The sequence below is a fragment of the Xiphophorus hellerii genome, chromosome 13 (genome assembly GCF_003331165.1).
Source record: "Xiphophorus hellerii strain 12219 chromosome 13, Xiphophorus_hellerii-4.1, whole genome shotgun sequence".
Lineage (NCBI taxonomy): Eukaryota > Metazoa > Chordata > Actinopteri > Cyprinodontiformes > Poeciliidae > Xiphophorus > Xiphophorus hellerii.
Window position 1 is genome coordinate 24823500 of NC_045684.1, and position 144179 is coordinate 24967678.

A 144179-nucleotide genomic window follows, 5' to 3' on the forward strand; every position below is an offset into this window, starting at 1 on the left:
AGGCCTCCAAACGTGGGGCGTGCTAACCCCCTGCGCTACCACAGCACGCCCCCTTGTGCCATTTTATAGCACAATCAAGTAACTGGGTTACCTTCAGTTCCTATAAAAATGCTGTAAATATCAAATATAACTTAAAAGAAATCTGACTTTGTAATTTAGCTACTTCAAATGGGGAGTCTGTCTCTTTAAGAAGCTTCTGCTCCTGGCTTAAAAGAAAGTCAAAGGCCAACGTCAAAAGAAAGTCTGTCAGAAGGCCTGCTTGTGCCCCTCAGCAATAATATTTATGTTTATCATCATAAACTCATGATAAACATGAGTTTATCATGTTGTGATAAACCCCGCCTTTATCACAAAATGGCTCCTCTATTAACCCTATAGCAACGTTTTTTTTTTTTTTACCAGCGTTTCACTAAGAAGTAGCTCATATGATGAGCTCAGCAGATCCATAGTTCAACCAGGTGTTTGCTAATTGCTGCTGGCTAGTCTGAAGGAGCTGAGTGGCAGAGTTGCAGGAGAGGACTGCTCTGTGAAGCAGAAGCTTGGAAACAGCAGCTGTGAGGAGGCGACGCTTGGGCACCACCAAGCATTTGGCACAGCTGAATGGTTGCCATGGAGATTAAAGTATTTCTCAAACATGCATGAAAGAATCAAAGCAACATTCCAGATATGTTTTGATGAGGGAATGACATTTAGCATGATTTAAAGCTAAAAAAAAGTTTATTTTTACACAATATTGCCCCTTTAAATTTCTGGGTTTTTGTGCATTTCTCAAATTCCACAAGAGTCAGGTCACTATAGCCATGTTTTCATCCAGTGGTCATGCAAATTTTAAGCTGAATTTTGAAATGCTGCAAAAAAAAAAAGGGGGGGGGGGGATAAAATGCTAATTAGGTTTGTTGTCATCTGCTGGGTGGAGCGAATTAACTTGGTAACTTAAGAACCAGCCCCATATTCTACGCTTCACTTTGTACAGAGGGTCTGGACTCTGTTATTGAGACATCAGAGTTTTCTGGAGGCCTGGACTCTGTTAAAATATTAAATTTTAACAGCGTCTGTAACATTTGATGGATTTAGTGCGTCACTTCGATGCTATGAATATTACTGTAACCTTACAGGAACCTTAGCCTAACCCAGTACTACAAACCACCATCTTCCACTATGAGGAGAGAAAAATGGAAACAGGATGACTGTTATCATTAATCCAGTATTTGGAAGTGTGGCCAACTACGGACTGAACTGCTTCTACCTGGGGGGTAGGGCTAACCCCCTCGTTTTTCGCAGGGGTTAAGTACCAAAAAGAACCTGCGATAGGCGAAATCCGCGAAGTAGGAACTTATTTTTTTACAATTATTATACAATGAAATACTCCATAATACATTGAAACCAAAGAACCAAACCTTTTTACAGGCCCAAACATTTGTTTAACAAATAAAAAGTACTGTATGAACAATTTTTTTTTTTACAAATACCTACTGTACTGTAAAATAATAATTTTAAAATGAACTGAAAGCGGATTCCCGTGCCCGAATTGCGGAGATCAGCGCTGCCCCACCGCGACCTGAGTTATTGGATTAGAACGGGAGAAAATAAAAAATTATTATGAAAAAAAACAAAACAAAGTACAGTAGGACAAATAGTGACTCGTGTATTTCACTGCTCTTCTGACTGAGCCGCTGCAGCCTGACTCCTCTCTGTAGCGTTTTTTTCTTTTTCTTCTAAAGCCCGCGGTGCAGGTGTGTTTTTTCGAGAGAAGAACATAGTTATCGGTAGTTGGGGCCTGCCATGCAAAGCAATGGCAGGAACCTATTGCTATTCTCCCAATTCTTTATTTTTCATCCGTAACCGTTAATGCGGCTCGTACCACTGCGTGCACACCTACAAATGAGGTATCAAAACGTGCAGAAAATTCACGCCATTGGAGCTATTACTTTTGGTGGGATTCGGGGTTAACATGGCGACATAATTCGCAAAAAACTACGAAAAAAACCCCATTATAAGTCAATGGGAAAAATCCTAGAAATACCCTATTTTTGAGGATTTTCTGTGTCGTCACGAATTCACGTAGAAATGCCATTCAAATTTCATTTTGTAGATACGTCTGTGATCTCTTCGAAAGTGAAGACGGCTCGTCGATACCAATTACGGTTTGTCCACAATTTGTCTCTAAGCGACCCAAAGTTTCTCATTTTTCCTAAAATTAGAGTGCGTCTCTCACTGATTAGAGTGAGAAATCAAGAGAACTTTTTCACCCCAAAATAATTTTGAAATCGCCATCACGCCCACAAATATCGCACGATTGGTATCAAAATCGGTCCTCACATTGATACGCATGTCTGCTCCGGTAAAATGTTTTCGAAATTTATCTAGATCGTACGGTTTTCTGTCACGGTGCTTCAGAGCAAAGTCATGCGACAGGATTTTCTAGGCTGTCTCAGGCTCTGTCACTAACACTTCACACCTTGGTGAGAAACTTATTTAACATAGCAACGGAACTCAAGAGGCTATTGGCTGCTGATTAGGACTACAAATACGCATCACTGTAGTTCTATCTATAGTGGAAACCTCAGTTGAAACAGATCAGGACTGAACTGGCCTTTAGAACTACTTGCTGCTATGGGCTGTATATAACTGATTTAACTCAGTAACTGTTACACATGGGATTAGTTTGGAACTTTAAAATTAAGCATAATAATAATTTCAAAATAAAAGCCTTGAATATAACAAAAATTCCAAAATAAAAGCCTTGAATATTTTTACATGACGTAATTGCTCTTTTTGGCTTTCTTTGACTTTTTCATCCAAAGCACTGTTACACATGGTATTAGTTCGGAACTTTAAAATGAAGCATACTGAAAACTTCCAAATAAAAGCCTTGAATATTTTTACATGACGTAATTGCTCTTTTTGGCTTTATTTGACTTTTTCATCCAAAGCACTGTTACACATGGTATTAGTTTGGCCCTTTGAAATGAAGCATACTGAAAATTTCAAAATAAAAGCCTTGAGAATTTTTACATGAGATTATTGCTGTTTTGAGCATTATATAACTGATTTTATACAATGACTGTTATTCATGGGATTAGGTTGGCCCTTTGAAATGAAGTTTAACAAAAATTCCAAAATAAAAGCCTTTAATATTTTTACATCAACTACTTGCGTTTTCAGCATTATATAACTGATTTAACCCAATGACTATTACACATGGGATTAGTTTGGCCCTTTGAAATGAAGCTTAACAAAAATTTCAAAATAAAAGCCTTTAATATTTTTAAATCAACTACTTGTGTTTTGAGCATTATATAACTGATTTACCCAATGACTATTAGACATGGGTTTATTGGGGCAATAAAAATTAAGCTTAATGAAAATTTCAAAATAAAAGCCTTGAATATTTTTACATCATGTAATTGCTCTTTTTGGCTTTATTTGACTTTTTCATCCAAAGCACTGTTACACATGGTATTAGTTTGGCCCTTTGAAATGAAGCATACTGAAAATTTCAAATTAAAAGCCTTGACAATTTTACATCAGGTATTTGCTCTTTTGGGCATTATGTGAATTTTTTATCCAAAGCACTGATAAACATGGGATTAGTTTGGCGCTTTGAAATGAAGCTTAACAAACATTTCAAAATAAAAGCCTTTAATATTTTTACATCAACTACTTGTGTTTTGAGCATTATATAACTATTTTAACCCAATGACTATTACGCATGGGATTAGTTTGGCCCTTTCAAATGAAGTTTAACAAAACTTCCAAAATAAAAGCCTTGAGAAAATTTTAAATCTTACTGAATGGTGCACGTCCACCTTACTTAACGTTCTTGTGATTCTCCACATGCTATTGATCACGTTGCAGCGTTCTTTAGCATCGATGCTAATTTGTAGCGTGACAACGCCGGGCCCAAACCGACGGGCACGCCTTGGCAGGCCCCGGCTAAATTTCTTCCGAAATTTTCTAGTTGTTGTTGCTCTTTTTTCTTCTGGGCAAAAAGATTCTTATAAACCGACCTGCCACCATCGATTATGTTAAATTTGGCAAGCTGTTTTACGTACATGTACATATTAAACCTCAACGTTGTTGACACACAGGTAGAAAAGAAGCGGAGAGACTGTTTAGCCAATCAGAATCCAGAACACAATGCACGATGCAAATCCGCGAAGCAGCGAGACCGCGAAAGGTGAACCGCGAAATAGCGAGGGTTCACTGTACTCTGATGTTGTTTTGCTACTCATTCTGCTGCAAGTTGGCTCAATTTTGACGCGCACGACGTAACCGGTAAAATCCGGTTTAGGATTTTCAAAATAAAAGATCCGGAAGTAGTTCATTATTTCTTGCGCGGCCCGGTACCAATTGGTCCGCGGCCCGGTGGTTGGGGACCACTGATGTAGAGGATGGTAATAATATGACATGGAAATACAGTATGTTAAATGAAATGTATATCATGCCACATGGAAGATCCTTATGCGCAGGTCGCATGCGAGTTATTAATGGGACCTTAGGATCAAATAACGGAGGCATCAAGGATTGTTCCTGTGTTCCTCATCTGTACATGTATTTCTTAAGAATATGTTGCAGGCACCAAGCAGGCCTTGGTGAGGCTATTCATATTTAACTTTCACTTTTTCCCCCAAAATAAAATCTGATTAAAAGTGAATCTGTGTTTTTTTTTTCTTTAAATATCCCCTCTCACAAAGATTTACTTACATCTTCTGACAACTAGTCTGACTTATAATAACATTAGTTAAGTTTACCTAAAAATAACATACTCACTAAACAACCACGCTCCAAGAGTTGCTCACAACATGATGAAATGTTTTGATACCTTTAAAATTATCTACAGCTTTTGTTCCTTAGTTCTAATGATGCTTTAATTCCATCCAGTAACTTACACACTTGTCTTAAGTTTGTTCAGTAACAAAATATAATACACTTGTAGTTGTTGAGGGTTCCATTACTAGAGCTTAGAAATGATCAATGTGAAGCATCATTATGTATTACAATATTTAATACAGTTAGTATTATTTATTTAGGTTTGATACGTGCAGTTGGATTTCTATCGATTCTATCAAATGATGGTCTGTCTAAATATTTATCAAATTGAATGGCCATTCATGTTTTGTATAGTTTTTTGTTTCTTTTGGTGTTTGTTGCGCAAATTCAAATACACTGCCTGGCCAAAAAAAAAGTTGCCACCAAAAAATGGTCACACTCTCTAATATTTTGTTGGACCGCCTTTAGCTTTGATTACAGCCCGCATTCGCTGTGGCATTGTTTCAATAAGCTTCTGCAGTGTCACAAGATTTATTTCCATCCAGTGTTGCATTAATCTTTCACCAAGATCTTGTATTGATGATGGGAGAGTCTGACCACTGCGCAAAGCCTTCTCCAGCACATCCCAAAGATTCTCAATGGGGTTAAGGTCTGGACTCTGTGGTGGCCAATCCATGTGTGAAAAAGATGTCTCATGCTCCCTGAACCACTCTTTCACAATGTGAGCCCGATGAATCCTGGCATTGTCATCTTGGAATATGCCCGTTCCATTTGGGAAGACAAAATCCATTGATGGAATAACCTGGTCATTCAGTATATTCAGGTAGTCAGCTGACCTCATTCTTTGGGCACACAATGTTGCTGTACCTAGACCTGACCAACTGCAGCAACCCCAGATCATAGCACTGAAAACGTAGGTCTGATGTTGACGTTAGAAAAACTGAGTCGGTCCCACTGACAGATAGAAAGAATATCTGTCTTTATATCAGACGTCCTGATAGAAGACACGGTACCGACTGTCACCGCGAGTCGCAACACAGCTCAAAGCCCCGGTACCACCTGGTACCACCTGGTACCACCTGGTAGCACCTGCTCTCTGTTCACTCTGCTTCTTCTTAGCGTTTCTACCAGGCGGGTTAAAGCCGCTGCTGACGGTATCTGGGCTGGAGGTTCGCGGCTGTAAATAGACGTTATTGCAGAACCTCAAGTGTTAAAGGAAGATTCGGCCCATTTAGAGTTCACAAAATAAACATCAGAGAAAATATTGTAGCAATAATTAGAACCGCAGCATAAAGCCAAACATGCCACAATGAAATGAATCAAAATGTCCCCAAAGCATTGGAGGACTGACAGGGGCCCCTGGGGGATTAAAGATGGATTCCAGGTAGATTCCAGAGATGCGCATCGCAGCAGCTCTTCATTCAGGGCCAGCCCAAGGTAATATGGGGCCTTAGACAGAACCCTCCCCCAGGTCCCCGAAACCCTTCCTACTAAGAACCTCAGCATCACTAACATGTTTAAATATAGATAAGGTGAATCTGTGAGAGGGAGACCAGGTTTATTGGCCGAGTTTAAAATCAATCACTGATTATTGGTTATTTGCTGTGATGTATTTGTGAACAAACCCAATTCAAACACAAAGATTACACCATATTGTAGCCATGGTAACACAACAATCAAACTATCAAGATGATTCTTTAAACTTTTACAAAGTAAACTTCGTAATTAAATCCTAAATGCAATTTTTTTTCTCAGCTGAATGCATTAAATAAAATGTAATAACATTGTCATTCTCTATAAATGATGTTACAAGTTTAGATCTATGGTCTGTGTTATAATTAGACCATTTCTAGGGGCCCCTGAGTGTCTGGAGGCCCCTGAATGGCCCCTACCAGCAGCTACTGAGTTTTCTTTGCCTTGATATTCCAGTCTTATAATTCTAGATCTAGAGGTTTTGCCCCTTTTTTAACTTTGAGGCCCTGCCCCTCCAAAGGTCTCTGCACGGCCCTGATCTGAACCTGCTTGTGTTTATGTGAGAAGAGCTCTAGACGGAAAAAGTCAGCATGGGGAAAGAAATTTTTTTTTTTTTTTTAAAAAAGCAGCTCGGTGCGACTGTGACAAGACCTTTGAGGAATTCTTATCTGACTTGTGGAAGGGAAACCAGGGCCATGACAGATTCAGGGCACGGCATGACATTGTTTTCCTTTCATTTGTCCTGTGAAATAGGACATGGTAAAAAAAAGAAAAGAAAAGAGGAAGAAAACTGAAGATTTCTCTTCATCTGCTCTTGTGTCGTTCCATAAAAAGGCCAAATAATGTGTTCGGGGAGGGGGGGCTTTATTTGATCAGACAGGCTCCCGCAGCGCCGTGCTGCAGAAACAATCAGGAGTAACCAGGATTTTCCTCTCCGTCTGAAGGTAACCTTTACCTTCGTCTCCTTTATCTTCATCTGTGTGGCCCCTCTCGTCTCTCTTCGTTCCTCTCACCTCCTTTCTTTTCGCCAAATAAAAGGACAGCCGGCTGAAAGGTGATGCCTGGCGACGAGATGAAATCTAATCAGACAAGACTGAGGGGCGGGGGGGCGTTTAAGCGTTTAATGGGTTGCCGAGAGGAAAGAAGTAAACACCTTGGTTCTGCTTTTCTGTCTTTTTTTTTTTTTTTTCCTTGAGGAACAGGTCGGAGGCTCGACACAAAAATGCCCACAATCAACACCTTTCTGGAAGCGTCTGCTGCGCCGCACGGTAACGATTGCTGACAAATTGAGCCGCGTTCTCCTCGTGTCACTTGCGTCATCAAGTGTTTTGTGAGGCAGCTAAAATAGCTGGGTGGGTAGTGGGGGTTTGGGGGTCAGAGGATTCTGTGTGTGCAGTCAGCAAAAAAAAAAAAAAAATGGTGGCAGGTCATGAATTTTGTTTTGCAAGTGGCTGCTAAAAAAGACAAGGATGAAAAGCGCTTCTGATAGAAGAGCAATGATGGTGTTAAAGCCTGACGCTGCCGAAACACATCGCTGGATACCTGGTTTGTGGGCGTGTGTGTGTGTGGGTGTGTGTGTGGGTGTGTGTGTGTGTGTGTGTGTGTGTGTGTGTGTGTGTGTTTGTGTGTGGGTGTGCGTGTGTATGTGTGTGAAAGACGGAGCGGCTCTCGTCACTGTCTGCACTAGTGGCAGGGGCGTGTCTAGCAAACTGTAGAAGGATGGAAAACTAAATTGGGAATTTTATCTAAATGCACTGCAGGCTTAGATTACAATGACCAGTGGGGTCAAAACATGAGCAACTATTTATTCACCCAAACCAAACACACGGATCTGCTCAGCGTGTGAAAACTACGCAGCAGTTCTGTTTGGTACTCCGTCTTATGCCACATGCTAACTTTTATAGCTACACAATTAGCCTGTTTAGCTTAGTGTAGCTTAGCCATGTATATACATACATCTATCTTTCTAGTACCGTTATGCTAACTCTATTAAACTTTTCAAATGTATATAAAAATTATTGAACCATTACAAATGAACCACACATTACAAACACCTATTTAAATACCCCCCTTTTCTCCATTATGAAGAGGGTTTTTTGTGTGTAGTAGCCTTATTGCTATTCTCTTTCTTATCATTATTAAACATAATATGCATCAACCTGTCAATGGGGCGAGAGATGAAAAATAGCAGCTTGCCTGTAATGTTGTCCATTTACATGTAAAAGCTTTTTAATGTGTGATGTAACATTTTAAAAAGAAATAAATGTGAAACTATCACGAACAAAAGGCACTTTGTGAACAAAACGTTAATCTACATACGATATGAAATGAACGTTGGGGGTGGCCAATCAGATTTCAAGAATAACCGGCCTGTGGCCACGCCCCTAGGAAATAAAATCCCAGTGTAGATCTACGATGGTGCGCTAGTTCAATTGTAGATATATAAAAAAAGAAAAGGAATAAATTTCTGCCAGAAAACTCAAATTTTGAGATTAATCTCAGAAATTTTCTACAAAAAAAAAAATAGAACTTGGTCATTTTTTACTCAAAATGCTGAAATTTTGACCGTTTTTCTTCTAAGTCTTCTGAGTGTTTTTTTTGTTTGTTTGTTTGTTGTTGTTTTGTTTTTTTTTAGCAAATTTACAACTTTCGAAACAAATTTCCACCTTTTTTACTAGAAAATTTCTGAGATTATTCTAAAAATTTCTAATTATTTTCTAGCAAATTTTTGAGTTTTCAAACTTGAAAATTTCCTTGTTTTTTTTTCTAGAAACTTTGAGATATTTTTTGGGTGGAAATTTACACTGACCCCAATACACTGTCATAACAGTCATCTTAATGCAGCTCTTTAGTGATTTTGATTTGTGTCATTATGAATCTGGTCTGCATGGCGGTTTTAAACCTTTTTATCGCGCCAATTAGCTTAATGAAATCAAGAAAGAAAATGCAGAGAAAGCTTCTGACCGGTTTTCTCCAAGTTAATTGCACATGGAGATGCAGAGGCTCCTCAGTCTGCTCCGGGTACCAGATGGCGGTGAGCCTGATGCGAGCCCATTATTCAGGAAATGCCAGAAAACAGAGAACCCCCCCCGGAGAACCTTCAAAATTTTTACTTGCAAATACATCAGAGTGCCATTTATCATATTTTATTCTGAAAAAACCCTTAAAGACACTGCTTAAAGTTGCTAAAAATAATTATTCCTTCCATGTCATCTGTCAGCATAGCATGCAGAGTATTATGTTTTGGTTTTAATTTGCTTTAGATAAACACCACAGGACTTTTAAAAGTATCTCGTTCAAGACCTAACGAATCAACAGCAGACAATGTCTCCCTCTTGTGGTTTGTAGCAGGAATGGCAGTTAAAGGAAGTGCATCACAAGTTTCATTAGGTTTACAATTTGGCTTTTTTCCAACACTAAAACTTTTGAAACACTTAAATATGTGACTTTTGTTTAAATATTCTGCTCCAAAAACCATGTGTTCTGAATAAAACAAAACCTTTCAAAAAATATTTAAAATCATATTATCACACTTAAATGTTTTAGATAAAACAAAGTTTTAAGATCAGACAAATTTAAGTGGATACAAAATGCCACCAAAACAAAGCAGTCTCAAGAGTAGATTAAGACTGTGAGAACGCTTCACTGTCAGGACACGTGGTAAAGCTCAAATGTTCTCCTCTCAATACCCTCAAAAAATGTTACACCTGCAGGGTCTCAGTTTTGTCTTTGATTTTCATCTTGCACTGAAACGCCCGCATAGCCGTTTTTATCATCTAAAGGCAACAGTCCAAAATGCTGACTCACTCTGCAAGCAGATGATGATGACCTTACTTGTGCCATTTAAATGCAAAGTGATGATTCGTGCACAGCTTTCCTTGAAGATAAACATATAATACAAGCGTATAAATCAAGTTTTACGACATTAGCATAAAACTCATGTCAAAGTTTAGGGCTAGGCCGGGCCCTCTGGCCCGACCACCAGGCGGGCTGCTACGGTTAGGATTAGGGCCACTACAAAAACGGCAGCAGGAACGTTCTACAGACCTGTTCCACAACACATCAGGTGACATTCATGACCACTGGACACACTGAGCAGCATGTTTGTCTTGAGAGTTTAATACTAAAGTTGAACAATTCATTACATTTTTTTGTTTTGTTTTTTGCACAAAATCGTTCTTAGATAATGAGATGTTAGTCTGGTTAGTTCTGCCGATTTTGAACTGTTTTATGGCCTCTTGTCATTTTAAATCCATATAAGCTGCTGCTGGTCATGCCCCCCCAACTCAACGTTTACACTTGCATGTGAAAACGGTTGCAAACAGATGTGCAATTATATAACCGTACATCATTGAAAAGCATAACAACCAAGAATGCAGCAAGTGGTTTCTGGATGGCAAGTCAACAGTAAAACACTTATTTTCCGGCAGCCATTGTACAGCGCATACAGCTGTAATACTAGCCAACCAAATGTGCTAGAACTCCACTTGGGTTGCTAGGCAACGTTCTGGGCTTTGCTGGGGTTGCTAGGTAAGGGGAGGTTCCTGCTGATTTGTGACGTTGCATTCATAAAGTTTTTGAAACACCTCACTTTCCAGACACCAAGAAGCAGTAGAAACCCAAATGAAAGTACAAAAACAGGCGAAATGTTAATTTTGCATAATAAGTCCCCTTTAACAGTAAAAACCTAACTGTCAAGAGCTCAAATGAAAGAATTTGTAGGATCTGCCATTTATAGATTGTAATTCCTTACCTGAATCATACAAGCTTCTTCATCTTGGCCAAACCTTAAATTGCGCAAGAATGATCAAGAGAAACTCGACAAAGATTGTGTACACTTTTATTATTGTCTTCCCTTGTTAGATAAAAGCTTATGCAGAGGAGCGCAGCAATAAGAAACCGCTGCAGCTTTGGGGGATTCCTGTCCTAAGCTGGACAGCAGAACTGTCTGAGGAGGTGACTGGACACTGAGAACACAGGACGAAGCCCAATGCCGCAAATGCTACATGACACACAACACCGTTCAGAAGAGAAACAGTTCCATTCACCGGCTGCTGTCAGCCAGGAAATCCCTCCTAAAAACAATCATTCTGAGGTAAGCTTGAGGTGGCTAGTGTTGAGCGGAGCAAATAAACCTACTCGCTGCTCTGGGCATCTGTAGATCAGCTCTATCTGGCATAGCTTTGGCATTAGGAGGCAACAATGGTGGCTTCCTTTGACAATAAAGTATTGATTGTTCATTTCATGAACAATTAGACTCGACTCCTGCAGCCTTGGGTATGGAAATATGACAGTATAACTAAAAGAATACACACCCTCTGTGAGGTTTTGAGGGATTAGTTAAGAGTGAGATTCACTTTGAAGTGCAGCTTTGCACAAAACGTACAGGAGCTTAGAAGCTTTAGCTTATCCCAGCAAGAGAGGAAAAGGTGCCTGATGCCTTCCTGGAGACGCAACAAGCGAGTTTTAGCGTTTCTGAAACGATATACATATATGGATACATCAAAATAAGAACGATTACATTATTATGTAACCAAGCTAGCCTCTTTGGCTAGACTCTGACATGAGATTAAACAGCACCAATGAGTTTAACAAAAAAAACAACAAAAACAAAAACAACCACACATTAGGTTGTAGGTGTGTAAGGCCTAGAGATGCACCCATCAGGATTCTGTGGCCAATTTCAAACCGGCTTTGAAACCCATTAAATTTCAATAATGGGTTTCATACAGACGTATGTATTCTGTTTCTGTGTGAAAGGCCAGTTGTGTAAAACTGTTTCATTACAATATCAGAAGGCGTAATTATCCCAAAGTTTACCTTTCTAAACTACCTGTAGCATCTTATATTAGCGGTAAGTTCGCTCGCATTTCTGAAACAGCAGCCTGTGTGTTTTCCGTGATATGTAAATTCTTACCTTAAAGGCTCTCCCACTCCTCGCCCTGAGTTGAATAGTCGAGCGCGGTCACGTAGCTGCTGGACGTACGTATTGGCACACGCCTTCTTACACGCCAACCGGTGGACAACTCTCGCGCTTCAGTATACGACACGTCACACCCCGAAGCGTAACATAACGGTCACGGAGAGAACGCCGCACCTTTCCGTAAACAGAGTCCTCTGTGGACAGAGACTTTGCAATTTCCATCCAGGAGTTTTTAGCCATTTCGCAAACTTAGAAGGTATTTTGTGAAGAATCGTAAATGTATTCAATTCCTCACCACGTCTGATCAACAGTATCCATGTCGCACGCGGATAGTGTTCCAGATAGTGGAAGCGGACTAGCTGGAGCGAAATATGAGCATACTTCTACATAAAACACGTCTACAAACTTCGTACCAATCACTCGGTGTGACCCATTCGGCCCATGTCGAATTAAAATTCGACATGGGTCTGGTATGAAGGGGAGGACGACGCCTCGTTGTGAGTAAAATGACCTAATCTTCGTCACGCATTTCCATCACTGAGAAACAACTTCAGCGTTTCAGGTTAAGTATGGGAGAGTCTTAACTAGTTACTCTGTAATTTATTCAACCTTCTTTAGTGTGTAAGAAGATGGCAACTTGGCTTTAGTCATTTTGCCTATAATCCAAACAGTTTCTTCAGTTCCAAACAAAGAAAACCATACTGAACAAAGACAAGTTTAAAAGATGTACGTTGAACAAACACAATAGACGTCATTCAAAAAAGTCAAACTCATAAAACTAAAACAAGATGTAAGTAATGGGGCAGTTAAATAAGATAAATAAGTCGCCATCAATAGTCTCTATTCAGCTCAATATTTGGGTCATTATTGTTTGTATCGCTTATGTCCCTAACAATGCAAGTACGTTGTTTGGGTCAAATGTCTAAAAGTTGAATTTCTATAAAGCTGACTTGGGAGACAAGACAGCAGGATGCCCAGGTGTTTGTTTTTTTTTAGTTTTGGTGTACACCAGTCTATTCAGCCTTCCTGTTATCTGCTCAAAGTGTTGCTCTCTCACGCGGCCTGATTAATATGCAGATACAGTATGTCTCAACATTTCATAGAAAACTAACTTTATGACTAAAACCGAAAATAATTAAGTGTTCTTCCCACAGTAACAACATCCACACAGAAGAGTGTGGCTGTATGCTCTACCTGCTATTGGTTACATGTAGTGGTGGTTGTTTTGGACTGATTGTTGAAAATTGTCTGATTAGAGTCAGCAGTTGACTTCTCGGAGCATCTCTAGTCCGGGACACCATGAAATCAAAAAAGTATAAATAACACTGTTTTCTTTTAGCACAATTCTGATTAAAAAAAATAAAAATAATACACAGACAGAATAAAAGGAAAGGTGGTGCAATTTGTCACTTTGGGATTACCTGAGTTATCCCTCCAGGTTGTACAGATTTAGTGTCAACGACACGTGCTGATTGATTAAAACCTATCAATCGCTTTATAAACCAGACAAAGACAACCCAGCAACAAGACGGCGTTTTTTTGTTTTTTGTTGTCTTTTCTGTTTCATCAAAAGACAGAAGCCGCACTCTCTACAATAGCCAATCAAAACCTGACCTGCAGGCTCAGCTTGTTCCACTCAGCAGCCGGAGTAAACCAAACAAGTAGCAAAAGATAAACAAGAAAAACAGCTTATGTTCAAATGGTGAGGCGTCCTTTACATAATGCTCCCCTCACAGGATTGAGGCATTTTGATACCATCTTGGAATGCACTATATATTGATTTATATATCACAGACCTTATATACCTATACGTAGACTGTATATTGCCATTATTATAAGCAGGATTACTGTTGATAAATGCAGTGGCCTCCTCACCTGAGGCACCTCAAAGGGCTTCAACCAACCCCCACCCCCATCCTTCCATTGGCCCAGAAGGTTCCACCCGCAGGTGGAGCAGGAGGCATTTTACTGTTCTGTTTTATACTGAATAATATTCAGACATGACGATTGAAAGTCTGGCTGGGTTTAGTCACTCCTCGTCCACAGACTCCCTTTTTGAATCCCCGTCCTTCTGTTCTGCCCCCTGAGGGTCGGGGCTCAGCGGGGCCGCCGTCGCCTCCCCAGTGATCAGCGCGGAGCCATCTTGTTGGTCAACAATTTTCTGGGAAGTGGCGTCCTCCTGTGAGAGGCAGAGGGGTAATAAGATGGCCGTTCTGCCTACACAGCAGCTCAGAAAGTTTCGGTTGGCTTGTTAAAGCCATCAAAGCGGCGGCTTTAAGATTTCCAGAGTGTGTTTGTGCTGCCTGCTGTTAGCTCGTTCTGCTGCTGCTGCTGCACATCGACTCCCACAGAGCAGTTCACTGCTAACACAAAGGGCAGTGAGGTCCAACAGTGTTAACATATGAGGGAGCTCAGGTGTAGCTCTAAAGATTTACATGCAACATCAGACAACACAATAGAAATCAACTTTCTTGCATTTTATGTGTCAAACAAAAACTTCAGTGGATCACTTTGGCCGATTTTACGTGACAAACTCAAAGACCAAGATAACTGACATGAGGAAGGAGGAGGAAACCTTATATTAAAACAATTTACAACCTAATTTAGCTCTGGACTTTGACTAGCCCATTCGAAAACATACATCTTTTTTTTTTTTCTCCGAAGAGTTTTTGCGGCGCTAGTGGCTCGTATTTTTTCCACAGTAGGCAAACAGGAAGGAGGGTGAGGAGAGGGGGGAAGACATGCGGCAAAGGTCGTCGGGACCGGGAGTCGAACCCGCGACGTCCGCGTCGAGGACTAAGGCCTCCAAACGTGGGGGCGTGCTAACCCCCTGCGCCACCACAGCACGCCCCGAAAACATACATCTTAACTCTAGATGTATGGGCAGGGTCATTGGTCTACTGGAAAGGGAAACTCCAATCAACGTTCAAGTCGAACAGATTTTCAGGTACCGTACTTGTAAAAAGCTAGAAGTACTGAATCAAAGAAAATGGTTCAAAAAAAATTTCAGAATGGGACATTTCTATTTATAATATACATTTTATTAATCGATTGTTAAATTGAAGTTAGTATTTTACTTTTCAGAGACACTGAATGTTTTGGCTGATTTATCTGTGAGCCACAAGCATCAAAAGTACAAGAAAAAACCTTGAAATATTTCAACATATGTGTGATGAATCTACAAAATGTAAGATCTTCATTTTCTGAAATCACTGAAAAAAAATGTATTGAATCTGGCTAGAGACTAACCCAAATAAGGAACAAGTCTGTGTCTGTAAAAATGTAGGGAGGAAATCAATAGTTTTGGATGACAGTGTAGGTAAAAGGCTATGCTGGTGATTCTGTGTTTGTGACCGTTCACTACACAATGTACACCAAGTGGCTCCACGTTCGCTCATGTACCTGCTCTGAGAACCGATGGTTCACTTGATCAACAAACTCTTGCAGCTCTCCCTCTTCGCCGTTCGAGTGGCAGCTCGGACTTGGCACCTCGATCCCATGGCTTTCCAAGATGGCGGCTTCTGGTTGAGACAAAACAGGACGGAGCAGAGATTGACCACTCATAACCCGTTTCCACTGAAGGAACGCTCGTCTTTGAGCTGGTTCTGCTGCCTTCAAACTTCGGTGCCTTGTTGAGAGCCGATGCCGTTTCCACCAGTTTGCGGAGCCGAGCATGCGTTGAAAACAGCGGGCATTACACAACGCGGTAGGAGAGCGCAGTAGCAAGATGTCGGGTTCAATGGTTTTCATGGACTACAACAAGCAACGCGATGAATAAAAACACAGAGGAAGTTGAAGTCGGCTTTCGATTGTAAGTTCAGATTCCATAAATCCCCCCAAAAAGTTTGAAAGACTTTGCTTGTAAAATAACATAGTCCGTATTTAAGAGCTTAAGTAATGTAGTTTTTAAGCTTGAGCAAGTTTTAGACACTTAGTTTAGGAAAAACAAGGTTGAATTGTCGCCGTTTCCACGATAGAAATTTATAGATTATAGATTTTTCCTATAGCCCGACCCAAAATTTGGATTTTTTTAGGCCCCATCTAAACTCTAATCGAAAGCCACAAACGGAAGTCACCTTCAGTTTCCTGAAAAGTAGTTCATCTACAAAAAAGGCCAGCTTTTTTTTTGTTGTTTTTGTTGCTAATTTAACAATCCTTTGACCTTTCAATTGTAATCCTGCTGTTCAATCAGTAGAGTGTTCACTCTTACTGCACATCACAGAGAGATGTGCCTGAGTTGAACCACAGTTTGTGCTGTGGAGCCTCGTTATTTTCTGGGGAAACGCGCGACAACGATTTGAAAACAAATTTGGGAACCGGAACGGTGGCCTTGGGTGGAAAAGGCCTTGTATGTGTGTGGGTGTGTGTGTGTGCGTGTGTGTGAACTGTTGGCCGGCTCTTGTCAGGTCAGCCGCTCTCACCTATGTTTGCTCTTCTCTTCATCTCCTTCCGACGGTTGGCGAACCAGTTGTACACCTTCAACGCCGTCACCCGCTCAAACTCTGACAGCTTACAGCCTGAAGCAGGAGAGGAATGAGTAACACACTGGATCTGTTCATACAGTACTGAAGTAGGATCCATTTTATTCTATTTAATGGCAAAATTAACTTTTTATAATAATAAAGAAACTCAGTAAGTGTTGTAAAAAAAAAAGAAGAAAAGAACAGAAGGTCTAATATTCGTTCCTCCAAGACTCTGCAATCATTAAGCTGAGTTTCACAAATAATCCAAAAGCATAATGAGACACCAATGGAAGATCTGTATTTATGGAAAATACGACTGAAAGGTTGTTTTGTTTTTTGGGGATGAAGTGCCATCTAGTGGTCGACACTAACCTGTCAAACACACCCTCAATAACTCTTGGGTTATTTAGAAATCAAGACATGATAAAATGACCTAGCCTTTTAGAGGGTGTAAAATTATTTCAATTTAAATGCATATCATTAAAAAAAAATCCTTCCAAACAAAATATTTAATCTCCTTTTGTCCATTTACATGACAAAAGGAAAGCCGTAGGTTTCCATTTCTCACACAGGTTTTTGGTTTTATCCTTATTTCATAAATTATGATACAAGCTGTGGATACAAGCTTAAAAATGAGTGTGCTCCCCAGTCAGGTCACATGTATTTCATATTTCTCATTAGCCACTTGAATTTCAGGATCATGACTCACTGTTCGAGATGACCGTCAGCTAAAACAGTTCTTACCATAAAACGTTCCCCATTTTCGTGACTTGGATTAACTTTATGTCACATCATATGTTTTTGACTTTGGTTCTCTTATTCATACAACTTTCAAGCAATAACATGTAGCAAAATTCGAAACTGAGGATGTTTGCGAGTCTCACACCAGCCATTTTCATGTGTCTGATTGGCGATTTAGCATTAGCTTCTGCAAAATTGTAAGTATTTAGCAATTTAGCATTAGCAGAGTTACATTTGATTTAACACCAAACACTTGTCTAATTGATCATTTTAGTGCAAAAAATATTTTTCCATAACAGCCATGGTGGCCATCTTTTATAAAAATGTCAATAAAGCACCATCCATCTATCCATCTATTTTCTTCCGCTTATCCGGGGTCAGGTTGCGGATGTAGCACCCTAAGAAGGGAGGCCCAGACTTCTCTCTCCCCAGCCACTTGTTCCCATTCCTCAGGGGGAATCCCAAGGCGTTCCCAGGCCAGCCGAGAGACATAGTCCCCCCAGCGTGTCCTGGGTCTTCCCCGGGGCCTCCTCCCGGTGGGTCCTGCCTGGAACACCTCACCAGGAAGGCGTCCAGGAGGCATCCTGACCAGATGCCCGAGCCACCTCAACTGGTCCTCTCCTCTCGACGTGAAGGAGCAGCTGCTCTACTCTGAGTCCCTCCCGGATGACCGAGCTTCTCACCCTATCTCTAGGGGAGAGCCCAGACACCCTACGGAGAAAACCCATTTCAGCTGCTTGTATCCGCGATCTCGTTCTTTTGGTTTTCAATAAAGCGTCATTAAATATGATTTCTATGGTTCCAATTATGTATGATTTGACACTAAAAGTGTTCATCCATGATAAATATCAGCATATCTAGTGCAACAATAAATTTTCCTTCACGACCACTGGGTTTGTGGTCATCTTGATTTTTTTTCCTGTGGCTAACAGTCCCCCCCACCCCCCCAAAAAATTCCCTGGGAACATCTGTACCAAGTTAAGTTCTTGTACCTGCATATGGAAGATTTTCCTGAAATATTATTATCTACTGCACTATGAACAATCTGGTAAAGACCAAATGAATTTTGCGTCGTGATAAGCAAGTTATCACAAAATAATGCTTGGAAAAGTACCTGAATCCCTTCCAGAGATTAAAGCAATTACAGACCAAAGTTATGAGGAGGAAGTGCATTTTCTATCCAATAAGAGGAAGCAAAAGTCTCTGTAGGTAAAAGGGAAGAAAATCTAATCAAAGCGATGTTTGCGTTTATTCTCAGTAGCTCAATAATATGGTTGGAGGTGTGTGGATCTCCTGGTCTGTCGGAAAAAGGCGGGAAACCCCCCCCCCCAAAAAATCTAAATGAGAAAATAATCTGGGTGAAAAATGACGGCCTTCCAACCTGGTTTCTGGATGACAGAATTACAGGCGCTGGCGATCTCCTCGCGCTTCGCCTCATCTGGATACTGATTCTCCATGAAGAAGCTGTAAGACAGCGTCACAGTGCTTCCAGAAATACTTCACAATCATTCTGCATATTGCAGATACGACACCATTTCTGCCTGTTTGTGCCGCGTCACTTTTTCCGTCTACTTCCTCCACAGTGTGAACATAAGGAAGGCTCCTCACTGGAAGCCAATGCTTTTACAGCTGGAAAAATTTTAAAACAAATCACGTTTCTGTTTTTACATATATGTATATACTGTATATATATATATATATATATAAAAAAAAGCTGAACATTAAAGCTCAAAGCGTTCCTGTCTCTCTGAAGTCATTGTCCTTTTTTTGTCGCTGCATGGGCTAAATCATTATCTCACATTACAAAACACACAGGGATCAATTCCTCTACATCCTCCCTCACACACACACACACACACACACACACACACACCCCCCCACACACACACACACACACACACACACACACATCATCTTCACCTCTGCTGTGTCGTCCTTGGGTCTAAACCAGCTCGTAAGGAGCAGCACTGCAGCAGAGTTGCGTAATCTGGAGGCGCTGCCGGCTGCTGAGACTTGTCTGTGTTGCTCTTATTACTGAGAGAGCCCAGACTGCACTACACTTACACCGACCGATGTAATAGAGAAATCAATTGAACACAGCGGGTGCTTTGCTCCTTTCTGTCAGCGTCTGTGTGAGTACTTGCGTGTGTGTGTGGGGGGCAAAGCAGGGTGAATGGATGTGTAATGGGAAAGGGATGAAGGGAAAGAGCTGCTATCCAGAGGACAACGACATGTAGAAGTGAACAAACAGGAAACAATGTTTGATACTTATTAAAGATTATTATTATTATTAATAATAAATACCTCAGGTATACTTTTGGTTTTAGACGTATTAACTTTACGATATAAAACTTAGAAATACAATTCTGGCTTAAAATAAGGCATATGAACTTTGCTCTAGCTTTACTCATTATTATCACAATGATTCATTTCAGGCAACTTATAATTTTGTGAGGTGACAGTGATGTCCAAAACTGGCAAATTAAACTAAATGGAAAATGCAAAAATCTGTATATACTGATTTTTTTTTTTTTTTTTTTTAAGTTTTACCTTCTCAACAAAAAACAAAATTTTTTATGAAATCTGTAAATCATTAAAGGTCCAAAACATAAAAAGGACTTTGAACCAGGGGCGGGCGCCAGGAACTTAAAATTTTATCTCAATATTTTGTGGTACTACTATGGTAACAATAAAGATTATGATGATAAAAAAACTTGGTTTTAGGTATGCTGTGACTGCATGACTCAGCATTTATGGCGCCACAAACAGAAATATTGTTATCGACAAACATTTCCATTTGAAATAGGCTTCTTCAGGACACTACTTACTGAAAAGAAAGTTAGATTTTTATCACTATGCTGCATCCAGACCCTGCATTATATCATATTTTTGATTTTACAGATATTTATTGAGGCTATCGTGAAAAATACAAAATATTTCCAATAATATGGTCAGTTTTATTTTATATTTAAAATCAATGATAGAAATGTAATGAGACAATGATAAATCAAAACTCTTATAAGAAATGTTTCGTAATAAATGATAAATAAATAATAAATTATATCATTTATCATGATAAATGCCCACCCGTACTTCGGACTGTTGACTTATTAGGAGAAAATCTGACGATTTCCAAATTATTTGGGTAATTATTGTTTTGTAGTTTATTTGCCAAATTCTTTACCATTCTTGACAAGAATCAGGGGACAAACAAAATCATTTCAAGGGCCACAACTGGCTCCTGGGCCAGAATTCAAAGATTAGAGCTTCAAATTTAAATGTTCCTACTGTTGCGTTGTATCATTTATTATGCCTCCAACTCCATTCTTTCAAAGATAATTTTTATTTTACGGCCACTTTGCGGCGCCCATATTCATCGCATATATTTGTCTAGTGAACGACAGGAGGTTCACTATAACACTATGACAGACTTTCTACAGGTTTTGAATATGGAAGCAGCAAAAAAAAAAGACAAAAAGACCAAGAATGGCAGGGAGTTAGGACAGAACAAACAACGAGAGAAGAAAAATGTAGAAAGGAAGGAAGAGGGAATCTGAGATAGCAAAGAGAAGGAAACATGAAAGTGTGTAAGGAAGAAAGGAGCTAGGTAAGGAATGAATAACAAGAAAAGAAGACAGAGAAAAGAGGGAAAACAATGAGGGAGTTGGAAAAAGAAACAAAGGTAATGAAAAGAACAGGACACAGAGGTTTGAACTAGAGATAAAGAAAGGATCTGAGATGCGGAGGAAGACTGACAGTAAAGAAAGCAGAGTAGAAGGAAAGAAACATAGAAAGATTTGAGATAGGAAGGAAGAATATCTTATATATATACATATATATACTGTATATATATACAGTACAGACCAAAAGTTTGGACACAACTGTGTGTCCAAACTTTTGGTCTGTACTGTATGTAATATAGAATAAAGAGAACACAGGATGATCTGAGATAGGAAGTATGGAAGATAGGACACAAGGAACAGAGGATAGAAGAATGGAAGTAACCAAGGAAAGATTTGGGCTAGAAAGACAGAAAGGAAAGAACAAAACCGGGAAGGATTTAATCTAGGAAGGAAGGAATGAACGAATAGAGGGACACATAAAGAAGGGTAGACGAATACGAGAAAGGAAGAAAAGACAGAAAGGAAATTTTGCAAAATAGAAGACTGGAAAACTCAAACTGACAGGTTTGATTTCCAAAAACCACTGGGAGAATCACCATTCAATCCCTAATGCACACACTAGAACCAAGTTATCACAATTCCCATGCTCCATAATGAAAACCAAGCAAAAAAATTATAATAAATGGGTTCAAAAGTTCTCATTCTACTTACACAATATAAATTCTTTCCAAATGCGTTTGCGGACAGTTCTGTATTAAAATAAGCTGTTGTCTTTAAAAGACGCTCACCTCTCCATGATGGACTGGCACTCCTTCCTCCAGGTGAACCTGCTTCCTCTGCGCAGCCTCAGAGGACCACCTACGATCCCCGCTCTGTCGCTGGCGATGATACCCGTTCTCCAGTCAGGTTCCTCCTTCACCAAAGAGCGCATCGACAAGGTCGCACCTGAGGAACATAGGATCCAATTGAGCCGTGCAAAATGTAAGAGACCTGCTGGGTAAAGTCAGGTTTCGACCAAATTTCCATCCTTCTCCCAAAGGGCAGAAGTGAAACATCAACTTTAAATCAGGGGCCTGTCCATTGGCTTTATGTTAATAAAGTTTTACCTCGCTATATCTTCTGACATCCCGTACATTTTTACGTGGTAAAGATCCCTGACAACAACTGGAATGTGGAAATGCTCTGCCTCTACTAGGAGTTTGGGAAATTCCAGGTTGCAATTTTGATTTCGATTTCTAATTCTGTCAAATCAGATCTGATATGACAAAAATCTGGGATCTTCTTTCCAGGCCATACCGCCCAGTCCAATTTGAAATTTACGAAAACTTCTCTACTGAATTTTTGTATATCACAGAAACAAAGATCCTAAAACTCAGAAGCAGTAAAGTATGTAAAAAAAAATAAAAAAATTCTCAACAACTCTATGGCCACAATCTACTCATAAAAAGAGTCAGAAGCACATGAACCCCGTTTTAGCCATTTCCTGTCACAAACAACGACGGTACTTTTCAGGACTACAGCTGTCAAGGAGACGAAGGCGTCCTCCGCAGCTCGCCGCCGAGGCCGCGGTTACCTGGCTGGGCGGCAGCCGCTGCGGCGGCTGTGTACCACGGCAGCAGGTGCACCAGCAGCTCTCTCTGCCTGCTCCAGGACGGGTTGTGGTTGGGCATCAGGTTGGTGTTGGGGTTGGGGAAGATGTTGGGGAGGGTGCCGCTCGCCCCTGCTACCGTCCCATCTCTGTCCCCTGCCCTGGCCCTGGCCATGGGACTCACGCTGTGCTGGCTTTCACTCCACCTCAGGCCTTCATTGGGACAAAACCAATAAGTCATTGAGGCAGGCCGCGGGGTTGGGTTACACACCAGACGGTGGAGGAGAATTGGATGTTTTCTTTGGCACACTCCTGTAGATCTGCCGTAAGACGTTCTGTATTGACTCTTTGCACAGACAAATTATCTCGACTTGGACAAGCAGAAGCCATAACGGCAAAAACAATGGCAGTCGTTTGTGCAATCCTCCCATCCCTCACTTACGGACGTGGCGCCTCAACGTGACATAGTTGCAAAGGGTCAATTTATCTAAAATAAATACTCTTTGATCTGAAGTTTGGAGGGTTTTTCTTAATGACGGGCAGGTCAAAAGGAGTTTATGTGAGAAGCAAAAGGACAGCAGCCGTGTTCGGCTAGGAAACACGGCGGAATCATTCTTGTTAGTATTCCATCTAAAGACCGTTAGCCATGTAGGGATGAAAACCAGCACTGGAGTACCTCCAGGATCAGGGCTGGGAACAGTGGAGGAGCTGAAGCAAAGCTTTGCTTGGGTGATTAAAAAAAAAAAAAAGCAGTAACATGAAGTCTGACACAACTGAAACAAGTTGTGTCAGACAACTTGTTTCTACTTTTCAGTACTCAAATAAAAAAAGTCACATGATTTACCGTGGTAACATGCTGTTAAACCCAACACAAAGAAGAGCCGGGAGCATCTTGAATGCAGTTTTTTTTTTCTGTGTGTGTGTGTTTAAGTAGCTGCTTTGTAGGACACGAAGAGGTCAGGACCGATTCAAGCTGTTACTGTAGCCGGTGCAGACAAAACCACCTTCACTTCCTAACTAGAGGAGGGTGGGGAGGGGTTTATCGATTAGAATCTCCTGTGACGGGGCTACCTTTATCATTTTGTCTTCCCTCTGAAACCATAGATGTGTCCCGAGTCCTTCCTTGACCTCGCAGCCCTTGAGGAGCGGTTTGGGCGTTAGCAGAAAGGAATAGCCATGCAGGAGGGATGAGGAGAGAGAGTGATGTAGGGGTTTTGGGGTTGGGAGGGGGGGGAGTGAGCAGGCGGTGGATCAAAATTCACAAAAACACAATCAGTATCATCATCCGTTTAATTTACCCCCATTACCCTCAGGTTTGCTAGTTGGTCTGCGGCTGGCATTGATAGAACTCCCATGTGGTTTTCCATCTCCTCACCTGGGTTGTTCCTCTCCAGCAGGTACCAGCGGTAGAAGGCTCTGCGCTTGGAGTCGCTCATCTCCAGGCCTTGCTGCAGCAGCCACTGGGAGATGTAGCTCTGGCTGATGCCTGCGCAGCGGAGGACAAACGAATCGTTTCAACAAATCATTTCCTTTGTCCGTTTTTATTACATCTGGGCGCAGATCAACGGTCTCCCTGTTAATTTAATGAAGGCGCGTCGACGCCGGTGTTTTATTAAAGGACGTGTGTGGCATCGTGAGACACGCGGCGCTCCGTTTTAATACGCCACAACGACACAAACAAGACCCGTCTTCTGCATTCTCACATCTATTATTAGGGTTCGTATTAATAGACTTTTTTAAAAAAAACTGAGAGGTTGTTGTATGGAACATTATCAAAGCTAAAACACAGACAGTCGCCACAGGAATGTTTTCTCACTTTGTCTGCCAGCTTTCTTTCTGGATGTTTTTTCTATTCTATTGAGTGTTACCTAATATTATACCAAACTACACTTATGAGGAATTGTAAATATGGGAAATACAGCATTTTTTCTTTGTAAAACACTTCAAACTTCCTCAATCTTTTGTATGTCTTGCCACAGAATCTCAAATTAAGTGGGTCAGTTTCTAAAGCCACATATTTAGGTTCATCGTCAGGGTATCAACCAGAGGATACTTAGTAACCCTGAACAGGAGCACCTAGTTTACATACTTTAGATCAACATTAGATTCTTTTTCTTCTTTTGCACTTTCCTTTGGTTTGTTATTTTGTTTGTATTTCCTTTTAATTCCTGTAAAGCACTTTGTATTGCCTTCTTGCTGAAAATGTGCTATATAAATAAAATTACCTTTACCTATCAAGTCAAATTTAAAGGGCCAGTATTACGCGTTTTCAAGCCCAAGTGCCATTTTATAGCACAAACAGGTAGCCATGTTAACTTCAGTTGTTAAAAAAATTCTATATATATCAAATATGACGTCAAAGAAATGTTACCTTCGTAATTTAATGTTTTGAAATTGGGCCTCTGTCTCCTTAAAATCTCCTACTCTTCCTGGTCTTAAACTTGAGACTTAGAAAAAACTAAAAATATAGGGGATGCATATGGCCCTTAACATTGGGCTAAGCTTAAAAAGCTTTTTGAACAGAATGCCTCATATAGGTTGGCAGCAGGAGTGAAAAAACAGACAAATAAATTTGTCCTTAAAGGGCTCTACACAAGGGAGGCGACTCTCTCTTCATTCATTTCCTATGGAACTAACATGATGAGGCAACAATCCATTGCCCTCCTTCAGCCGAGAGATCGTTGACATTATGCTTGTGAAATTTTGAGCTCGCAACAAGTAGGCGTGCACACTCAGGGTGAAACCCAAAACACGGAGCGCGATAGCAACAGCAGGTGAATATTTTCCGACATCGTCTCGTATCGTTAGCCCGCGAGGGTGTGCGCCTACTTCTACGAACTCCAAATGTCACGTGATGCACAAATTTCGCCGGTCGCTTGGCTGGAGGAAGGCAAGCGATTGTCGCCTCGTCGCACCAGTTCCACAGGAAACGATTAGAGAGGAAGTGATGTCGGAAGTGACTTTTGTCCTTTGACGTGTGTTGAGCGCTTAAAGGATAAAAGTCAAACGATTTTTTGACTATTTAAGTCAGAATCCAGTCGAAAACATGTGGCACAGCTTAAAAACATGTTCAGACAAGGAAAGCATCTGAATCCTTTGACTTCACAATAAAGCACTGATTTCTGTTGGTTTATCATCCCAATTAAATATGAAAACATGAAAAGATGTGAAAGAGTTTAAGTGGTATGAATGCCTCTAAATACTACGAATAAGTAGGACAAATCTTATCTATGGAAAGCTTTAAGTTCCACACGCTAACAACCGAAGGACAAGGAGAGAAACGTCGTTGCTCGATCAGTCCGCAAACAGGCTTTATCTAATTGTACCTAGCTATGGCTAGGTACAATTAGTCATTGTCCTTAGGCTCAATGACAGCAGGAGGACAGACTCGACAGAAAATTTGGTGACAGGAGGCAAAGGGTCAAATTGTTCTTTGTTATTTGCATCACCAACTTTGAATTCATGAGCTTTTTTTATTCCGATTTCATCATGTTGGTCAGAATAAAGAAGGTGGAGAAGGGTTCATGAGGCCCTGCCATAAGTTAGAGACCTGCTAGAAGACATAAAACCAGCTCTGACTGGAAATATTGAGCAGTTTCTCATATGCCAGTTGCAGCATAAATGGTTTTTGGTCCTGACTGCCAAACAAAGCCCCCTCACCCCTTTTCATCGCCATTAAAATAAGAGGCTTCCACTCAAAGTAGTTCCAGTGTGACACCAGTACTGGTCCTACAACTGGTTCTAAAAAAATTTAAAAAATAAATGTTTAACTGTCAGTTTGGTTTTCAAAAGTCTGAAAAAAGTTTGGTGTCATCCTGTTACATCAAAATGAGTTATTTCAAGAGTTGATATTTGTTCCTTTGTTTGATTGTTTTGCAGACATTGTACTTTTTGTAAGAGTCGTAAGCCCAAATCATGTGAATTTTAATAATGTTTTGTGATTTTTATGAATATGAACAATACTCATGTATTTGAAAATTATGAAGTTATAGCAATTTTTTGGGGGGAAAGAACATGGAGTTACTGGGCAAGGCGCGTATTAAAACCTACCATCATCAGTTGGTGAGAAGATGGCTGGAGATACAGGATAGCTTTTTCCCATAAATTAATAAAATCAGTTTTTGAAAACTGATTTCCGTGTTTATGTGAGTTATCTTTATCCAAAATTGGCATAAGTTTGATTATCTGAAACATTTAAGTGCGAGACAAAAGCAAAAAATGAGAAGAAATCTGTTGGGATTTATGTTTCACAACACTGTATAGTGCAAGAAAATCAAAGAGGTTGCAAAAAATTGAGGTGGATCCAAAACATCTGGAGCTGAAATAGACTGCTTTAAATCAAAGTGGCCCAGTCAAAGTCAGAATCCAGTCGAAAACATGTGGCACAGCTTAAAAACATGTTCAGACAAGGAAAGCATCTGATTATTATGACAACTGTTTAATCTTTTTTTTTTTTAAACACATTCTGCAGAGTTTTCGTTCACCTCTTTAACCTTTCTTAGACAATATTAGAAATACATTAAAAGCTGCAAAAGAAACCAAATAATTGATTCCTTTTTTAAATAAAAACATAAATATTATATTGCCTAAAATGCAATAACATAGTATTCCTTTACTGGATTTGAACTGGGTGAAGCTAAAATAATGCCAACGAGGAGTTGTGGGTGAAACACAATTTACAGACACAGGTGGGTTTTTTTATCTTAAAGGCAAAATGTGTATGTATTTTATAGTAGTTTTGGCTTCATTGATGTTTTTTTTAATGTTGCTGCTGCAACTAACGATTATTTAAGTAATTAGTTATTCTGACGATTAATTAGTTAATCAGATAAAAAACATGACACATTCTGTAAATTTTTTGTTCACCTCTTTAACCTTTCTTATGTTGTATAAAAGAAAGGTTATATACAACATAAGAATATAACCTTATTTGATTTCTTTTGATGCAAAAGAAATCAAATAATTCAATTCCTTCTTTAAAAAAAGAACATAACCATTGTATGGCCTAAAATGTAATAACATAGTATTCCTGTAGTGAATTTGAATCGTCTGGAGCTAAAACGATGCCAAAAACATATTTACAGATAAAAACATATTTATATTTTGTACAGTTGTTTTCTACGGTGCTGTTTTTTTTCCAGCAGAAGGTCTTTTTTGTATGCTCCAGTTAATGATTAATCAACGACTAATTTACTTGGCGAATACTTCAATAATCGATTCATCGCGACTAACACGATTAATCGTTTCAATGTGGATGAAGGAGGAGTACCTGTGACCTGGCCTACGATGGCCTGAGAGATCCGCCGGTTGTTCAGGAACGTCTTGATCTCCTCTTTCACCAGGTTGCTGTCTCTTCTGCAAAAAAAAAAAAGAGATAAAAACTCATCAAGTTAACAGAAAAGAAAAAAATCAATTACCCAGTGGGTAACTAACTTTCCTCGCTGAGGATTCGCTTTTCCCAGCCATCCCTAAACACCTGACCTGAATTAACTCGGATACAGCTTGTGGATAATGAGCCTGTCGTCCTCTCACCTCATGTACTCCTCCACCTTCTCCTCCAGGTCCCACTCCTCCTCGCCCATCATATCGTAGCTGAACGCCCGCTGCACCACCACGCTGGGGAGGTACAAGGGCGGCGGCGAAGCCTCGTAGCTGTTGCTGGGCGACAGCGCCGCGCCCTCGAGGCCCGAGGTCTGGGTGGTGGCCGAGGCCAGAGAGAGCGAGGACGACGACGAGGAGGACGAAGAGGACGGGGCGGGGGCGGCGGCGGGCGTGGCGTTGCTGGGCGGGGCCGGGTGGGAGTCGCAGCGTGGCGGCAACGGGGGCGGCGGTGGGCGGTGGTCCGGGTCCAGCCTCTCCAGGGACTCCAGTGCGTGGAGGATCTGGGGTTTGGTCATGCCGGAGAGGCGCAGGCGCTGCAGGAGGTCGATTTGCTCGATGGTGTAGCGCGGCTCCACCTCGCACGCCTCCATACTGGGGTCTGCAGACACGACGCGAGGCGTTCTAAACCGTTACCAACAGCACACGCCGCTATATTTATCCCCTCCACACTGATAATCGACCAAAGGATTATTAATAGATGAAACAGATAAGATAAGGCATGCTAATTCGAAATCAAACACCTCCCTGTCTTTGTGGGTGTCCAACTGTTAGCTTAAAAAGCAAAACAGGCATAAAAGTATTCAAATGGAATAGAATAGAATCAGACTTCATTGTTAATGTTAAAGGGAAAATTCAGTTGTAAAGATTCACACAAAAAAGTTCTTAAAAGTGTAAAAACAACAGATAAAATACCAGAGTAAAACTAACAACAGTGATGATAATAATAATAATAATCATAATAATAAACTGTACAAGACTATAAGTGAAAATAGTGTGCCATTATTTGAAATAAAAATATCATATTTGTGATAAATATTTATAATCAGACGTATATTCTCCTTATTTCACATTACAAACAGAAGGTTCTAAATATTTTACTGGGATTTTATGTGAAAGAGAAAAATAGTGCAGAATTATAAAACGCTGTGAAGTGGACCAAAATATTTTGTGGTTTTTGACTTCTTTTCTGTAAAAATCTGAAAACTTTGGGACGTATCTGCGTTGAGCCTCTTTATCCCGACACGTCCAAATAAAATCCATTGTAACTACTTGCCTTCAGAGGGTCACTAATAGGTAAATAAAGTGTATTTGTGTGTTATTTAGAGCAGCCATCTGCAACCTGCGGCTCTATGGAACGCCCCGGCGCTTTAAAACTCATCCTTAATATGATCAAGAATAAACTAATGCTTTAAACATAAATTTAATAACAAATGTTTTTTATGGAACAAATAGATTTTTCATGAAGAGTTACACTGAAAAATACCAGCATAACTGTATCTAAACACTCCCATGTTTTAGATGGCGGGTATGTTCTGTCATTACGTTGGAAACTATTTTTTTCCATTTTTGCTTTTTTATTATCTATTAATTTCAACAGAAAGGAACGTATCCAAACTTATACAAAATTTTCTGTTAAAGTTTTACGTTTTTCCTTATTTGAATACCTAAAAACAGTTAGAAGACGGGGGTTCTTTACAAATTACAACAAATTTTCTGAAGCAGATATTTATGAAAAAAAAAAACAACAGAAAAAATTATAAGTTATGTAGCGGAAGTCACAGGTCATCTTGTTTGGAGTTTACCACACAGCCGATGTGTTAGCCAAAACCAGGTCCGTGTAGCAGCGTGACATGGTGGTGGCAGCATCATGCTGGGGAGATATCGCTCCTTGTTAGGCCCTACTTTCAAGCAGGATAATGACTCTAAACATACAGCTGAAGCTATAATTGAATGAGTTTGAATGACAGCAAATTTAGGAATCAGATTGGCCCAGTCAAAGGCCAATTCTAAATTTTTCTCAATACTGGAAAACTGGTGATCACAAACACTGTCCAGACTAGTTGGATTGAACTTGTGATACTACAGCATATATATTTTAGAATTGCTTCACTAATGGTGGATTTTTTTGATTTTATTTTTTATTTTCTTATTGAGGCATTGGATGTTTGCAGCTGGATCCAATTGAAATTGACATTTGGCAAAGAAGAGTTGGCCAATATTTTGGCCTGCAGGTATAAAAGCATGTAGAGAAGTACTCCACATGCAGCTAAACAGTAGTTTTATTCCAGAAAACTTCAGGAAAAACGCATTCAAGTTTGTGACTGTGACATGACTACCAATGAGGTGTGTGGGAGGGGGGGGAAAGAAACAGCTCAAAGGGCTGGGATATTTTTCCAAGGCTCTGGAGGTTGCGTTAGAGAACACTGGTTTATAAAATTGCACATAAAACACTGCATTCACCTCTGTAGAACCAGTGGGTCACTCAAAGTTCTGGCAAGCTTTCAAACACTTGGCACAGACACTTGAGACTAACCTTGGTCAGTTTGCCCAGGGAAGAATTAAAGTAAAATCCTCGCAGCATGCATAAATTAACATACGCTTTCTTCAACATCATGGCCAGTGTGGAGTACAACAGGAAATTTGACACAGTCTCTTATTATTCATAACTAACTACATTCTTTTTTTCAAACAAGACCGCACTTTAGGAAATATATATATATAAACTTTGTGAATAAACAAGGTAGAATTGGGAGACTGGTTATTATCAACGCATTACTCTGTAAATATGTTATTTCACTGGAAAACTGTAAGCGACTGTCTTGAGTTTTGGCTTTAAAAAAACAAAACAACAACAGCCCCTCTCATCCTTCCCGATGTTTCCCCCACTTACCCGACGGAGGGGGTGACACGGACAGGCACCCCGGGAGTGGCTCAACGCGAAGGGTCGCAGTGGGGACGGACCACTGTCGCATGGCTCGGCGGACTTCAGCTCGGCTGGAACCTCTACGGACTCAAGACAGGAGAGACTCACTGCAGTGTGCTGCGGTTAAACTGTCCCCATTAGCATGCTGGCAAATCACTCGCTAGCAGGCTGGGTTAGCCAAGCTAGCGACATGAACTCCGGTTGGTTCCCCTGAGCGACAAAAACAATCCTGCTGTAGTTTGCCCTGCTGTCTTGTTAGAGATTTCGAGTTGTTCAAAAAGAAAAAAAAGAAAAGAAAAAGAAAAGTGAAAATGATACACGTCGTACCTGGACTGGGCTAGAAGATATTAACTTTTAGATACGGATACAATTGGCATTGCGTTTACATTGTTCCCAGCTTTGCGTTAACGCTGTGAAGCATTTTGTGGTCAAAACAGGAATGGTCTGATGGTATGCTTTTATTTTGTAGAGCAACGGAAATCTCAATTTGGTCTATGAACAGCTTGAGGCTGACTTATTTCAGCTATCTACCAAGACTTGCACCCTGTGGGTAAAGTGATAAAACAAACAATTTAGAAAATGTAATAGCAACAAATATCTATATTTTTATGCTTAGCTGTAAGCAACTATAGGTTGTGTTTTACCGAAGAACTTAAACGCAGTCAACTTAGCGACTTAGCCTGTTAACTACTAGCAACGGGGACCGTAACTGCCCCACCAACACCACTCTCAAGACCCAACACCACTGCCAGGCCCCACAGTCCGAAAACCCTTTCCGGTTCATACAAGACATTGTTGCAGATTGGCCAATACGCTCTGACGTAGATGCGCTCTGACGTTGGCGATGTGCACAGGGAATTTATATTCACATCTGCGCATTGGATAATAAACAATAAAATTAAGTTATAATGAATACAAAAAAATTTATGTTTGGTTTATTATTTCTTTGTTGCATTTATGCAACAAAACGTAAACTACTAGAAAGACTGTTTATTTTGTGTAGATAAGGCTGATATCAGTAATTAGAACTCTTACCTTGTCTCTAAAGTTATTGAAGAGTAGGTCTCCATGCAATTAATGGAGTATATTTAAAAAAGCCAACTTCCTATGACGTTTGGGGGCATGAGATACAGCACCCCTTGGTGCTATATGTATCATTTTTTATATACATATTTCTGAGATCCTCTACCTCTAACAAAGTTAGTTCTTTGAATAAAATCCTCTGTGTGAAATCTTATACTTGTCTTCTACCCTATGAATGAGGGTAGAAGACAAGTATAAATATTACAGGTGGCCTGTGGCTACAGTGGATGGCTACAGTAAGTTTTTATAAAAACTTTTTATAATAATATATATATTATATATTTCCTTTGCTATAGTGTGTATTGAATGAGTTATTGTTGCGTACATGCATACACACAGAACGATGACTCCAAACTTTAAACAATCGCATGGTTTTCTTACAAGCAATTGTTTATAAGAGGTCTTTATCGTAGTACACGAACATGAAGGTAACAAATAACAGATGCAAAATTATTTAATTTACTGTAATAACAAATATTTCTGAATAACAAATTTTCCAAAGCCCAAAACTATGTTTGCTCAACAGTGCATTAATTTATTTCTGAAAATATCGTCTGATGTGAGCTACTGACTGACAGTGGTAAACTTCATCTACTAACAAGAAGTATAAATGTAGTTAGCAACAAAACGTATTCAGAAGCCTTTTGCAGTAAAACAACTTACAACAGTACGGGTAAGTTTATGAGTAAACTCACATCTAAAAAGGGGGAATACAGTAATGCAATAAATGGAAACGTTTTGTCCTCTGATACAGACGAAGAAGCTCTGTGCTCTATAGATTTCAGCAGCGCTAGACTCCCCCTGCTGGTCGAATTGGCTACTACATCTACTAAATTGAAATTACATTTAACCCAAACTGCTGGGAGACTTTTTATAAATGTAACATTAATATTTAAGTCTGTAATGTATACAGATATATACATACATACATCTGCATATCAATATACAGATATGAGAAGAAAGAGTTAATATACCTCCGATTAAGGATGAACACATTCCAGTCCATCACATCAGGATTCTGCTTCTATTCTTACAAGGTTACTTCTTTTTTCTGCAAATGTGACAATAGTCTGTGACAGACCACAGGACATGTCTTCAAAAATAAAGGTTTAAGACATTAATTAATAAATCTCTGAAAGATTCTTTCTCTCGTTATTCTTGACATTTAGCAAATAGAAATAATTTTGGTAACTCTAACTAACCTAAAACATGAGACGTTTGGTCTAATTCGCTTTCATATAGAGAGACAGAAACTGTTGTGTCTTTTTAAAAATGCATATAAGTGTCTGGTTTCAACCGGAAGAGATCGCTGGTTTTATTTTATTTTATTTTTTTTACCAATAGACTACCACTACCATCTAGCTAATACAACAGTCGGCTACCATGGTGACTGAACACTGGCTGCTATCCCATAGATGCTGCATGAATTCCTAACATCTAAAGTTGTAGTGAACATTTTTCTCCCAGGACAAACAAAATTTTGTTTGTGCTCCCCATTTGCAGTTTTTTATTATGTATTTTTATTTGTCAGCTTTCATGGTAGCAAATAAAAAATAGCTAATGTCTGAAACAACTGGTCAAGAAAGTGACTCGTTTTCGATGGCTGCAAGTCATCTTTTACCTCAGAGCAAGGTTTTGAATACATAAACATCTTAATGAGTTACAGAAGAAAGCCTATAAAAAAGTGTCTCTTGAACCAAACCAGCTACATGATTATGCAAGATAAAGATAAAGGTGCTTAAGACAACATATAAATATTTTCTGACGCTAATGATCTACTTCATTCTTTCTCTCATAGCATCATGTCTCCACTTGGTGGCAGAAATGTCATAAATATTTGATCCCTGAGAGGTATCAAACACAGTGTAAGCTTCCTACACATATTTCAAAGCATTTCTTCCAGTTGCCCTGGATTTTATAGTGTAAATTAGGTTTCGGGTTCCTTTTAGGAGAATTTGATTTTCTTTTAGAAACTAGACTGCTATTTACAGTAAGAGGACTCTTCCCAGGCTTTAACAGGTCTCAATTTGGAGGGCATCTATGAGCACTAATTTCCATCAAATGTAGGCCAAAAAGTTTAATTATTACCTTGTTTAACATTTTTCCTCATTATCCCCCAACTTGGCTCCTTCAGACTAGCCAGAGGCAATTAGCAGGCATCTGCTGAGCTCATTATAGGAGCTACTTTTCAGTGCAACACTGGTAAAAATGTTGTTTAACGGTTAATAGAGAGCCATGTTATGATAACTTCCTGAAGGCGGAGTTTCAGGAAGAGCAGGAAAGAGACAGAGGCCCAAAATGTGTGAAATTGCTAAATCAAATTTCTTATTAGTCATATTTGATTTATACAGCATTTTTATAACAACTTAAATGGTAATTGTTACTTGACTGTGCTATAAAATGGAACTATGTGCCTGGAAAACACATAATGCTGCCCCTTTAAATAAAATCATATTCATTTTTAGTTAGATTGAAACTAATTTTGTTGATCAAATACATTTAGTACTGCTATTAAACCTGCAGAATTTCCTTTAATTAAAATCTGCCATAATGAAATGTATGTAACTTGTTTAATTTTCGTAAACTCCAACAGTTATTATCTTAGCAGCTGCAACAACCGTGATAAAGGCCACACTAAACGATTTGAAAGTATCGACACCATAACAAAAGCTGCTAATTAGCAGAGGGACTTTCACAATAAGAGAGAGGCGCTTCGCCAAACAGCTCGGTCAACACTGAACGCGCCTTGAAGTGAAACGCCTTCGCTGCTTCCTCAATTTCCCGCAACAACAACGCCACTCCGTCTCTCTTAGAGTGAGAGAACCTCAGCACTCCCACGGATGTATCTCTTATTTTGAAAAGCCAGAGAATCACAGGTGTCACTGCGGCTGTCTGACCGGACTGAGGAGGAGGCGTCCGGGCCTGAGAGGAGCGGGAGAACGCGCTGAGACGCGCCGCCAGACGCACCGCATGGTGACCTAACAGAGATGGGCTTCGCAGGTAACTATAGACTCACCTGTCCGCCTTCACCGTGTGCGGAACACTTTCACCGTGTTTGTTTAAGTGTTGGGTTTGGCACAACGAGTTTATATTTTTGATAAACCTCTTTCAAAATACATCTTAACGATAATAATGACGCTTTCTCTCTCTTTTTTTTTTTTTTTTTTTACAGCTGTTTTAACCGTTTTTGCCTCCGCGCTGTTAGCCTTCGTTTCTGACTTAGAGACGACAGGTCTGTTAGGAATATGCAGCTTTATTAGTTAAATATCCTGTCGGACTGCTCTGCCAAACTCAGGTGGTTGCCTCGGGACATGAGATGTCTTAGGTCGTTACGGAATGTCAGTGTGGAATTCCTCACATGTAAAGATTGGAACAGTAGCCAGGGTAAAAGATTAAATCAGACTCGGTTTGGTTACACAGATAAAAGAAATGTAACCAATTAAACGGGTTTATCAATGTGCAAACACTTCATATGAGCACTTAAAAAAGATATTAATCAATATGTCTGAGTAGAATTGTGAGCAGAAAAATGTGGAAAGAAATTAAACTTCAAATAATGTTTTTTTTTGCAACTTTATTTAGAAATTCTCTTAAAAGTAGTGCAGCAGTTCTGAAAAATATATTTCATATCCAAGAACAAGGGACACAAAGAAAAACAAAACATAGAACCTAAAAGAAGAAGAAAAACAAAACATTGAACCTAAAACTAAACAAATGACATAACACAACTAAAAGAGAACTTTAAAAAATTAATGCGAGTTACAGAATTCAGTTGTATGCATTACAAATACTTGTTGCTTTTACAACCTTTTTGTTGTTGGAATCTGAGATTGTATGAATACAGTTTTTACATCCATTACAAACAGGGCAAAAGAAAAAAAAGCGGTTTGTTCTACATTGTTTTACTTGTGTGAATATGAAACTTGGCAAGAAACACATGATTGATCAGAAATATGAGTCTTTTGTCTTGAAATCTGTGATACCAAACAAAACACTTTCAATATAGAGTAGGAAATTATGTTTAGTATTAGTAGAAAACTGAATCTTCAGCTTGCCAACAAGTTTGACTTTACTATTAGTGCTGTAACTAGATGAGCTTAAACTGAGTATGAATTTAAATAATCTATTCATTCATAATTCAACCCAAAAGACATCGTCCTCACCAAACATTATGAAAGAGTCTAAAAATAGCCTGGACCAACAACTTCGGTCAAATGCATATCTAATATTTAGGTAGGATTTCTTGCCAAAACCATTAACCATGACTGAACATTAAAATTTCAAATTAATATCTAATAGATTAGACGCTTTCAGAGCCTTCATAAGTGCCACCAAAGTGCACCAGTTTTCCATGGTCCAAACCAAAACGCGTTCCTTTAGGAAAGCTCATCAGAGTGTTCTGTAGTCTGCTGAGCACATAACTGTGCTGTAGTTATGTGCTCAGCAGTCAATCATTAACACAGGTGACATCCGCGGTGCGTTTGACCCAGCTGCTGATCAATACGACAAGGTCTATGCCTGACGTAACGTTGTCGGGGATTCCTGTCACTCGATGTGTAACCCCCAGCTCTCCACGTCCAGGCACGTGTTGCGACAACCTGGAGGAGCCGCCGGCCCTGATGAAGATGGGTCTGAGCCTGATCCTTGTCGGTCACGTCAACTTCCTGCTGGGGGCGGTGGTGCATGGCATTGTGCTCCAGCAAATCAACCTGCACGAGAAGGTGCGAGGCATGGGCTACGCCATCTCCAACGTGGTCACTCTCTTCTCCGGCATGTTGGTGAGTGCTGGGCGGACTCTGCGGAGAAGCAGTGAATTATTATTTTTTTCCCGTTTTTTTTTTTCTTCTTTGTTTGTTGGTTAATAATTGTAATTACTAGGTTAAAATTTCTGAATCAGAATTCTTTGTTTTTGCTTTCCTTATTTGCCTTTATGGTCTTCAACACACTGGGATAAATTTTTTTTATACCCCCCCCCCTGTGCGCGCTCCCACAAAAGTCTAGCAAGGACAGTTTTATTTTGAAATCCTAAAAAAGATTAATACGTGTTTTTTTTTGTTTGCTTTTTTTTAATGAAGACATAGACAAATTTTTGTTTTTGTTCTTTCTTAAAAACATGTTCTAATACACAAGTTGAAATTCTACAACTGATGTGTGAAGAAAAACCATCCTAAACCTGTTCAGTTAGAGCTGCTGTATGTAACTTTTACGAAAATCTGTTTTTCCATGTTTGTCAAAGCTGTCAACATGAGACAGTCGGTGAAAAACATCAAGCTCCTCCGCCTCTTTCTTGAGTTTCTGTTGCCGTCTTAAGAAGTTCACCGCTCTAGGTCAAAAACAACCCAACTCAGAGCCATGTGGCGGGTCTTAGTGCTGTCAGTCATCCTTGTGTACTGCTGCTAAATAGGCTAATGGCGGTGAAACAACTTACCGTCCAGAAATTATTATTATTTTTTTTTCCAGTGTCAGTGATGGCAATGCTAACTAGTTTCAGCATTCGTGGCAGGCTCTATTGTGGTGAACCAGCTACAACGTAGGAAAGAGCAAGTGGAAATATGTGAGCAGCAAGTACATGACAGTGATTAACAGCGCTAAGACCCCCCTCCTGGCTCTGATTGGTTGGTTCTGGCTGAGTGGCGTATTTATATAGCTAATATTTTTTACGGTCTAATAATGATCATTATAACATATATAAAAAACATATATTTTTTAAATAAAATTCTGTCATGTGGAGAAGTGATGATTTGAGGTAATTATGTCGTCTTCATTGTTTAGTCAAAAATTTCTTTGTTTACTCTTTTAGTCTTTGTAAATGTTTGCTAAAATGTATTTGGATTTCAGGGAGCCGTCGCATTCACGTATCTAAAATTAAGGTCATAAAATGTCTTAAATTCACTTTAAAAAGTAAGTTGTCCTTTTAATATGTTAATCACATGTAAATTTTCTTTTAACAGGAGTATTTAATCTCGTATATTGCATGTGTTTTTTATTTCTCGCGACTATTGTGTCAAAAGTTTGAGTTGCACGCCGACATCTTCATGAGGTTCTCTGCTACCGCTAACTAGCTGCTATTAGAGCTGCTATTAGCCCTTGCTAAATTTGAGTTAGTGACGCCTGCAGAAACTCTTAATTTGAAGAATTTTAGTACATGACTGAGCCACATGACGTTGCTTTTGTTCTTATCTTCTGGTACTTAATACCGCCTCAATTGAAAACTCCAATGGCAGTATCTACATGCTACAAAGTTATCCTTCTGTGAATTTTGATGAACCCAAAGGAGAGCTGGAGCTTGCGAAATTAAATTTTGGGATACATTAGCATCACTTTTGTTAAATGTGACAAATCCATCACTTGTCTTTGGCAGACACGCGCTCTTGGTAATTTTCTTTTAATCTCATCAGTCTGTTTCCTGCAGGGTGTCATCGTTGGGATCCTAGCTATTATCCTGTCAAAAAACAAGAAGAGCAAACCTCTGGTTAGTATTCCCTCAGCTTTTATTTGATCCTGCAGGTATGCTTTCACCCTCCCTGATGTTTTCATATCTTCTCTCCTGCTTTCTGCTCTGATTTACCTTTTATGAAAAATCTAATCTCTGATACGGTGCTCGTGTCCTGCCGTGTGCATGCACAAATTGATATTTCATAGCACCGCTTTATTTTCTCAGCTTTCCTCCCTTTATGACTTATAATTTAGAACAAGTTGTTTCAGTCTGGCCCTGCGGAGCTGGAAGAGTCTGTTTTTGTTTTTTGTTTTTCCATCTCTCTCTCTCTGTGCAGGCAGTGCTTTTTGCTCCGTTTACTCAGTCAGCTGTCCGGCAGCTCAAACAAGCCTGACGAGCCAACCAGCTGAACAGAGTCGGCCTCAGCGTGATTAAACCAACTCCCTGTTTCCTTTTGTTGGCGAGAGCCAGCGTGAAGAGAGCGGGGATAGGTTAACATGCAGTCGTTTGGCTCCTCAGCCGTCTCATGTCAAGTAGTCATTAAGCGTCTCAAGAGCTGAATGAAAGTGCGCCTCTTACAGTGCTGTGGTTGCTTTAAGATATATGTTCCTCACTATAAATCATCTGATCTGTCGTTAACCTTTGATTTGACTGGTGAGTCATCTCAGTCATTTTTAAAGAGCTAATGGCTTCTTTTTTTCTTTTTATAAAGCATATGAGCTCACCTAGACAGTGTCATTTATTTTTATAGTCAATATAAAAACCCTTGAACTCTTAAATATTGCATGAAAAATATGTTTTATAAAGGAGGGGCAATCTTAAAAAAATCTGTCACTCATGTTTAAAAGCCAGTACAAACAAAAAGCCACAATTTTCTTTCTTTTTTTTTTAAAGGTTTTTTTGGCTATTGTGGCCATTATTTGAAAGTGCTAAGACAAGAAAAGTAGGTGAAGAGAGAGAGAGAGGGAAGACATGGGGCAAAGGTCACCAGACCGGGAATCGAACCTTAGACAGCCGCGTTGAAGAGTAAGGCCTCCTTTTGTGGGTTGTGCTTTACCTAAACAACTGTCACCAGTTGTAAAACATAGCAGAAGTGAATGGAAGCAGCTAAAAAGTCCTCTTTTTTTAACACAAAGTTAGCATTCAACCGCTCACTATTCAACATGTCAATTGACCCTAAAAGTCACCTTGAGTTAATGCTACACGTGACAGTTAGAAAGGAAGTTAAAATATTCTCAGTTTGTTTGGCTCAGACATTGAGATAAATGCTGCTACAGTTAATTACTGTTTGCTTCTTCCACTTATTTTAGTTTGCTTTATAACGCAAGGACAAAACGTGTTTAGAAACAACAACAAAAAAAACACTTTGTTAGTTTTAACCTCTTATTTTCAAGAAAGCTCACCCACTTTTCCTGCATTGAGAATTTTTTGGGAAAGTAAAAGTGCTCACTCCAGTCTTTCCTGGTTCTGATTTGGATCTTTTAAAATTAGTGCTTAATCTCTGGTCTTTCTAAAGCTCTGCTTACTCACGGATTTTGTCTTTTTGTCAAATAGCTCCCCTTGTCAACATTGCTCATTACTGCATTGTTGTCTGCATTGTGTACGCGTGTCTTTATTTCCTATTTTCATATGTTCTTATTTTATGTAATCAGTGTTCTTTTTCTCTACAAGCATAAACAGCTGATTGTTCTTTAATTCATTGTTTTTTCTAAAACATCTTCGCGATAAAAATAAAAACTTGTCCAACATTTCTAATTTAGAACTTTAAGTTGAAATTAGCTTGAAAACATCACACTTGGTTTAGAAAACCAACATCCTGGTAACCAAAGGCTACATGTTTTCCTTTAGAAATTGGCAATATGACGGTGGTTATGTGCATCTGTCTAGTTCTACTTGTTTTCTATTTTTATTTAACAAAAGTCCAAACCATCCTTCCAAGCTCTTGCTGGTGCCTTCCTGTTCCACCTACTGTTTTAATCATACTGCATGTCTCGTTTATGCTCATTAGTAATGACATGACGCTGTCACTGCAAACAAAAGATGACGGATGATGATAGCACAGTTTCAGTTGGCCTTCAGAGAGCCACAACAGTGAGTCAGCATTGACGAGCCATTAATAACGCACCCATTTTAATTTCCATGACATATCGACAGGTTTCCTGTAACCCGATGCAGCTTGTTGAAAAAAAAATACTAGTACTTGAACTTTTCCGCATTTTGTCCTGCTACACCCACACTTTCCCATGTATTTTATTGGGATGTTACGTTGCAGACCAACACAAGGTTGTGCATATGTGTGAAGTGGAAGAAGAAATGGACTCATTTGGTTTTGATTTATTTGATTGAACTTGTTTTAACCAATAAAAACCCTCATGATGTTTGACTCATTCAAGGGCTGAGATAATGTTTTATAACTTAACCCTGCTTTCAATCTCTAGGCAACTTTCTCCCTGATCTATCTGCTGTGTTCCTTAGTCTTCAAGTTGATGTTTGTTCTTGAATATTCTCTAACAAACTTCTGTCGTGTTCACACAACAACTAGATTTATACTGAGATTGCATAACAAACACAGACTCCATATAAGCATTTAGGGGACCTTCAGATATCAGAATAAAGGGGTGTTCTGTCGTTTTGGCACTCCTTGTCAGAATAGCATACCAGAGGTCTGCAGGCTATACTTTATCAAAACAGCATACCGATCTTTGTTGTGAAATTAATGCGAGATATAACACACAAAAACCTGTAATCATAGATATGCTGAAGGATAAACTGCTTTAAAACAGACAGGAGGAACGATCTAAAAAAAAAAAACAGCTAGTGAAGTTTTAAATAATTGTTTGTTTTTTTTTGTCAATATAATTTTTTTAAAATAATTAATTTTTTGTCAATATAACGTACTTTCAAAGGTTTACTTCGAATCGGGGGTTTTATTTTGCACCTATCAGTTATTGTTCAGTTGTGTAGATAGAGGACTTGCTGTTGGCACATTTTCTTTACGTACTCTTCATAGTAGCCCAAACTGGCTAGTTCTGGCAACCAACCATTCTATAAACAAAATAAATTAATAATGTGAAGTTTATCATTTTGTTTCATTTAGATGCACTGAAATATTTTATAAAGGCGAATGCTGGTTCAGTGTAACACCCATCGCAAACGTCGGTATGTTGTTTTGATAAAGCAGCCTTGTAGATTTTCGGTATGCTAGAACACCAGGCGGTTCTGATTACAACTGTGTCTTTAGCGTTATTTTACATAAACCCACTGAGTTCTAATGTTGGATACTAGAGCTAAACCTCTGTTCTCCTTCCGTAGACGTGGTCCTTATTCTCCATCAGTCTGGTTTCGTCGCTCATGGCAGGAAGTTCCACCATTGGGCTTTTCGTGTCTCTAGTGAAGACCATCGTCAACGGCAGGCGGGTACTCCTGACTCACTGCCGCTTTCCTGATGTCATCAGCTACTCCAGCATTACCAACGAGTGTCCTTTTGACCCTACCCGTGTCTATGTGAGTGTGTTGCTCTGTCAGAGTCAAGAGATTAAAGCAGCAGCTGGGCCATTGGTCAGATGACCTTTGTCTATTGTATAAAGAGCCCACATTAAAATCAGTTATCAGTGGGCATTTTGTTTTTATAAAACAGTTTTTTCTTTATGTAAGGTGTGGAAATGTACAGTGTCTGGAATAAAAAAGTATTTCAGTCTTGTCAGACACTTAAATGTTTCAGATTATCAAACCCATTTTAAAATCAAACCAGTTTATATAGGATGCAGTTTTCAAATGATAACTTTATTTATTTTGGGGGGAAATGAGCCAATCTTACCTTGCCTTTTCTGAAAAAGTAATTAGTAATTAGCCTCCCAACTTAATAGATTCACACTTTGTCAATAACTATCAGAAGTTAACATATCTGATGGACTTTTTTTACATTGCTGTGGAGGAATTTATACCGACTGTTCTTCTCAGTAATTTAACCATTTTCTGAGGCTTTCTGTGCATGAATGGCCTGTTTAAGGTAACACCACGCCGTGCAGAAAAGGTTTAGAACTTAGATGGATCTAATTGTGGTTTATTGGAGCCCCAAAGCCTTTCGAGACTGATAGACTAGATAGTTTCTCACCTATCTTTAATTTCTTAAAGTAATTGGGGTGAAAAATTTTGCTTCTTGAGATCTCTTAGCCTACCTCGTGTCATCAGACAAGTTTGGGTTAAGTGTTTTTCTTGATTTGGTGGGTCTTCCTAAATAGCTTATCTTGATTTTCATCTCCCTTTGGTGTTCTGTCTTCTATTTCTGTCATTGAGCGCGATTCAATGGCAGAATTTCAGTCGAACGAACAGCTTGTTCATTCAGAACAAGCCAACGGAACGATTATGCCAATTATTTGGATTGGTTTTGAATTGCAGTCTACCTATGTAGGGTTGTAGTTTTTTCAATGGTAGTGGAGGAAGTGAACGTCATTCAGTCCGTGTTGGCCACACTTCCAAATATTGAGCAATTAAACTTCAAGAGTCGCTTTTAGCAAATCACTGTTTCTCAAAAGCTGAGGGTCCAGACCCTCTGTACGAAGCAAAGCGTAGAACAAGAGGCTGGTTTTTACCAGTCTAGTAATACACGTTAGTTCTGTCTGGTGAGACTGAACAAAAGAAAATTCATAATTTAATGGAGAAGCAATTACAATTTTGGATAGTCCAGACCACCAGCAGGAAAGTTAACACTGTTCTCTGTGTCCGAGTGCACTGGCCAATGAGTAGGAGGTTTGACGTCTATCCTCGCTGTCACAAAGTCAGTCACGCTTTACAGCTGATGGACTGGTGGCAGAAACGCTGACCTGACCCGGTCAGTGCTCTCCAGGCTGCTTCCTGTTCCTGTGTGCTACTGATGGACTGTCAACCCTGTTTAGCCTCATAGCTGCTGACACATCAAAACAACTGTTGAGTTGTTTTGTTTTTTCAGTATAGGACCTTTGTCTTAAGCTGGATTTATTCTTGGTGCTGGTGGTTAATGGCAGAGCAGCTGTAGACGTGCGCAGGATTTCGTGGCTCAGTCGGATTTCGGCTGCTAATAGCTTGAAGCCAGAAACCGGACAGATGTACAATCCCTAAAGCCATTGTGTTTTTCTACTTTGAGTTGCTATACTCATGTCAACACTGTATTTACTGTACAGCTGGCATTCATCGACCGGGTAGAGTAGAAATTTCAAGGTTGAGGTTAAGTGTAGTCTCTGCAGTAATAACGTAGAAGTATATTCCTGGTTGTTTAAAGGTGGGGTGGTGTACAGATGTCTTCCACAGACCTAGTTTGCTTTTTTTATGCCGAAACCTTTGAGCTTTAACTTTAAGCTACTATATAATGCTGTGAAAAAAGTATTTTCAACCTTACGGATTTCTTTCTCTCTTACCCTTTTGTCAAGTAAATGTTTCAGATCGTCAAACAAATGTAACCAGAGTACATAAAAAAATTAGTTTTATTTTCCTTTTATTAAGGGAAGAAGCTGTCTAAACCAGTTGGGTTGTATCTTAAATCTTATCCAGATTAATAGAAGCTGCTCTGCAGTTTGAGCTGAAAAACAATTAAATTCTGACTGACTTTGGACCATCTAACTCTCCAGAGCATTAAATGAAAGCTTCACAGGCTCAGCGAACAGCAGTTTGTTTTTCATAGATTGGCGAAAGATCAACCTATTGACTCTTGGTTGATATTCTGTAATAGTTACATTTCCTGTTCATTCTTTTGTGTACCTGATGTCCTTTGGTGTTTATTGGTGAGATACATGTTTCATGAATAGTTGATTATGATACTTAATGTTCCTTGTCTTTTCTTTTTTAATTTTGTAAATTCTTGCCTTGCGTCAGATTTATGTTTCAGATTTTTCACACACTTTTTTTCAGAACATATGAGCATTGATCAGTTCACTACATTTTTGGTTTGAATGGCATTTGGACTATACCACTACTGTTAAAATTTAAGACAATTGAATATTGAAGGGCCACTACCGCATATACCTGGATAAGTCACTATTTGTATGGTTAAAGTCGGGATGCACCCATATGAAAATATTGTCCAATAATCAATCCTTACTGATATCAATACATATATTTCACTACCTCTAGACAATTTGAAGAAAACAACTGCACCGCTAACTTCACCACTGCTTCTCTGCTTCACTTAAACTCCCCACAATCCTTTGCTGCATCACTATCATTCTCACATGACCAAACCAATATTACATGACCAACGTCTTCCAGAAATAAATAGCAACAAGATGCAAAAATGTTATTATTGCCTTGATTTTTGTCATTGGTCCAAAATCAATATGTTAAAAATGACTAATACCAACCGATAGAATGTTGTTGAAAATACATTGTGCGTTCCTAGTAAAAAGATTATGTTCTGACAGGAAAAATTAAGGTTTAGTGTTGACACTATAGCCACTGGTATGTCAAACATAATTTCTGCATACATGGTGCATATAGTCCATAACACATTAACACTTTTGCTGTTTTTTTTTTTTTGTACTAAATTCGGAGGTCACTAAGCACCTTCAAGTACAATATTCAAAATGGCCACAATATCACTAAAACGCAGTAAAAGCTGAGATAGTCATCATCTATGACAGTATCATTAAACCGTCTGCACAAACAATGTAGTACAAATTGGTGTTAGCATCACGTTTCTTTAGTGTGAATGATACAATAGAGGGTTTGGCTTGTGTTGCTGCCCTTAGTTGGCACCAAAGCGAAGAGGAAATCTCTCTGGTTTTTCAACCTAACTATTAATTCTCTCAACTTGGGTGTGGCATCATTCCCAAATCTAAGCCTGTTCCTCTGTGACTAATGCGACACACCATTTATTTGCTGACATGGCATTTTAATTAAAACGTAAGAGGATCAATGGCACACTAAGTCAACAAAGTAATAAAAATACAATGAGAAATGTGCCGAGGCTTTTTGTACTGCTAAACTATACAGACTCGTCATACATCCTGTGTTTAAAGAAAATAAATGTACATGGTTAAGCAGGTTTGTACAAAAAAACCCTCCACAAATAAAGTATTATTTTTGCTTTTGTTTCTTAAACTTCCAGTGAGGTTTAGAAAATATTTCCACCTCCAAATCTGTATTTTATTAAACTATCTTAATTTTATTGTATTATTATTAAGATTATTATTTATTATTTTCTTAAAACCAAACAATACCTATGCTAATATATGTTAGCTGCATCCGGTACATTCAGTTTGCTCTGACTTCCAAGTCCAAACCAAATCAACTGACTCCTCCTTTTTATAGGTTCTCAGAAACCCTGACCTCAAAACCCAAGATGGCCTCATTAGAGGTCTCATTAAATCTCATTAATGATCTCATTAAATTAGTGCCATGCATAATCAGTGGAAAAACACTTTATTGGTTTGCGTTTCTAACTCTAGTTAACCTAGTGACAGAGCACGGAAATGTGCAAATCACACTTAGCAAGCTTTCCAACTTGCTACTGAAAGTCAGATACGGTGCATTGTATTGGTAATCTAAAATCAAATTGAAGTGGGAAGCCCCCAGTAGTTGGGATTAATTTGGTAATATGGAGGCTTCTCATGATCCCTGACCTCTAAGTCAGTACTGCTGCCGCTTGCATACAAGGTCGTGGAAGCTGCAGCACTACACAGAAAATAAAGTTGGGTGTGCTGTTACTCCAGTCCCAGATTCCAGTTTTGACCTCTGAGGTAAATGGAAAGAGGATGTCAAGAACGTGTCATGCCAGTTTAGCCTGGAACAGCATACACCAATACAATTTGATTTAAATAATGAAATATTACAGCCAATTCTTGTGATTTCTACTTTTGGTTTTGTGTTTTCCATCATTTATCATAAATGAAACTACAAACCAAGATTGGAGAGAAATCATGTAGTAATAGCTCAGATTTATGACAGCCTTTGCATCTTTGTATTTCAACATAAAACTAAGACTTTCCTGAAAAAATGCCTTATTTGTACTGTGTTAGTTGATTCTTTCTTTTATATCTTTGTATAAAATGTGACGTAAGCCGCCTTAAAAGTGACTAACCTTTTCCGTTGTCTGCTGAGTCCGCAGATTGTTGCCACCCATTACCAAGGGATCCCCTATATGTCTTCCAGAGGGAAGATTCTGTTTCAGAAAGTGTGTGTTGGGGTTTTTGTTTCTCATTCACACAGTTTGTCGGCGGGTAAATGTAATAGTCATGTAAGGGTTTTCTCCAACTCCTGTATATTTCATTATGGATTTTCATAAAACCCTCCAGACTCACAGATATAAACTTCTTATGATTTTTTATCGTTTACAAAGCAAGCCTAACAATAAAAGGCTGCTTTTACACTTTCAATTCCCTCGCTTTGCTTTTATAAAGATGCATTGTCTGGCACATTTTTTTTATTCACATTGCATACTTGCCTTTCCAAGCTCTTTACTCCCCTCGGCATCTAGCTCTGAATAATATGATAACATTGTTTCACGCCATTATCCAAGCAGCATCCTCATTTATGTCGGACCGTGTCGCCTGTTCTTGCTTTAGATTTGGTCCAGATTGTGTTTTTCCAACCAATGTATTTCCATTTTTTCCCCAGAGTACCACTATTATCCTCTGGGTTGGTCTGATTGTATCGTGTAGCATTCAGATGGTGTTTTCTGCTCGTTGCCTTGCTGCCTGTATTTCCTTCTTGGGGCTGTCTGGTTGCCGCAAAAGCATGAGACATAAAAAACCCTATACCAGACCCGTAAGTCTTTAGCCATACTCGTTTAAATATGTGAACATCAAAGTAAATGTCATCCTTCTGTCGGCAGTATTGAAAATGACTGCCCTACCATTTGTTTGTTCAATGTGGCAAAGTCAGCGAAGGAAACTTCTCAACCTCACTACACCGAGCCTCCAAGAAGGCAACACGGCCCTTCACGAGTCTACACCGAACCTCCTAGAGTCCACAATACATCACCTAGACGTCACACAGAACAACCAAGATGCCACGAGGAACGTTCACAACTCTACACCAACCCTCCTGGAGACCACAGTAAACCAACTAGGCATCATAAAGACCCCCCAAGAAGCAACAACAAGCCATCAAAGCATCCCACGGCGCCTCCAAGACTGGAGCGCCACACACCTCAAAGGCCCCTTCCTTCCCACAATCAAAGTCTTCCCACCTCAGAGAGGCAGCCTCTTCGGCAATCTCACCGAGATTGGTCGGACGTAGAACGCCAAGAAATGAGGAGCTGCAGTCAACAAAGAGGGCAGGGGGAGCACCACAACCTGAGGAGAGGTACGTCCGACAGGCCCAGTATTTGGATATAGTTGTGTTTGTGAGGCCAAATTGTCTTTAAATACACTTTACTTGTTGCTGCAGTAGTATTCAAGTGTCCAGCATCACACAGACAGAACTCCCTTTGTGTGTCTGGGATAAATCGGCTTTCAAAAGCCGTATCCTTATTGAAAGGAGACATTTTTTATTTTCATAGGGCATCATCAGGAAGTTTGGGAAGGACAGGAAGTTTGTACCAGATGCAGCATACGGGGTGTGTTATTGCTCATCTTTCTATTTGTAATGGTTGGATTATATTAGAGAAAACTGCACTTAATACTTTAAACTGAGAACGTGTCAGTATCCATGGGCTTGACGACATGAAGGACTGTTTTATTTTCAGCTATGAACTGAAAGATTAAATGCCTTGCTGAAAAATAAGGTTAGCTAAATTTACCAGAGTACTTTCAGAGATAGCATAGCGTCTCTGCTAACTTTAGCTGCTAGCAAGCTGGTTCTTTCACGAAAGAAGACCAGAACCAGCAATATGTTTGTTTTTCATCATGGAAATATTTTTATTTTTTTATGCTTTGTTTTGTTTGTTTAATGTTTTTCTTAATTCAAAGTTGTACCAAATGCTGCTAAGAAATGATGGCTGACCTGAACTCAACTATGGTTAGCTTGACTTAATGCACCGGAAGCTAGTCAGGGTAAGGCCTGTACATATGCCACAAAAACAGAGTATTTAGTTATTTTCCTTAAGGTGGTTCTGTCTGATCAGGACATTTAATACTTCATAAGAACTCAAGTGGAAAACTCTTGGGGAATTTTCCAAAGATCCCTCCCATTGCCACATGTGGTGTCGGCGTTGTGTCGTAACCCACTCCAGATTTCTGAGCAATCCCACGACAGTGTTTGGAGACGACACAAAAATCAAGTTTAGACCACATTGTATGTCAAGGACAAATTGCAAGAACTCCCAAACTGTGTCTACAAGAACAGAATGTCAATTCGTTATTGTGGCCTGGGGGAGGTGGAACACATTTTCTGTCCAGGCAGAACATGTATAGGCCAAAACTCAAAATGTCCCAGCAAGTCATTAAAGCAAGTCTTCACAGACTAGATTTCTTTTTTCTTTTTTTTTTTGTTGCCACAGAAGCATTATCTAGTGACATATTGTGTTTATTATTTTTGATACCTGACATATGATAGCTGAGCTGGACTCAACTTGGTTTAGCTTGACTGGATACTTTTGAACATTTGAGTGCTTTCTAGAATTTTACTACTGTTGCCACAAGCATAAATGTTTAAATTAGTGGTGTTCACCTGTTTGGCTAACTCACCTGTTGTTTTACTGCCTTGTTGAATGTAATGTGAACAGCTTTTATTTTCTCACCAACATTCTCATCCCCAAAATTATGAATTATTTCCCCCCCAGTCTCCCAACATCTGAGTTTACAAACAAGTACTGGACCGCTACATTCCTAATCTGTGAGTTCATTCTAGGAAAGTTTGTTTCTCACCGACTGCGTGAGATTTAAGTAACTGACTATTCTTGCGTTGAAAATGTAATTCTGTTAGTCAATACGGAAAGTGTTTTTTTGTGTTTATTTAATTAAATCTTTTTGTATTGAGGTACACCTTGCATGTGTTTACAGTCTGAATATTGTTTTCTTTCAGTATGCCAGTGACCTGACAGGTACAACTGTTTAAACTCCAGATGGGTAAAAAAAAAAAGAAACTGGCCAGTTGCTACGTTCAAACCTGTCTGGTGTGTCTTAATAAAGCCCCTTTAATACTTTTTGAAACGTGGAATGACGACGACGTTCTTCCGTGCGGAAGTGAGGATGCGGTCGACACATGCTGCTTCGAAACACACGGGGTATATTTTGATATCTTTTTAATGTCAGGTTCAACAGAACAAACATTGCATCCTCGTACGAGGTTTTCATGCAACAGAAAAGTAGTGCAGGAATAGGGGAAGGATAAAAGAGGAGGAGGGGCTTATTTTATTTTCTTCAAGACAAGATACCAGTTCGTTAGAAGAGGCAGTGATAATAGAAACTAAAAAAAAAAGGAATAAACCGTAGTGGTTCAAGAAATTCTGACTGTTGTTTCTTATCCTACCAGCAGAAGGCAGTGATACTTAAGGATCCCCAAAGCAGAGATGCTGCTGGATAGGCAGTTCCAGTTCAAAACATTTGGTACAAGCTGACTTTTTTTAGATCCGTGTCGGAGTAGTTGGACGCGGTGGCAATCAATTAGATATCGGATAAAACTAAAACATTAAAGATAAATTGATTTGACAGAGTAAAATACATTCTTTGCATTGAGAGGGCAACAGTAATCTGGTTATACTGAGACGTTTCACCGATGTCTTGTTAAAACTTGAACAACCCACATTTTGAGGTGTTTTTTCTTGCTGTCAATTAGGTGCTCTAAACATGGACTTTAAAGTTGCCAATGAAAACTGAATCGCTCTTGAAATCCCCAGACGAGGACAAGCGTATGGCATCCTTTTTCTCCTGAAACAAGCCTTTTCGTGCGACTGCTCTGCAAGCAGACCAATCTGGGCGCTCGGAAAAGCGTTCAGCATAAGAGTGATGAACAAGCCCTTAGTAAGTTCTCTGTCTGAGAAAAAAAACAAAACAGATTGGATGGAGGGAGCGGAGGATAGTGGGGGCTGCTCCACAGCTCGTAGTCCTCAAAAATGCAGAGCTCCGAAAAGGTATCACTCTGCGTAAACTGTGGTTGTGAAAGTCGCCCGTGTCTTACTTGTGGGATCATGCATTATAGTAACAGGTTACAACTATCTTAAGTTTACTGCTCGATATTAAAGAATTCTAGCATACTTACAGTAACTTGCAAAATGGTTAGTACCTCATGAACATTTTTTTTGTGAAGATTTTGACACATTACAACCACAAACTGCGATGTACTTTATTGGGATTTTACGCGACAGATCAAGAGAAAAGTTGCGCATATTTGTGAAGTGAAAGAAAACCGTAGGACGGCAACAATTTCCTACCATCATCACCGTTGTGTTGTCTGTTTAAATCGAACTCTACGTCGTTTGCCTGTATAGTCTGGTTCGATTCAGGAGGAGTGAATGGGCAATCGAACTCTGCTCCATCTAAAAACCTAGATATCGATTTGGTTGAAGTGAACTCTGGTGCGGTTCGAATGGATATGTGAACGGCAATCAAACCAGAGACCACTACAACAGCAGGAAGCAGATTACAGCACATGGCATCCTGGGTAAATACAACTTAAGCAAACGCAAGAATCGAATGCTAGCAGGAGAAATTGCCTCTGGTCTTTTACCAACAACCAAAGTGAAATTTTACAACCACTTAAATCAGATGCTACCCTATTTTTGTTTACATTCTCTAAAGTTGCACTCAGAGGATTTTGTTAGGTGGGGGAATTTATTAAAAATATTGATAATATCAATACCTGTGTCACATTGATACTAGCGTGGCAAGAACTGTAGTTTAACAACCCCACTTGAAATTTTCTATTTCTTGTATTGTAGTTTCTCAACTCTACCTCAAAACAGATTTTGTTTCGATTTGCTCTCAAATGACAATTTTTTTGCCCTGTGTTTAGTGCAAAAATAAAAAAGACTTGCCCAAATCCTGCCCTAGCTTTTAGGAAACTAATTCAAAGGAAAAACTACAAAAATATTCTTGCAATCAGACGTTTGACAATGCTAAAAAAGGCAATATTGCTCACCTCTAGTTTTTGTGTGTTTCCGCCAGTGGTTCTTGGTGCAGCGCCACCTCAGGCGAGGAGGTGAACAGGTTTTTTAAAGCGTTTGGTTCCTTTGACGGTGCAGTATGAAAGCAAACAGAGCCAGCTGAAAATGGAACAAATGTTCCCCACTCAGCTCAAGTACCAGACTACGTAATTTTACTAACACATCACCATCCACCTAAACTGACGGTTAAACGAAGAGCATCGATCAAGGGAAGTAACTTTGGAGGTGTTGGAGAAATCTAGCCAGCAAGACTAGAGAAGCCCCCCAAAAAACTTACGTTTTTAGCTTATACATAAGTATTACGCTTATTTTTTTTTAAATCTCCAAATTATGGATGGGTGCAGCACGTAAAACACCAACAAAATTCACGACATTTTTTTGTGTTGTAACATGAGAAAATGTGAAAAGCTTCAAAGGGGTGCGAATATTTTCTTTCTTGCAAGATACTGTATTAATAAGAAACAACACAACAAGGTAATACTGTAAAAGTTAGCCTCAAGCACACAGTCGGAATTCACACACAACACACACACACCCCTTCAGATTGAAAGCACAGCCATACTCTGTAAATACATGGCGGTAAAACAACGATATGTGCTACTGGTGCTGTTGATCGGATGCATCATGAGATCCTCTTATTTCACTGGGAATTAATATCCTTCATTTTGACCAAAATCCATTTAAAAAAAGAATTATTCGCCGTTCACTCTCTCAGCCGTTGTAAACTGGAATACAGTCATCTCAAACAATATATCAAAGTAAAAGCATATTTAGAGTAAAAATGAATAAATAAAATCACATGAAAAAAGGAAAAACATATGTACAAATGAAAGGGAGGGAAGTAAAAATGGTCATAAAAAAAAACACCAGTCGATATTTACAAAAGAAATCAAAAGGAATCTTAGGCCTTCTTTTTCACAGCGAAAGATCATACAGCGATAAAATCCCAACAGCTCCCACTGAGATTGGAACAGGAAGCTACATAATACTGCCTTTCGTAGTATGTGCCACACAGTGAGTGAAGACAAACTGAATCCATCTTATGATAACATACAGTTATGTACATGATAATATACACGCTTCGGAGGTGAACTCCAGAGCCTCTCTCTCTTGCCGTTCTCATCCTGATGCAGACAGTCGGGAACTCCGGCGGGCGCCTGCTGGACCCCGACACCGTTATGTGTGTAAGCATGTCCCTTCATTCCCCCCCAAACCCCTAAAAAATCCAAAAGTAAAATGAAATTCTTACACACAAGAACTAAACAGATATGAGAGATGTGAATCGTCATGCATTGATGTCAGGGATGCTCTGATTAACAACAGAAATAGAGAAGAGGGTGGTTGGGGGGTAAAAACAAGCTCGCAGCAGGATGTGGGGGAGGGGCTTTAGAACTGGGAGGCGGAGCTGGGGTCGCACTGGAGTAGCCGGACAATGGAGGGGTCGCTTTTGGCACCTTTGATAAACTCCTCCAGGGACAATTTGCCTGCAAACAGAAGAGAAACAAAAAGACATTATTTTCCAGGATCTTGATACTGCTATTATGTATAATTTACAATTAAAAAAAAGATCTATGTTGTTAAAATTGCTGCGTTTACATCTGAGATAAAATATTTTAAAAAACAGCCCCTTGTGAAGCGTACAGTCTACATGCTTTACTTCGTTCAGATGGTCTGGGTTCGTAGGTGACTTCCAGGAGGCGCGGTCTCTGCTTAGGGTTGAATTTTACCCAATCGCTAACATTTGTCCGTGACGTATGTAAGGCGCTAGTTTAATGTTGAGAAGCTAACCGGAAGTGTGGCCAAAACGGACCAAACGGCTTCGTTCACTCCCTCCGCTGCCTTTGCTAAAACTGCATGCAGACTACAACTCTTAAAACAGCGGCGAAAATCGACGTCGCCGTTCACAACTTCCCCTTCTGTTTGCTGACTGGCTGACCTCTACTGGAGGAATCAAAGTGAATGGGAGAAGGCCCAGATTGAGCGCTAATCAATAGCCAAAAAAAGCTAGATTTTTTTAGTTACAATATATTGAAACTACCAAGAAAATTAGATACTGCTCATTGCTTCAGTAGTGAGGAAACTTACAAAATCAGCAGAGGATTCACACTTTATCTCCCTACAGTACAGCAACTACTTTGTATAAAAGCCGAAAGTAAGAAACATTTCTAATTTTCTAGCAAGCATTCACACCCTGAAAGACTTGAGAGAGCTGCAGAGTGCCAGGGTCATGTAAGGTCAGATCATTACCTTATAAAGAAAATCCTAGTTAAGCTCAATATTTGCATAACGTTTAATTAGAGAAACTCATTGACTCAGTCGTTTAAATGTGTTTAGTTAGGATTTCAGTGGAATTTGACTTTACTAAATTATTAAAACAGAAAGCTACTTGTCTTTATCTATGAAACAAAGTGAGTTGAATCAAAGACAGAAAATCATTACTAAGCAAAGAAATTGTTTAGCGATTTTTAAAATAAAATCCTCTAATAAAGTATGGGTTTTACTTTCTTTGAAATAAACTAGTCTTTTTTGATAAAAAGCTGAAGAAGAAAAAAAATGTTTTTCACCTTTTTTCTCCTAATTTGTTGTGCCTTTATCTATTCTAATAATCAGCTTATTATTACCTCTGTTGGATAGTGGACCAAAATCTAAAATATACTCCGCTGCACGAGCTCTTGCTCTAAATAAAATGAGCTAATTTCACAAACCAAATGAAAAAAAAAAATAACCCTTGTTCCTCATCATTCATGCCTCGGTGCCATTCCCCCCGCCTCACCATCATTATTGAGGTCCATTTGTCTGAAGATCTTATCCGTTCTCTTCTCTGGCGTGGACTCATCCTCTGGCATCTTCATCACGGATGACACCATCTTGTAGATGGCCTGAAAGTGCAGGATGAAAGTGGAAGAGAAGAAAGACGGGGTGGCAAGAGAGGAGAAAACAGAGTGAATCTGAGCCAGCAGGGAGCCATTACGGAGACTTAGCCGAGGCACAGCAGAGATGAAAAACAGGGTCACTGTGAATCTCTGGGTGCTAATAAACCTCTGACTGCTACACGCTTTCAACAACATTTGTAACTCCCGGGGCCTCGGCAACAATCAGGAGAATGCTTGTGCCATCATACCAGGAGGATTACATGAATCACATGTGCAAGTATGAAGCATACATCTGCGTCTGTGAAATGGCTGCGGGGTTACCAGCAGAGCTTTAGAGGATTGATCTGATACATCTTTATCTGTTGACCGATACCAGCGCCTTGCCGTCCCCTGTTGGCATTAAATTAACCTCTGTACGGAAGCATGAAAGCCCAGAGTATCAGCCGGGCTCGCAAAAGGATTTAGAATCAGTTTATGTCGCCATTAATTCTCCACCTCCGGGAGGGTGGGGGCGTGAAACCGACCGTAGATCACACCTCGCAGCATTTTCAGAGAAGAAGAAAACACATTTTTTAAGTACGAGATTTCCAAAGAGAAAAATGAACAAGTGAAAAATATTGGCTCGCCTAGAATCTGTAGGGTAAGACTCTGCAGAATCTTAGGGTGTTTGCAGCATACGTTGTGCGACGTTACAACCACAACCTTCAATGGGTTTGAAGGTTGTGGTTGCTCGAAACCGCCCGCTTTTGCTCGAAAGAGAGTGAGCGATGATTTGTCTGGGGGCGAGAGAAGATATCTGCCACATCTACAGTATAATACAATTCAGCTACATAAATTACAAAGAATATATTTGTAAAACAAAATCGAGTAGAGAATTTATAGCATACAGCTACTTCTAAATTCTGCAGTGTTTACTCTTTCAGAAACATTGGGGACTGCGTCAAAGTTTTATTGTCACTAGAAACGAAGCACAAAGAAAGGTAAGTAATGTGTAAATGTTAGCAAAGCTAGCTATATTAGTAACCTGCCAAAATTCTTTATCCAAGAAATTTGTCAGTGTATTAGCTATACAGATTAAGTTAGCTACTTGTGTACAGCCTATTCTGAATGTTTTATGGAACTAGTTTTTGTTTCTTGTCAGCTGTTTGAGACCTAGCCTGGTGCACAAACTAACGTCACCTAATATAGCATACCGAGGGTTGTGAGCAAATGCAGTGTTAACTTTGAGAGATTGAGGAGACAAGCAATGTGGTGACAACTTGGTCTTAAGTTTATTTTTTTCTCATGATAAACAAGGATGAGACTAGCCACCTGAAGCATAATTTTGAGTTATATCGACATTAGCAAATGTTAGCTGTGTCCAGCTCCCGACGTTAAAGCTATGGCTATTTTTGCTCTGAGTGTTTAATATCTAGGTGTTTTTATGGGAATGTGGATCTTTCAAATGAATTTGAGAAGAATTTTGATCATGTTTCATATTTTATTGTGTCATGTAATGTGAGTCTTGGTCTCAACTTGGTCTCCGCCCCTACAGGTCTTGGTTTAGGCTCTGTCTCGCTAGACTCTGGTCTTGATTTTCACTTGTTCTTGGGTTACGTAGTCTTGGCTACAATACTTATCAATCACGACAGGACTGCTACCAAAATGTGACTGATAATTATCCTAATAAATTCTCCGCTGTCTCAAAATTTGGGATTATAGCAGGGATCTATTCTTGCCACGACTCATGACAGACTAGTCAGAAATGACTTTCCCTCCATCAGGATCTGATTGATGTTAAGTAATAAATAATAAGCAAGAATCAAAGCATCCAGTCATGGTCTTAACAATACTGCTTGTCTTGTGTGTAGAAAAGTCTTGAAAGAAAAATAATGTTCCTTTAATATTGTTTAGTTCATATTTCTGTGGATACTTCAGTTGACCACACTGTGTCAGGTTAGGATGTGTAAAGTTAGTCCGCTAGTGAGCAGCCAAACAGATTTATGGGAGCATTTTCTCCTTCTGCTGGCACACAATTACACAATGGCCCCTCTTTTCTCCTCTATGTATAACATAACCTCTATGAGCTCAGGGATAATCCTGCTATTCTGCACACTCGGGGATAAACGCTGGTTAAATTTAACTTGCTAATCCAAGAGAACCATAAAACAGCCACACAGACTTACACAAAACACACAGCAGTGATCCTCAGCGCGTTGTCTCAATGCATATCACTGAGGAACCATGGTGCTTCATGGTCTACCTGAAGGTTTCTGTAACAAGCACTCTGTTTCCTCTTTGCAATGAAGTACTTACACTTACAGCTTTAATTTCTTTAAAGCTGCAGCTACCAGTTAGAAAAATTGATTTAATGCAAAGATTTGCAAAACTAAGACTACCACCCCAACTGTGAAGAATGGGGGTGGCAGCATCATTTTATGTTAGTGTTTAGCTGCAGGAGAGATTGATGCAAGTATTGTGGAAATATTGAAGCAAGATTTCAAGACTTCAGCCTGGAAGTAAAAACTTGTACAAATAGAACACCTATTTGTAGGTTTAGAATACCCTACAAATAGGTGTTCTAAACGAACAATAACTGAAAGCATAGTGTGCTATTATCGAGAGACTGGATTAATAGCAATAAAGTCAGTGTTTTGGAGAGGGCATCACCAAGCCCAGATGTCAAATCTCATTTGGTGGCAGAACTGAAAAGGTGTTTGTGAGAGGAATGTTTCCTGGAAACATGACTTGATTTCACTAACTATGTCCGGAGGAGGGCTGCACAACAGTTGGTAGCACTGTTGCCTTGCAACAAGAAGATCCTGGGTTCGATTCCTGACCCGGGGTCTTTCTGCATGGAGTTTGCATGTTTTCCCTGTGCATGCGTGGGTTCTCTCCGGGTACTCCAGCTTCCTCCCACAGGTCCAAAAACATGACTGTCAGGTTAATTGGTCTCTCTAAATTCTCCCTAAGTGTGAGTAAATGCATGCATGGTTGTTTGTCCTGTCTGTCTCTGTTACCCTGCGATGGACTGGCGACCTGACCAGAGTGTACCCTGCCTTTGCTGGAGATAGGCACCAGCACCTCCCGACCCCACTAGGGACAAGGGTGTAAGAAAATGGAAGAATGGATGGATGGATATTATGAAAAGCTAGTGGAAGGAGACCCAAAAGGTTTAAGCGTTTAACTATCATGAGGACACCGGTGTCCTTGTGGACCCACTTAAATCCCATTGACTTGGGTTTAAGTGTTTTTGTATGACAGCTAACGGGTCTTGATCCAAGTTACAGAGTTGAAGTGTTTATGAAAAACCTCTTGGTTATTATTCTGACTGATAGAAATAATTTTCGTAATCCGACCTAAAACAGAAAAAAAAATTGTTTTTAAAACTAAATAGATAAAATCCTATGTCTTTTTGTAAATGTCTGGTTTCAACTGTATTGTTTTTTCAAAATATATATTTTGAGAAAAATATGTATTAGAGAAAACGACAGAAAATAGCAAAAAAAATATGTAAAAATAATCTGTGTTTTGTGGACAGGATCTCAGATATTACAGTGGTCTTTGCTTGGAAGCTCACATTGTTTACCAAAAGTGAACACCAAATGTAGAAAAGTAAAAAAAAAAAGTAATTATTTAAGTCTGATAATGAGTCAGAAAAAAATGTGCCTTGAAACTTTCTGGTGGCACAACTGGGATAGTCCACAGCTGAGTGCATGAACCATGAATCACTCCTACTTCAAAACTTTGCTCACCTGAACAATCTCCAGCATCTCCTCACGGCTGATGTATCCGTTTCCATCCAGGTCGTACATGCTGAAAGCCCATTTCAGTTTCTGCTCCAGCTTCCCCCGTGACGTGACGCTCAAGGCGATGATGAACTCCCGGAAGTCTATCGTCCCGTCGCCGTTGGTGTCGAAAGTCCGGAAGACGTGCTCGGCGAACTTGGAGGCATCTCCGTAGGGAAAGAAATTGGCGTAGATCTTTTTGAACTCCTCCACATTCAATGTTCCGCTGGGGCAATCCTTCAAGAAACCCTGGAATAAAGAGATTAACACTTTATTTTAGCACTTTTAACAGATATTTTACTGGATATACTGTATATTCTAAGTTTAAACAAGAACTCAAAAATGCTTTTTGGTGTAAGTAGCCTTTGAGCAGTAAAGGTTTTATGAAATGTGAACGGACTGCAGTAGATCTGTTGGAAAGGAGCTTGGTCTTATACAGCTGAGGGCAAAAGCTATACCTTTTTTCAAAGAAGTAGACACATTTAATAAAGCCTGATTGTGCTGTGGAAGCAAAGGGAAGTAAAAGTCCCATCAGTCTTAGGCTTTGTTAGAGATGTTCTTTTAACAGACCTTGAAGGTAGAACCAAAGAGGTGACGAACTCGTCTCAATTTTGAAGCCAGGAATTAGGTTCTGGACATCATAAGACAAATTCTTTCGCGTGAAGGCTGAGAGTTCCTGTGGCAGTGCAGTTAATCCATCTTTTTTATTGCCCCGTGTCTGGCAAATTTTTTGGGTCATAAAAGAACACCGTTGTTTGCCCGGGCTTTCCGGCCACAGGCTCTGATTTACAGCCCATGAGCTTCCCCTCCAAAAGAATACGACTTGGACACTTTTTCATAAAAGTCAGAGTTCTTCAACATCCTGTTGAATAAGCAGTAGTGTGAAAAAAGCTGGTCTCTCTAACACCTTTTGACACAGTGGTATTTAGTAGCAAGGGTTTTTTTAAAGTTATTTTTTTAAGGTAGTGCTCAGACAGGAAAATGGGTTGTGAGAGAGAAGGAAGACATGCGGCAAAGGTCAACGGGCCAGGACTCAAGGGACTCAAACCCAAAGAGCTGTCTGAGGCCTGCAGAAAGACGATTATAGCAGCTCACGAAGTCTTGTAAGGGATTTCAAGAGGTCTAAAAGAATTTCAAAACAACTGTCAACATTCCTTGATCTGACAAGTTCACTCTGAAAGCAGACCACTAAATGTGGGTCATAAAGCAGACCACTAAATGTGGTCTGCTTTCAGAGTGAACTTGAGTGAACAGAAACTTCCAAGAAATAACCCAAATGGCTGTTTTTACCTCTGGACCTTCTAGAGCTCACATGGTAGAAATACTCTGAATAGCTGTTAGCTGAAAGCTATTCAAACCAGCACTATGATACCATAAGAACAAGTTAGTTTTACTCAAGGTTACCATTACCAACCCATCGACACTAATGATTACTCCACTATAACCTTCCAAAAAACAAAACAAACCAATCTAATGATCCTGCAGGTGTCTACAGCCTCTTCTCTACAGGCGTGGCTTTAACCAGTTCTTCCCCAGTCAGCCTCTGCCAGATTCATCTCTATTTGCGGTTCCTGCACGGTTCCTTCCCGAATTGTTGGAACCACCTCAGAGCTTGTACAAGCTGGGTATTGCGTGTGATTGATTTGTTTGGGAGCCAACTGCATTCATTAACTGGCGAAGGGTCAATTGATGAGCCAAGGCGATACTTGCAAACTCCTCGAGCAATAACAACAGCTCAAACACCATTTTCAATCTGCAACGAGACCGTAGCAGTTAGTGATATGGGGAGCTACAAACTGATAATGCCACGGACAAACCTCGAGACCCAAACCCTTTTCATCAATTGCGATCCAAACAGCGTCAACTGGAATGGGCAAGATGCAACAAACAAATACTGGCCGCCATCATCATACCACAAATCCTGTGCGCTCACGTTCCCACATTCCCACCGATGTACCTGCCCATATTCATGCCCAAATAGTAAGATATACCCTACAAATAGTTTTAGCCAACTTGGCTAAAACCGACCTGAGTAGACTGAGACTTGACACTGGAGAAGGGGCTTATGAGGACGTTTAACTGATTTCTACTTTGCTATAACTTGATGATGATGATGTCCATCTAATAGTATACACATTTTTATAAATTTTTGTATATAATATGATAAAACCCTAAAATAATGTTTGAAAATAAATCTAATATGTGGATAAAAGGAGACGACTGATGCGATCAACCTGGCTAGACTTGCACTTGGTCATTCCAAGGGTAAATCTAGAGGATGCTGCTCTGCCACTGACAGAGACAAATAAGTCAAGGCTGCCGCCAGATCGCTGATGAAACATGGCTCTTCAGAAAAAGCAAGGCCACCCAGGCACACTCCCTGTAGAATACTCACTGTCTCTTCAACCATACATAATTTGTTACCAGGTCCAATTGTACTTTCCATACAATTTACTTTTTAAAAGACCAAAATCACTTGGTTTCCTGCCGTGCCTTTATCAATTGTACTGTTCCCCTCCTCCTCCTTCTCACTCTGAATAGAGCTGACCATGTGAGAGAAGAATAGTTGGTTTGGATTTTAGATGACAGAAATTAGAGTTTAATTCAAACTTGATTCATTTGTTTTGAGCAGCGCTTGCTCCCGCTCCGGAGATCCTGGAAAGAGAAAACGGAAACCAGACTCTGGAGGGTGACTTTAACTAGTTTTGAACAGAGCAGAGTATTTACCATAAAATAATGCAGTTACTATACTGGGGTTTTCCATCCAAACAGTTCCAGTACTAACTGGTTGCTTCCCTTTTTCACCAGTAAAGAATTAGGTTCCAGCATTGAAAAAACTCCAACTCAAAGAAATAACTATTTTCATCAGGGGCTGGATATGAGCATATGGGGACCAACAACCGCTTCCAATTTTGGGAGTGTCATTTTTAAACCTTTTAGGTTTACAAAATTTAGGCAATACAAAATAAAACAATCATCTTTAGAGCTTTAGTGCTGGACGAACTTCAGCAGTCTTTTATCCTGGTACATGGTAAATGTAGGTCAGAGCACTGCTTGAAGCTGCACTCCCAATCACTATTTTAAGCTGAGTCTATAAGCAGCATTTTGGGCCCACGTTCATAAACACCGGCAGGTCTTCTGGTATCACCATAGCGGTGATAATAACCCATGTTTTAAACCGTGTGGAACTGCTGTTTGCTAAAGAAACCAGAATCTAAAGAGCCATCATCAAAAACACAGCTTTGCTTGAATAGTGCTATAAAAGAAGGTAACGGTGATAGTAAGACAGTCGCCTGTAAGAACAAAAAGGCAAATCCATTTAGATCAACTGTTTCCCTATGCAGAAATTCCAAATACAACAGAGCTAGACTCAAACATTTAGTGAAAAAGAGTTTCAAGTCTCTAAGACGACTATGATACTTTAAACATCACTATAATGCATAAATTCATTGCAAGGGTATTTGCAATTACTATTATTTTAAGATATTGTGGCACCAGTGGCCTTTATTGACAATAATCAAACAGGAAATGGTCAGAGATAGAAGGGGAGGACACAAGCAACAAAGGTCCCAAGGTTGGGAATTGAACCCCAGACAACTACTCTGACTTAAAGCTTTCGTACATAGCGCACTCACTCTATAGCGACACAATTCACTACACCCATGATGCCATCATTAGTACAGGGCGTACAAGACACCTCCACCATGATTTTAAACTCTATGTCATGTACAAAATGGGAGGTTTGTACATGTCTACATAGTTTAGATCAGGGGTGGGCAACTCCAGGCCTCGAGGGCCGGTCTCCTGCAACTTTTAGATGCATCTCTACTTCAACACACCTGAGTCAAATAATGAGGTCATTATCAGGACTCTGGAGAACTTGACTGCACTTAGGAGGTGATTCCGCTATTGGATTCAAGTGTGTTGGACCAGGGAGACATCTAAGAGTTGCAGGACACCGGCCCTCGAGGACCAGGATTGCCCACCCCTGGTTTAGATGGTACACATGGTGATGGTATCATCATCATATGGTGGGTGATGCTTTTCTTTAGCAGGGACATAAAAACTGGTTATGATTGATGAAATCAATTTGATTGAAAAGGGAAATGATCTAAATACAGAACAGACCAAGAAGAAAACTAAACCAAACCTGCAGCAGCTACCTGCTGGCGACTCAGTGTCATGGCCATGCGTACCTTGTACCACTCCTGCAACTCGTGGTCGGAGAACTCCGTGTTCTCCCGGAGGTCCTGCAGCATCTCGGGCCGCAGCTTGCTGTTCTGTTTCCCCATGGCAACGGGACAGTTTTTGTTTTCCTTTCACTTGACGACAACGCTGTCTTGTCACAGAAGCCAGGCTGTGTGCCACACCTGCTGGGCAGAAGTAGGGAAACAGGAGGTCAGGAGTCGCAAACACGAGGAACAGACAAAAAGATTTGTGTGATAAATTAGTAAACACGCATAGTTGGAGATGGTTTTAACCCTCTCGCGAACTTAACATAGTGGCAGGGGTAAAAGCGTACTTGGGGTCACGGCTACCCGGCTAGTGGGGTCAAATGAAACCCATCAGTTAAGACCGCAGGAGGGTTAAAAATAGGCTCTTGCAGATTAAGGATGGAAGAAAATATGTATTTCTGCTCCATTAAAGCACAGCCACGAATCAAACACTGCCGTTCTTTCTACTGTAATGAAATCAAAGCAAGCCTTGTCACAGGAAAATGTCCCAATCCTCCATGACACACAATATTATGCAAGTCAGCAAGTGTTGAAGCACAGCCTGGCCTGGCCGGCACAAAACATTAAATAATCCCGCAGCCGCTGACGTCAGGCACAAGCCCGCTGATCACATTTGACAGGGTTTATCCGGCCAGCTGAGTTTGGGAAATCAGCTGTCTGCCGCGAGTGCTGCTGTGTTCACGTCTCTTAATCCTTATCTCAGCACAACCTGTCGGGCAAAATGCGATTTCAGTGATTTAATTATGCAATGACACCGCTAAACATAATGTCTTTTTGTTTTTTGTTGCTGTTTTTATTTTTTTCTCTCATGATGACGGAGGGAAAATTTCAGATGTATTTCATTGCAAATGCAGTTCTGGGTTTATTTTAATCAGAGTGCAACGAGGGATGTCTTACAAACCCGAATCAAGTTGTTTTTGTTGAATCTGTGAAAGAGCCAGTACAGGAAGTTTTTTTTTTTTGTAAACCTTTTCCATGTGAGAATTTCTAGAAATGTCATCTACTTGAGAACAATGGTGCAAACACTATAAATTCTCTGTGAGTTTACTGCATATCTACTAACAGAGGACAGAATTCAAATGAGGAGCAAAAACCAGAGTGGAGATGGATGGATGGATGGATGGATGGATGGATGGATGGATGGATGGATGGATGGATGAATATATGGATGGATGGACAGGCAAGTGATAAACGGATGGATGGATGGACAGATAGGGAATATATTGTAGTAAAAAAAAGTCTGCTCTAATTTTCCTCCACACATTTGAACCAATGGAAATGATTCCAGACTTCTCCAGACTGCACAGGGTCCCTGGGTGTTGGAAGAAGAGTCAAAGAGCATGTGTAACACATAAGGGCTGCAGTGTAGGCGGTAACAGTGTTTACTGATGCCTGGCGAGCGCTTCGTGCGCACAAAGAAACAAAACCCACACGTCCCTCGCCTCTTCGCTCGGTTAATAAAATTAGTCTCATATTAAATGGCTCATCCCAGAGGCATTACAGTTAAACTCAGGTGCACTGACAGGACTGCCAGCAGCCCGTTTCTAGGCTGTTGCAGGCAGAACTGTCAGCAACTGTTGGATCCAACCCTTCTAACTGCATTAATTCTTAACGGCTTGGAAACAACAAGTTGGTATTAGAAAAAATACTCAAGAGATTTTGGTCTAGTCTAATCATTGGTGGAACCTACAAATGTATAGAACGTAATGCCAATTTACAGCCTGCTGCTCTCCAATTGGTAGAATGGGCTACGGCCCATGAGTAACTGCCTTTCCTTTGATGATATAACTGGACAATTTGACATTTGAGAAATAAATTTGCTTAATGGAAACATGGCAATTTCAAAATAACTCACGTTTTTTTTTTTAAATGTTTAGGCGCTAAATTGAGGTGTTTTTTTTTTTTTTGCTGTATCAAAATTGGTTTATTTATCAAAACTGCAATGGAAAAACTTTTTTCACATCACACGAGTCACATGACCAACAATCAAAAGTTGCCGCTGGTGCAAACCACGAAGAAGAGAACAGAAAGTAGCAGCATCATGCTTCTTACTGACTTATTGCATGAACAAATTTATTCATGTGGGATTTTAATTGCGTTTCTTAGTTAATGGAAACGCCACAGTTGCAAAATTGTGTTTTGCAACTGGTCAATACCATACATTAGCATGGTATTGACAAAGTTTTGTGCACATTTGTAATGAAAATGCGGCTAGTGACAAGATTATATGTAACTTGAGTCACCAAATAACTTTATTAACCAATTCAACATTTTTGTTGCTAGCAGACAATGGAAAGGCTAGAGCAGGGGGCCCCAAAGTTGGTCCTCAAGGGCCGGCATCCTGCATGTTTTAGTTCTCTCCCTGGTGGTACCAACAACCTTTTCAGCTTGTCAGTGTTCTTCTTAGGTCTGCTAACGAGCCATCATTTGATCCAGGTGCGTTAAACCGGGGAGAGAACTAAAACATGCAGGATGCCGGCCCTCGAGGACCGACTTTGGGGACCCCTGGGCTAGAGTGATATCCTGTCACAAAAATGTTTAAAAGGTTAAGAAAGATGAACTGTTTTTTGTTTTCCTGTAATGGTAAGTTGTTTCTCCACCACAGGCACATTTAGCAGCACATACACGAGATTGATTGACAACGCTAAGACCCTCCTTCTGACTCTGATTGGTTGTTTCTGAACAAGATGTGTATTTCTGTTGATGGCAGCAGAACCAGAGGAAGGAAGCAGAAGAAGTTGATTCTTTCACAACTTGTATTGTACTGTTACTGTCATGAAGCGGTGTGGTGTTGGTGGTGAGGTAGACGCAGCGGACCCAGGAATGATGAATATGATGATTTAATGATGAAATAAGTCCAGTAACAACGAACAGCAGGCACAAGGAAACACTGATGACACAGAAGCTAACATTGACGTTGACATAGACGAGGACCCGACGAGGAACAAGGAACACAGGTGGAGTTAAATACACGGGAGGGTAATCACAGAACGAGACACACCTGGGAACAATCAAGGGGAGGACAGGACAACGAAGAGACTCAAGGACACAAAAAACTCTAACTAAACACGGAAAAACACAGATCCTGACAGTTACAACATAGTGACAGTTTTAAGAAATATGCAAAAGAAAAACATACTGTTTATAAAAGTTACATATTGCCTCTTTAAGAAACTGTAAAAACGTGTCACTGTACTTGTACTGAAATTTACAGTGTAAATAGACATTTTAGCAGCGTTTAATGTTGAGGTAATACTTTTTAAGATTAAGGTACTATGAACTTTCCGTTTTCAAACCACTGGCTCATTCAACACACTTCAACTTTTACGTCTAAAATCGCCTTTGTTTGCTTCTCTTGTCCATGTCATCCTTTTCCCACGTTAAATAGACTCTCTCTCTCCAAAACCCCTGTAACAGATTTAACGGAGCTCAAAAGACAGATTTTCAGAAAGAAACAGAGTGTAAAGTGACGGGCAGACTGCCAGAAGTCCAAAAGCTAAAACTGCACAACAAAATCCTGTTCAAACACAGCGACCTTTTCAATGGACTCGCCACTACATCCCTGTTTTGATATTGTTTTTTTCTTTAAATCTTTCTTAAACTAGCTTTGACCTATGGAAGCTCAGAGTCTGGCAATCACAGCACGCCCTCAGCAGCATCCTGCGGCATAAAACATTAATCCATCTTTCCCCGTCTGAGTGCCCTGTTGTTGGTGTTCCGTCCTGCTGTAAGTCGACCCAAAAGCAGACTCCGCGAACATCTGTCATGGTGTTCCACAGCTGCTGCTAAGCAGGTCGGTGACCTCTCGGCTGACGATTCTCGCGCAGAGGAGAAAAAAGGAGAAAGAGGGGAGAAACCGGACGCACGGATGGACGACGTGAGAACAAAAGACCGTGGAACAGGTGAGGACGGTAAAGGTGGGAGTAAATCATTTCCACCAGAGAGAAATGGTGCAAAGTTGCAGTTTAGCTTGGACATTTTAAAACCACTGTCACACGGCTTTTCAAATACGGTAGCAAGTTTTCATTTCAGTTCTAAAACAGTCAGTAATGTAATCAGCTGGAATTGCGGCATTCGACCTTTCCAACATTCTTTTATGTCGCAACAACAAATTTGTAAGTATTTTAATCAGAATGTCATGTAATAAACCATGGAGACCTACAGTATGTACAATGGTAAAGGGAAACGATATTTCTCTTCACACTGCCAGCGGCGCTAGTGGAGCCTCAGAAATGTGGAGAAATATATATGTTTTAGTTATAAATTTTAAATTGAATTTTTTAAAGAAAGTCCTATCTGTTTTCCAATCACAATTATACAACACAAGTTAAAATAACTTATTGAAAGTCGCCATGTTCATCTTTCTGATTGGCTGCCTGTCGAATTTATAAAGCTGCATCGCTTCTTAAGCTAGCTAGCTAGCACAGCAAGTGTAAAATGAACAAAATTGTCAAGTTTCTTGCAAGAAAAAAAATCATATGAACCATTGAGATGATAAGGTAATATATTATAGACATCAGATTAATAAAGTCATAATATTAGTCTTATGTCTACTTTTTTAAAATAAATTTTATATTGCCAATGGTTATAGTTGTATTTGCTAATATTTAACAAATAGCTTATTCAACAAATAAGCTATTTCCCCTTGGGGATCAATAAAGTAAATTCTATTACGTCTTAGTCCAATTTTCTACCAAAGAACTCACGGCCAATTAAAATCAGAACACGTGGCAGTATTTGTGCTAAACGAATGTAATAATTACTAAAAAGTGAGTAAAAGTAAGAAGGAAAAAAACACTCAAAGTCTTGCAACCCAAAAGTTGTGTCTTTGAGTCCAGCTTTCATCTGTCACATGTCGATCTGCTCATGGGCAAGGCACTTGACCTTATATGTAATTCCCAATCTGGAAATCGGCGTATAAATATGTGTGTGCTTGTGAGTGCAGCTGGGTGAATGTGGCAGTCGTGCAAAGTGCTTTGAGTGGCCGTTACGCTCAGGAAAGAGCTACAGAAACTCAGTCCATTTACCTTTTAAGTCGTGGGCCACAAGTCTGGCTTTTATGCTAGAGTGGCAAGAAGAAAGCCATAAAAAGTTCCGTTGACATCTCTTCACAAGCCGTGCATGGGCCACTGCAAACAAGCACACCATTTTGGACTTTGTTGGAGTATGGGTGCCATCCATCCATCCATCCATCCATCCATCCATTTTCTAACACCCTTATACTTAGTGGGGTCAGGAGGGTTGCCGGTGCCTATCTCCAGCTAACGTTCCGGGTGAGAGGCGGGGTCACCCTGGACAGGTCGCCAGTCTGTTGCAGGGCAACACAGAGACAGACAGGACAAACAACCATGCACACACAAACTCACACCTAGGGAGAATTTAGAGAGACCAATTAACCTGACAGTCATGTTTTTGGACTGTGCGAGGAAGCTGGAGTACCGAGAGAGAACCCACAGGGAGAACATGCAAACTCCATGCAGAAAGACTCTCACTCTTACTACTGGATCTCCACCTAAAGAACTTTTCTTCTTCAGTTCTAAAAAGTTTTCAATATATTGAAGAAACTGACTTATTATCAAAGGAAATGAAGAGGAGTTTAAAAACGTACGTATACCTTTTCTTGAATCACAATAGCGCATAATCCAATGAAAGTTTACAGGCTGTAACTTTTTCTGTAACTGTCTCCATTTGTTTACCTAGACAGGGGAACCACATTGAAAATGTGAAAAAATATCTAGGTTAAATAATTACATATAATTATTTAGCTTTACATTTCACCAATTATGGTGAAATAATTGGTGAAATATGTCATATTATTATGACAAGTAATAGTAAATCTTATTACATTGACAAAAAAAAACCTTTAGCAGTTTACTTTTTTACTTTCGCTACAAGTCGCTGTGGTACTTTTTCCACCAACTTTATAATTAGATTTCATTTTATTTTTTGGATGAAACCACTTTATTGCCCGGGAAACCTCCAGAGATGCCTAAAGCCCAACAGTGGACACGAAAAGTAATTTAGTTCCTGGAGTTGTATAAGCTGCTCCTTAAGGAGGACTGAAGCAGGTTTCATTGAAAGTCATTCAGGCCGCTGAGTGAAATCCTCCCACATTCAGCTGAAGTCATTTTTCTGGGCCGCGCTGTGAAATAGAATAACATTAAGCATACTGACTAGCTGTGAAGAGAGAGGTACTGCCATTGTTGAAGAAGTGGATGACTGTGGCTGGACCAATATCAGATTTTTAATAAAAAAAGAAGAAAAAAAAGTCTTCTATGGAGCATCATTCCAGCTTGGGTTGTAATATCTTGAAGAAAGAAAACTACACCGTAAAACAAAATGTTCTTTTTAATAAAAGGCTTCAAGTGAACAGAACTTCTCATCAACCTGTTGTTTGTACTCATCTAAAACAAGCAGTGTGAACTTTTGAATAAACAACTGTTAAGGAACTGTTTAAATCAAGTAATTTTATTTTTTTTATTAGTAGTTTCGAGTTTTAAAAAATTGCCTTGGGGATTATCTACATATACAAAGACAATAAGTGTGGCTCTGTCTAAAATATTCATTTCAGACTAATGAGGCTAAAATATTGTTCACGTCAATAAACACATTAAAGGCAAAAATAATTGCTGTGACTTGTGTTAAAACACAATAAAAATCTATTCATTAATTAGTTAATAGTTATTCTTAAAGAGTTTAAAATAATCATTTAAGCCACCAAAGGTTTTGTCATTTATTTTGGGTAAAAATAGTGTTTATTTGCCACACGTTTGTTTGAAACATACATCTAAAAAAAATACATAATAATAATAAAAAATAATAATAATAATACACTGCCTGGCCAAAAAAAAAGTCGCCACCTGGATTTAACTAAGCAAATAGGTACAATCCTCCTATTGGATAAGTACTGCATAGGCGATTATCTTTCAGCTGGCAACAAGTTATTTAACCCCAGCTGATGCAATGAGTAACTCCTCATTTCTTAAACAACCATGGCAAAAGACACAGACCTCCAAACGGGTTTCTTTTTTTTTTTTTTCAGTAAGAGTTCATTATTTGAATAGTCAAGTTCTGAACTAAACTTAAAGAGGAACCATTTTGTCAAACTGTGGTATTCTGTGTTTTTTTATTTCATTAGTTTGGATTAATACTGTGTTGGAACACATCATAATTTCAATTAATTTTTATCATATGCCCTAGTAATATTTTTTATGTTCTAAATATTTATTTTTACGTTCAACTCTGTGAGTTGTGTCCTAATTTTGTTACTACATATATTTTGATTTAAAAGCGGCAAATCATTCCTCTTAGTGAGTTCAAAATAAACCAGCTCAAATCTTTCTTGTTCATTGGAGGCACCGCCATAATAAAAAATAAATAGGTATGAAAGGTTAAAACTGATTAGTATTTGTTTCTCCTGTTTACCAGTAATTGTTTGTTAGTGAGACGCTAATGTTACCACAGTACTGCCATCACCAGCTACATAAGCTTTTGATGTCTGAAATAATTACATCTTCAAATTTATTAAGTTTACTGAAGTTACGCTCATTAAAATGATTATTGTTCTAATTATTTTTAGTTTAAACAAATTTAAACTTATGTTTTTTCAGTAAGGAGAACAAATTAGTTTTTACAGTAGAGTTATGTATATCATGTCATTACAACTGACTCACAACTACCAAGCTTGTTGAGTTGTTTAAACTTGTGATTTACAGCTTGCATGTACTAACATTTAAAATTTTTGAAAATTTGCTTTCTTTTTTTTTTTGAGGTAATGAGTTTGAATACATGTTTTAGAATAAAGTCCACTTATTGCATTTTGCAGCGTACAGAACTGGGGATTGAAGAGAGGAGGCAGTGGTAGAATAGATTAACTCAAAAGTCCAGTTTAAGACTTTGGAAAGCCGCTCCCCGTCAACTGTTTAATGTGCTCATAGGAGGATAAAACGCTGCCTCCACTTCTCCTGCCAGCAGCTCAGGCATAACGGAGAAGCAGACGAAAAGAAAGGAAAGGAAAAAGCTGAAAAAGACCGGAGAAAAGACGGACAGCAGTGGGGGGGTTGGTCTGGAAGCGGTACGCATGGCTGGAGCAAAGCAGCAAGCACTCGTCCAAGCAAACTAGTGGGAGCTATCGATCTTTTTTTTTGTGTGTGTTTTCAACCTGTTGTCTCCTGTCGCTCTGTAAGGCCGGCGTTTTGAGAGCCCACCTGAGACGAAGGGCAGCTCTTGAGTTTCATCCCTTTTTATTTTCATTTCTTTCTTCCACCCCCATCTCTCTCCCTCACAGTTTCCTGTCTTTTTTAAAACAATTTTGGGCCAAAGATTTGCTTTTGTTCCCTTTGTAGCTTCCTGATGACCTGCTGATTGTCCCCGTCAAACGGGACAGAATGGATGGCCGCTGGTTGTCTGCCTTGTCTCACTCTGAGTGCACTCAGAGAGGATTTGTTGAAGATTTCGTGACCTTTTCAGGTCCTCTTCTGCGTAACTGGCCCCATTCTGCGGCTCGCTGATACGCTTATTACGGCCACCTCTGCAGGTAGATTAAATCTTCCTCCGCTTTGTTCCGTTACACTCTCACCGACTGGGTCACACAAAAAAGCCTTCGTGAAGGAGAAAGATTGGGGCTGGAGCAAACAGACTTAACAGGCCACATGGCAGGTTGCTACACGGTGCCAGATGGCGATTTTTCTACGTTTACCTTCAACGGAAAGTAGACCATAAATTTAACATTTTGTAACCAAATCTGCTTAATGGAAACCTCCGAATTTCTAAATTTCAAGAGTTTGGGTGCTAGGATGAGGTGTTTCTTTTTTTTTTTTTTGCAAAGCTGCTATGGGTACACTTTTTTTTTGTATCACACAAGTCACGTGATCAACAACCGGATGTTGCCACTTGCACAGACGGCGAAGAAGACAACAGGAAGTAGTAAGAAGATCATGGTCCTGATCTTCCAACATCTTTATAATATCTTGTAAGGCAGTGGCTTAAATATGTCAGCAGAAACCACCAAGGTGTCATAATTGTTCTTTCTTTGGATTACAGCAGTTGAAGTAGTAGTTTGTCCATTATTGAACACCATACTTTGGCTTCTGCTACCGTGAGCTGGCAGGATTTCAATCGGTGTTAGATTATGGTTATAAGGTAAGATACAATGATCGCTAGCTGCTCACTATAGCCAATTATTTTGCATTGAGTATTTATTTTTTTTATTTATGAAGTTAGTGAGATGTTGGTTCATCTCACCAAGACTGTCTTATAAATATCAGCTGTAAGCTTTGCTGGTGCTTCCCGGTTGCTTGAATGACTTAATAACCTCAGTAATAATTTTTTAGGTTTAATCACCGAGTATTTAAATTTATATTGTTCTTTTTAATATATACTGTATTTGGAAAACCGCTTTAATGTGAGTTATGTTAACACGCAGTGATTGCTTATAGTTCAGAAGGTGAAGCTGCTATCTAGCATGCTGAATAAACGTAACAGTCTCAACCATGACCTCAAACACCGTGTGTCTGACTCCTCAACCTTCACTCTGACAACAACCCTTCAAACACAGCGCATTGCTTTCAGAAATAGTGAGGTCATCTCACACGGACAGGGTTACAGACTTATCACGTGAACAAATTTATTCACATGGGATTTTAATTACCTGCGATGGACTGGCGACCCGTCCAGGGTGACCCCGCCTCTCACCCGTTGACAGCTGGATATAGGCACCAGCACCTCTCCCGACCCCAATGGGATAAAGGTGTAAGAAAATGGATGGATGGATTTTAATTGCGTTTCTTATTGAATGGAAATCCTGCAATTGTGGAAGTTTGTTATTTGTAATGGAAACACAGCTCCTGTCCTGCTATGTAATCCAATTGTGTTTGAGCTTAAAGCCAGACCTTTTCCTGAAGGACTGTCACTCAGAGAGCAGAGTTTGTGATTCAGTCAATTATGACAAATCGTAAAGCAGCCCCAGACAACTGACCGGTGGACATCTCCAGCTGCCTTTGGGCAAGAGACGGGTCGCCAGGGGCAATACAGAAACACACAGGACAAACAACCAGGCACACACACTCTCATACCTCAGGGCATTTCAGAGAGGCTAATTAAGCAAACAGTCATGTTTCTGGATAGTGGGAGGTAGACAGAGAACCCAGAGAGAACATGCCAACTCCATGCAGAAAACCCGCAATCTGGGATTCGAACGCAGACTTTTCATCTTGAAATCATTATCTGGAAAATTGCGTACATTGTTTTTTCCGTTTCTGCAGGACATTTTTGTCTAATATAAAAATTAGATTGTTCTAAAAAAATTTGTTGGGAGGCAAATACTTGTCCACCCCTAGTTGTTGCTTTCAGCTATTTAAGCTAAGGGCTCTGCTTTCTCAGACAAATATCTAATCAATGGGTGTGCTGTGGTGGCGCAAGGGTTAAGCACAACCCACATAAGGAGGCCTTAGTCCTCGACGCGGCTGTCACAGGTTCGATTCCCGGCCTGGCGACCTTTGTCTTCCCCTTTCTCTCATTACCCACTTTCTTGTCAATTAACTATCAAATAAAGGCCACTAGAGCCAATAACACCTTAAAAAAATCAAATCAAATCAAAATGTATTGCATTAACAGCAATCTCATCTGACCATGGTGCTTCACAATAATTGCAACATCATAGATGTGTGATAAAATGGGAAATAAATTAAGTTTGCTTAATAAATTTGTAATAAAATAATGTGAATAAAAACAGACATGCACTTAATTTCAGCTGCAGCAATTTCCCAAAAACTAGAATCAATTACTATTTAAAAAAACCCCCTCTAATCTGTCTAATAAAATGATTAAGAGCAGTAAGGCTGATCCAAAACAGTGTACTGTTGGTAGTAGAAAAAAAAAAGATATAAAAAGTCTTTAACCTCATTCAGAGACAGTTGCCACAAAAACTGACTAGAGATTAACCATTAAGATAGTGGTCAGACTGTTTAAAATTATAATCTTTTAAATGTCAGTCTCTGTACAAACTGTTAAAATCATTGGAATTTGAAGTGCGTACCTTTATGATGCTTAATTAAAAATACCCATGTACTTTGTTGATGACACCAACTAGCTGAGGGAGTCTGAATGATCTTCTTTGCCAAGAAACTGCACAAATAATTAAAGACAAAAAAGATGACAGTGCCTTCTAAACTTTGATTTCCCGTCTAAATAGAATCTGCATTCACTGTGACACAATTAGGACGTTTTTGTAGTTGGAGACTCTATTCTGTAAAGAGACACAGCGTGATGGAGAACAAATACCAGTTAGCTTTTTTTGTTTGTTTTTACTTTAAAAGGAAAAAGCTGACGTGTTTTACTGCTGAAACACGTCAGCTTTTTCTTTCCTGTTTCTGGGATGTTAAAACTGTCAGAACTGCCGGCTTTTTGTGCATTTTGCCATAAAAAATGGAAAAGGAATAAATGTGAAGGAATAAAAAACTTTTGAAAAAAAACCTGAACTCAACAGAAGGTGTCTCTTGTCTGATTTGCTCTTTTCACACCCAATGAGCAATGAAACTGTTTGCTGTAGGCAATAAAAGGACAAATGGCATACTCAAAACCTCATTAGTCTTCCTTGTTAAATTCCAGTTTGAAGTTTGAGTGGCAGACTAGGTCCTATGCAGAAAGAGAAGTGACATAAAAATTACTCAGTATTTCAGATAATCAAAAATAATTTAACATCAGGCAAAAATAATCTGAGTAAATACAAAGGGCGAGTGTAATTTTGCTTATTGTTGTAAAAAGAAAAAATACCCAAACCACATGACTTTTGTCCAGTTTTATTAGCCAGGTCTTGGCTAGAATCAGTCTGACAATATAAAATAGACTTAATTATGTCAATTGACCACAAATCTTGCCCCAGTATAAAGCAATTCAAGAAAAGTTGCAATAACGTAGAGCACATATGGAATCAATGGGAGACAGGCTCCTATCTTTGGACCTAAAGAAGAATAATCTAGAGCAGTGGTGCCCAAAGTCGGTCCTCGGGGGCCGGCATCCTGCATGTTTTAGTTCTCTCCCTGGTTTAACGCACCTGGATAAAATTATGGCTGTTAGATGGCCTAAGAAGAACATTGACATGCTGAAAAGGTTGTTACTACCACCAGGAAGAGAACTAAAACATGCAGGATGCCGGCCCTCGAGGACCGACTTTGGGCCCCCCTGATCCAGAGTGAGTCATTAAAGCGAGAAATCAGCAAACAGACCTGAAATCTGGGTATAGTGATGGACTTGGACCTGAACCACCAGTCACATAAAGAGAGTTACAAAGTCGGCCTTCTATCACCTGAAAAACATTTCCAGGATTAAATGACCAATGTTCCAGCAAGATCAAGAGAAACTCATCCATGCGTTTATCTTTAGTCACATTGATTACTGCAGCAGTATCTTCACAGGTCTGCCTAACAAATCAATCCTCCAGCTGCAGCTGATCCAGAACTCTGCTGCTGGCATTCTCACTAAAACCAGAAATATTAAGAACATCACCCAGTTCTTAAGTCCTTCCACTCACTCCCTGGAGCTCAGAGAATAGAGTTTAAGATACTATTGTTAGTTTGTAAATTACAGCTTAGCTCCACAATACATTAAAGATCTGCTGTTGTAGGGAGTGCTGTGGTGGCGTAGCGGCTAGCGCGACCCATATTTGGAGGCCTTGAGTCCTCGACTTGGCCGTCGCAGGTTCGATTCCCGGACCCGACGATATTTGCCGCATGTCTTCCCCCCTCTCCTTCCCCGTTTTCTGTCAGCCTACTGTCATATAAGGGACACTAGAGCCCCAAAAAAGACCCCCTGGAGGGGTAAAAAAAAAAAAAAAGATCTGCTGTTGTTGTATCAACCTTCCAGACCTCTCAGGTCTTCCGGTTCTGGTCTTAGTCCCCAGAACCAGATGCAAACATGGAGACTCAGCTTTTATGCACCACAAATCTGGAACAGACTTCTAGAAAACTGCAAAATTGCTGAAACACTGCCTTTAAATCAAGACAAAAAACCCAACTACTTAGTGCTGCCTTTAATAGTAACTGGACCATTAATCAACATTATTGATGTGGTGATTGATGATTTTAACAATGGCTCTTGACAAAATGTAATGTCCATTATTGGTTTTCACAACTGTTGACCGTACAATGCATTTGTTTTTTATGTTTTTACAATGCAAAGCCCTTTTAACTGCCATGGTGCTGAAATGTGCTATGCACATAAACTTGATTGATTGACTGCCAAAGTAAAGACCACTGCCAGGCAGCCTTTTAATGGCGGTACTAATTAATTTTAGACCTGAAGCTTAAGCACATGTAGTTATGAAGCAGGACGATGATCCAAAGCACACCACCAAGGTCATATCTAAAGGACTTTAAAAAGAAAAAAAAAAAACAAATAACTTTTCAGAGTGGTCACTGAACAAACTCAAACACCCTACAATATGGCCTAGAGCAAAAGAAGGGTGGACCAGAAAAGACTCACTGTCCGTTATTGCCAAAGGTTGATGGCTTTTGCAATAACCGTATGTGTTGATCAGCACAGCCATTCCAACAAGTTTCAGTTTAGGCAATAATTACTTTTTCACATGTAGAAAAATTTCCTTTTGTCTTTTTTAGTATTGACACAAATTATGTTAATTAGATTTTTTTAGCTAGCAAACTAATTTATTTTTCTTACAGAAAATGTAGCCTTAGGAGAAATTGTCATATTTTTTTACATTCTCGATTCGTCCTTTCTGGTCAATAAGAATCAAGTCGTCAACGGAAAATGATGAAGAACCGTGACTGAGAAAACACAAGGAAATGAAGGATGGAGACAGGAGGGAAGACAGATGAAGGCAAGAGAGTTAGCGAAAGAAAAGACATTAATGGCGGGGATAAAAATAAGAATGAGGGTGGGTCCTTAGTGTGGCGCTCTCCTCTGGTGCACAGAGGGTCTTCGGAGCAAATCCAAATCCTGATAGTAACTTAAATAGCTATTAAATAAAAAGCCATTTATTACCCCTCGCATAAATCTGTGCAAGCACAGTCTGTTTGATGTGCAATCTTCTTTCTTGCAGTCAAAGTAGTGAACATAAAAAAAATAAGAGGAAAGAGGAGAATAATATTATGGGGGAACATTTAAGGTCACAGAAGTAGAGGCATAAAAACAATCCGTGGAAATCACTTATGGCACAGAAAGGAAAGCATCTATTCCCTGTTCATCATTATATGAATGATGCAGGCTAAAAAAAGTCATGAAGGTCATTTATGTCTTGAGGAAGGAATGCACCAGAAGAACTTGCAAACCAATTCTGCCAGAAACCTGCTTAGCAGTCGGGAAGAAGACTAGTTTACGATGAACAATGTCTGCTTTGGTAGAAATCTGATAAAGTTTCCACGCTAAAGCCCAAGATGATTCCTTTATTGTCATTTTTCTCGTCATTCCACTGCATGACTTTGCTAAAGAAAATATTTAGCCCTTGAGAAAAACGTTTAAACTATTGCGTTTTCTTAGGTTGTGAATCCAGGGATCAGCATTCATAGCACCCAAACATTGTGGCATTTGAAACTGGCTTCTTCGTGACGGCAGCTAATTAAAAAAGTGTGATTTATATCACTAAGCCCCACACAGTAACAGCATTTAATCATTTCAAATTTACTGAAACTGTGGAGGAAATAGTAAAAATGACATTTTTTTTTTATAATTCTGTCAGTTTTAATTAAAAAAAAAAAAAAAAATTAGAATTCATCAAGACAATAAGACAAAATTCTTACCAGGGTTAGATTTTTTTTTTTTCACAATAAGTGATAAATGATACCATAAATGCCTCAATCTAATTTCAGATAAGTGATGGCTGGATGGTGACCGACAAGTCAGTGCCCCAAAAATTACAATAAAAAAAAAAACACTATTCGTTAAGGTTTAGCCCACACGTTGATTTGTGTGGCTGTCTGATAATAAAGGTATATTAGAATACACATCAAAACTATTTCCATTTCATTTATATGAAGCTAACAACATGCACTGCGACAGTTTTTAATGTACATTATGGACTAGTCTTTCAACTATTTAATTTTCTGTTGAATTTAAAACTACTACTGCTTTGAGAGAAATAGCCAGAACATTGTGTTCTCTTATAGTACCGAGAATAAAAAAATTGGAATTGGTCAAAACTGGAATTAGCAGGTCAGACCTCAAAGAAAATTGGAAATTGGTTCAGTATATCTCTATAAACGTACATGCTGCTTGATATTGGTCTGTTTAGTTTTAACGAAAATCTCTTTTGGGGCCTATTATTTACGCATAAAAATTTCATGAAGACCTCTTTTTGAGATGAGGCCAGACTTTGCAAACAGCGCATTCATTTTTGGACAATTCTGTTTCCATAAAGGACCCCGCAGCCAAAACATGAATGTCCTCCGCTGAGGAGCCTCGAAGATTTCAAGCACCCCATTTTCATTCATTCTTTTTGATCCGCAGCAACCCTCCTCTGATCAATGTTTTGCTCGGAACTCATCAGGATGCATCAGGACCTTTTGCTATGAGCGAAGAAAAAAACAAAAAGCAAGCTGAGTAACACAAGGTTTCAAAGCTATCCAGGCTGGAACAGCATGCAGCTTTCAGATGAAGAAACTCTCTAAACTTTCCCATCTCGTAGTGATGATATAGATTTTAGCAAAATCATAAAATATACCAAATGTGCACAGGACTACAAATTGTACTGTGGAAAGGAAGCAGTTATCTCATAGATGGCCGGACATGATCCTTCATAATTTTCTGCTAAAGAGCAGAATTATTGGATTTATCAATTATAAAAAAAAAAAGTCACCATGAGGAAGCAAAGCAGCCTCAGATCGACTCATTAAAACAACCATGTTTTAATGTTGGTATAAGGTTGTTTTTCTCAAGTGCTCTGTATATTTATATGGTCCCCATTTATATATATACAGTTAAAAAATTTAGGTTAATTTCAAATTTGAAGACAGCAAGGGAAGGGGAAACAAAAACAGAGAGAAGGATAAAGAGCATACAAGATAACACCTAGAAATCTGCTTCTACACCTGCAGAAAGGGAGAAATAAAACAGAGCTGAGAGACCACAGCGACAACATATCATTTATAACAATTACAACAACTGCATCTCTAAAATGTACATGTTACTAATACAAGATACATTGAGTGACAACCGCAGGCCAATTATATATATATATAGTGTGCATCTGTAAACACCTGAATCCAAACACCTGTGGGTGTGGGTGAGCATGCTTGTGTATATAAGGTTTCTTCCAGCCAACAGCCATCGGGAGTGAGTTAGCACATATGTGAGCACCAAACCCTGGAATCCGAGAACCACCATTGCTTTGGCATGTGGGCAGAGGCACAAGCGACTGACAGGGAGTTTGACGGGGGGGGGAAATAGGCCCCACATTTGGTGGGAGCCCTGAGATGATCCAGGAGGACCTAACCTGACAGATAAATAGGCACACACAATCACATGTTCCCACACTCCTGCGCACACGCCCACTCACACCCCTAAACCTGACACAAATGGACCGCCTACACACAATCGCACTCCCTGTACACACTTTACTCCCAGGTCCAAGAAGCCCAGCCTCTGGATCCAGCAAGTGCTCCCTGACGTGTCCTCAACCCCCCCCAAAGTCCAACGACCCTGGACCTGGACTCCATCCAAAGATGGAGCCAAAAAGAAGTCCACATAGTCCAAACAAGCCAGCCAACTGGAATTACCACCGGAACATAACAGTCTCAACCTCTCAATAAACTACAATCCCAACTCCATGAACTTCCCACCCCACATGATTTCCCACAATCAGCCACCCCCAACCATGACACCAGCACGTCTCGCTTCCCCACCACACAGTGGACCACCACAAGCACCACACACAGAGATCATTGTTTCGTAGGAAACCTGAGACAGCCTTTTGTGTTCTTCATGGTTTTCACCTTGGCACTCTTCCACAGACGTCATTTTTTGCCCAGTCTCTTTTTTTTATTGCATGGACCATGACCTCTAATCTTAAGTGAGGCAGGTCTTTAGATGTAATGGGTTATTTCCAGACCTCCTGCATGGGAAATTGATGTGCTCTTGGAGTAATTTTAGTAGGTCAGTCACTCCTGGAAGGGTTCACCGCTGTTTCCCCGTGTTAATCATTTGTGATTAACGCGCCTTGCTGTAGTTTACTGAAGTAAACTGTCTTGAAGTCTTGAAGCCTTATAAATGGGTGGTAACCCTCTACAGACAAACAGATCTCAATGTCGGTCACCTATCCATGAATTTCTTTACATCAGAGCATGGTGTGTATGAAAAATTTACCAACATATTCGACATGTATTGATTATTTCTATGATGGCACTCATCAAAATGCAATGTTTGTCACTGATTTCTCAATTGTTGGCTGTATGTTTTTATGATATATGTAGCACTTGCATTTGCCTTGTTGCTGAAATGTGCTTTAAAAATAATATCGATTGATTGCCTATAGATTAGTTAGCCTACTTCCTGATTACAGACAGGTTTTGTTTTAATGACTAATTGATTCTACAGGTCTAGCTGTAACTATGCCAAAAATGTAGTAAATCAGAGTCATTCATGATTTAACAAGGGCACAAATATGTTTTCATATACGACTAGGATGGCTTGAATAGTTTTTTTCCCCCCTCCTAAATGAATGAAATCAATGCTTGAAAACTGCACTTTTAGTTTACTGACACTGCCGTTGTTGGACATTAAAAGTTGCTGAATGATGTAAAACAACAAAAGCAGAAGAAATGTGGGAAAAGTATCTTTTCACAGCCCTGTCTTTGTCAGGATCCGAGAATGAACGATCACTCTTTCCTTGCATGCTAGATATGAGCACAGGGGGGATATCTTGTATATAATATTCATCTAACAGTTTTCAAGAGGCGGACTTGTGGAAAGCCTTCTTTGAACTGCACCTCATGAAATATTTACAGTGGGAAGCTCATCTCCCTGGTCGGTAACACCAAATTCAATGTGCTGTGGCAGGCGCGCATTCATTAACCGGTTGTAGCTGCTCCTCTCTCTGTGTGCTGGAGACACTGTATGCAAATGCTGAACTACACAGGACATTTGCATGTAGTATTGGAAAAAGAATTCAAGATGTGAGGGATATGAATCACAAAAGAAAAGTCATGTAGGACCAAGTCTGTAAAGTCTGTAAATGCTCTACTGTTCCCACTTCCGACACCAAACAAGACCCAAAAAGTCCTCTAAATGCATCCCCTCGCTGTTTACGCCAGCAATTTGTGAAAGAGCGGCGTAATAGAGTACGATGAGTGCTCGCAAACAGGAAAGTGTGGGAAGCTTTAACAGCCTTATGGCTTTTTTATTTATTTATTTATTTATTTAGTTTTTTGTATTGTTTTTGCTTTGTTTGACGTAATGGCTTAAATATCAGCCGCATTATAACTCAAATTGTTCTTAATGAGTTGCAGGGATCCAAGCATTTGGTTAAGTGCTCCGAGCTCTTGTTTTCGGAAAGACCTGCGTTCGGCTCAAGTTCTGTTCGCTCGCAGCAGGGGAGGAAGGGCGCTCCAGCCAGCATCTTGACTGTGGCGCACCATGTGTCTGTGTGGGAAGGGACTCGAGGAGTCCAGGAACCGATTCCCTTCAAAGGGAATTAAAACCTGATTGCAATATTTGCAGGGTTAAAGTTTGGGCCATAAATGCAGAGGATTTGGGGAAAGGAGATGAAAGAGATAAAGCAAAACTAGAGAAGCATTGACGGATAATTAGTGCTACTTTTTCCTCTTCCTCCCCCCTCGCCCTTTTCCCCTCCCTCTGTGTTTCTTTCAGTATCTGCTCTGTGCAGCTCTATGACCTTTAGCGAGTGTGTAATTCTAGCACATAGAGGATAATGGTATATGAAAATCCATAGGGTTTGCTGCATGCTGTGCAAACTGCAGACACGAGGCTCAGTTGCTGCAGATGCTAACGGGCTGAATCGTTACCCCCCCTCACCCATCCTGCTGGACACACTATTTTATCGGCATCAGCCATGCTCCCGTGAGAAGTCCATACAGCCACAGGTTTGCTCATCTTTCTGCTGGAGATAGATTAACCTCAGCAGCTAAGCCTAGCCCTGTGGAATATTTAAGACATTACTCCATTATAAGTGGGCTCATTGTCAAGAAGACTGGCCCTTATTAAAAATCCTTCCCCAAGCAAAGCTTGCACATTCAGAATGGAAGGAGGCCTTGCGAAAGTATTTTCAGATTTCAATAAACGTTTGTTTTTTATTGGGAATTTATGTGACAAATATTCGCAACTTAACCACATTGAGATTACAGCAGTTCTGCGAAGGCCTCAGAGGAGGAACTTCAGTGAACAAACATCAATGTGAAGGCCAAATAACAGAGCAAAAAGATCAGGAAGGAAGCAGAGTTGGGTTAACAACCCTGCTGTTTTTTAACAACCAGACTTTCAGACATCCAGACATCTGAAAATGGAAAGAATAGGGCACAATGGGTAACCTACCAACGGTAGTTTTCAACCTAAACTAACAGTCCATGCATTGAGCACATTATTCAAAGAAGTACCTAAAAGGTTCATGGTGGCTCTGGAGGAGCTGGTGACCTCAATTATTCTTGCACGCCACAAATTTTATATTAATTTGAGTTTTATATAAGAGGAGCATTAGTTCTCTGTAGCCACTGGTTCTTGCAGAGTGGTGGGGTTGCTGCTGCCTATCTGAAGCAGTCATTGGGTAAGGGGTGGGGGACGCCCTGAGTAGGTCGCCTGCAGTGATGGCATAGTTACTTTGAAAAAGTAACTTTAATCGGATTACTGATTACTTCCTGAAAAAGTAACTTAGTTAGATTACTGATTACTTGATTTGGAAAGTAACTAAGTTACATTAAAAGTAACTTTTTTAGTTACTTTTAGCAGCTGTTAACAACAACGCTCTGCCAACTGCGGAAATTACATTGATCTTTGCCAATACTTAATTGCTAATTATTTTATAATGGTAACATCAACAATGTGTCTCCACTTATATGGTTGAACTGAAGGGGAGATTGTTTAATGGTTACAATAGCACAAAAAAAAAAACCTTAGTAATTTGTGCGTGTTTTTGTGTGGTCCAGTATTGTCTGAAAAACTATAAATAGGATTTTAGGCCCCCTCCTTCCTCCCGCCCCAGCGTCCAGGTTGTGCTTTACGGCCCTGCGTTTGGTGCCAGAGCGCACAGAGCTCCTCCTGAGGCTTCACAACTCAGATGGCTGCACAGATTTGTGACACTTATCTTAATATTAGATAGATAGATAGATAGATAGATAGCATTTATTGTCATTGAACAGAATTCAACGAAATTTCCATTGCAGCTCCCGTGCAAAAGGTCAAATATATACAGTATAAATAAGCAAACACACAATAATAATAATAACAATATATACAACTAAATTAACTAAAGGCACTCAACCACACCAAAGAAGTAGCAGCAGGTCCAATTATGGCAAAGTACAGATAATGTGACAGTGCAAAGTGCAGAACAATATGGCTGTGTGGGGGTGGGGGATATGTATGTGTGACTGCGAGGTTATGATATGTGTGGGAGGGGGGGGCGGCAGGGAGTAATGGCTCTGACGGCTGTGGGGAAGAAACTGTTTCTCAGTCTATTTGTTGTAGTCCGTATATTCCTGTACCGCTTGCCTGATGGCAGCGGCACAAACAGTCTGTGGCCCGGGTGGCTGGAATCCATCGCTATGGATCCAGCTCTCTTCTTGACCCGGTCTGTGTAAATGGAGTCCAGGTCTGGGAGGGGGCATCCCACAATGCCTTGTGCTGTTCTCACCACCCGTGTCAGTTGTTTCCTCTCCAATGCTGTGCAGCTACCGTACCACACAGTCATGTTGAGGCAGAGGATGCTCTCGATCATCGCCCTGTAAAAGTTCACGAGCAGCTGTGAGGAAAGTCCAGCCCGTCTCAGTTTCCTGAGGAAGAAGAGCCTTTGTTGTGCTTTCTTCACCAGGTGGGAGGTGTTTGTGTTCCAGGAGAGGTCAGAAGTGATGTGGAGGCCCAGGAACTTGATGTTGTCCACACGTTCCACCACTTCTCCATCTATGAGAAGGGGAGTGTGAGCCGTCTATTTGGTTAACAGTTGCACAACTTTACGGACTCGTTCACTCGTGGCTATTTTCACGTTTATTGCGCTGTTCATATTAGTCTTGATGTTTTCTGGAGCGCAACCTGAAGCGCGTCGTAATTCAGAGGTAATATATTAACTTGACATTAACAAAGACACAGTGGGACGGATCATCCGGGAAATGATGGACAGGGAGAGTCTGACTAAAACTAACTGGTTGTCAGACAAATTCTGGGTTTTATGTCTGCTTATTTGCAAGCCCAAAGAGCGCAACCCGCGACTCATTAAATCTGCAATCGACTTTAGAAAAAAAAGAAGCCCAAAGCTGCTTATAATAATCAGACTTGGCGACAGAAACTGAAAATAGTTCCCGTTTTTCTAGCAACAAAATGCGCATCTCCCTCCTCCCTCCATTGTTTATGTTTTTGTCGCTGCTGATACTGTCGCATAGAAACGGGGGTCACTCCCCAAGACGCGTAGAGGAAATAAAATTAAATTACAAAAGAAAATAGTAACGCAAAGTGATTTCGATACGTAACTGTAGTCTGACTACTAGATTTGAAATAGCAACACGTTAGATTACTCGTTACTGAAAAAAGTGGTCCTACGTCAGTAACGCGTTACAAAGTAACATCACTGGTCGTCTGTTAATCACAGTTCAACACAGGGATAGACGAACACACACACCCATACCTTGGGGGAACTTGGAGAGACAAATTGACCTAACAGTCATGGTTTTGGAATGTCGGAGGAAGTCGGAGAGACAGTGCCAATGCACAAGGAGAACATGGCAAACTCCATGGAGAAAGACCCCTGACCAGGAGTGGAAACCAGGACATACATGCTACTACCAACCACGCCACTGTTCAGGCTTTGTCTCCTTCCTTAGAACCTAAACTACTGGACACCTTTGACAATTAAATTACAGAATGTGATTATCCCTGTGGCAGGGTATGCATGTGGACTCATTGAGAACGCAGTAAGCCTGACACTACTGGAAACTGCGATTTTAAAAACAGCATTCTAAGATTTCTATAAGACACATTGGCTATTGCGTCAGTGATGCTGTCGTTCAAGCAAATCTATGGCATCCACTGATTCCCCATGGGGGCCTCAACAGCAGCTATTTCTGCCACTGAGGTGAAGGAGAATACTGATACAGTTTCTATACTTTGCAGCTATCGATCTGCTGACACACAACACCCGTTTTCCCAATCCTGTCATTAACCCTGCGTTTTTCCCTCCTCTTCCTCCCGTCTCCATCCATCCGTCCACCTTCCTTCCTCCCTGAACCAGTCCCAATGTCGATTTGTCATTTCTAAAAGCCACTGATCTTTGCTAAATGCCTTGGGCCAAACTCGCTGCTGCCTGCGCTCCCTTGGTATCGCTGTTCTAGATCTTTTTGTCCTGCTTGCGTCAGCCGGACCACCAGAACGCCGACGCGTGGCCTTTCCAGTACCATTTTTTCACTCCGTAGAAGTGGGTTTATATGCTCTATGTTGTGTCGGGGAGAAGTTGCGTACCCTCGTTTCACTATTGTCAAAAGTGAGCAAGGACATTTAAAACTGCTTTAAATTTAAATTCCAAAACCAAACTTTCCTGCATTGAGACAAACGTCTATGACTCTCTGGGCAGAAAAGCTCGTAAGTGTAAGTGATATTCGAAGGGCAAGTTAAAGAGGACACTCAATCAAACCTCTCTCCTTTCAGCCTGCCGCCAGTGTCACATTGCACGGGAAGTGAATTATCCCACAGGCCCTGAGAACTTAAAGGGTTACTGCACTCCATTTCAGCTCTGCAAGGGCTCTCGAAAAGGGGGGCATCCCTTTACTGAACGAGGTCTCCTGAGTGAAGGGCTTTCTAGGCACCAGAGCAAATTTTAGCTTGTGTCCCAGAACAGCAAACGGCACAAGGGGGGCAAGAACCCCAAAGACACGGTCACAGCCATGTGCAGAACTCGCTACTCAAAATGAAGATGGTAATTATGCTCTCAGCATCAACTTCCTTCTCTTGTTGCTGGAGGCAATTAGTGGCTTATTTAGGTCAAGGATTGTTCTGTGATGGGAGCGGAGAAAAGAAAGACAGCGGCGCATGTGGATGTCACCGAATTCGGCAAGATGTGGCACTTCCCTTGTTGTACTTTGAAATAAATCTAATTTGGGCTGAACGATGATGCTATCCCAGATTCTGTAGTCACAGCTACCAACATTTGTACTTGACAGCGTCAGAAAGAATACACTTAACAAATCACAAACCTTTGTTTTCTACTCTGCTTTCAGATTTCTAACAATAAGGATTTCTCAACAATATTAGATGAAGACAAATGAGGAAATTAATCTGGATAAGGATTATGTTGCTGAAATTCAACACGTTGTAAAAATTGTTGCATATGGACCTTATGTCGTTTTGTGTGGTGTACCACGGGGGTCTGTGTTCGGACCACAACAATTTATTATTTACAGTACATTAATGTTAAATGGACTTCACATTTGGTTAATTTAAAGATAACACCAATATCTTTGACTTCAGTAAGAAATCCATTTCAGAAATAAGGCTAAAATGGAATTTAAAAAAAGAAAAATATTTGTATTTGGTATGGTAACCCATCCAAATGGAAACCATTAGGGGAAAAAGTGCATGAAATTAACATGACAGTTTGGCTGAAAACATTTGCTGTATATTTCATATTAATTAGCTACATTAAGTTTAAATTTGCAGCGTTTTGCGGACAACCAGAATAAGTTTTTTTTTCTTTGCACTGTGAATCTTTTCCACAATGTGAGGTTTTGGAAAAGGTGGAATTGAAACAAAACTCCAGATCGCTGACACTGACATTAATCAGTCAGGAAGGAGGCACAAAGCCATTTCTTGGCACATGTGTGTTTTATTTATTTATTATTTTAAATGTTTCCAATGAATTTGCATTGAAACAATTATCCACAAGTAAGCCAAATGGTACAAGGCCTTCGTGCCGCCCCATGTTTGAAACATGCAAAAAGTAATCCATAGTGGAAGTAGAAAGCGACTGACTGGGCGGTGCCGATGAGTGGGAGGCAGATGGGTGAGGCAGAAGCCTCCTCGTTCTCCAGCTGCTTGCTGGCACAAACACTAACACAAGGTTATGACTCCTCTTCCAGTTATTATCCTTGCCCTCATGCTTTTCCACTTCATTTCCCCCACTCATTATTTGCATCTCACGTTTCTTTTTTTTTTTTTTTGCTAATGATCCAGCAAAAGCAAACCAAGCACCCCTGGTTGTCAATCTCATTTTCCCTGATGCCATTGCACGTCTTGGCTGTATTCCACCCTGCCCCCGACATATGGTGATCACACCTCCTTCTGAAATGTGTGACACATAAAAGAGAAGGCAATGACTGAATCAAATGGAGAAATCTCTCTGCTTCTGGCAGTTCTTAGACTCGCAGAGCGTCTGCCGTATTGCTTCGTTTCATCTAAAGATACAGCGCTTTGCAGACGTTAGCATGTAGCTTGAGTCTTATATTTTGTTACACGCAGAGGTTTTTATGAATTTTATTCAGATTGTATGTCATAGTCTAAAAGGAAAGAAGTGTGTTTCTGGAATAAGAAAAAGTTAGAAGTTAGTTTCTATTTTTAAGAAACTTTTCAGATTTCTTAAAAATAGAAATCTGAAAAGTTAGCTTCATATTGTTAGTAAATTCCTTTTTTGTCTTGTCACTCTGAAGTCTTAAACTAATATTAGTCATATTAAACAAATTAGAACATGCGTTCTGATGAGTCTCATTTGTCAGATTAAAAGTACCTTTTGAAATTGATAACTTTTAAGCAGGTATTAAGTTTACTTCTAATTAAACCCACATTTCTATATAATTTTTTATTCTTCTGGTGTAATATAATTGTCATGTCTTCATGAACTATTTGCAGAAAATCATCATAGTTGACAGAAATTAAGGCTTTCAAACATCCATCTGTGTATAATTACTCTATTATGTGTTTCCCAGTGATAAAGTTCCTGAAATAAATGGACTTTTCAATAATATCCCCATTTATTTAATGGGTCTGTACATTCTCCCACATAAGACGAAAATATAATCAGCTCCTCCACCATGAGTCACTTGGCTACATTTCTGATTAAAGGGGCATTATTAGGTATTTTCCAGACACTTGGTCATTTTAAAGTTACAATGAAGTAACTGTCACCTTCAGTTGTTATAAAAAATGGAGTATATTTTAAAAATGACTTCAGATTCAAAGTCTTCAGATTGGGTCTCTGTCTTTAAAAACTCCTGCTAGTTCTGAAACTCCACTTTCAGGAAGTCATCACAACATCATTCCTCTGTCAAGCATTTAACAATGGTTTTACCACTGACAAGTAGCTCATATAATGAGCACAGCAGATGTGCAGTTCCACCAGGTGTTTGCTAATTGCTTCTGGCTAGTTTGAAGGAGCTGAGTGGGAGAATCACTCGGGGTGCTGTTCTGTGAGGCGGAAGCTCAGAAGCTTGAAAAGTGCACCTCAAAGGCGGTGCTCGGTCCACCCAGATGCTTTGCCCAGTGGAATGGTTGCCATGGGAGACTCAAGGATTTCTCAAACATGCATCAAAAAATTAAGGCAACAGTCCAGGTATTGTTTTGATGAGGAGACAACACACCATGATGCTGATTTTACATAATACTGCCCCTTTAATGCTTTTAGTAGGCCAGTAGATTTGTAAATGTATGATTGATTCTATTTTAAGTTGAGGGATGGAACGATCAACTCTTGGAATACTGTTTTGTGCTGATTCCAACGAAGTTACTTAGGGGTATGAATCACTTTTTCAACTTTTTATTTGTAACATATTTGATCAACACAAAACTTTCTGTTCCCTCCACTTTACACTTAAGTGCTACTTTGTTTTATTTTCTCACACGTAGTCCTAATAAAATACCATGAATTTCTTTGGTTGTAAGGTTAAAAAAAAAAATCTGTATGAATACTGTTGCACTATGCGCTGCATGTCTTTAGATCAAATCCTGTTATCGTTACAAAATGCAAAGCTGCCCCGAGCAGCAGATCCACAAATCCCTTCGGTGTGTCACACTTGGCGATTACGTCGATTTGGACTTTTGATCTGCATTCCCGCGTCGCAGGAATGCCGTGTGTTCAGAAGGGGCGGGGTGAGGAGAAAGCTGTCGTCAGAAAGTCATGATTTGAAAATAAAGCTAAGAACATTGCTTACATAAAGAGGATTTAGCCTCATCTCCGTGTTCTCACAAGCCGGATCGCCACTGCTTGTTCCCGCAGAACCTCTCCGGATCAGTGCATGTGCACATGTTCTTCCTCGGCTCAGACGAAGAAGCTTTGGGAACAAATGATGAACAGTGAAACTACCCCCTGGCTTTGGTCACGGAGACTCAGCCAACTCAGCCAGAATTTCCCCTTCGCCATCTCCCCGTGTTGAGCTGACGGAGGAGCGATGGAGATATCCCACAATGCAGCGCTGTGGCTTGCATCGTGGTGGAAGATTTTGCTCTGGGGCTCTGATGCAGAGATCACACACTCGAGCAGCTCTTTGCTTTTTGCTCTCAGGCTCTCTTGTTCTGCCACTTGACGTTATTTCTGTTCACACATAAGTCCGCTGTTACCGAGCATAACGTCATCTCCTCACAGGTTAGCGCCTACTCTTACTCTCCTGTTTTCACCGTGAGGGCATTTCCATTGAGTGTTTGATAAAAAATACTGCGTCTTAGTATGAAGTTCTTTATAACCAAAATCTCTGCTATATGAACCTAAACTTATATGATCATAGTCTAGACCCCTTAAGCTTGGTTTGTGCTTGATGCATGTACATTCTACGTAAACATTTGCAGCATTTATACCAGTGACGTGCGGTGAGATTCATAGCTGGTGAGGCACTGACTTAATCATAATCCGATTTACAAATATAGACCCACTGCATGTTATTGTTTACGCAAGGAAATTCCCCACATGCGGACAAAGCGATTTTGAAGAAAAAATTATCAAAGTTGGTTAAGCTAAATGAAAAATAGGTACTTTATAGTTCAAACCACAGGGCGAAAATAGCAATATAAATTATTTTATCATTATATATTATTTTTTCATGATAAGTCAACACGTCACTGACTTATACCCTGTGCAGCTCCTTCTCGCTGTAGCCCATTTTCTGCTAGATTCTAGGAGGCAGTGTGGGGCACCTATGGTAACTGTAACATGCTTACAAGTAAAAAAAACCAAAAAAAAACCCAGTTGTTAGTAACAACTTGGCATAAGTATGGAGGAGGTATTTATGGGTGAAGTCATTAGGACGTCTGTGTTTGCGAACCTCCACCGGGAGGAGCTCTTGCTTGTCCGCCATGTTTTTCCATACTGAACTGAACTGTCCGAAGCTCCAAACTTTTAGAGGCGTGTAGTGCAGATATTTGAGCTGCATGAATGTCATGCAAACGGGGGTCGTTGCATAAATCATGTATTTGACCGTGCAGCTCCATGCAGACTTTGTAAACTCGTCGAGCACAAATCAAGCTTCTCAGATCATCTGCTTTGCGCAGCGCATAGTTGTCTTTACAATCAACAGGTTGTTTGAAAGCTAAGATTTGTATGATTTGATTGCTGCGATTCGTTCTCTGATATTGAGAATAGAATGGAACAGCCACATCAATTAAAAGATGAAACTTAGTTGAAGAAACTGACTGAATGCTACATAACTCTGGAGCAGTCGGCTTGGGGCCGAAATTATCTGGCTTTGGACCAGGCCCTTTTTCTGCATTATTTGTAATGTTGCAATGTACTCCCAATGGCATCCTCAGTCACCAGATCTGAATCCAATAAAATACATGTGGGATGAGGTGGAGCAGGAGATTTGCATCGTAGATATGCAGCAGAGAAATCTGCAGGATTTGTTACAATATTATACTGTATCCATTTGCGCCGACACATCTGAGGAATGTTGCCTTGTTGCCACAAATAATTAATCCAGTTCTGAATGTAAACGAGGCTCAAACCAAGTAATCACAAAGTGTACCTCATATAGACACGTTGCATGTTATTGGTTACATCTGGAAATTTCACGCATAACGCACAAAGCTGGAGGGCAAAAAGACAATTCTTTTACTTGCCATCCATAGCAGAGCTGCCAGGGTACAGCAATTCTGTTAACAAAATTAAACCTGGAGATGTAGGTATTATCAAAAGAAAGAAAAACACAGAAAAACTGTTGAACAACTCAAAACCACTCTTCTTTTTTCTGCCTCTGTGTCAGCTATATTGTACCCCTGTTGCCATAGCAACTGACTGACAACAGCTCCACCAGGGCATCAGGATTCAACATCAAAAAACAAGTAAACATTTCCCATACAATATACAGAACATTCAGTCCGTTACAGTATTGTGTTTTCATGGCTGATGTTTATTTTGCTCATTTTAACTGAGCACAACTGCGGTTGATTAACTTATTTAATCATCTGATCTACTAATACCCTGTCAGAGTTGCTGTGTGGGTCGCCTTTTGTTTTTTTTAGCTAAACTGAAACGCATCGAATTCTGCAGCACATCTACATGTAAAGGTTGCCAAAGTCAAGCTAGCATAACTGACCAACTTCCCCCTCTCTCGCTATATTTTTAGAAGTTTTTTTAAAACTCTTCTCTGACTTGGGAAATGTGATACCCTTACTATCTATATGTTGTAATGTTGTCAGTTAGTGTCAAAGCACTGCGTTCTTTTCAAATGTACATTCGAGATTTAGCGTGTTATGTTGACAACTTGACAGCCAGAACCAGTGGTAGTCATTGTCAGCAAGACGTTTTGTTGTGAATAAAATATTGTCATGACAACATTTAACAATATCACAATCAAAAGTTTCCTAAGATTGTGCATCGCTATTTATTGGTAAAAAAAAAAAAAAAGAACCAAATTCACGGATGGATGTATCCGCTGTTGCTTTTTAGCCATTGATTATAGTTTATTAACATTCATTTTATTTGGACATTTTTGTCTTTTCTTGTTATTTATTGCACCCGCTCCATTGACTGTTTCTTATGCTTTTCACTAACTAATGTAAAAGAATCACTCCTTTTTCCCACAGCGTCATCTGTGAGTAGAATACAGCTGGAAACCACAGGACTCCTGGACTTAAGTGTTTTAAGCATTTACCAAATGCATTCTACATGCAAAGAACAAACTCTTCCCTGGTGAAAAATACAGAATTGTTATATAAATACTAAGACGCAAAAAGCTTTGTTGAATTGAAGGAGCCGGCTAATTGCTTACATTTCTGTGTAGGTGATCATTCTTTCAGCTCGTGACATTTTGAGCACAGTTGAAGTGCTTTCCTGAATCTGTATTTGAAAGGTACACAATATAATTTCTGATCACAATTAAGGAAGCTGGCCCACAATTAACATTTCACTTGTCTTCTGCTACTTATAAATGAAGGCAAAACTTTACATGCAAACACTTTGGGTTGGAACATTTTTACACACCCGCTGTTATCTCTTTGCTAGCATTTTCACAAAGTATTATTTTCTTAAAGAACCAGATTTCTAAGGAAACACACTTAGCTAATATGCTACATCACATGACCTCATGTTAAATGGTGTGAACTGTAGGTTTACCAATGGAAAAAGATTCAGTGGTTATGTAAAAGCACATGTTGCATTTCAAATGTTTCATCTTTTGTTGTTATATGAGCAACTTCTCAGTGAAAGCGCTGGTAAAAATGTTGTTAAAGGGTTAACAGAGGAGAGATGTTGTGTTGACTTCCTGAAGGCAGAGTTTTCAAAAAGATTAGGAGCTTTTAAAGGGACAGAGGCCCAATTTCAAGGCATTGAATTACGACGTCAAATTTCTTTTAAGTCATATTTGATATATATAGCATTTTTATAACTGAAGTTAACATTGTCACTTGACTCTACTATAACTTGGAACTATGTTTCTGGAAAAGACAGTCGTATGACTGCCTATTTAAGTCAGTTCAGCACTGTTTTTCTCTATTGACCGATACCAGTGTTGTATAGTAACGAAGTAAAAATACTTCACTACTTTACTTAAGTATATTTTGGAGTACTTCATACTTTCCTCGAGTATGAAAATTTTTGATGACTTTCACTTTTACTTCACTATATTTCCGAACTTAATCGCATACTTTTACTCCGATACATTTTCAATGTGTGGTTTAGTTACTCGGTACAAAAAAGCGAGAGAGAGAAACGCAAGTGTTTTGACCCCACCTACTGATTGACTGCAACAAAGTCGGTAGCCTACTTGCCTGGGCTTGTTCATCACAACCAATAGGATACACCTGTTTCGCTTCTCCCATTAAACACAAAGCAAGTCTCGCAATCAGCAGCAGCCACATGGAGGAGGAGACGGAGACCACAACGACTGCAACTACGTCGGACACGGCTCCAGGGGAACCACCAGCTGGTGACGAGAGCCCATGGCCTTATTTAAACACAATACACTCTTTCGTGGGTGTTAAAGATTCGTCGTACCGCATGCAGTGTATGTTATTCCTGCCCGAAGATGTGGAAATTCTATCTTACAAAAACTCCCCGTCCAACTTGAAGAAACACATCGAGGTAACTTCTTATAAAATGGTTATAATCCTCCTGTTTCAGTAACTATAGCTTGGTCACTAGGCACTATTGTGAAATCTTGAGCATAACGTTACCTGTATAAATGAACTTTGTTTGGCATTGTTTCAGTTCCACACGTGGTGTATTTAGCTTAGGCCTAATGTTGACTGTAGCAGGCTACCTAGACTCCTCTGTTCAAGGGGGGACAGAAGCCATAGCGATAGCAATTTAGACTAAATTTAACGAATATAGGAAAGGCATGCAAGTTCAAAACCACAAACCATTAACATGTGCTACTCTTTAAAACTGGAACAATTTATTAGCAGGTTTAATTTTGCCTGCACTTGGTTGTGTACATTATTTTAAGTGTATTTGACAAGTTTACCAAAATATAAAAAGTGTCATTCAAACTGCATTTGCCTTGTTTTACTTTTTACTTGTACTTTTCATTACATTACTTGAGTACATCCATTTTTACAGTAATTTCCATACTTAAGTACAAGAAGTTTCAGATACTTTAAGACTTTAACTCAAGTAACATTTCAGTCAGTGACTTGGACTTTTACCAAAGTCGTATTTTGGAGAGGTACTTATACTTTTACTTGACTCTGAGATTTCAGTACTTTATACAACACTGACCGATATTAAAACTCACATATTTGTCTCGGTATCGGAAGTGAAAGAAGTGGATCAGTGCCTCCATAGCTAGTTAGCTAGTTTTGCAAGTTACGTCTGAATTTTCCCTGTCCACAACCTCCCCCTCCCCCTTTTTCTTTTTGAAGCCTTGGCTCTAGGGCAGTGGTCCCCAACCACCGGGCAAGAACTAATGAACTACTTCCAGATCTTTTATTTTGAAAATCCTAAACCGGATTTTACCGGCTAAGTCTTGCGCGTCAAAATTGAACCCCCCGGTCCGCAGCAAAATGAAAATGAGCTCAATTTCCATTTGCATTCCATTTTCTTCCTCCTTCTACCAACACATAGATGCCAAAAGTCTTCAGTCTGGTTCTTTGGTATCAACTGGCCATTTTTTTTGAAGGACACGTTTGTTTACAGAGACTTCATAATTCATTCTGTTTGTTGTTTCTGTTGCTTTGTTATCTATTTTGGATATTTAAAATGTCTTCCAGTTCTGGAGTTAAATGCTCATTAGTATTTAAAGTTTATTAATATTTGAGAATGTGTTCTGGCATCATTATGCCATTACCATTACTTAAAAATTGTCTCACAGCAACAATATTATCATTTATCACGATAACTTCTGGGACAATTTATCGTCAAATAAATAAATACAAATCTTTTTTTTTTTTGTTTTTTTTTTTGTCTTTGTTAAAATCCCCCAATGAAGTTTTGAGTCGAGACGTAGCTTTCACATTTATGCAAATACACACAGCGATTATAAAATCCTAAAAACTGTCTGGTCCAGTTACACTTCACATGAATGCTTTAAGAAATTAAATTCTGTCATTATCCTTTTGTTTTAATCGCAGTTGTTCAGCTCCGCCCGCCACCAATCGATACAAACCCCCGAATCCAAAGCAAAAACATAACGCAGTCATCAATCACATCCCACTGATGAAGCTCTCAATCAGGACGCATGAAAGAAGCTGGAGAGCCATATTTACAGTTTCGCTTTCAATAAGAGAAAGAAAGAAAAAAAAAATTCTTTCACAAGCAAGGCCAAAGCGCAGAAGCGTTATTGCACTGCGACCTGAGAGGCAGACTGCACATTCACTGCAATTGAGGAAACTCCGCTGCTCTTTTTGCCTGTGGCTCGGCAGGGGGAAGAAAAAAAAGAAGCTTGCGCCGTGCGATTGCAGCAGCGGCCCGGAGAAATGAGTCTGCAGTCATTAAGGCTGCTTGTAAATGCATCCGAGCCAGCCGGCGCCAGATCGATTTTGCTATTTCTGATTGGCCCTCTGTTATTACCCTGAGAGGGTGACAGCGCGGGGAGTGGCTGGGAGGAGCGGGGAGTGGGCTGGGGAGGCAAAACGGACTCTAATTGATGCTGTCACTGGTTTTATTTTTTTTTCTTCCACCTGGAACATTCTGTCTGGTCTTTCTCAATCTTGAGATGGATACAGACATAAAGAAATGGGAAATGTGAGGTCAGCATCCACTTGGGATGTATATGTCACAGCTGGTGGATGTTGTGGATATTTATTATGCACATTGGCAAAGCTGAAGGATACTGATTGATGGAGGAGGAAAGTATAATGTGCATTTTTATCCCCCCCCACCCCCCTCCCCTTTACCTTTATACGTCTTAATAAAATCCACCCTTACTACCCTTAAGCTGTCTGGTAGACTCCGTTTGATTGAAGACCAAAATTTCAAACGATCCAAACTCTTTGAAAAACCTGTTCCCCTCTTCGCCTGTGGCGAAGGAAATGACACAAAAACCTCTGAAAAAACAACGAGCGCAACTTCCTTCTTCGCCAAAATGTAAACAAAAATGGAGTGGCATCAGATTTTAGCGGTTGTAGGATTTCTCTTTTGTCGTTGGCTAAAGACGACGAACCATTTATTCCTCTAGCGCTAGACAAAATTTTAATTTCAAGTTAATTTTTAACATGTTGGGGGTGAGAGAGAAAGAAAATACTATGCATGTTTCTGATTATATAATCAATAAAATTCCCAAATTTCCAGGAAAAAAAAAAATATATATATATAGATATATAAAGTGATGGGGTGTCAATAGTTTTACTAGGAATTTGCAGAATTTCTTGTATACTCTTTAGGAGTGTGAGAGGGATCTGGATCAAGAGAAATCTTCCTGAGTAGTAAAGTGTCAGTGGGACAGGAGATGCTTTTATATCTAAAGGAACAGAACTAATTGAGCCCCTTTTTTCTTTCTGAAACTGCCTCAAAGACCAAGTGAAAAAAAAAGAAGAAAGCCACCATTTAGAGGTATGGGAAGACGTGAGGATCAAGTGCTAATGGTACAGGAGAATTATGATCTCAGCAGAAGTGTTGGTCGAAGTGTGTTCTCAGCCACACCCTTTGTAACAAATGCAGAGGTGTATTCAACAACAGAACACACACACACACACACACACACGCACACACACACACACACCTCCCTCCCACCCCCCCCTCGGCATCATTAGCCGCGGAGCATGCAGTGCTCTGGGAGTAATTGGCTGCCCTCTGAGCCTCCTAATGGCTACGGGAGGAGAAGACCGGCGGCTAGCTAGCGCGATTACTGTTACTTATTAAATCCTCTGCTCCAAACTTCTCATTACCTCCTTTCATTTTGATTTCCCCTCATTCCCTTCCGTTTCAAATGTCCTTGGCCGCACTTTCTTGTTCAATCTGTGTTTGGGTTTTAAGCGGGAAAAAAAGAAGAAAAGATTGGAGCCGCTACCAATTGCCCGGTCAGATTATTCCGTACCCTCGTCTTTTCGTCTGAATTCACAGGAGACGAGGAAGCTGGACCTCCCCGTGATGAGGTCTGTGCTGCTCAACCTCCATGTCTCATTTGCTTTGTGGAACAGCAGACAGCTGCAGTCTGTTGGTGAACTGGGATCTGAATGATAATACCTGGTTTTTGTCAGGATGATTCACTCAAGAGCAAATTCTCTGTGGTAATGCATTTCCACTCTCACAGGTATCTTCTGCTTTTCCTGTTTTGTTTTGAATGTCTCAGATCATCAAAGACAGTTGAATATCAAACCAAGGTAACTTGGCCACAAGTGGAAAAAATAATTAGCCTGTTTGTACCACACTTGGTATCAAAAACAATCGAGCGTCATTTATTCACAGTGTTATGGAGAAAATGTGGCCCCTTAATTTCTTGCAGAACAATTTAATTCAGCTGCACTGAAAGGAATTTAAGAATGAACTCCGTTTAAGGACATTCCACTGCATCTCAATTACTGTAGACTTTAACTAGGCCTTAGAAGAGCGTCAATTTTGAAGCAGCATTCAGCTTCTACGCACCAAAAACACGAAAGAAACTTCCAGAAAACGGCAAACCTTTCAAAACACTTGAGTTCCTTTAAATCAAGGCTAAACCCCCACCTGCTTAGAGTTACCTTTGATTCAGAACTGCAATATTGATCAATATATTTGATATATAATTGATTGATGGTATGTGACACGTTGGTTAGTGTGTTATGTTTTTGGGATGTAAAGCACTTTGAACTGCCTCGTTGCTGAAATGTGCTTCACAAATAAACTTGCCTAACTCAACTCAATTTGTATTATTATTTTCAACCATTCAGAGTCGGAGATGCTGGTGTATTTCCAGTCATTTTCCGGCTGACATGCCCTGGAGCTGAAAGTATGGAATTGTTCGGAAGTAAATTCAGGAGCAGAATCTTGTTTAAACAAGAAAACTTTATCATAAGACTTTTAAAAACGTGTAACAAGATTTATATCTCTTTAAAACTAAAATATCATCTCTCTCAAACAGGAAAGGTGTAACGGTAAAAAAGCAACTCATCTTGGAATTTTTAAACTATAAGAAACGGAGTCATGAGGAGAGTTATAGCAATGCCTTTTTAACGAGTCATAACGTTTCTTGTTCAAGAGATATGCTTTCTTGTCATGCCATAGAAAACTAGTCTTGTTTTATCGAGAAGTGAATTTTATATCTCGCTACGATGAGAAACTCTCAACGACTTTTGCCTCTTGTTGAAACGTAAAACTTTCTTCTTATGGGATTATGCTCCTGAATTTAGCTCCAATCTCTCACAGTTAAACACTTTAGTGCGAAGGTCAATCAAACTTACTTGTACGGCACATTTAGGCAACAAGGCTTTTCAAAGTGCTTTACGTCATAAAAACACAAAAATATTATGGTTCATTACAATCGACAAATCCATTACAGGAAGTTGTCCAAGTTTCGGAGAAGCAAAGCGACTCCAAACCATGATGCAAGCACCACCATGTTTGACTCTGGTCATGTTCTTATTCCGAAGCTCCAAAAAATAAATCTATTTTTGTGTCATTAGTCCTCGCAACTTTTTTTTTTTAATTTCAATTCTTGAGGTTTATCCGAAACCTGAGATAGACAGTCTTTTGATTCTCTTATAGCTTCCCCCCAAATAAAAACTCTGTGTCTGATATCAAAATTTGTGTCATGATCTAAATTTTAATTTAAGCTTGATTAAGAAAAATAAATAAAAAAGCAAATTCTGTGAAGGGTAAACGCTTTTTACAGCCCCGTAAATTCTCCGCTGGCTCCAAGCTAATCCCAATCCGTGCCTCACCTCGGGCTGATTGGAAGAATTGGGATTGGGAGTGTTCTTTTCCGCTCTGAATCATCCACCCCCTGCAGAGCAGTCGCTCTCTCAGTCTAACACCGGGATGGCTGGGCGTCTGACAGGGCAGGAGTCGCCCCCTAACAGGGAGGGTCAGGCCAGATTACTGCGAAACACAGACCTCAGATGAACCCCTGACAGCCACACGGCACTCAAATATTGAAAATACAATATTTCTGATAACCAGACCTGTCACAATGGCACATTTTGCTGGCTGATAAATTGCTTGAGTATTGCAATAAACAACAATGTTGTCGTTTCTAAATCATTTTCAAGTGATATATCGACAACGGCATAATAATACAAATTCGGCCTCTCATGGTCCAATAAACTTTAATTTTGTAAAGAGCACTGGAACTGGAAGACATTTTAAATATTGAAAATTAAACACAACAGCCAAAAACAATGAACAAAACAAACAAACAAAGAAAACACAACTGAAACCGTAATAAAATACATTATTGTTAAGTGTCGGTAAACAAAATTGCCCTTTTCTAGTAAAAAAAACAACATTTCAGACAAATTCTACCATATTGCATGCTTTACATGCATGTTTGCATGTTCTTTCTGCATTATGGAAATGGAAGGGGCTTCAGAATATGGACAAGTAATTTTAAATCTCTTTTTAAAGATGTGGAGCCAAAAGTCAAACACAATTGGGAGTGATGTCACAGTCCTAGTCAGCATGTCACAACCTTCCCCATTGTATTCTTTTCTTTTTTTTAAAGTACTGCAACATTAATCCAGATTACTTAAAGGATCAAGACAGAAGCACTATACAGTATCCGGTGTTTTACTAAAGTACAAGAGCAGACGGCGCAATTTTATGATGTGGTACACAAACCACCATACTGAGATTGATCATTTTGGTTGTATTAATATAAATATGAATGCTTTCCATTTCAGTCGCTGTAAGCAACATTTTGAGCTTTAACCAACTGCGATTATAAATGGAATTTGACTGCGTTTTATCATACAAGATCAAATTTGAATTTATGCAATTAAATTTGAATCAGCAAATTTGACTGGATTGATGTGATTATGTAAATCGTATGCTGAGACCGAACGCAATTTGAGCGTCGGGGCATCTGGTTTAGTTTTTATGTGGAGGCGTGTCTAGGGCATGTCAAAGTCTCATGGCGCATTTCGCGTTTGAAGCATTTTGAGCATTCGATGCATGTCCAACCTGGCCGACGCTGGAGTTGGAAAATCTGAACTTTTGCTAGCTACCAAACTCACATCAGTTCCGAATTATATGGTGAATTCAAACACGTGTAGAGGCGCCCTACGACATCCTCTTGCTTTTAGTAATTAAAGCCAAGATACACTCTCAATATTTAAATTGCCAGTGTTCAAGAGCAAAATGTCAATCGTTTGACTTCAATGCGCACAATTAAAGTCTTTTGCCAATTTGGTTTCATGACAGGACAAACTGTGTTATCTGTCTCTTAGTTTTACAAACATATCAAGTAAAGTGAAGTGAAAGAGGCACAGGATGTGAAGGGGATTGTGAATACTGGATATTGGCAGGAAATGGGAAGCAAACCACAGCATCACGATGATGAGAACGTGACTACTCACTGTTTGCTAATTGACAAGTGATATAACTCAGCGGAAAAAGGAAAGCTTCCATTTCCCCTCTGTTCTGTGCCGCCATTGGTCCAAACATCTACTGCACTTTGCAGTCGTTTGTACGCCTTAAACCTTTTTGCATTTTTCTTATAGTCTGTTTTATTGGGTGTTTATGCATAAAGACAAAACAGTGCATACTGATGAACTAAAAAGGAAAATGTTAAAATGGACTGAGTTCATAGTCATACTCACCACTCAAAAAGCTGTTTGTGCGCACACAGTCATAGACCATAACTTGGGGCTAAGTGCCTTGCCCAGGGGCACATCAACAGATGACTTGGGAGCTGAAATCGCACCCACAGTCCCCCAATTGCAAGATGACCACTTTACTTGCTGAACCACAGTTATAAATAAAATCAGAAACATATGGCATGCAAATTTTATATTCTTCCCTCTTGAATTTGATACTCCCAACAATTAGTCACACTAATAGTTGACTCAAAAGTCTTACTTGTATGCTAAGAGTGTCAGGAATACGTTTAATGTTCAAAGAAAGCCATAGAAAGTGATTTTACTGTGTAAAAACTATGCGGGACTACATACAAACACATGCCATATTTGTCATTTTTGTTGCAGAAAAACACTGAAAGCCATACGCCCTTTTCCTTCTACAATTATGCGTTACTTTGTGTTGGTCAATCACATCAAATCCCAATTAAATTAATTTCAGGGTAAGATTTTATTCCGTTGCACCGTTGTTACCAGTGTTTAATGTTTTTCCAATTAAAACAGCCTCAGAGTTGTCACTGGAGAAGATTTGGCCCTTGTGTTGTTTCTGAACCCCTGAAAATATGGAAAAACAAAGATTTCCGCAATCAATCTTCCCCTGTGTAAATCAACAGCAGTATAATGTAGGTTAGAAAAAGGAGCTCTGAGATGTGCCTCTGTCTGTGGTCACGTGACAAGAATGAATCCTGGTTTCAAAGTCACTTTGGTACTTGTGTATTCAACGCATGCTAGTAGAGGGGGCAGCGTGTCAAGATTTCTGGCAGCGTCATATGAAACCAAGGTCGCTTATATGAGAAGAGCTGCATTGGTCATGTAAATGTGACAGCGTAGAGAACGGGACACAGACAGAAAGGCATTGTACACTCAGCAGAAAAGCCAAACCGGGCCCCTCGTTGACGCACCTTAACCACAACATCTGTTGTGTTTGTGGGGTATGATGCCTCCTTGTTGAAATCTCCTCTGGTGTGTAGCATACAAGCAGAAGGAAGGCTTTGCCTGTGTGCGCGCGCTTATGAGTTTAAGTGACACAGAGAGTAGTGCTCCAGCGCACATTTATCCTCTTATGTAACAACTAGACAAGCATAAGCACATGTGGCCTAAACGACGCCTCGACCCAACGAAGCATAGGCGGCAAAGTCCTGCCTGATTCGAGCGTGTTTGAGCATCTCTCTGCAGCGCGCTACGTCGGTTTTGTGAGAGGAAGGCCCCACACCTCAACGTTCCCATTAACCTGGAGTCAAACGCATTGGCTGCTCACTTCACCATCACCCTGCTGTAGAGACTGATGGCAGTGACACGAGACTCTGACTCCTCTTTAAAACGACTAAACAGATGACTTTCAGCGCTAATTCCACTTGCCTGCGCATGACGCAAAGCCTGACAGAAACTTGTTCAATCCCAGAGGATTATACACGGAAGGCGTGCAACAGCTGGGTGGCATTTAGGAGAAGAAGATGTGCGGGGCAAATGTATCGTGCTATCAACGCAGCGTGGCAGAGGTAGAGTCAGGCTTGTTAAGTCGCAGGTCGTGAGCGCTTCCCTGGCAGCTGAGAATCTAAGGATGCACTGTTGTATGTCTCAGATGAGGGGGAGTATGGGACTCCTGACTCTAATCTTGTTTGCCTAGCCCTTAAACCTGCTGTCAATCACTAGGAGAGTCTCATTTTTCTTATCTATGACAAAGATAAAATGACTCAGGAGAGCTTCTATGAGTATCGATGCATCGATAAGAAAATTTGGGTTGATATCAAAAGCCTATCTTACCATTGCTGAAGTAACTGATACTTACTGGATTGGCTATATATTTTCTTACTCTTTTGACACCATGACAAAAATTGCCACACCACTGACATTGCTTTTCTTCTCCAGTTAACCCTCCTGATCCAGCACTGCATCACTATCACTGCATTATAGCCAAACAAATACCACCAAAAACATCTTCCCTGCACATCCTGAAACAGAAACACAACATGATGGATGTAAGCAACGGTTGTTGTTGTTTTTGTGATTTTAGGATCTGGTGGTGGTGAAACCACCACCGTTTCTCCACTGTCTGACCGTGATATCTGCTGCGCTCCTTCTGAGTGTTGTGCTACGGAGGGTTAAATAGGTTTTTTATGCACTAGTAAGTATAGCAAAGATGGGTTAAAAAGCATTTTTTGTGAAACAACTGAAACTGCACTGGTGATATATTATGGGTTGTATGTGAACACAAAGGTAGTCTGAGCTCAGGTGTCTTTTTTTCTTGTTCTTTTTTTTTTTTTTTTAAATCACAGTACTCCATAACCTCTCTGTATCTACCTACAGGTATAGAAACAACTAGAAACTTCATCAAATAAAACAACAAGTCACAAATAACTGATAAAAACTGTTTATACAATTTGTTTTTATGAATTCAACTGAGGGGAATTGAGGGGAATTGAGCATCAACGAGCCGATATTCATAAGCCTAGCCGTCGCTACATGAGACAGAATGCTAACTAGCATGAATAGTTGTAAGAGTAACCTTCTGCATACGACACTAATTTGTGTCGGCAACATGAGCGAGCAGTGACACTAATATGAGCACACATATCTGTGAATGTAGAATAGTGTATGGCCTGTGCATTTACAACTTCACAGGGAGCCACACCATCAGCCAATCACAGGCAGGCCTTTTTCGTCCAATCAGAGTACTCCTTGCAAATACTGGCTAAATAACAACCAATCAGAACCACCAGATCAAAAGACTTAATGGCAGAGATTAGTAAACAAATGGTATGATTTAGGAAAACACAAGAAAACTTAAGACAATATATATATATTATTTATTAATTTTTTTATTCTTTTTTTTTTTTGGCGAATAGGGCACCAAAACTGGCACTAGCCCAGTAGCCCTCATCCTTTTATATCCGGCCCTGTATTTAACCATATAGATATTTGAACTTGCAGAAAATATATATGTTTTTAATTTGCAACAAACAAATGCTATCTCTTTCTCTCTATTAAGATGAAATTGAATCCAGCTCTACTGGAGAAAGGTGGCAGATCCGCAGCATCTTGTCCCATGTTCAGATCATTCATAAAAACTGCAGGCCCACTCTGCTCCCGTGTTATTGGCTCTGCCAAATAAAGGAGCTGTCCGCATTTGTCACTAAGCCGCACTGAAACACGAAGCACGTGTTTTAATATGGTGAGATGACCCCGAGAGGCAGTACGGGACTGTTTTTTTCTACTCCCCCCTATTTTTTTCTTTTCTTCTTTCTGTCCTTACGCAGCCCGGGAACGCACATTTCTGCCCCCCTCCGCGGGTAAAACAAAAGCGTCTCCGTTTCCACTCTCCGATCTCCTTCTGTCCCTGTCACCGGTGTTATTACAATTGCAAAAACGGTACAGATTAATGTTGAGCGCTTTTCCTTACCGGTTGTAGCGACGGGGCTCTGGAGCGGGAGGGTCTCCCCTGCTGCGTGGAGGGATGCTCGGCTCGCACCGGACGCTTTCCTCCGGGACCGAATAATAATAATGATAAAAACCAGATCTCCTTATCGCTCACACACACACACACACACACACCCACGCACACACACACACCCCTACTGCAACACACGTCCCAGTAGCTATATAGGGTGTATAGCCTATATGTCTGTGGAGCTACAGCAGCCGAAGCCTGCAGAGCATGTTACCGTGCAGGCAGCCGTGATGGTGCTGCTGTAGCTGCTGGGGCGCTCGCTCTCCTCCAGAGGCAGAGACCGGGACAACAGCGCGGAGGAGCGGGACGCGGAGGACAGCAGCGCTGTTGGTTGGAGTGATGTGCGCCGTCGGAGTGGATTTAAAATGAGGGGGGGGGGGGGGGTTGGGGACGGTGTGGCCGGGATTACGTGGTAGGGGTTTAATTAGATAGCGCTGCGCCTATTGGCACCGACGATGCGCAAAGCCCTCCTTCTCCTCCTCCTCCCACCCGCGTCTCCTTTTCCAGATGGGAGCGTGGCACCGGCGCACAGTGATAGTAAGCCACGCTGGGTCTGTTATACTGTTATTTACTCCGTCTGTCTCTCGTCGCTGATTGGGGATCAGATGTTAAAATAGCGCCCCTGCTCTATAAAGTCTATTATTGCCAGATGAGTCTGGGATCCAGTGACTCGTTAGTCAGGTAGGATCAGTGGAGAAGAATTCATAGCTATTAAAAAGCAAATTTCGTAGAAATTCGTAGAGTAATTGTAGATGGGTGATAAGAAAGGGGTGTTTTAAAATGTAAATCTGCATAAAAAAAAAAAAAACACTGAAAAAATTTGTTTTAGAATTCGAAAATTTGCTAAAGAAATGCTGGTATTTTGAGATTCATCTCAGAAATAAAATATTCTTTCTAGAAATAAAAGGGAAATTTCTGAGACTCAGAAACTCACTTTTGTTTTCCTCAAAAAAGTTTTTAGATTAATCTCAACATTCCTGAGGTTTTTTTTGGTGAAAATCTACTGTCACAATGGCCCTAATATGCAGTTGTGAATTTCTTAGTATTTTATTAGGATTTTTATGACAGTCCAAGTTAAAATAATCTAAAATGGTGACCCTTTAACTGTCATGAAGTGTGGTGCGGGTTGGTGAGGCAGACGCAGCGGACCCAGGTATGATGAATTTGCGGATTTAATGATGGAAACCAGTCAAAACAACGGACAGCAGGCACAGGGAAACACTGACGACACTGAAGCTAACATAGACGAAACATTGACGAGGACCCGACGAGGAACAAGGAACACAGGTGGAGTTAAATACACAGGAGGGTAATCACAGAGACGAGACACACCTGGGAACAATCAAGGGGAGGACAGGACAACGAAGAGACTTAAGGACACAAAAAAACTCTAAATGAACACAGAAAACACAGATCCTGACAGTACCCCCCCCTCAAGGGCGGCTACCAGACGCCCAAAAAAAAAAAACCACAACAAGGGTGGGCGGAGGGGCGCCGGATGGGGGGCCAGAGTCCAGAAAAAACAAAAACACAACAAGGGTGGGCGGAGGGGCGCTGGACGGGGGGCCAGAGTCCAGAAAAACAAAAAACACAACAAGGGTGGGCGGAGGGGCGCTGGACGGGGGGCCAGAGTCCAGAAAAACAAAAAACAACCCACCATCGTGGGCGGAAACACAAGAGGGGCCAAGAGTCCAAAAACAAACAAAAAACTACCCACAGGGTGGGCGGAGGCAAAGGAGGCAGGAACCACGGAGGTGGTCCGGCGGTCGTCCGCGGCGGCGGGAACCACGGAGGCGGTCCGGCGGCCGTCCGCGGCGCTGGAGGCGGGAACCACGGAGGCGGTCCGGCGGCCGTCCGCAGCGCTGGAGGCGGGAACCACGGAGGCGGTCCGGCGGCCGTCCGCGGCGCTGGAGGCGGGAACCACGGAGGCGGTCCGGCGGCCGTCCGCGGCGCTGGAGGCGGGAACCACGGAGGCCGTCCGGCGGCCGTCCGCGGCGCTGGAGGTGGCGATGAGTCCCGGGGGCCGCCCACAGACGGCGACGACGAGCCCCCCGAGGCAGGGTCTCTGGTGGAGCACAGGGGGTCTCGGTCGGAACGCTGGGGGTCTCGGTCTCGGGTGGAACGCAGGGAGTCTCGGTCTCGGGTGGAACGCAGGGAGTCTCGGTCTCGGGTGGAACGCAGGGAGTCTCGGTCTCGGGTGGAACGCAGGGAGTCTCGGTCTCGGGTGGAACGCTGGAGGTCAGGGTCTCGGGTGGAACGCAGGAGGTCAGGGTCTCAGGAGGAACGCAGGAGGTCAGGGTCTCAGGAGGAACGCAGGAGGTCAGGGTCTCAGGAGGAACGCAGAGGGTCTCGGGAGTCGGGGTCTCGGAGGGAACGTAGAGGGTCTCGGGAGTCGGGGTCTCGGAAGGAACGTAGAGGGTCTGGGTCTCGGTAGGAACACAGGGAGTCTCTGGAGGAACACAGGGAGTCTGAGTCGGAGCGCTGGGGGTCTGGGTCTCGGAAGGAACACTGGGAGTCTCGGAAGGAACACTGGGAGTCTCGGAAGGAACACTGGGAGTCTCGGAAGGAACGCCGGCTGGAACGCCGGCTGATTCGGCCTCGGGTGCGCCGGCTGGAACGCCGGCTGATTCGGCCTCGGGTGCGCCGGCTGGAACGCCGGCTGATTCGGCCTCGGGTGCGCCGGCTGGAACGCCGGCTGACTCGGCCTCGGGTGCGCCGGAGCGAAGCCTTGGAACCGGCCGCGTAGGCGAGCCGCAGCGAAGCCTTGGAACCGGCCGCGGAGGCGAGCCGCAGCGAAGCCTTGGAACCGGCCGCGGAGGCGAGCCGCAGCGAAGCCTTGGAACCGGCCGCGGGGGCGAGCCGCAGCGAAGCCTTGGAACCGGCCGCGGGGGCGAGCCGCAGCGAAGCCTTGGAATCGGCCGCGGGGGCGAGCCGCAGCGAAGCCTTGGAACCGGCCGCGGGGGCGAGCCGCAGCGAAGCCTTGGAACCGGCCGCGGAGGTGAGCCGCAGCGAAGCCTTGGAAACGGCTGCGGAGGTGAGCCGGAGCGAAGCCTGGGGGCCGGCTGCGGGGGTGACAGCTCCGGAAGGCGACGAGGGGCCGGGTCCACCGGCGGCTCACGTCGCTGTCTCCGGGCTGACCGTGGAGGTGGCGGCTCCGGAAAGCGACGAGGGGCCGGGTCTGCCGGCGGCTCACGTCGCCGTCTCCGGGCTGACAGCGGAGGTGACGGATCCGGAAGGCGACGAGGGGCCGGGTTCACCGGCGGCTCACGTCGCTGTCTCCGGGCAGACAGCTGAGGTGACAGCTCCGGAAGGCGACGAGGGGCCGGGTCTGCCGGCGGCTCACGTCGCTGTCTCCGGGCTGACCGTGGAGGTGGCGGCTCCGGAAAGCGACGAGGGGCCGGCTCCACCGGCGGCTCACGTCGCTGACCTTCCGGATGGAGGTATCGACGGGGGCCGAATCCGGGGGGTGCCAACACCAGCCTCGTTCCCCGGAATAGCTCCCGCTGCAGGTCGGCGAGGGCTTCAGCTAGCTCCGTCTCCTCCCTGCCAGATCTCCGCCTCCCTCCGCTCTGCCTTCTTGGAGGGAACCTCACTCCAGCTGGGTCCATTTTCTTAGCAGCCTCACCGTTCAGTATGGTCGGGTCCTACTGTCATGAGGTGGTGTGGTGGAGAGAGTGGTGAGGCAGACGCAGCGGACCCAGGTATGATGAAAATGAGGATTTAATGATGGAAACCAGTCAAAACAACGGACAGCAGGCACAGGGAAACACTGACGACACTGAAGCTAACATAGACGAAACATTGACGAGGACCCGACGAGGAACAAGGAACACAGGTGGAGTTAAATACACAGGAGGGTAATCACAGAGACGAGACACACCTGGGAACAATCAAGGGGAGGACAGGACAACGAAGAGACTTAAGGACACAAAACAACTCTAAATGAACACAGAAAACACAGATCCTGACATTAACAGTGTTTTTACCAGCATTGAACTAAGGAGGAGGAGCAGAGGAGGAGTTTTGTCATGAAAGGCGGGGCTACGTCCACCCAGGGATTTTGCACAGCTAAGTGGTTGCCATGGGAGATTAAAGGATTTCTCAAACATCCATGAAAGAATCAAAGCAACACCATGGGTATGTAATTGATGAGGGAATAACATGACGTGATGTAAAGCCCAACATAATACTGCCCCTTTAATAACTGCATCATACATTTGCATTCGCTCCAACCCCAGTCTCTATTTTCAGTCTCTAAAATCTGTTCTTCCAGCATTTCCCTATATTATGCTTCATCTATCTTCCTATCAACTCTGACCTGCTTCCCCACCGCATGATGCTGCCACCAGCATGTTAGGATGATGCATTTAAGAGTGATGCATTTGGATTTTTGTCCTAAAAGTTTAGCTTGTACAGAATGTATGTTGTTTAAGTTGCAGTCAACTCTAAAAGAACTTTGTGTTCATGGTTTTGTCTGAAAACAACAATGTTTTCACAGGAGAGCAGATTGGTTCCCTTTTCAATGGTTACTGGCAAAAGTAAACAAAAAACAAAAAAACCCTGCAATATTTATTTAAGCTATAATGTATAAACAAAAAGAAACTTACTGACAGGGGGGGGGGGTTGCCTCCATCACCCCAGGAAACACATTTCATCATACTGTCAAGAAGTTTAAGGAACAAAAACATTCATTTAAAAACACTGAGGCCAGATTCCATTTTTCCCCGAAGCACAACTTGCTGGTGTTTCCACTCCTGAGAAGATTGTGAATCTTTCCCCGTTGAAAGTCGACTTTAAAAATACCCATAACACTTCCCTGAATGATTGACCACACTAATTGGTTGTCTCAGATCACCCTGATACCCTTCCTCCATGATGTCGCGTTGGCTCCAAAGATGAATCCTCCAGACCTGTGAACTGTCAAAAACGTCTGCTTTTGTAGGAGTTCACACCTACTGAACACCAGGTAATTAAGTTCTTTTCGTTAGCCGCACGGGAATAACTTTAACATTTTCCTGTATTTTATAGTGACTAAAAATGACAGGATGGAGTATTTTCGAGGTTGTACTCACACATCTCTGAGTTGAGAGATGTGTGAGTACTTGAAAGGATTGTGAAAGTGCATAACACAGAAATGGCCTTTAGTGTGTAGTTTAGTTATATATTTCAGTTGTCCTGTTGCGATCTTGAGTTTCCTTATGTGGTTCTAAACATATTAGAGTGAAGATCTCACTACGGACATTTTCACTGTAGGTGCTCAGTACACAAAATATTGAAAGTATAGCATATGTCCAGTAATAAATAGTATATAACACAATTTAAAATTCATTAAAATGATTTAGTCCTGATTATTGCAAATGGTGAAATTCTCAGATACATGGATAAAATATGTAGTTATATGTGTATAAAAAGTTTTCACAACATTAAATTAGCCTCATTACTTAAGCTAAAGCTGGTTTAACATGTTTGTGTGCTAGCTAGCTACTCAAATCTCAGCTTGTTGTTGGTTAGTACAGCTAAAACTAGTTATTTACTTAGGCTGCATATAAACACACATTATCTACAGACTATACACTTTATTTTAGATCAGTTAGAGTTACCAAAATAATCTCTATTTACTAAATATGAGAATAATTATTTGGGTCATTATGGCCAAACATTTCAATACTTATTACATTAGACCAAGGGATGTATCTTAAATAAAAAAAAATTGATAAATAAATAAAGTTGGTTTTCATGACTGCATTTGCAGACTGTAGTCTATCATTTTAATGCTGATTTTGGAGTCATGGCTTCTTCCTTGCTATCTAGTCTTACAGCCCATGTCAGTAGGGTTTCACAGTGGGACTCTGGTCGGTTTCAGTCAGTATCTTCAAGACAAAACATGTTTATTTGTTGAGTAGAAATCCTGTGTTGGTACTGAACGGTACCATGGCTGAACATTGTCATGGTCTTTATACTGGCATGTAATTCTGTGAACAGATTAACACCTCAAGGCATGTGGAAATTGTATCCTATGATGAACCAGACTTGCCAAGAATTTTACAAAGTCATAATGTCTACATTTGGCTTTCCCAAATTACTTAAAGCTGCAGTGTGTCACTTTTATAAACAATGTTTTTTTTTATATATATATATTTGTTAAAATTGTGACTATACCCTGACAATCTAATATGAGACATATAATCTGCGAAAAATATTGAGCTCCTCCAATATGTCTGAAGAACATATTGGAGGAGCTCAATATTTTTGTTTCAAGATTGTGAATCTTTCCCCGTTGAAAGTCTACTTTAAAAACACCCATAACACTTCCCTGAATGATTGACAGCACTAATTGGTTGTCTCAACACCAAACATGGTTATTTGCTGAGTAAACAACAAATAAACAGACATTGGAGGATGTTCTTCAGACATTATTGTTGTCTGAAGAAATGCACCAACAACCAGTCATAGCCAGAAGGAGGGTCTTAGCGCTGTCAATCAAGCTCATGTACTCGCTGCTAATGGAGGAGAAACAGGTCATTGTTATAGGAAAACGATTTGCCTGCCGTCATTGATGGCCATGCTAAGTACCCTTAGCATTCACAGCTAGCTGCAGCATAGCAGAGAGCAAGGGGAAGAGTGGGAGCAGCGCCATGCTTAGGGGTAATTGACAGCGCTCGGACCCTCCTCCTGACTCTGATTGCTTGTTTCTAGTTAGGACTGGGAGAAGGCAGAGAAACAAAAATTTTTTTCACAGATTATCAGTCTCATACTCTACTGTTACGACAAAATGACAGTTTCAACAAAAGTAAAACATTTTTGTTAATGAAAGTTGCATACTGCAGCTTCAAGAGCAGAGTAATTTAAATGTGTGAAAGCTTATAAATTTTGAGAACATTAATCAAAAATGTTCTAAAACAGAATCTCAGGACATCTCTGTTTAGCAAGCTGACCTACAATATTTAGTCTGCGCTAATGGTGAGCTAGTTATGGTGTAAGGCACTTTGAACTGCCTTGTTGCTGAAATGTGCTATCAAAATAAACCTGACTTGATGTCGAACACTACAGGTTTTTATCATTCCTAATCGTTTGTAGCTGTAACATAAAAAGGGGAAAAGAATACATTTAGAGCGCTCATGTTAGCAAGCTTGTTTTGCTAGCACCCCAAACATGGCCTTTCTCGGGTTCCTTGTTAGAGTTGATGTTCTCTGCTGTCACTATTTTTATTGCTGCCAGTAAAACGAAACACTTAGCAGTTTCTGAAGGCATTTTATTACTTTTCTAATGTTTATGTTGAAAGTTGAAAACTCATGACAGATGGGCTGTAAACACATTGCCAGCTGTATAACTACTTTTTATTTAATGGGTGCCACACAAACACATGTGCATGATGCACATTCTGAGGTATGGCATCTGATCCAGACATCAGGGGAACTTTGTCACACCTCACGGAGCATCAGAGAGCTGGAGGAAAGTTTTATGAACTCCAACGGTTAGTGATGAGTCACAGTCTGCGGTATCGCCGGAAATATTTGGCTGCTCATTGAAGATTCAGCTGCCTTGTATAACGAGTGCTACCTTTTCAGGGGGGAAAAAAGAAAAACCCTCACGCATTCCTGAAATAAGCATGTCAGGAATTGGGAGCAACAAAAACGGACTGAAACTGCATGAGGAGGGCTTTGAGAATGGAAAGCTTAATAAAACAGTAATTAATATGATTATAAAGTCTTCACCTGGTTTCAGTTTGATCACTGATCATCAAAGATCGATCAATCAGATGTGAAAACATAAAGGCAAGGAACAGAAAATGCAAACAAGTCAAGTAATTTTAAGATGAATAACAACTTTTGGTGATCTACATGTGTTCATACTTTACACAAAAAGTAGAAGTGTAGTCAGTGGCAGTGAATGTGGTTTAGTTCGCTTTAATCAAACTAGCTTGTTTGGCTAGAAAGTGAAAGTATGAATGTGTAATCAAGCTCCGATGAGGACAAAAAAGCTACCTCTTGTCTGCCAAACATAGGTAGATCTTGGTTCGGTTTAAGTGAACTCTGGTGTGCATATACCAGGCAGATGCCGCCCCAAAAACAGGAAGCAAACAATAGCGCTGGGCATTCTGGGTAGATACAACCAAAAGAAATGCGAAAAACAGTTTCTGGTCTTTTGACAATAGAGAAATAGTATAACCTCTTAAGTCTGATGCCACTCCATTGTTGTTTACCTCCTGTGAAGACGGATGTTGCGCCCATGTCGTCTTTGTTGGTTTTCTTGTTGTTTCTTGGTGCGGTGGCACCACTGACAAGGTGGGAAATAGGTTTTGTAAAGGGTTGAGTTTATTTCACACAGTGCAGTGTGAAAGCGAGACAAATGTGGCCATTTTGGTCCCTAATTGAACCGAGCCTACCGGACTATTAGGTGTGAAAATACCCTCAAAGAGGAGATATGGGAGCATCACAAGCTGCAGAATCTCATTTTCATAACTCTTGGCTTTGAGATCACCTCTTTACCCCACAACTCCCAAAATGCAGTTTCCTAACAAATCTTGCACCATCTGCGCTGAAATAAACTTGTCAATGGTATAAGATGCATTACCATGCATCCTTACAATAAAATAAAAACTATGCAAACAAACAGTTGAACCAATTTTGGGCCACGTTCAGTTAAGCAACGATGGAGGCAGATCAGAACAGGTAAACAATAATCAGAAATTCCTTTTCTTTTTCCCCCCTGTTTTTTGCCCTTATCTAGTGTCTACTTGCAAAGCTAATATGAAACCCCTGCATCAGATTAACCAAGCTACTTTCTTCAGGCTATTTTAATCTTTTCATGGAAACTGAGATGAATGATTCATTTTGCCCTGCCCCTGACCTCTTAACCTATAAAACCCAAAGAAGGTTTGCAGAATGGTACTCGGCGCTGGTCTCACCTCCGTCCCTCTCCCTGCGGTTTCCCCTTGGTGGGAGAACGAGGCAAACATCTGACTCAGCTTTTTGCCTATTTCATTAGTTCTTCTTAACTCTGACGCTCTGTCCTGTAAATGAGGACATTGATGTGATTGAATTACCCCACCACCACCTCCTCCACCTTCTATTCTCCCCTTCTTCCCGCATATTTTACCATTTGCACTTTCCCTACCCTGAGCCAGGTTTCAGTGCTGTTGTTGCACTTTCTCCGGCCTTGTGTAATGGCGCAGCGGTCGTGTTGCGTTGCATCCTCCGTCTCCTCTTCCTTCCCCTGGCGGGATGGGCACTGAGGGAAACGGCGGCCCAGAAATCCGACCTTCATATTCCAGGATTGTAGAAAAACAGCTCAGCTCCCAACAGGAGAGCACCATCGGACCTGTTTGACCTTCAGCCGAAGTAGGATAAAGTGCCGGGTCCTCGCTTTTGACAAAGACCGGTGCTCTTGAATGACTCTGGCAACAATGAGTTTATTTCATCATTTATTGATGGGTGTTTCAGCTTTCTGCTGTTCTCTCACTATCTTTCGCTACAAAGAGCCATGCGGTACTTAAATACAGCAACTGAAAGGATGAAAAGAAGGTTATTTTTTCCTCACAGCTAGATCCAATCAACACACCCACAGAATGAGAGGTACAGCTTGTCATCATCTGAAGATGTCTAAGAACGTATATTCATTCTTTAACATGCATAAATAATTCATAAGAGAATTATACCAGCATGAAACAAAAAACCCACGGCCCTTATTCTATAGATCCATGAACTGAATTATTAAAGTGGAGCTAATTTTACACATCCAGGTTTGTTTACTGCGGCTCTGCGACTTGTCAAAAAACATGGAAAAATCTACTGAAATACCTCAAGATGTTGCTAGAAGTTAGGTGTAACATCACTAGGTAAATAAAACTGACTCTTCATAATGCCACCTCAACACAAGCAAACAAACTTTTCGTCCTCTGAGGTAATGTGTTAAAAGCAGAAAAAAAAGAAAGGTAAAGGAATGAGCAAGTTTAAAAACATAACAAAAAAAAAAAAGTGAAGTCTCGACGACTGGGTCAGAGTATCTCCAAAACTGGAGCTCCTTGTGGGGCATTTCCAGTCCGCAGAGGTCTCAAAAGTGGTCCAAGGACAGAAAATGACAAGCAAAGACTTGTGGCTATGGGTCCTTGACGTGCATAGAAAATGTTGGAAAGTGTGATCTGATTTAATCAAAAAGTTGTTGCTCAGATTGCTGAAGGAGTTATTGCTGAATTTGTGAGAAAGGTATTAGAATACCTTGTTGTGTACAGTGGACCCTGGTATTCGTAATGGTTAGGGCACCAAAACCACCCATGAGTATTAAAATCCAGGAATTATTTCAACCCCTTTATAAAAAAGGCTTATGACTACCGATTGTTGCTTTTATACCTCACGGTAGAAACAGTCTTGGGCGTACCGCCGAAGCTAGTATCTGCTGTTTCTCTTTTCTCTGTGTTGGTGGTACAGCCAATCAGCACCAATGAAAATGAATTGGCTCCTTTGCAAACACCAGCCAATAGCTTGTGAAGTAGAATTGTGCTGAGGTACCTCATCTTCCCAAGTTGAGCTTTATTTTGAATATTTTAGATATGTTCCACGAAAACAATCCATAAGGCAGATTTTCAGTGAATAACTGAAGTTGAGATCTCACAGCAAAATTTGAAAATAGGCGAAAGTGCGAATACTGAACCGGGAATAGATGGGGGTCCACTGTATGGGGTAGCATAGCCTCAGACCAGTGAGATTGTCCATACTTCCCATTTGTCAATTATCAAAAGCAATCAGTGAACATCAGAACCAGGTCAGGCGCAATGGAAGTCAGTGGTGTGTTCTAATGAATCATGTTTTCTTTTACGTCGCACCATTGTCGTGATGTGCTTGGACAACATTTGGCTGCCAACTTTGGGTCTTGGCATGATGTGGATATTAACTTGGTACTACCACCTACCTAAGTACTGCTGATGATTGTCGCCTGGTTTAGTAAGCTAATGCACCTTGTCACTAAGGAAAATAGTTCAAGCATGGTTTTAAAAAGCAACACTCCATATTTTCTTGATCTGAATCCAATTCAGCATCTATGGGACGTGCTGGATAAATTAATTGGACCAATGGAGGCCTTATCTTACAACTTAAAGGACTTATAGGATTGGCTGCTAACATCTTGGTGCTATAGAACACAATCTTGGGTCAGGACTTTTTTGATAGAAATGATCGAAATATTTCCCATTGAGGTAATATGGATTTGGTGACCCCAAGTCTGAATATGCATGGGGTATTTGGGGTCATCCTTACTGCCAGGAGCCAAATTAACAACAAAACCTTGACTTTTGTTTTGAATTATGACATTTGTTTAAAGCACTATTAGCAACACCAGGGCCAGTTAAAGACATTTAGAATGACATCTAGCACGCTGCTGGAATTTAAAAATGACAATTGAGGAGAATCTGCTCAGAAAAGTCGTGTGGAGAGTGACATTTTCACTTGCCCCACAAGGACAGGAAATGGTCCGCAGCCATAGCGACTGTAAACAAAGATAGTACAAACTGTAGCCTTAAAATATGCTACAATAAGAGCAAAATGTCAACTCTTAAAAAAGGGGGGGAAAAAGTCAACTGTAAAACGACCCAAAGGAGCTTGGCCATTGATCAGAGTACTGTCAGGCACAGGGTAATAACGCCTAAATCGATACTCTTCCTTTGTATTTCTCTCCTTTGGTCTAAAAAGGCTCTCTGCTAAGATAATGGCCTAAAAACCACAGGAGATTTCAAAAGTCACCAGCAAACCTTACAAACAGAGGTTTTGCCTTCCATCTCAGAAAGGAAGGCAAATTAATCCAACATGCATGTATTTGGAGTTGGCGAGAAAGCCACAGATCCAAAGGGAAAACATGCTGGAATTCAAACTATGGACCAATGAGAATATATTAATGAAACTCATTTTTTGTCCACTTTAAAGGGGCGGTATTATGTAAAACATTAACTCTTTTGAGGCTTACATCATGTTAAAATGTTTTTCCCGCATCAAAGTGTTGCTTTGATCCTTTAATGCATATTTAAGAAATCCGGTAATCTCTCGTGGCAACCATTCAACTGAGCAAAACACCGGGGTGGACCTAACTCCACCTTTGAGGATGAAGCTCCTCCTATGAGCTGCAGTTTCCCAGCTTCTGCTTCACAAAGCTGCCCTGTCCCACTGCTCCCCCACTCAGCTCCTTCAGACTAGCCAGCAGCAATTAGCAAACACCTGGTGGAACTGTACATCTGCTGAGCTCAATAAAGGAGCTACTTCTCAGTGAACACTGGTAAAAACATTCTTAAAGGGTTAATAGAAGAACCATGTTGTGATGACTTCCTGAGAACAGAGTTTCACAAAGAGCAGGAGTTTTTAAAGAGACGGACTCCCAATTTCAAGGCGTTGGATTAAGAAGTCAAATTTCTTTTAAGTCATATTTGATATATTCAGCATCTTTATAACTAAAATTGACATAGTTATTTGGTTTTGCTGTAAAATGGCACTATATGTCTAGAAAACACACAATACTGCCTCTTTAAAAGAAAACTCAGGGACTTTTCTAGTGTTTTCTAGTGGAATATGAATTATGTCATTTGGAATATAGAAAATGATTGGAACTGCACTGTAGCAACCAAGACAAAAAACAGATGATCATGCAAAAAAAAACAAACAACAAAAACAACTTATTTTGTTCTGTCAAAGTGAGCGTTAACAACAGCAGTACCTTCAAACACAACACACCAAGCAGTGTGGCAATTTAAACAAGATGGTAAACCAGCCAAAGATCTATTATTTTCTTCAATTTGAAGATGTGCATTTCTATTATTAGCTGTTCCCTGGATAAAATCCCCACATCACACATCCTGCTGTGAAATTGTGTCAAGAAGAGTTCTAAAAGTGTTGCAGATGAAATGTGTTTCTTTTTTATTAGTATTCTGTCTGGTCTTTAATTATTTAAATATTCAGCCCTGCAAGAATCAAACTTTTATCACAGCTCTGCTGTTGTCTTCAGCAAACCCCTACGCCAAGCAAACCCAACGACTCTGCATCCAGGTTACAGACCTAGGGTTGCTGCAACCACATTGCTAGGTAACAGCTTGGGGTTTACTGCTACGTGCTTTTATCACTGACAAAAAGGCAACAAGAGACAAAAAAAAACACTATCAGGCAGTGACCGTTATTCTTCTACAAGTGGTGGGAGTACTAAAAAGACATTAGTGTTACGTGTCAGAGCATTTTCAATGGTTTCGTTTGACCCAGGAGCCACGAAGTGGGAAACTCAGCATCCAGCTGGACATGTAACGGGATATTTGTCTTTTCAAAAATCACAATAGCCGCGGGGTTGTCCTGCATTCAGCTGCAACTCCAATGTGGCTGCAGTTCTGCTTTGATCCCTGCCTTCCAACAGCAAGCCTTTATTAACATACAGTTTTAAAAAAAAAATTGTTTTAGACAACTGACTGTGCAGCATAAGATTTAACCAGTTTGTGCAAATTTGCATTTTTCTCTTCAAGTCCTTCCTCAAATTTTAAGCTAATGTGTATGTGTCAGTTTAGCATTTTTGTAGCATTGACTAGCATTCAGAAGGCACTGCTTAAGTACATTGTTACTGCAATTGGAGAAGATATGATTTTATGTACTGAAAATTCATAATAGCACACATATGGGATGGTAAAAAAAAACATTTTTTTGATTAAAAACTGTGTTGATTTTTGCATAAAAAGTACATCTTTATCAGAACATTTAAAAAAAAAATTCACTCCAAGGAAAATGAGCCCTCTAAAGTCTAATGGAAGTTTGTGGGAGGGTAAAAAAATGATAAACTTCAGCTTGAAACAATTTTTGGCCTAGTTCAAACGTGAAGAATGCTTTCCAAGTCCTGATGGTGGAAAAGTTAAGTCTGATCGGTCTTTTATTCAATTCACTTGGTATTCAGTTCATTCAGTTCATCACTGGAGTGATGCAACAGAAGGAAACAGCTGCACCTGTAGGAGATGTCTGTAGCAGCTGTGACTCTACAGCAAGCTTATTAAAAACGTAAATTCATTTGAGGTTTGATAACTTCTTTCATTAGTCTCACACTTTTATTGGAAAGTTTCAGTGAGTAATGAAAACGCAGATCAACTGTTATACATAATTTAACATTTTCCTTTGTTTCTTTTATTTAATGATACATATTACAGTAGAGACTATTTTTCTGGGGTCCACACCACAAACATTAGAATAAAATCATACTTTTACAAATATTACATAAAAAAGACATCATGAAATACTTTAAGACACAAAACTAGGGGTGCACCAATTTTCATTTTCTGGCCAATTACCGATAACGCCTAACCTTCCGATTCTAATTTTGGCCGATACCAATTTCTTTTGTCTGAAATGTTGCTCAAAATAGCTAGAAAGTTGTTGAACTGGCAACAGAGGGATAACTATTAACTGTAAACGTTCCAACATGACCTGGTGGCCTATCATGACTGATAGACCAAACCTTTCTCACGGGACAGCAGAGGACAGTGTTTGATTTTTAGACCTTTTCCGAGGTGAATTAACGTCTGGAGGCTTTGGACCTACTGACCTATGCATTGCTGTGTTCAAGACACACAACCATTTCCTGTAAACTCCAAAGACACTTATGAGCAGTTATTTAAATACTCAGACCGGCATGTTTGACACCAGGAACCGTGCCTCAAATCACTTGAATCACGGTTTGAGCTTCTTCGAATTGTCTTCACGTCCAGAGCCCTAAATGCATTCACTTGTTTCCATGTGATTGGCTGATTCACTGTCTATGCTAACAAGAAATTGGAGAGTCCCCAACCCAACGAAGTGGCCTGCAAGTGTATTTCTTTAAAAGCAATCAGTAAGAGAGATCCGGGGCCAGGGTGAACTAAAGTAAGAAAACCAAGAAGAGGTTTAGTCAAAATGCAACAGCCATTTGGGAGTTGCGACGACTCTATAATGCCTGATGGACTGACATGTGATTTAAAATGACTTAACCAGCCCTGGTTCAGTGATGCATAATACTTCTGGCTTTACTTTCACAGACTTAAACATTCAGAAAGAGCAAGAGGGAGAGGGCTAGTTTTAATGCATGCCTCTCTAATGCCTCGACGGCGCACTATAATTCCTCCCCTTAATCTCCTCTGGGTGTGAGGAGAGGACGTTCTCAAGATCAGAGGACTTAATGAGTGCAGACAAGAGGGCAGGGAGCTGTGACTGAAATGACGATGATGAATGGCTGTCCTCACTAAGCTTTTCAGGTGCGCAGATATGCAGTTTGTACATTTAAATGTACGAGAAAGCTCCACTTCCTGTTGGGGCGCACTATTTTCAGCCCAGTCCTGGCAGCTGCAGAGCTGTTGCAGAGATCGGATTCTGAAAAACAGAATCTGACTTCAAGCTGATCCTTATTCTTAATCACAACCAGCTCAGAAAACAGACAGTCCAAGATTTCCCATGTCAAGGTGTAGACCTGAAACATTTAGCTTTCTGCTGATGAAACAGAAAGGCTGAGGTGACAGAGTGGCATCTTCCAGATGAAAGGCAGTGACTGTGTGTGAAGCTGTAAATAGGACTGAATTGACACAGAAATCCCAACGGTTGCCCGTTGTAGCAAAGCCTTTTTTTTTTTTCCTTTGGTACTCAGACATGAAAGGAAGTGACTTTCTACTGAAGACGGCACATCTTTCTACGCTCATATTTTTACTGGTGTCTGTCAAGATCTATATTTCAACTCCTACCTGAGCTGCAGGTAACGACCCAACAAATAGGATTGCATACATACCTATAAATTCTTTTTGCAACGCTTATTCAATTGTTCTCCATGCTGACTGCCATACTAAAAAAATACAAATATTTACTGTACATACAATGTAAGAGGGAAAAAAGACTTAGTCTAACATAAAAGTAGACTGAAGTGGGTCAGTTAGAATAACTAAGCTCACTAGTTTATTGTCAGAACAAGACAATTTCAGGAGTTTAGTAAAATCTTATAAGTGTTTGACATTATTGTTTTTTTTTTTAATGTATGACTTGGGTAAGTCATACATTAAGTCACACATATATTACCTCTGAGTGTAATGCTAGTAAAAACGTTGTTAAAGGGTTCATTAATAGAGAAGCCATGTTGTGATGACTTCCTGAAGGCGGAGTTTTAGAAGAGCAGGAGCTTCTTAAAGAGACAGATGCCCAATTTCAGGGCGTTAAGTTACAAAGTATAATTTTGTTTAAGTCATATTTGATATATATACCATTTTTATAACAACTGAAGTTAAAATAGTGACTTGTAGGGCTGTTGTAAACAAATATTTTAGTAATCGAGTAGTCAGTTATTCTTACAATTAATCAAGTAATTGGATAAAAAAAAAAAAAAAAAAAAAAAACTGGCATAACACCGGTGTTACTATCGGATATCAACATCAGTCCAATTTTTCATTTTTGAGCTTCTCTAACAATAACTTTTCTGTAGTTTAGAAAACAAACCTGCAACAATAATAGCTCACTTTCTAAGTTAACCTGAAGGAAAGTTATACAAAGATCTGAAATTATATTCAATTTAATAATAAAGAGGCAGCAGATTTCTTATAAATACGTCCTATCTGTGGAAGTATCGTTTCATGTGTTTTATTTCATGTTTCTAGTTTAAATGACAGGCAGCTTATAAATGGCTTTAGTTTGCCGTCTGCAAAGTCGTTACTACTGTAAACAAGTCGTTGTTTGGCTGTTAATTAGGACAAAATACGTTGTTTTGTGGGCTATTTTGTCCCTTTATTTTAAAAATACTTCAGTTTAATTAGAAAAGGAATTTTAATAATCAAGGTACTCGAATCATTTGAGGAATCGTTTCAGCCCTAGTTACTTGATTGTTATATAAAATGACACTATGTGCCAGGAAAATACTTAACACTGCACCTTTAATTTTGGTAGGTCCAGCTGTTCTTTCTGCAGCTAAAATACTTCATATATAAATATTGAAGCAAGAAGTGAAACAAATCAATATGAAGCAGTGAAGGGCAGATAGAAGCATACTATGAATATTATACCCTTCACAGTGTGTATTCATAATGCATGAGGAGGACTGTGATGTGATGGAATGAACTTGATCCATCTGTTGCTTACCTCCCAGCTTTGACAGCAGCACTCACCGTACGAAACAGTGAGACCCGGCTAAAGGCCTGAGGCCAGCCGACAGCAGCCAGAGGAGAAACCGTCATGGCAACCCATACAAACACGCCCGTCCCATTACCAATACTCGACCTTAACTGCTCAAAAACTACTGCTCAATCCCTTTAATCAATACCCAGTAGCCCCAACTGATCAATTTTAATGTCTTGCTGCTGGATTGAAATGGTTTTCAGAGAATCATCCCCACCCTGACGTCCAAGGCAAAACAATGCAGGATCAATGTCTGGTATCCTAAAACCCGACACGAAGCTGAAATCGACTTTGAATCCCCGAACAAGGAAGTAAATAAAAACGTAAAGCAGCAAACACTAAAATCCCAAATAATTTATTTAATCACGGCAAGCAAAATCAATCTGCGCTTTCATTTTTCATCACCGCTTTGTGGAATATGTCCTACTTGAGAGTTTTGCCGCACTAAATGAATATGAAACGCATTCGTCCGGGGAGGTCGGCCTCATTGCCAGCCTCCTGGACTCATCCGAACCGGGGTGAAGTGAGGCAAGACGGGCGGAGAAATCTGAAAAATAAAAAGTTAAATTAGTAATGCGGCCTGGGCCTGCTGACGTGAAGATGGGGAGGTCTTGTAATATTGATGTGTAGAGAATGAGTCATCCAGAGCAGAGAGGGGGGAAAAAAGAGAGAGAGCATGCATAAAAATAACCCATCAGAACAAGTTGAGTCTTATTTTTCAGTTCTGAACACCAGAACTTCAAATTGTTGCACGACGATATTTACTGAACGCCTCGGGATTGCAGAGATACTCACTCTTTCTTGTCTTACCAGTCAGTAGCTGTGTTTCCTTTACAAATGTGTACAAATCCTTTGTCTATGTCCTGCTAATGTCGAAAAAACACAATTTCACAGTTGCAATGTTTCCATTAAATAGGAAATTAAATTAAAATCACACGATAAATCATTAAAAGTCATCAAACGAGCTTATCCACATGATTTTTCAAATGTAATTTTTTTTTAAATTGAAACACTTCAATTGCGAAATAGGTTGTTGTTTTTTTTTTGACATTTGCAGAAAATTGTCAAAGATTTCCGCACATTTGTGGCTGAAGCGCAGCCAATGATTTTCTAAATCCCAGGAACGAATCAGCAGCATGTGCTCAAACACATTCTCAGACATCGTTTCATTGTCGCCCGTAGTGACCACTGACCAGTCCTGCATTACCGAAACCACAAACCTACTGTATCACTGAACTAAATGAGGCAGCCTATGAGTCATTGCTGCCGGGACCATTTATTAGATTCTCTGGATTGGGGAGAGGGAGGGGTTGAGGGAGAGAAAACACCATCAGGCCCAAACCGAGCTTCAAGCAAACGTTGTTTAGATAACGTTAGTTGTGATTGGTGACTCCCTCTCACGCATGTAGAATGATTTGTTTTTGTTCCCCACCACGACTGAGAGAAGCACAGCTGGTCAGATGACGGGCCTCAGCTTCTTGTCACATCTCCGCTTTGCTGTTGCCTTAAATTAATACGGAGACGAATGGCACCAGCTGTTGCCAAGCTACGGAGAGTACCGACACAAAGTTCCCGAGGAAGTTGCTCTAAATTGTGGATAAAATCGATGACTGATAACAATTGCTGCTAATTTGAATCTCTTATCAGGGGACAATTGCCTTAGCCCACTGAAACGACATCACTGTTCCAATCCCATGAAGAGCGATGTACTGGAATGACCCCAGTGACCCTCTCTCGACCCCCCGACGTGCCGAGAAAAAGCTTCATGCGTATTTTATATGCTGAGTTATTTCTCTGCTGCAGAGATGGGGGGGAAGGGGGGAAGCCCAAACCATAAAATGGGAATTGCTTGGATGATTATCATCAGCCGTCGAATTTGTCAACATCCATTTGTCTTCTGTCACTTCCTGTTGGTTTCTATGCTCCTCTGATGTCCCAGAGCGGTGCCATAAAATGAAGCATGCTAATGAGTTGAGCATTCAATATTTCAAGATCCGCTGCCGAGGCCTCCAGAGGTTATGGCTTGTTAGCTTGGCAGCAGCAGAGTTACACGTTTGAAATGATGGAACGTCAAACCGCAACAGCAGAGAGACATGCAGTGAGGTTTCAGTTTTTGTTTTCCAATGTCATTCTGGACTATATTTCCGTAAGAGTTAGTTGTGTTCACACAGCAAGTATTGATGCAAAATTCTAATTTTTGGCAGAAATTGATTTTCTTTTCTTTCTTTTTTTTTCTTCATTCCCAAAGTAAAATCTTTAAAAAGAAAAAAAAAGCTTAAACAAAAAAAGGTCAGAACCACTGGTGTATTTTATTCAGTGAGTAAATTGTCTCAAATTTTTTTCCAGCACTAAGAATTATTTTTACAAATCCCCAGCATTTAACCGGAAGAAATCTTTTGTAAAAAAGGTTAACAGAGATCCACACTTCAGTTTGTTTGCAGAATAAAAAATAATTTTATGGTTATCCTGCATCCATTTAGTTGGGCCTATTGATCAAAGGCCCCAAAGCTCTAACTCAGACCAACTATATGACTGGCTGTGGCTGCGCTTCTGTGTCCCTATGTAATAATAACCTCTACAGCAAACCAATCGTGCTTTTAAAAAAAATAAAAATAAGAACGATGATGAAATCCGCATGTGATCCTAGAGGACCAGAAGGGCATGTTGGCTCATTTCATATGTTAACAAATCCCTTTTTTTTGTTTGCTTCGTCTCAGTTAAGCTAACTTTCAATCAATTAGCTTCCACAAACTTGATATGTGTCTCCTACAAAAACGACTAATGCTTATAATTTCAGGGAAGAATCTGTAAAATCCATATTCCTGCTGCATGATGGTACAGAAAATAGTCCCACACACGTCTATGCTAAGCGAACCTTAGGAATGAAAGTAAGTAATAACCTTAACCATAAGCAATTTTTCATCGCCAAAGGATATTGGGATCCTAAGACACACACACACACACACCCACGCGTGATAAGCCTCTTTTTATGACACAGCTACTATTTTCTGCTCCTCCTACTTTTCTTTATCTTAACTTAATATGTTGGTGAGAACCAAAATCAGAGTCAACAACATACATTTAGTTTTAGTTAAGAAGAAAAAAAAAAGCAAAAGTATTTCTCCATCGTGTGAGGAGGAAATCTGAACTCAACACTAAAGTGACACTTAACCATTAGACATGAGTAAAGAGAAGTATGTGTTCAAAAATGAAGGCGGCTCCATCACACTGGATTGTCATGTATGTTTGAGTTTTCTTTTACAAATATGTTACCTATGAGTAACCGTGAAGAACTTGAGTAGATATAGTGGAAGATCAGGTTCTGCGACACCCTGTGTGCCGTTTTTCCACGTACTCCTGTTCAGCATAGTGCATGCTAACTGGGACAAAGAGTGTGGCGTTCACAGTGTTCTGCTTTACACCCTGGTACATTAATTTTCCTTGACTCTTATGTCTCTTTGTTTTTTGTTAAATTTATATTAGATGAGCCTATGGAAAATACATTTCAAAGCTCTGTAGCGCCCCCCCAAGTGGTGAGATAAGACAGAGACATGCAATTTAAGATTCAATCATCCTGAATCTGAAGATGTGAGAACTTGACAGAACAGAATATCATAATGTTATGTAATAATGTTATTACATCATCCTGCTCATCAGTGTGTTCATTGCTTGAAACATCTCAGACTCAAAAGTTATGTAAAGCAGCACGCCGTGATAATTGGTTTCTGCTGTTGTTAACAGACGTTAATAAATTCAATAAAACATTCATGATTCAATCAGATTCATCAAAATTTATTTTGATCCTGAAGAGCGTGATACTGAACAACCCTGTTTGTTTTCAGGTTGTTTAATTAAAAAAACCACAACAAACATATTTTGATTGCAAATGTTTTTATTTTGGTTCACTATGTTGCCAGGACAACAATCTGCTGCTGCTGTGACTGTAGCTCTCTCCATGACGAAATAGGTAAAAGCATTTAATTGGCTAATTCACAAAACCAGATGATTATGAACATGTTTGGTGTGCTAACGTCATCAATACTGTAGCGCAGGGCTCCTGCACGTTTTCCGTTTGAGGAGTCAAAACTTTACTGAACATTAGAGCAGCAAAAAAATTTACCTGGTAGGGTGAGAACAGCAATTTCCCCAAAAGAGTTTAGATTATCATAGTTTCAAGTTAACGTTAGCCAAACCTCATCTTGGTTCTGCAGCGTGCTAACATTTACAATTCTGGGTTTGTTTATGTTTAGCATTTTTACATTTCATTTAGTGTAACACCTTGAAAGTTAACATCACAACTTCCACCGCATATTGTGTACAAGTTCAAGATCGGTTTGCTGCAGCTGTGCTAATAGTGGATAAACAAACTGATAATACAGGAAAACTGTTTATCCACAGTCATCAGTGGCTATGCTAACTAGCCTTAGCATTCACTGCAGGCTTTGTGTGATGAGCTAAAGTATAGTAGAGAGCAAGGGTGAGCAGCTCGTACATGAGTATGATTGACAGCGCTAAGACCCTCCTCCTGGCTCTGATTGGTTGTTTCTGACCAGGAGCGTTGTATTTCTGCTAGTAGCAGTAGGACCACAGGGAGGAGTCAGAGGGGCTTGATTAGGTTTTTTTATTTTTTTTTCACAGATTATCTGACTCATGTTATATTGTCAGGACGTAGTGACAGATTTAACAAATATGTGAAAACATTTTTATCTTGTAAAAGTTACCTACTGCAGCTTTAAGTTCAGATAACTGCTCTTCCCACATATCTGCAGTTTGCTTATATGTAGGTCATCTCACTCAAAAACGTAACTTTTTCAGCCCACTTTCTTGTTTTCACTTTTGTCTTTAAACAAATATCCTAGAAAAACATAAATAATAAAAAAAAAAATTAAATGTAAATTATGTTTGGTTTTTATGATAATTTGAACAGATTTCAGTGGAAACTGTAAAACCGAAACACTGACGGGTTCTAACAAAACGCAATTCAAATAGAGGGAGTGGACACTGGATGCAGTAAAAACATCTTCCAAAGAAAACACTACCGACTGCATACATTTTTTATTTTTACAAATTAAAATAGGGTCACACCAAACGGTGACGGAGGTGGAGACAAAACGGATTGTTGAAAGGTAGAAAATGGAAAGTGGGAAGGGATGACATGAGTAAGGAAATGGGGTCACAACTTGGAAATGGGGTCACAACTTGGTCAAGGTAAACAGACCGGGCCAGACCTGTTACAGAAAGACGGACTTCAGACTTCTTGTACCTTCTCAAAAGCAGGAGAAGAAAACATCCCTTATTTAACTTCTTGTAAATAAAAAAAATTAAAGCTGGAGTGAAATCTGCAAAAAATATTCCGACAGAAACTTATCCCTTCAGTGTACCTATGTGCAGTGTGTGTGTGTGTGGGAGTGGGGTGGAGAGGTGCAGGCGGGCGTGTGTGTGTGTGAGAGCGTGCCCCTGCAGGAGGATGCATTCGTTTCAGTCGGAAGCATTCTACGTATCCCTTTACACAGCCGTCCCAGCCAGAGCTTTGGGTGGTGGACGTGACACATTAATTATACACGGACCGTAATGCACACTTTTCCTGACTGTGTTGGCCAGCGGAGCCATTAAATAAAATATTCCAGGCTCCGTTTTATTTTTAAAAATTTTTTTTGCGACACCATTTAATTACTGTGTCATCCTCGTTAATTGTCAATCCTTCTCCCTGACGTGTGACATCACTGTGAGGCGCATGAGGTGGAAAATGCTCACAATGTGCAAATCCAGCCAGGAGTAGAAATAATGGTGCAGATTTTTATCCAGCTACTGAAATCATTTTCCTCTTCTTAATGACCAAAAGGGAAGATCTGCTTGACCTGCAGCTGATCTGATCACTATGAGTCTTTTGTCTCCTCGTATTTCATCTCTTCCCTATGACAACATGTTGGGGCCACTGTAGATGCAAGAAGAAGGAAGAGTTCATTTCCACTCCCAAAAAATTTAAATTCATCTCAGAAATTTTCTAGAAAAAAAAAACAAGGATGTTTTTGACTTTTGAATCTCAAATTTCTAGAAAATGTCTGCGGTTATCTAAAAGCTTTTTTTTCTAGCAAATTTTGGACTTTTCAAACTGAGAAATTTCCTGTTTTTCTTTTTTCTCTAAACTTATTTAGATTAATGTCAACATTTCAGAGTTTTTCTAGCAAATTTTGGACTTTAAAAAACCCCCAAATTCTTTGATTTTTCTAGAAAATTTCAGAACTATTTTGGTGGAAATGTACTCCTTTTTGTTCTGTCTACAATGGCTGTTATACTTCCCTCATTTTCTTTTAAAGTGAAACATTTCTGTTCTCTCTTCTCATTCCTTTTCCCTTCTTTCCAGGGACTCAGCACTTCTTTGTGTTTGCTGTTCCACATTTTAATTTTCAACTCAACTCAGAGTGTTTTCATAACCTTCAGTTCTTCTTGAGTTTGCTTGCTGATTGAAATTATAACACTTGAAAATGCAGATATGTGGGGCTTGCAGCTGGGTTCCTCCAGATCTGGTTCCATTGCCCCTCCAGCTGTGACGTGGTCACAAAGTTGATTATGGTCGCACTAGATAATGCTTGTTACAGTTTGGTCGTCTGCTTCACTTAGAAAAAAAATACCTGATTTTGATGTAGGATGGAAGACAGACAGATGGGAAATCAGGCTCATTTGTAAAGCAAAAAAAAAAAAAAGCAGAAAAAAAAAGAAGCCTATTTATATACAGTACATATATATATATATACATATATACATACAGTACAGACCAAAAGTTAGGACACGTCCAAACTTTTGGTCTGTACTGTATATATACCGTATATAAACAAAACAATTACTTGCATAAGAAGCTATATATGAAACTGGAGGAAACTTTATATGTGTCAGACTGGCTCCAAAACTTTCTCAGTTGGGTGTGTGATCCAAAAGCGGCCGCATGCCTCGATAGCTATATTTTCATCCACTTGGTGTGAGTTATTAGATTAGATTAGATTTATTGTCATTGCACAGTAGTCAGTACAATGAAGTTAATAGTGCAGCTCTACTTAGGGCTTTTATAAACAAACAGGGAAGTTTGAGTGCAGGTTTAAAACGTTGCAAAAAAGAAAGGGGGCGTGCTGTGGTGGCGTAGGGGATAGTGCGACCCACGTTTGGAGGCCTTGAGTCCTCGACGTGGCCATCGCGGATTCGATTCTTGGACCCGGCGACGATTGCCGCATCTCTCTTTCCCCCTTTCCTGTCAGCCTACTTTCATATAAGGGACACTAGAGCCCACAAAAAGACCCCCTGGAGGGGAGAATTAAAAAAAAGAAAAAAGAAATGCGAATTTGCTGTGTTTCTGTCTACTGGTTTGGATGGAATCAATCAGGCAATGCAAGGCACAATTTCCTCATATTATGTTATGTGTACGTGTGATAAACAGGAAGTAGCAGTGGCAAATGGACCGTACATCTGAGAAAAATGGTAGAATTGTGCCTGTGGTAAGGCACAGACACCGGTGGATGGGAGCGTTTGCTACGTCAGAACTTGTTTCCGAATCCCCTTTTAGCGCATTAGCTTTTTTTTTTGTTTTGAAAAGCTGAAAACCACCTCAAGCTAATGTAAAAGCTGTTACTTTGAACTTTGCTGTTTACATCAACCTTTCCTAAAAGGAAGATTGGTGTCTTATGAGAGGAAATAAATATATTCCCACCCCCCACCAACCTCCCAAAAAATGCATTGAGTCTCTTCTATCTTAACAGCTGTACCTTTAGGTGGCAGTAAAGTCCTGTCGGTGTGTTGTCATCCATCGTTTCACACTGTAGAAGAAGACAGTATTTGTTTTCACGTGCTAATTGAGCAAGGTGCATCATAGGTCCGACATATCAAACTCTACTTTCCTGAGAGACAAAGAAATTACGACTGGCTGCGCAAACCATTTGAAAACGACATGCAAGGGCTTGTTGCCGAGCAACAAAGACAGTCAGATGGTGGGCTGTCATCAGACCACATGTTAGAGATAAACCTGTCTCGGTCCTGGTGTTGTACTGTGATACACTTGGGCAGTGAGAAGTACTTTGAAACCATGATATGTTTGCTTACATTCTTTCACAGTAGTAATACTTGATCTGAAAACAGTATCACCAATTAGATCATTGAATTTAATGAAACTCTTGAGGCGTGTTTTACGAAGCCAGAATATTAAAGGAGCAGTATCATGTAAAATCCACTTTTTTTGTCTTTACGTCATGTTATAATGATCTTCCCTCATCAAAATATTACCTGGAGTGTTGCTTTGCTTCTTTCATGCTTGTATGAGAAATCCTCTAATTGGATTGCCTGGCAGATCCAGAAAGCCCCTGTATGACAGTGAAAGTCCCAAAGGAGTTACAATTACATGGAGAAATCTGCATTTCAAATCAGTGAACATGAAAATGGGCTTTACATACATTTAGCAAATACGCATTGGCCTCTGCAATTACTGAAAGAGCAGATTTGACAATGGCTTATATTGACAATATTTTAAGCTCTGGTAGGTTTAAAATAAATTAACCTCTCATGACTGTAGCACAGTTGCACAACATTGAATTGAGTACATTTAATGTCAAATGGATGGTTCTGCAGCAACAAGGTACTGTGATCAATTCGTGGTTGGAGCTCTTCAGTCTGGACCTTGCATAATTTCTATGCATTGGTGGAGCAATGTTTAGTTAACTAGAGGTTGTAAACTACTTTAAACTTTAAGTGGACGTTTATAAAGGTTCCTCTTGTTTGTCATTTGTTGCTCTGTAGTGGATTGGTGAAAATCTTTCTCGATCACATTCAGATTGAGACCTTGCCTATTCTTTATAGACTGTCTAGACTCTTGTGTCATCTCTCATTCTGTCCTCTCTTCAGCTCAGGTGTTCAATAGGAGGAATGTTGACTTTATTTTGAATCACTATCATTCTTTTCTTGCATAGTTCAAAAGATCTTGATTTAAAATGGTGTGTTTCAAAGTGTTCCCAGCAACCTTCCGACCAAAAATGGCATAACAGCACAAGTATTCGTCTCCAAAATATCCAGTATGGCCTTGTTGGGCTGATATGCACAAGTGCCAAATGAATACACCGCTGTTTTGTTTAAACAGCAGTGTATTTATATCCTTTACACAAATTTAGGAAATCAAAACAGACACAGGCAAATAATATTCCTAACTCCAAAGTCAATGGATAAAACACAAGATCAATTTCAGAGTTAAAAACACCAAAATAAACATTATTAAAACTTTCCTATATATATAAAAACTGCAGCAGGTACAATTTCTAAAAAAACAATTGGTCTCTCTAAATTGTCCTAAGTGTGAATGTGTGTGCGCAAGGATAAATGTGTTAGATGATGATGGATGAATATTTGTTAAAAGTGTCTGACAGTAAAATATGAAACAGAGGATCTGTGAAAATTCCTCTGACTCTGCTGCTGTCCAGAAACAACCAATCAGAACCAAAAGACAAACTTTGGTTCTGATTGGTTTCTAATGCGTTGAATGTGTCTCAGCACATTCAACACATTAGACTACTAATGTACTGCAGCCATGCAATTGGCAGAAATACAACCTAACATTATATCATCATTATTTATAGAATGATTTAGAAAACAAAATGCTATACAGATTTGTCAAAACTATTTCGACCCATATTAGAACTTTGCATTCATTTCCCTTCATTTTAGTTGCTGTGATTTTGCTTAACACAGACATTTTTCCTAACCCTATCTAAAACTTAATTCACATTTTACCTCTAAATGTTACCCCTGACTCAAAGCAATGAGTCCATCATATTAGGACCAGGCTTTGGTCCTAATATGATAGAACCAATATGACACAGGACATATAATGGTGCGTTCACACCAAACACGTTTTGAGAGTCAGGCGCATCTGATTTACATTCAACATCTATGTGGAGGCGCGTTTGGAGCGCCTAGCGGCCGTTGGGAGCATTTGACATCAAACGAGTCCATGGCATCCAACACTCCACATAGACTTTGAATGTAAACTGGACTCACCTGACCCTCTATAGGAGTTTGATATTAATGCATCATTAGAATATTCAGTTCCATTGATAACAATGACATCCGCAGTGATGTCATAACTATGATATCACAAAGGAATCTCTCTCTTGACTGTAGCTCACAGACAGTGTTTTCTCAGACCTGTTCCACAGTTCTATCGCGACAGATCACTCTTTAGAGCACGTTCGAAATTAATCCTTTCAGAGAAGAAATAATTTACCAGAATATAGATATGAAGCAACAACAGAATACTTGTGAACATGAAGCTTTTCCAGCAGAGCTTTCATGGATTGAAATGATGGAGCAAAACATCCAAGTCGACTACAACGAAATCCTTGTTTTTGACGATGACAGCGAGCCGGAAGATGAATCATCGGAGATCCAGGGTGAACCAAGTCCTTCCGGCGACTTTGAGAGCCCAAGATCATTGGAAGTCGAGCAGAAAACAACTCCTTCTGCTGGCTTCGAGATCACCCCCTTAGTGGAAGACGAGGAAGAGTCTAGCCAACACGTCATCAATCTCACAAAGCAGGTAGACGATCTTAAAGAAGAACTGCAGAGTAAGATTTTTGAACTCCGTGAGGAAAGAGACAAAAGGATTGCATGTCAGGCTGAAGTGAAATCACAGCAGGAGGAGATTCATAAGCTGCAAAAAATGTTGGAAAGAGAACGTCATCTGCAAGTCAAACGTGAAGGTGAATCAAAGAGCATTCTTCAACAGCTGGATCACTTCAAGAGGGAGGCAGAAAAATATGAATCCCGCAATAAAGGTCTGATTGAAGTAATGATTGAAGGATACAAAGAGAGACTTAAATTTGAGGAACAGATCAAAACTCACACTGAGCAAGCTTCCAAAATCAAAGAACAGGAGGAAAAAGTGAAATCATTGCAGGGTCAGGTTGCAGACCTGAAGATAAAGTTGAAACTTGCTCTGGAAAACAACCATCCGAGAGTCTCCACCCAACCAGAGGTCCCCCTGCAAAAAGAAGACTCCCTGCAAACAGAAGAGACCAAGGAAAGACAGACCTCCAATCCATCAGGGAGGTCCGAGGAAAGATGGACCTCCAATCCATCAGGGAGGTCCGAGGAAAGACGGACCTCCAATCCATCAGGGAGGTCCGAGGAAAGACGGACCTCCAATCAACCAGGGAGGTCCGAGGAGAAGCAGACCTCCAATCAACCGGGGAGGTTCGAGGAGAAGCAGACCTCCTATCAACTGGGGAGGTCCGAGGAAAGACGGACCTCCAATCCATCAGGGAGGTCGGAGGAAAGATGGACCTCCAATCAACCAGGGAGGTCCGAGGAGAAGCAGACCTCCAATCAACCGGGGAGGTCCGAGGAAAGATGGACCTCCAATCAAACGGGGAGGTCCGAGGTAAGATGGACCTCCAATCAAACGGGGAGGTCCGAGGAAAGATGGACCTCCAATCAAACGGGGAGGTCCGAGGAAAGATGGACCTCCAATCAACCAGGGAGGTCCGAGGAGAAGCAGACCTCCAATCAACCGGGGAGGTTCGAGGAGAAGCAGACCTCCTATCAACTGGGGAGGTCCGAGGAAAGACGGACCTCCAATCCATCAGGGAGGTCGGAGGAAAGATGGACCTCCAATCAACCAGGGAGGTCCGAGGAGAAGCAGACCTCCAATCAACCGGGGAGGTCCGAGGAAAGATGGACCTCCAATCAAACGGGGAGGTCCGAGGTAAGATGGACCTCCAATCAAATGGGGAGGTCCGAGGAAAGATGGACCTCCAATCAAACGGGGAGGTCCGAGGAAAGATGGACCTCCAATCAAACGGGGAGGTCCGAGGAAAGATGGACCTCCAATCAACCAGGGAGGTCAGAGGAAAGACAGACCTCCAATCAACCAGGGAGGTCCGAGGAGAAGCAGACCTCCAATCAACTGGGGAGGTCCGAGGAGAAGCAGACCTCCAATCAACTGGGGAGGTCCGAGGAAAGATGGACCTCCAATCCATCAGGGAGGTCCGAGGAAAGATGGACCTCCAATCAACCAGGGAGGTCCGAGGAGAAGCAGACCTCCAATCAACCGGGGAGGTCCGAGGAAAGATGGACCTCCAATCAAACGGGGAGGTCCGAGGAAAGATGGACCTCCAATCAAACGGGGAGGTCCGAGGAAAAATGGACCTCCAATCAAACGGGGAGGTCCGAGGAAAGATGGACCTCCAATACAACAGGGAGGTCTGAGGAAAGATGGACCTCCAATCCAACAGGGAGGTCTGAGGAAACATGGACCTCCAATCCAACAGGGACGTCCGAGGAAGGATGGACCTCCAATCAAACATCGAGGTCCATGCGACCAACCTCCACTGGTTGCATGGAGGGGCTTCGTGTTGGCGTTGCCCTGAAGGCCAGTCTAAGCCCAGCTCGGCCTTTACGCCGACCCACACCCAGGTGGTACTAACCTGGATAACAATCCAAACCCAGGTTTTTCCAACACTGGGCATTATGAAAATTCAATGTTTTACACAAATTTAGGAAATCAAAACAGACACAGGCAAATAATAATCCTAACTCCAAAGTCAATGGAGAAAACACAAGGTCAATTTCAGAGTTAAAACCAAAATAACCATTATTAAAACTTTCCTATCTATAAAAACTGCAGCTGGTAGAATTTCTAAAAAATTAATTGGTCTCTTTAAATTGTCCTAAGGCAGCGCTTCTCAATTCCAGTCCTCAGGCCCCCCTGCTCTGCATGTTTTAGATGTGCCTCTATACCAGAACAGCTGATTCAAATGATTGCGTGACCATCAAGTACTGCAGAAGCCTGTTAATCACCCATTATTCAATCCAAGCGTGTGGCAGAAGGGAAACACCTAAAACATGCAGGCAGGGAGGGCGTGAGGACTGGAATTGAGAAACACTGTCCTAAGGTGTGAATGTGTGTGCGCAAGGATAAATGTGTTCGTCTCCAAAATATCCAGTATGGCCTTGTTGGGCTGATATGCACAAGTGCCAAATGAATACACCGCTGTTTTGTTTAAACAGCAGTGTATTTATATCCTTTACACAAATTTAGGAAATCAAAACAGACACAGGCAAATAATATTCCTAACTCCAAAGCCAATGGATAAAACACAAGATCAATTTCAGAGTTAAAAACACCAAAATAAACATTATTAAAACTTTCCTATATATATAAAAACTGCAGCAGGTACAATTTCTAAAAAAACAATTGGTCTCTCTAAATTGTCCTAAGTGTGAATGTGTGTGCGCAAGGATAAATGTGTTAGATGAATATTTGTTAAAAGTGTCTGACAGTAAAATATGAAACTGAGAATCTGAAAATTCCTCTGACTCTGCTGCTGTCCAGAAACAACCAATCAGAACCAAAAGACAAACTTTTAGTTCTGATTGGTTTCTAATGCGTTGAATGTGTCTCAGCACATTCAACACATTAGACTACTAATGTACTGCAGCCATGCAATTGGCAGAAATACAACCTAACATTATATCATCATTATTTATAGAATGATTTAGAAAACAAAATGCTATACAGATTTATCAAAACTATTTCGACCCATATTAGAACTTTGCATTCATTTCCCTTCATTTTAGTTGCTGTGATTTTGCTTAACACAGACATTTTCCCTAATCCTAACCCTATCTAAAACTTAATTCACATTTTACCTCTAAATGTTACCCCTGACTCAAAGCAATGAGTCCATCATCTTAGGACCAGGCTTTGGTCCTAATATGATGGAACTAATATGACACAGGACATATAATGGTGCGTTCACACCAAACACGTTTTGAGAGTCAGGCGCATCTGATTTACATTCAACGTCTATGTGGAGGCGCGTTGAGGGCCGATGTGGCCGTTTGACGCGTCAAGAGAGTCCATGGCGTCCAACACTCCACATAGACTTTGAATGTAAACCAGACTCGCCTGACGCTCAAAACGTGTTTGATGTGAATGAACTATTAGAATGTTCAGTTCCATTGGTAACAATGACATCAGCAGTGATGACATCACTCTTTGATGCATCAAAAGAATCTATTTGCTAGAGAAGTCTACCAGCGACACACCTTGTTTTTGTATTAAAAAAAATTCAGATGTAAAAAAAATTCGGAGGTGAACAAGCAGGCATCATAATTTGGAAATGGTGTTTGAAGCCAACAGGCAGGTTTAAGGACGGAGCAATTGGTGCGCACCCCGTCGTGCCCAGTACAACGCTTCAACTACAAACTATAAACCTAGCTTAATTCCTCTTTACAGTCATTGTTACTGGTGCATAAAAAAAACTTTATTTACAATAAGGAAACAATGTTTAGCCTGGTGGGGGGCAAGTAAAGCATGGTGGCCCGCCAGGGTTATAGTACACTGAGTACACTGCATTGGCTATGCGCCCTTATAGTTGCCAATTTATTCATAGAAACAATCAAATTAATTTGATTATAAATTAATTTATAATTATGCACCTTTATTTATTATACCAGAATACTCAGCAAACCTTGGTTGTTGTGGCTGTTTCCCCCAAATTTACTCTTGGTTGGTATTTTTAAAGTGTTTAATGATCTTTACAGAATCTTGGTGACCCTCATAACACCAATCCTTGCTACAGTTTCCGATGTTTAAAACGTTTCAGCTTTTCTGACTGTTTGTCGGGCGAGTTTAGGCAAATATCTTTCATAAGTTATTTATTGACTTATGAAGAGCATTTGCTTTACTTGAAGGTTGTATTTTCTTGTTTTTCTCATTTTGAAAAGTGGATGAGGGACATTGTACTGAGGGTCATAGCTATATTTCAGGAAATAACTAAATGATTAATTACAAGAACGGTTGCATTGATTTATTTTACCATTAGGGATGCCAATATCCGAGACATTTTTGTAGACGTGATTCCTTTTTAATTTTTACTGTGAGCTAATACAGCTGTGATAAAGATGAATTTTATGCCTTTTTGCACATCTTTACCAGCCGTCGCTGTTATTGTGAGGAACGCTATATTCAAAGAAACATCAGGTTGTGTAGAAGTCCAATATGTTTCCTCCACTCTGCATTTCATTTGCTTTATCTGCTGAAAGCTCCATTGACAAACTGCTCTGAATGTGCAATTTCATGCTGCAGTTTACCAGGTAGCTGCAGGTGTTAAATCAGAGAGGGTTTCAAATCCTTTCCATTAATATTCAACTTATACCCTTTATGTTCTGATTTCTTTCATCGTTCTACGTCTTCACCTTGCAGCAAGAACAGCATGACTCAGAATGAAGAACCTCCTGTGGCTGAAAAGCTTGTTTGACCCAACCCTTGAGAAAAGCCATTTAGCAGTGGAATTAACAGTTTTCTTCTTTAAAAGGCTAAACTGAGCTTTGCTCTGCTATGTTATGGACATTAATTTGGCTTAGAAGCTCAGTGTGAGTGATGGCTATCTCTAGGGTGTCAATTGTTTGAAAAATTGATTTGTTTTGAGAGGCATTAGTATTCAGCCTAAAGACACACTCAGCTACACAATTTTTGAAAAAAAGAAAAGGAATCCTGAAGGAAAACGTGTAGCCAGGTGTTACAACATGAATTCTGTGCAGATTTTTGAAAATGTATTAGTATTTTAAGACACCGCATGTTTGCTGCGAGGGTCATTCATCTATGTGAGAAACATTAAGGATTTCAGTGCATGTAGACGGATGTAGGGAAGTCCAATTAACTTTGTTGACTTTTTGCTTTGATTGGGATTCCAATTGGATTATAAAACTATTTAAGGGAAAAACCCAGAGCTGAGAAATTAGGACAAGACACTGACATATCTCATGCATGGATAAAACAGCCAGATCACTAAGCTAGCAATTGGTGTTGTTTGTAAGCATAAAGTTAATCCAGTACGAAAATGCTCTCTGACAATGTATATAGCTAATGTGTCCTACCAACCTCAATAGAGTAAGAAGTCACATTACAGAAAAACCCCCATTGATATGCCCTTCAAGAACCTTTACATTTTTCAATGATATGAAAAATTTATTTGTCTTTTAATCTCCATGGCAACCATTCAGCTCAGCAAAATGCCTGGGTGGACCTAGCTCCGCCTTCGAGGATGCAGCTCCTCCTCAGAGCTGCAGTTTCCAAGCTTTTGAGCTGTGACCTCACAGAGCAGCCACTCAGCTCCTTCAGACTAGCCAGCAGCAATTAGCAAACACCTGGTGGAACTGCTCATCTGCTGATCTCATTATAGGAGCTAGTTCTCAGTGAAACTTTGGTAAAAACGTTAAAGGGTTAATAGATGAGCCATGTTGTGACGACTTCCTGAAGGCGGAGCTTCAAAAACAGCAGGAGTTTTTAAAGAGACAGAGGCCCAATTTCAAGGCGGTAAATTACAAAGTCAAATTTCTTTTTAGTCATATATCTCATATTTTTAAACATAAAATAATATTATTTCAATCTCGTTTGCTGTAAAGTAAATGAACACCCTCCGAGAGTGGTGCTTCCACATTTTTACTCACGTAACGTGATTGTGTTGAACAGCCAGTCCTTTCTTATAATATGAAAACATTAAAAAAAAAAAAACTGTTTCCTCTTCATAGAAAACAAATTACTCAATATCTCTGATAATAGGGGAGAGATGCTGTTTTTTGTTTTTTTTTAATTATTATTATTTTTGTTCCCACTGCTTTCCCTATTCAGGCACTCTGCGCTTTTTTCCTCTTCTGTTTTTTTTTCCCTTTTTCTGTTGCTGTTCAGTTTTTCCAACCTCCATTAATAACCATCCTCTGCTGGCTTTTCATTAATATTTTAAATTAAAATCGTTTTGTTTTAAACACTAAAAAGCAGTCATTTGTTTTCTTACACACTTCCACTCCTTTTCTTTTTCTTTTTTTTTATTTCACGTCCCTCTTTAATTAGGTGTTATGTAAGACGATAACCTCTGAGTGGATAAGCTGGTTTGATGCCTTCTGTAGCTAATTTGCTCTCTATTATGCATTTGCACAGAACTGGCCGTAGCGTGAGCGCACGCAGGATGGCTCAGTGTGTCGCAGACCGCCTCTCTGGCGTTCAGTGCTGCTGAACAGAAGATTGTTTTGGCCTTTCGGTGATTACCATCTCCTCATTTGGCGAGGCTCTCATGAAACAAGACAGGCTTTCACAGATGATCAGCTTAGAAGATACACACTCACATGCACAAAGGAGAGTAATTAAATACAAGACAGGATATCTGTCATTAGCGCATGTCAATACTAAGGAGTTTTACTATGGTTACCGTTTTAAAGCACTGCCCTGAAAAGCGACTGCGGTATTTTGGGTTCAAGTATGTTGTGAATTGAACTGAAGTACATTTTTTGTGGTAATTTAAGAAACTATAAAGAAGTTTCGAGAGTTATTTATGTTAAAATGACGAAATAACTCTTCGAAACACAGAGTACGGCTTGGGTACCTGTCCAGGTCTCCGACAGACGTCTTGAGATTTCTCGATGTTACTCGAAAATAAAGACCTTTTGCGTCTCCCAGGAACCACCTGCAATAGATGAGGCCCAGATCTGAGGCGGGGTGCCGGCAGGGGAGACGTGTTAATGAATTAATATGCATTGTCCCAATTAGCCTCTGCACTGCAATAATTATCGCGCGCACACGTTTCATGTGCTGGAAATCGGGGACATCCCATTGCGCAAAGCCTCGGCTACCCAGAAGGCTCGCGGTGACTTATTTTTACTCCAGATGAGGTCAAACGCTTCCGTTTTGTTCTCGCCGCGCGTTAATTAGACGGAATTCGCTTGCAGAAAGAACGGGACGTGTGACAGATGAGCGGACCGATTCCTCCAAACTCACCTCCGGGGGGATTAGTGGGGATTTTTTAGAAAGCGGACCGTGTTTGTGTGCTACATGCGATTACCATAATCAGCTTACGTCCGTGCTCACAGGGCGAGCTAACAAGATGTTTTTTGTTTTTTTTCTCTCTTGTTTTTCTGGATTTTCTAATTATTTGAATAATATTGAGAACATTTGGGTAAGTGCTGCTGAAAAGAGAGGGACAGAACGGCACGGTCGAAGCTGTCAGGGCAAGCTAATGTTCAATCAAGTTTATTTGTATTGGACAGTTCAAAGTGCTTTACAGTATGAAAACATAAATACATCAGACAGTCAACAATTGTGAAAACCAGTAACAAACATTACGAAACAAACATTTGTTTCTTTTGCGTAGAAGAAACAAAACACAATTTGCTCCAATTCAACAGAAAGCATCGAACAAACAAACAAAAGCTAGCGTCTCCCATGATGGCACGCTAGAGCTTTGAGCGGTTAGAAACAGATATGTTGCCTTGGAGCTTTTCTATGTGGATGAGAATAAAATCTAAGGCTGAGAGTAAAAAGCCGGGCATGCATTCATCTTGTGGCCAAATGAGGCACGGCTGAAAATGATATCTAATTTTGCCTTTAGCCTGCCAACCGTGCAGCAGAGAGAGCAGAAAGCCACCGGTTCGGCTGCTTCACCCTCGGCCCTCATCGTTTTCATTTTCAGCTGCAGATCACCGCGTGTAAGCCCCCCAAACACCACACATCATCTTTCTACCAGAGGGCCACTTTAGGTGCCGCGGCCATTTAAAGCCTCCTCTCATCTGCATAATTCAGCAGTGATATTGGTTCTCTATCATTACCTGAGGAGAAATATGACTCTTGTGAAGCACCGTGTCGGATTTTTATCTTGTCACTGGGATTTTATCTATTCTTGGTCACAAAATTGCTCAAGCGCCATCGAACTGGAATGTGGTTATTTATCTTGCTGTACCACAGAGTCTGAATTGGATTTCAACCTAGACTTTAACTGGGCCGTTCTAACATAAATATCAGTTTCAGTTCTGGCTGAAGATTTGGGGTCTTGCTGGAACTTCTTCCACCCCAGTCTTAAAGGGGCAGCATTACGTTAAATTGACCCTTTTTTTTTTTGGGCTTTACATCATGTTAGAATATTTTTCCCCCATCAAATACATACTTGGAGTGTTGCTTTGATTCTTTCATGCATGTTTGAGAAATCCTTTAATCGCCCACGGCTACCATTGAGCTGAGCAAAACACCTTGGTGGATGAAGCTCCTCCTCTGAGCTGCAGATTCCAAGCTTCTGAGTTTCCACCTCACAGAGCAGCCCTCCTGCCTCCTACTCAGCTCCTTCAGACTAGCAAGCAGCAATTAGCAAACACCTGGTGAGCTACTTATATGAGCTACTTGTCAGTGCAACACTGGTAAAAAAAAAAAATAAAAGAAGAAAAAAAGTTGCTAAAGTGCAGGAGGTTCCTTAAAGAGACAGAGGCCCAATTTAAATTATAAAGTAAAAATTCTTTTAAGTTATATTTGATATAAAAATTCTATTTTTATAACAATTGAAAGTAACATAGTTACTTACAGTAATTGTGCTATAAACTTGCACTATGTGCCTGAAAAACACATAACACTGCCCCTTTAATAATAAAAAGAATCAAATAAATTGTCAATAAAACACCAAATGTCCTAAAATATCTGCTGGAGTTGGAAATCATCATGTTAAAAGAGAAAACAGAACTGTAGTTATTTTGAGATGTGCTGTCAATAGGGAGAGATGAAGGCCAGAATGCAGACTGTCGTAGGAGGAGGGAACGGAGACGTCTCGGTGAGTCAAAGCAAACATGACAAGATGGAGTCTGAGGCTACAACCAGAACGGCTGACTGGCCTTTGACATCTCACACACTTTAATTAAAACCGATTGGTGATGGAGAAAGAAGGGCTAAAGGGGGGTTAAAGGAGGGGACAAGATGCAGCCAAACTAAGAGAAAAGGATTCCAAACTAGATTTAAAATTTTTTTCATGACCTTAAGATACATGACAGATTCTCAGGAAGGAGACAGTAGTACTAAAACACCCATTCATGTATGAGTGTGTTTGTTTACATGTCTCAGATTGTTACTATCGCAGCTCCGCTCTTCTGTCGGGGAGAAATGTGCGTGTTGTTGTAATTTGGCAGCTGAACGCGGTGTCTAGCTGAGGCTCCTCGCCCCCCATGGAGCCTTGAAGTGAGGTTGAGACTAGTTCATCACACTCACAGGATGGGGGTGATTACTGGGAGACTGTATTCTGGGTACTGGATCTAAATATAGTGGCACCGTTCGGGAGGCAGGCTCCGGCTGGCAGGGTAGGATGGTAATGAAGGCATGCGGTCATTGATTTAGCGGGATTAACATTTTTACAGAGGATGGATCGCAGTCAGGGTTAAAAAGAGGAAAGCGACACGGATGAGTAAATTACAGTTTTCCGTCAACTACTGAGACGTATGATTTAAACTTTACTAGTAAAAAGCCCTGTTTGCAAACAATCGTACCAAATTAGTTGCTATGTGCACATCCTATAGTGGAACACTATTCTAGAAAGAATTCATAGCTTTTAGGGGTTCTAATGCATTATCCAGTTCACAATAAGAAACTATAAAGGATTTTGGGTTCATGAAAGAGAAAAAACTAAAGTAAAGGTTTCATTTGTCACACAGTGTGTCCTGTAAACATAGAACGTGGAAAAAACTACAAAACACAAACTACTTCTTGTTGTCTTCTTTGTGGCTTTCGCCATAGTAACATCCTGGTGTTGATCACATGACTCGTGCGATGTGAAAACAGTGTCTCCATTACAGTTCTGCGAAATACATCAACTTGGATAGAGTTAAAAAAAAAAACACCTCATCACAGTGGCAGAACTTTTGATTGAAAAACCTGAGTTTTTTTGTTGTTTTTTCAAAAGCTGCCGTGTTCCCATTAAGCAAATTTATTTTCATCATTTCAATTTGTGCAATTCTATGGTTAATGGAAGCGCAGCTAGTGTGACATTTTTCCAGAACATCCCTGTCAGAATGGTGCTGTGTACGCTACTTAACCTGTTCAAGTGTTACATGAGCACTTGGTTTATCAGAGTCGGGTTACTGTTTTCTAAATGAGGTGGAAGCTGAGGCTAAGATCACAGTGCCATCTAGTGGCCTGGCATGGTGACTGCAGTCATGCCAGGCCAGTATTCAAGGTGACGTAAATACTGGAAGTTTCATATTATTTATTCATAAACTAAGAAAATGTATTCCTAAGTAAAGGTTGGTGAGTACTATGTGTTTTTTAAAGGTGAGGGGAACTCGTCCCCTTCACACATAATTATTGTGATGGCCCTGGCTAACACGGCTAAGCTCAGCTTATATTACTTTTATTCGACCTAAAATAATAGTTGAATTTGAAGTTGAATTTCCAACCTAAAACCATTACTTTTAAGTTGGAATATTTATTTGCCGCAGCAAGTTTTAGCACATGATTTAACATCAACAGTAATTGTCAAATGCTGACGAGGGCATCAGTAAAGAGGCTGATAGAAACCTTACACTCATAAGCATAATCTGATTATGAGCTACTCCCCCTTCAAAGGGACAGACGCAGCTGTTTTTCCTTACAGGCTTAATTTGCTGAGTTTCACTTCCGAGGGACATTTCGTCTTGTACTTTAAATCATCTTTCCGAAACGTTGCTCACCCATCAGTAGGTACTTTCTGTTCTGAGCCGGACAGTTTGTTCCGAGTGCTGATTCCTCAGTGCTGCTGTTTGTAGAACCGTCTCTGCTATGGGAAAAGCGAAAAGCCCTGAGCTGTTGAAATGTTGATGATTTGGCCTGCGCTGTGGTTCAGATCTGCATAATAAGATGGACAAAACAACTTGACAACACCTGCAGGGGTTCTCTAGCTGGTTCGCCAAGCTGCTCTGCCAAAACATTCTCCCACACGCCTACAATTTGTAGGTCCACTGTTTCTGTGTTCCGGCATTTAATTGTGAATCGTGAGAAGAAAAGGGAGCCATTCCCTTCATATAATTTGGATGTTAAGATGTCAAGCCAGACATCGTTTGGTGCTACAAAAATCCTTTTTTTCTGCAGGTTTAGAGGCAGACTTCAGGGTTGCTCTCTCCATGCTTCTTTCTCTCCTCTATTCCTATCTTTCATATAGGAAAGATATACTGTAGTTTCATATATGCATACATCAAGTGGAGGATGCACTGCCAGACAAAATGTGTTAAAATAAAAGAAACAAATAAAATAATCATTAAAAAGTTAATAAGTTTTAAAAACAAAGCACAGCCACAATAATAAATTTTTCTACAGAAACCGTGGTGGAGGATGAAAAATACCCCATCCAGCAATGGACCTAAACACAGCTACAACGTTGCAAAGGAATGCTTTAGATTAAAGCTTAGTAAGGTTCTAGAATGGCGCAGTTAAAGTCCAGAACTAACTAAGTCCAATTAAACGTCAAGTAGCAGGTAAAATAATCGGTTAGAATTGAAAATTCACTCTGACAGAGCGTGAGCCGTTTTATCTCTAAAAACCTTCAGAGAAAATACAGGATACAAACAGGTTGGACATTACAGATTTTTCTTTTTTACTTCAGAGTCTCTTTTTCTTACCACTTCACAGTTTTGCACTACATTGTCTCATTTTAGATAATAAATGTGATACAATGAGACGAGCCAGGCTGGATTGAAAAGGATGTTTGGTGCCCTGACCTCTAAAGAAAAAAACATTTTTACTAATTGCAATTTACAGAACATTAACCTGTAAAACTGAGTATGAACCAATGATGCCAAAGGATGATGCAGAGTTTCCCCCAGTAAACTTGCTAAACGCGGTGCTCAGGGGGCTTAGGGCCAGTGACGTGCGGTCAGGGGAGGCAGGTGAGGCAGTGCCTCACCAGCCATCATGGAAAGAAAGAAAATATATAATCATAAAGTAATTTAAATTGTTATATTCATCCGGTGGTTTGTACTAAAAAATATTTATTTTTCATGTAGCTTCACCAATTTCGATTTTTATTTGTTCAAAATCGCTGAATTTTCTTATTTTCCCATTCAAATGCTTGGAAGCGATGCCGGTGAGGCAGCAGCGAGCTCTGCCTCACCTTGGATTGCGCAACCCCTGGCTCTGCGCTGGCTGCTAAGCGGAGAGAGCATGTTGCTGTACGGCGTCAATAAAATGGTTTAAACAAATTTAATATGTGAACTTATTTCCAATAATTTAGCTTATGTATATAATGTACAGTGCTTTTTGTCACCAACTGTGTTTGTGTAACGTGTTTCGTGTAATGAGCGATTATAAACGGCAGAGAACAGGTTCGAGGTGAGGCAGGCAGTTCTCTTGCCTCATGGCAGGGGGCGCTCAAGATCCCAGACGTTCGTCTTGTTCACTCCTCAACTGCCGAGTAAGTGACAGCGAGCTAGGCTAAACGATTCGGGAAGCAAGTCAAGTGCAGCGATAGATTATAATAGAGATAGTGATTTTTTTCCTCTCGCTTATCCCGACTTTCGACATAGATGACTACATTACAACAGGAGGACTTCTGTCGCAAAGTGACGGATGTTTTTGTGCAGAAGGAGCGACGCATGGACTTCATTTATAAGTAAAGGTAAGACAGTAATAACATTTATTTTGTTTTGTTTTTTAAGGAAATGTGTGTTTTGTGAGCTACAGTTTGTATGTGTAAGGATGCAGAAGTGAAACA

At 40.4% G+C, this 144179-nt stretch overlaps 3 protein-coding genes across 9 annotated transcripts; 1 reads left to right on the forward strand and 2 right to left on the reverse strand.

The window, feature by feature from the left end:
* Positions 1–11070: 11070 nt before the first annotated feature.
* LOC116731461 (homeobox-containing protein 1) lies at positions 11071–31742 on the reverse strand. 3 transcript variants are annotated; one of them, XM_032581204.1, is made up of 10 exons: positions 30857–31739; positions 28117–28564; positions 27854–27939; positions 23960–24070; positions 22570–22797; positions 21785–21941; positions 18755–18837; positions 16591–16686; positions 15572–15690; positions 11071–14348 (listed from the first exon to the last, which is right to left on the reverse strand). In XM_032581204.1, exons 1-10 carry the CDS (start codon positions 30936–30938, stop codon positions 14199–14201), a joined length of 1560 nt encoding a protein of 519 aa, XP_032437095.1. In that variant the 5' UTR covers positions 30939–31739; the 3' UTR covers positions 11071–14198. The 3 variants fall into 3 exon arrangements, with proteins under 3 accessions (XP_032437095.1, XP_032437097.1, XP_032437096.1); XM_032581205.1 differs by having other exon boundaries at positions 14232–14529; positions 30857–31742; XM_032581206.1 differs by lacking the exon at positions 22570–22797 and having other exon boundaries at positions 30857–31736.
* A 3081-nt stretch (positions 31743–34823) lies between these two features.
* Positions 34824–49729, forward strand: LOC116731465 (keratinocyte-associated protein 3-like). Of its 3 annotated transcripts, XM_032581211.1 has the most exons (7): positions 34831–34972; positions 36554–36750; positions 38385–38444; positions 41721–41912; positions 46995–47144; positions 47243–47684; positions 47881–49729. In XM_032581211.1, the coding sequence occupies exons 1-7, from the start codon at positions 34960–34962 to the stop codon at positions 47982–47984; spliced, it is 1158 nt and encodes a 385-aa protein (XP_032437102.1). In that variant the 5' UTR covers positions 34831–34959; the 3' UTR covers positions 47985–49729. The 3 variants fall into 3 exon arrangements, with proteins under 3 accessions (XP_032437105.1, XP_032437102.1, XP_032437103.1); XM_032581214.1 differs by lacking the exon at positions 41721–41912 and having other exon boundaries at positions 34824–34972; XM_032581212.1 differs by having other exon boundaries at positions 34844–34972; positions 47243–49729.
* On the reverse strand, positions 49547–103925 carry LOC116731466 (hippocalcin-like protein 1). Of its 3 annotated transcripts, none has more exons than XM_032581217.1 (5): positions 103746–103925; positions 62260–62433; positions 58031–58312; positions 54197–54302; positions 49547–52907 (listed from the first exon to the last, which is right to left on the reverse strand). In XM_032581217.1, the coding sequence occupies exons 2-5, from the start codon at positions 62353–62355 to the stop codon at positions 52810–52812; spliced, it is 582 nt and encodes a 193-aa protein (XP_032437108.1). In that variant the 5' UTR covers positions 62356–62433; positions 103746–103925; the 3' UTR covers positions 49547–52809. The 3 variants fall into 3 exon arrangements, with proteins under 3 accessions (XP_032437108.1, XP_032437106.1, XP_032437107.1); XM_032581215.1 differs by having other exon boundaries at positions 103484–103924; XM_032581216.1 differs by lacking the exon at positions 103746–103925 and adding an exon at positions 98173–98197.
* Between the last annotated feature and the right edge of the window lie 40254 nt (positions 103926–144179).

Bases quoted from the DNA above. Each gene is read 5' to 3' on its own strand.
- LOC116731465 (XM_032581211.1), top strand. The intron at 38,445-41,720 runs GTTAGTATTCCC...CTCCTTCCGTAG, and splicing joins ACAAGAAGAGCAAACCTCTG to ACGTGGTCCTTATTCTCCAT. The intron at 47,145-47,242 runs GTAAGTCTTTAG...ACCATTTGTTTG, and splicing joins AAAAACCCTATACCAGACCC to TTCAATGTGGCAAAGTCAGC.
- LOC116731461 (XM_032581204.1), bottom strand. From the start codon at position 30,938: ATGCGACAGTGGTCCGTCCCCACTGCGACCCTTCGCGTTGAGCCACTC. The intron at 28,565-30,856 runs GTAAGTGGGGGA...TCGTGTCTGCAG, and splicing joins CGTGTCACCCCCTCCGTCGG to ACCCCAGTATGGAGGCGTGC. The intron at 16,687-18,754 runs GTTGGAAGGCCG...CTCCTGCTTCAG, and splicing joins TTCTGTCATCCAGAAACCAG to GCTGTAAGCTGTCAGAGTTT.
- LOC116731466 (XM_032581217.1), bottom strand. From the start codon at position 62,355: ATGGGGAAACAGAACAGCAAGCTGCGGCCCGAGATGCTGCAGGACCTC. The intron at 54,303-58,030 runs GTGAGCAAAGTT...CTGCACTTTCAG, and splicing joins AGATGCTGGAGATTGTTCAG to GCCATCTACAAGATGGTGTC. The intron at 52,908-54,196 runs GTGAGGCGGGGG...TTCTGTTTGCAG, and splicing joins AATGGACCTCAATAATGATG to GCAAATTGTCCCTGGAGGAG.